The sequence below is a fragment of the Barbus barbus genome (assembly GCF_936440315.1).
Source record: "Barbus barbus genome assembly, chromosome: 20".
NCBI classification, from domain to species: Eukaryota; Metazoa; Chordata; class Actinopteri; order Cypriniformes; family Cyprinidae; genus Barbus; species Barbus barbus.
This window is the reverse complement of record NC_136748.1, coordinates 20402438-20546616: the sequence shown is the minus strand read 5'-3', so window position 1 is coordinate 20546616 and position 144179 is coordinate 20402438. Positions and strand designations below refer to the sequence as shown.

Sequence of the window (144179 nt, the reverse complement as noted above, 5' to 3'; positions counted from 1 at the left end):
GACAGTGGTGCAGGGTGTGCGATATATATCGTCTGTGATAATATCGTAATTGTTGTTTTGACGATGTGCGATTTGACATTATCAGTATTTTGCCAAAAACTAAACAAAAAACTCTCCTTCAGAGAGTGCAGCTCTAGTAGATTAGACTAGTGCGTGCATTTAGAGTGCTTTCTTTCACTGCGTGATTGTCAGTTAAAATGCCTTTAGAATGATAAAAACATTTAAGATACAGGGGCAGAAAATTTATAGTAAATCAATATCACACGAAGAGTGCCGTTTTTTTTCTCCAAAACTCAGCATGATACATATATACAACATTTTTTTACAACAGTTCAAAATCCAAGAAGTTAATTAAGAGACTTGCGTTTTAGACACCATATTGCCTGTTTTTGCTCTATTTCGACAACAAAAATAATTCCAAACATAGTCACCATTGCACAGTTTTGTGTCTCTGAGCAATGTTTTGTTTCTGAATGAATCAACACTTTTAATGATTTGGTTCAATCGCAATTACTCACTTATTAACAGTGACTTGCTGACACCTACTGGCGGTTTTAATTTCATATTTAAAGTATCTTTTTTTTTTTTTTTTTTTCAAACGAGTATTCAACATTTTACGTCTTATTTATCAAAACACTATTTCTGCATTTGTAACTGCAGGTTAAATGCAATCATGTCCTGTGTGTAAATACATCTATGCCACTTCAGATGAAGCTTCTGTGTTTCCTCTGCATTCCAAAGATGCATTTTGTTTATACTGATTTAATTTGCCTGGTAACAGCCCCAAATGTCTTATTATTCTAAATAACTGATTCCTTTAATTAAAAACAACTAGTCTCAGTTCCTGGAGGCCCGCGGCCCTGCAGAGTTTAGTTCCAACCCTGCTCCAACACACATACCATGTAGTTATCAAATAAGCCTAAATGATTAGATTAGCTGGATCAGATGTGTTTAATTAGGGTTATATCTAAACTGTGCAGGGCTGTGACCCTCCAGGAACTGAGTTTGACACCCTTGGCCTATCCCATTTTTGCGTCCCTCCCACTGTTAAAATGTAAGTACATTTTAAATTAGCTACTTTTTACTTTGACTTGAACAGATTTTTAGACTGGTACTTTTACTTGTACTTAAGTAAAATTTCATTAATGTAATTGTTCTTTTACTTGAGTAGAGTATTTTCGTACTCTTTCCACCTCTGGTAGTGAAGTAAAGTTTTCCAAAGAAAAACACTCCGATAAACTACAGACATTACTACTGTCCGCTTCTGATTGTTATAATATTTCACATTATAACTGGTTTTACTGTATTTTGGTCAAATAAATGCAGCATTGGTGAGTATAACATTTACATTAATGCATTTAGCAGACACTTTTATCCAAAGCGACTTACATTGCATTCAAGTTACAGTTTTACATTTTATCAGCTCTTGCTTTCCCTGGGAATCGAACCCATGATCTTGGCGTTGCTAGCGCCATGCTCTACCATTTGAGCTATAGGAAAGCTATGTATAACAGACTTCTTTCAAAAAATTTGAAAAATCTGACTGACCCCAAACCATTCAATTGTAGTGTAGTTTTTGGCACTAGATCACATTTTTACTACAGTATCATTTTGAATGAAACAGTGACAACACCTGACAACAGTGGGGTAAAGCTCAGAGCTGTACAAAATAACTGTGCCAAAAGACGTGGCTGAACAGCCTTTTCCCAGCACAGCAATCACCGTACGAGCCACTGACTTATCTGAATGGCAAGAGAAAGAAAGCATTGTTGCAACAGATCTTGTCATAGACCAAAATGTGGCAATATGTCAAAGAGGAACCTATATACATTGTCATTTCACTCTTCATGTTAAAAGATCTGTAAGTAAGGCTCTCACCTTTGGGTATGAATATATTAATCATCAAGCTGATTCCAACAAACAACAGTGATCCAGACTGAGTTATGCGTCTTCCAAACTTATCCAGCAGATAATAGATGCTCAGTTTAGCAGGAATTTCAATGGCTCCATACACAAACTGAGTGAGGTACATATTTAGTCCAAAGCTTGAAATGTTGAAACTAATTCCATAGGCAACAGTGGCAACAGCAAACCTGGCAGTGAAATATCCAGCAGAAACATGAGATATATCTGAACATCCTTTTACTGATAGAACTGTTGTGTGTGTTTGTGATTTGATAGTTCACTACACACCAGGTGATTCCTGTGAGTAAAGCCAGTCTCCTCATCTTAGGAGTCCTAACCAGATCCAGGTACGAATACGTCCTGTTTCCTCTGTCAGTAACTATGATTTTAGCCAAATTCTATAGAAAGACAAAGAGAAAAACAAATATGTTCAGATATGTCTGCAAGCTATGCTAAAATAAAAGCAAGAAAACTAAAATACTGTCCCTGACCACTTATACTTTCTCATGCATGTTACTTAGATTTTTATTTTAAAACATTTTTATGACTTAAATTTCCTGTGAAACTGGTGACATATGCTTGACTTCTCCAATCATCTTGTCTGTTTGAAAACTGTCCTTTTACAGTTGACTGCAAGCTGGCATTCAGATCTGCCTCCATCCAATCAACAACCGATGGATAGAACCAAGCTACATTTTTTTTTTTTTTTTTTTTTTTATCTGTTTCAACTTTACTAAGGAGGGAGAAAGTTTGCCATTGTTAACAAAAATATATTTCTGGTATTTTAAAATGCCATATATTTCTTCACTGACATTTTAGATACAGTGGCATGTGAAAGTTTGGGAACCCCTTGCAGAATCTGTGAAAATGTGAATAATTTTAACAAAATGCATGTTATCTTTTATTTAGTATGTCCTGAGTAAGATATTTTGCATAAAAGATGTGGGTAACACTTTAGAATAGGGAACACTTATTCGCTATTAACTACGACTTTTCCCTCAATAAATTCCTAATTTGCTGCTTATTCAAAGTTAGTAAGTTAGTTGTAAAGTTTAGGTATTGGGTAGGATTAGGGATATAGAATAAGGTCATGTAGAATAAGGCATTAATATGTGCTTAATTACTACAAAAAATGGCTAATATTCTAGTAATATGCATGCCAAAAAGCAACTAGTTAAGAGAACCTAAAATAAAGTGTTACCAAAATGTTTACATAAAGTCCACAAGACAAATAATATCTGGAATTATTAAAATAACCCCCTTCAAATGTTTGGGAACCCTTGGTTCTTAATACTGTGTCTGCATGGTTACCTGGATGATACCATCTTTTGCATATTTGAACCCTTTCCAGCAGTGACTGTATGATTTAGAGATCCATCTTTTAACACTGAGGACAATTGAGAGACTCAAACACAACTATAAAGAGCCGGGGGGTGAAAACTTTTGAATTTGAAGATCAAGGTAAATTGTACTTAATTTGTCTTCGGGAAAGTATCTTCTGTTGCTTCCGAAGGGCATTGCTAAATGGAAAAAATGTTTCAACAAAATAAGAAAAATTTGGACATCTTCATCCTGCATCGTGTTTCCTTCTAGAGCATCAGTGAATGTTTGATTCTTTTTTAATAGCTGTGTTTGAGTCCCTCAATTGTCCTCCGTGTGAAAAGATGGATCTAAAATCATACAGGCACTGCTGGAAAGGGTTCAAATATGCAAAAGATGCTGGAAAACTGAAGAATCTGCAGGACCTGGAAGATTTTTCTGAATTATTCACATTTTCACAGATTGGGCAAGTGGTTCCCAAACTTTCGCATGCCACTGTATCCTTCTGGAAATTCAACGAGATGCTCTCACCTCAGGTTTTATGCTGACAATAACTTCCTTTTTACGGTTCATGACAGCACATTTATGAAGATAATAATGAGCTTTATCTGCCCTCCCATTAGCTATCAGCCACCGCGCTGACTCTGGAACCCACCTATAACAATATCAAAATTCATGTTTATGAAATGTAAAATATTTTATATTGAGAATGTGCAGCAAGCTACTTTTTGAAAAAGGCACATTACATCTGCAAAATGATTTTCAGAGGTTTTCTATGACCTCTATTTAGGTTTGGTTTATTTATACTCACCACCAAGTGATTATGGCAGTAACGGTGGGCAATGAGATGGCAACAGTCAGCCATCTCCAGTCTCGAATGAGGTATGCAATCAGTGGAAAGCTCATGAAGGCAAATGTCCAAGAGAGGCTGTCAATCACCCCCACCAGCTTTCTGTGTTCAATGCTCACCCACTCCACATCTGATGAAGAACAAATCAACAAAAGTAGAACGTATACACAGACTCATCACTTTGACCGTTACAGTGATCTTCATTTAAGAAACCTTATTGTTTGCTATTTCAGAGCCACAATAATTATAAAGACAAAGCAATTTAAAAAGAGAGTGATTCTCACTGAGTATAGAGGAGATGATGACACTGCCAGTAATGGTGAATCCAGTGAAGAATCTCAGCACCGCAAACATGATAAAGGAGGAGGAAAAAGCACTACACAATCCAAATCCCATTCCTAACACATGTGACACCAGCAGCATTGGCTTACGCCCAAACCTGAGAAGAAACAGACCACTTAAAAAAAACTCAAGTGCAAACACCAAAAAAAAACAAAAAACATTAAGATACCTCTTGTGAAAGCTATCCATGATTGATTAGATTTTTTTGACAAAATTTCCAGTGTGTTTTTAATGCAGCTGAGATTAATTTAAATATATAGTTTACCCCAAAATTAAAATTATGCTGTTCCAAACATGTATGACCTTTCTTTCTTCTGTGGAACATATAAAAAGAGGTTTTGAGAAATAGTATCAACTATCCCTTTAAGTAACTGTGTTAGTTTTTTTTAATCCTGAACTAACATTACCATGATTTATGTAAACCTCAAAAACCTCATTAAACCAATTTAGTTGCACCAACATTGCACTCAGGCTCCCAAAAGCAGCTGCTCCAAACATGACCCCAATGAAGAAGATAGTGGTTGTTAATCTGCTCAGTGCTCTTTTATCACACACTAAATCCCACTGAAAGACACACACAAAAAAGATAGAGGTCACAACTTGAGAAAAGTACAAAGTGTAACATCAGTAATACAAAAATAAACGAGTCTTCTTACCTGTGTGGCAAGAGTGCTGATGAACGTGCTGTTGTCATACTCCCATCCATTCTGGCACTGGACTACAGCACCCTCTGAAGGGCTGGAGGAGTTTGACAGCAGGTGGAACTGAGGATAAGAGAACACGTGACAGGAAGCAGGAGTCCCATCATCTTGCACTGGAATACTGACAGTTAGTCTCTCCTCCTGAGTCAGGTTCTCAAAGATCTCGTCAGCATCCAGAGAGCTGATGCTGCAATGGTGAGAGGGTATAACAGCAATAAAGTTGCCTAACAGGAAGTGACACGCAAGACTAAATCGTCCAAAGAAATTGATCCACAGGACCATCTTCTGGAACATTCCGAATCCATTCATTTCTGAGAGAAGATCTTCAAACTTCATCCTTGCACTCTGTTGTGTTCGACCTAGTTAAGGATCTGTCTCACCTGGCTCTTTTGTTTATACCTCACAGTCATAACACTCTAAAGGAGGAAAATGGTTAACAGAGGGAATGTCTAAAGCTTTGTGGAACATTTGTAAAAATTAAACCCTTTGGTTGAAACTTTACATTGTGGTGATTTTACAATAGATGTTTATTCCTGCTTTGTCATTCTGAGATTATCATAACTTTGCCCTCAAGGCAGCCACAGTCTGTTGACTTGTAACATGAATTTTATCTTTACTGTGACATCTGGTTTAAATGAAAGAAATTAAAGCATTAAAGAAATAAATGCTGTTCTTCCCACAAAAATATAGGGCAGCACAATGTTTTAAACCCTGATAATAAAAATATAGGTTTCTATGTTTCTAGAGCACCAAATCATAATTATCAGAATGATTTCTGAAGGATCATGTGACACTAAAGACTGGAGCAACGGCTGCTGAAAATTCAGCTTTTCCATAACAGGACAGCACATTCATATATATATATATATATAAAGGTAGTTTGTCACAAGAATAAGTTATTGAATAATTAAATAAAGACCAAGACAATTCAGTGATGAATTTGATTTTTATTAGATTAATCTTCTCTACTGTTTAAATTCAATTTGCCTGCTTGTAAGGCTCCATTCCAAGATCATATTCAAGTTGCGGACACACTGATCTTTTCCTGAGTAAAACAAATGAAACAAAAATATGTTATTTTTTTATCAAGTTCATTTAGAACATTGCAAGATATTTTAAGTAATTCATTGAGCAATTAAAAAAAGATTCTAGTAGTAGCAGTAGTAAATGATTATTCACTTAGTTTTCTCAACGTCCTCAATAGTCTCAGGAAGCTGCACATTGTGGGTCTCAGAGAGGAGCAGCGCAAGGAGACCTGCACTGACAGCTACAATGCAAAACAGGACCTGTGGCAGAGGGAGCCAGACCTCATCCAGGAGACTCACAAGAGGTGCAAGAGAAACACCAACACGACCAACAAATGAGCTATAGCCTAATCCATTCTGCCTAAGGTCAGAAGAGAGAGAATGTTAATAACTCCCTTTTTTCAGTTTTATGTACAAACACGAGTACATTGTAAAAAAATTAATGTAAAATTTACAGTAACTTACTGGCAATTTTGGTTGCCAGTAAGACTGTAAATTTACAAAAGTACTGTAAAAATACAGCAAACTCTTCTGTAAAAAAAATTACAGCTATCACTGTAAAATTACAGTAGAAACGTTTACGAATGTGAGTGAAATTACAAGAGCACAAGAAATTACGGTGAAGATTTTTCACTGCTGTGATGGTGTGTAAACATTTGGTTAACTTATTTAATTTGAGTCCACTGAGAAGGAACATTTCTTAGAATAAAACTGCAAACGCTTAATGTGTAGTAGTAAAGTTACTAGAAACATGACTTTAACTCAAATCATTGCAGTTTATCATCAGCTATAGCACACATGTATGTGCTGAAGCACTTAACATAGAGATCATCACTGCATCAAAGCAGTAGAACATCAGCTTTTGTGGCTCATCATTGACTGAAGCACAGGCTCGACTCTCCAGCACAATGGTGACAGATCTGTCTTGTGCAAAAACACATTAATACAGTTCAGTTAAATATGTACTCTCCTTATAGATAATTATGTGATTAATTAAGTGATGAGATGAACAGCTGCTGTTAATAAGCAGAATCACTGAATGAAAGAAAAACAAGAACTACAACTGACTTCAGCCACAGCCTTATGAAATCAAATGAAATGCAAGACATCATTAAATCTCTCAAGATCTGATTAAACAACTCCATAAACAGCATGACCAGCTTCACGCATTTCAATTTGACTTTATCTCTGTCATATATCTACAAAAATTCTTTGAGAATTAACAGAGGTTTAGATGTTTTATTGAAAACGTTTCGTTTGACCTCCCCATTGTGGCGATCAGGGTTTGCTTTATTTGAGCTCTTGACCCTTGACTTTTTAATGTTAATTTATTTTGGTTGTTGTAACTGTGTTTATAAAGCACATTTGTTATAGCAAGAAAAGCCAAGAAAATGTGTGAATATGTGGTTTTGGTTAATTATTGATAATGTAATAATCATTATCTAGTGGCCTGATTCACTGATCTCATTCAGTGGCTAATCTTTAGTGACATGGTGTGGATTTTTTTGTTAGTTTCATGTTATTTACAATAGCTATATGACCCTGCATGATGATATGACAAACTGCTACTGAAGGAGTTTAAAAACATCTTATGCACAAAACCTTTAGTACTACGGCATCTTTCAGACAAACACAGACATCGAGAATCAGCATATGAATCTCAACAATGGTGACAATCAAAAGCTTCATGCTGCAATGCATCCTGGGTACCAGCACAGTACAAAACTCACCCATGACTCCCAGCATGCATTGTGGCATGAATAAATTATGCTGCTGAATTGTCCACTTCTTTCTTTAATTTTTACCAGTGTTGGGGAAAGTTACTTTTAAAAGTAATGCATTACAATATAGCGTTACTCCCTAAAAAAGTAACTAATTATGTTGCTTTTTATGGAAAGTAATGCGTTACGTTACTTTTGCATTACTTTTTAAATATGAGCAGGGCTTGATTGTTTTTAATACAAGAAGTTCTAATCATAGCAAATGTAAAAGCCCTTTCACACCAAAAAGTGTAATGAATAAACCTCAGGCTGAAGGAAAAGTAAATTCACGTTTATAAAGTAAAATGCAGGAGAAAAGGGTTCAACATTCTTCAGCAATAAAAAACAATGAAGTATAATTGTTAGTTTATCTAAAGTCATTTTTGCTTGTTAGTATGGTTGAACTGGATCATCAAAGATCAGCAGCAAAGACACTGGTTAATAAAATAGGATTAGATACATTTGTGTTGTTCAACATATTTAATTATTGCAGGTTTGCGTCATATTCTGAGTTTGCATTTCACTGTTTTAATTCAATTTGATGAATACTAAATGTGTTTTTTGCGAGTGGGATGAATTAATGCACATTCACATTTAGTCTAGAACTACAGTAACAGCATGTTCACACAGTGCACTGCAGTCAATAAATGGGAAAAAAGTAATTGGTGTTACTTTTTTGAAAAAGTAAATAAGATATTTTCTTGTAAATTAAAAAGTAATGCGTTACTTTACTAGCTACTTGAAAAAAGTAATATTATTACGTAACTCGCGTTACTTGTAATGCGTTACCCCCCACACTGATTCTTACTGTTTTTATTTTTGTGTTGAGTTTTAGCATCATGTTTTGTGATGTTCAGAGTTGATCTGTTTATTTAGTTTGTTGATTGTCACCATTGTTGAGCTTCATACGCTGATTCTTGGTGTGTTTCACAGTACATCACAGTTTTTTTTTTATTTTTATTAAATAATCTTTCATAACAGCCTGCTTGTTTTGTTCTAGTATTATAACATTGTTGCATAAGAGAAGAGACACCAGATAAAATCAGTGAACCTGGTGTTTAATGACGATTGTGTCATTAGCAAAACATAATCAACAATACTACAAATTTTGTCACAAAAAATGTCAAGGTTCAAGATCCCAACTAAAGCAAACACTGATCCCCATCTTGGTAGTGTCAAAAAAATAAAAATTTAAATAAAAAGTTTTACTTCTGTTAATTCTCAATAATATCTTCTGTAGACGTCTGACATAAATAGTGTCAATGTGGTTAGTAATTTGTGAAGCTTTTGTGCAATGGTGTTATAATGCAATTTGGTAATGCTGTTTATGGAGTTGTTTAATCAGATCTTGAGATAAAACTGCAACGATTTGAACTAAAATCATGTTTTTAGTAACTTTACTACTACACATTAAGTGTTTGCAGTTTTATACTGAGACATATTCTTTCTCAGTGGACTCAAATGGAGGAAAATGGTTAACAGAGGGAATGTCTAAAGCTTTGTGGAACATTTGTAAAAATTAAACCCTTTGGTTGAAACTTTACATTGTGATGATTTTACAATAGAGGTTTATTCCTGCTTTGTCATTCTGAGATTATCATAACTTTGCCCTCAAGGCAGCCACAGTCTGTTGACTTGTAACATGAATTTTATCTTTACTGTGACATCTGGTTTAAATTAAAGAAATTAAAGCATGAAAGAAATAAATGCTGTTCTTCCCACAAAAATATAGGGCAGCACAATGTTTTAAACCCTGATAATAAAAATATTGGTTTCTATGTTTCTAGAGCACCAAATCATAATTATCAGAATGATTTCTGAAGGATCATGTGACACTAAAGACTGGAGCAACGGCTGCTGAAAATTCAGCTTTTCCATAACAGGACAGCACAACGCATCAGTGTAGATTTGCAAATGATAAACAACTGACCGTAACACAGTTGGGTAGAGCTCAGTGGTATAGAGGAAAACACATGTGAAGGAGGCCTCTGAGAATCCTTTACCCAGTACAGAAATGATCGTACGGGGCAGCCACAAATCTAAAGACAGGACCAGAGACATCACCTGAGCCATAAATTACACGACTGAAATGCATGACTAAAACGTGATTAATATATCCAGATCCACTGGAAATTTTTGTATTTAATTTTTTTTTATTTTAAATATGCAGCTACTTTTGAATGGCATAAATGGGCAAAAATATTTTTTGTGGCCGGATTGTGTACTTAAAACATCTATCTGCAGGGACCATAATAACCTTCAAAACCCTGACTTCTCAGTGCACTTTGTCGTGACCAGTGTTGGGTAAGTTACAAAAAAAAGTAATCCACTACAAATTACTAATTACTGCTTTAAAATTGTAATTTGATTACATTACTGATTACTGCATTTAAAAAGTAATCAAATTACTAATTACATTACTTTAAAGTTACTTTCAACTTTACTTTTCAAGTTATCAAACCTAAAATATACACTACAAAGAGAAACTCATAGTTCTTTCATTAATTTCATATTGACTGGAAAAAAAAACATAAGTAGGCCTGTTATTTGTATACCCTGATTCACTCCCAATATCAATAAAACGTTTTTTTTTTTGTGTGTGTGTGTGTGTGTGTGTGTGGGGGTGGGGGGGGGGGGGGGTTGTAAAATAAAGGAAACAAATAGGGTGCACTTTCTGCATTCTAAGTCTCCGTCAAGATTTGTAGACAAGTAATAGAATTTTATATTCAATTCTATACTGAACAGGTAACAAATGTAGAGATCTCAGAAGGGGTGTCACATGATAAAAAAAATTACATCCCTTCAGGAATCTAGCTGCTGCATTTTGAACGACTTGTAAACGGGAAATTTGAGTCTTTGAAACACCATAATATAGAAAGTTGCAGTAATCCAGCCGAGATGTAATAAAGGCATTGATTAAAGCCTCTAAAGAGGCGTTAGAAAGAAAGGTTTTAATTTTAGAGAGAGAGCGAAGATAAAAGAAACTAGAGCCTACTACAGAGCTGATTTGTCTGTCAAATTTCAAGCCGTTGTCGATTTCCACACCCAGATTTCGCACTTGACATGAAATAGCAAAATTTAAGAACTCAAGATTAGGTATATTTTGTGTTCTAGTTTCAGAGGGGCCAAAAACAGTAACTTCCGATTTATCTGAATTTAGAAAAAGGAAATTTTTTGAGAGTCATGATTTTACGTCATCCAGGCACGCTGATAAACTATTAAGAACATGCTTTTTTTCCGTGGTCAAAGGCAGATAGATAGAAAATGTGGAATGTCTCTTAAAGTGATCCTGTATGTGTTGTCTGCGAAATTTCCTAATTTCGCGTCAAAAACATCCACACAGCAACTGCGAATGTCCAGGAGTGTCTGACGATCGTAAACGAAAGACTCAGCATAGTTAAAGGGTATGAGAGCACATAAAAACAGCCAAATATAGGACATAGTAAGGAGCGATAGACGGCATGTCACTCTCACAGGCGCCATCTTTGTTAATGTGTTCCACATTCATGAGATGGATTGCCTGAGGGAAGAAACTGTTCCTGTGTCTGGTCGTTCTGGTGCTCAGAGCTCTGTAGCGTCGACCAGATGGTAACAGTTCAAAGAGGGAGTGTGCTGGATATGAGGGGTCCAGAGTGATTTTACCAGCCCTTTTGCTCACTCTGGATAAGTACAGCTCTTGGAGAGTGGGGAGGGTTGTACCAATGATTCGCTCAGCAGTCCGGACTACTCTCCGTAGTCTTCTGAGGTCAGATTTGGTAGCTGAGCTGAACCAGACAGTTATTGAAGTGCAGAGGATGGATTCAATGATGGCGGAGTAGAACTGTTTCAGCAGCTCCTGTGGCAGGTTGAACTTCCTCAGCTGGCGAAGAAAGTACAACCTCTGCTGGGCCTTTCTGACAATGGAGTCTATGTGAATATCCCACTTCAGGCCCTGGGAAATGGTGGTGCGCAGGAATCTGAATGACTCCACTGCAGTCACAGTGCTGTGACTGCAGTGGAGTGAGTGGGGGGAGAGCAGGGGGGGGGCTTCTCCTGAAGTCCACAATCATCTCCACAGTTTTGAGCGTGTTAAGCTCCAGGTTTTTAAGACTGCACCAGACAGCCAGCTCCTTAACCTCCTGTCTGTAAGCAGACTCGTCACCGTCCTGGATGAGGCCGATCAGTGTGGTGTCGTCTGCAAACTTCAGGAACTTGACAGAGGGGTCTTTAGAGGTGCAGTCGTTGGTGTAGAGGGAGAAGAGCAGTTGGGAGAGTACGCAGCCCTGAGGAGCCTCAGTGCTGATGGTATGAGTGCTGAATGTGAATTTACCAAGCTTTACTAACTGCTGTCTGTCTGTCAGGAAGCTGTTGATCCACTGACAGATGGAGGTGGGGACGGAGAGCTGGGTTAGTTTATTCTGAAGGGTTTCTGTGATGATGGTGTTAAAAGCGGAGCTGAAATCCACAAACAGGATCCTCACATAAGTCCCTGGTCTGTCCAGATGCTGCAGGATGAAGTGCAGTCCCATGTTGACTGCATCATCCACAGACCTGTTTGCTCTGTAGGCAAACTGCAGGGGGTCCAGTAAGGGACCAGTGATGTCCTTCAGATAAGCCCAAACCAGTCTTTCAAATGATTTCATGGCTACAGACGTTAGGGCCACATGTCTGTAGCCATTAAGTCCAGTACTTTTGGGTTTCTTTGGGACGGGGATGATGGTGGAGCGTTTGAAGCATGAGGGGACTTCACACAGCTCCAGTGATCTGTTGAAGATCTGTGTGAAGATGGGGGCCAGCTGGTCAGCACAGGTTTTTAATCCAGCTGGTGACACACCGTCTGGGCCTGGTACTTTCCTTCTTTTGTTCTTCCTGAAGACCTGGCACACATCTTCTTTGCTGATTTGAATTGTAGGTGTGGGGGAGAGGAGGGTTGCTGGAGGTGTTAATGGTTGTGTGGAGAGGTGTTCAGGGCGGGTGTGGGGCGATTTTTCAAAACGACAATTAAACTCATTCAAGTCGTCTGCCAGGTGTTGATTCTCCAGAGTGCTGGGGGATGGTGACTTGTAACTGGTGATATCCTTCATTCCTTTCCACACTGAAGCAGGATCACTGGAAGATAATTTTTTCCTTAGCTTGTCAGAATAATTCCTCTTTGCCACTCTGATCTCCTTTTTCAGTGTGTATTTGGCCTGTTTGTACAAGACTTTATCGCCCTTTCTGTAAGCATTCATTTGGCCTGACGGAGCTGTCTGAGTTTGTCATTGTTGTAGATTAGATGAGTCCTGTTAGGAATGCACATATCCTCACAGAAACTGATATAAGATGTTACAGTCTCTGTGAACTCGTCCAGATCGATGGCAGCGGCTTCAAAAACAGACCAAACAGTGAAAGAGAAACAGGCTTTTAAGTCCCGCTCTGTTTCATTAGTCCATCTTTTAACAGATCTTAATACAGGCTTTGCATATTTAAGTTTCTGCCTGTAGGTCGGAATAAGATGAACCAAACAGTGATCAGAGAGTCTTAAAGCTGCCCGTGGGACAGAGTGATGCGTAGTTTATCGCTGTGTAACAGTGATCCAATATATTACTGTCTCTGGTGGGACATGTAACATGCTGTCTGTATTTTGGCAGTTCACGGGAGAGCAGCGAGTTTCTGTAAAGCTGTGCTCATGTGCGCTTGCGGTGGAATGTAGACACTCACGAGAATGAACGAGCAGAACTCCTCACATTCACTTGTTGAACTTTTCTCAAACTATACTGCCAGACTAAAATATGTAGAGTGCAACATTTTGAAATATGATAGGCAACCTTTCATTGCATCTAAATGTTGTAGGACTCTCATTTGGCCTTGCATTCTCCTGTGATTTATTAAAGGTCATACTGACGTGCAAAACATGATTTTTACTTCATATTTTTTTAACACTGCATTTGTAAATTAAGTAACGTAATTTTATTGACATAAGTAACTGTAATCAAATTACAGAAATTTAAAATGTTACTCATTACTTTACTCATCACTGCTCCGGGTGTGTGTTCACAGTTTGTGTGCACTTTGGATGGGTTAAATGCAGAGCACAAATTCCGAGTATGGGTCACCATACTTGGCCGTATGTCACGTCACTTTCACTTTTTCACTTTACTGTGTTACCAGGAAAAGTAATTAGATTACAGTAAATCGTTACTGAGTAATGCGTTATACCTAACTCTGGACGGGACATTAAAATAAGAATGCAATGTTTTGATTTTGTTCTACATTGTGAGAGAATCAACTAGTGATCAATGATAAAGAATTATATATTATTCATAATATTTATATATTAGTAATATATTCAATTATAGATAAGTGGAATCATCCCATAAATGGCCCACTTGTAGTTGGCTTTTAACTAGAATAGGATGAAGTATTTTAACACTGAAAAAAAACCCACTAATTTTGACACCAAACATGTGATTTTAACATCAGAAAGCCTTTTAAATTTTACATTTTAGAATGACTGACATGCTGAACACATGACTGTGACATCACAATGAATAACTTCTACTTAATTACATTTAGTCATTCACAACAGTGACATTCTGTGTAATTATTGTTCTTTTATTTCAATGGATTGAAAAGCCAGGGAGATGATTGTGATGTCATAATAAATGACTGACTGTATTACAAAACATTCACATATTAAATTCAATGAATGCCAAACTCATGATGGCAATGTCATAATAAATGGTTGTTCTGTAACGGAATAAACGAAACAAAACAAACATTCACAGTTTTAAAGCAAGTTGAGTGTCAATCACATGATTGTGGCATCATAATAAATTATTGTTATCTGTCTTTTACCTCTGGGAATGAGGACGGTGATGCCAATGCAGACCCCTGTTGTAATCAGCGTGCCCACCTGGCTGTACCTGCGGCCCAGTTTATCAAGACACAAATAGGCCACCACTTTTGATGGCAGTTCTATGGCACCATAAATAAACTGGGTCAGGTACAAGTTCAGCCCAAAACCACTGATGTTCAAACTGATGCCGTAGTAAGTGAATGCCACTCCGAACCTGCAAAAAATTATTTACTTCAATATCTTAGTAAACCAGGTTGCTTTGACCTGAATTTGAAAACAAAACCATAATTATAGCCATTATAAAGACAAAACATTATCACCAGGTGCTTCCAGTAAGCAGAGCCAGTTTCCTCATCTTAGAGGATCTCACAAGATCCAGATACGAGTACTTCCTGCCACCTCTGTCCTCAGCAATTATAACATTGGCAAGGGTCTGAAAGGTCATCCTCTCAAAAGTTTAGGAAAATGCAGAAAATTTGATCGTTTCCTCAATATCACATATTAAAATGTTACCTCTGGTTTGATATCTCTGAGGTTGTGTTGTCTGTTATTGGCTGAGGCACATTTGCTCAGGTAAAAGTGGGCCTCTTCCAGTCGCCCATTGGCTATGAGCCATCTTGCTGACTCTGGGATCCACCTATAAGACATGAATGTAGGTGATTTGGGAAAATTGGAGTCAATCATTTTAATATCTTACCTCCATGTGATCACTGCCAGTACGAGAGGAGCAGTTACTGTGATGACCAGAGGCCTCCAGTCATTGACGAGATAAGCAATGCCGGGCAATATCATAGTGCTGATAGACCAATCAAAACTGATTATAACGCCAGCAATCGTCCTGTGTGCTATATCAGCCCATTCTACACCTGATGAATAATAATATTTTTTATTATTTAAAATAGAATGTCAGTCTGTGCATTAGTGGCATGGATTTTTAAGTGACTTTCTGCAAGTTAAATCTTTATCTTAGTCATTCAATCATTCATTCCATTCAGTCAGTTCAAAACCCTCATTCATGCAGGAATGACATCAGTGAGTGAGTCATTGAATCATTCATATAACCAGTTCATTTAAAAAAACACTACTTCATCTGGTACTAAACAAGTTTTGAACTGTGTCTGCAAATCTGTCTACTAGATATTATATCATGTTTGAAGCATATTAATTATAAAATACATATTAATTAGTCACCCCCAGGCATATAAGAAATCACTCACACAGGACGATGGATATTATGCTGATGCCTGTAAGGCCCATTCCAGTGAAGAACCTCATTATAGCAAACATGATAAAGGACTTGGAGAATGCACTGGCCACCCCAAACGAAATAGCTATCAGGTAAGACACCATCAGCATTCGTTTCCTACCATACCTGGAATAAACAGAATCCATGAGAAATACCACAATATTGGCATGTTGGGTAAAGTAGTGCGACAGTAGTTTAGCTGTTTCCAGAACAAGCTACATTTTAATATATTTAAAGGAACAATGCTGTCACCTAAACGGGTCGTTGTGAGTGACAGTGAATTAGATTGTGCTAAATGATCCTCTCTCTCAAATGCATGTAGGACAATTCCAAGGGGGCCCCCCGAGGAGGGAAACGCAATTTCAAACACAATTTTTTTTTTTTTTACCACGGGAACGCGGAACGCGATTTCAACCGAGTAAATAAACTGTTCAGGGGGCCCACAATCCATAGTGGCGCCCCTGGTTGTATGTAGTACAATTTTACTTATTCAAATTGATACTTTAACCATTTTTTTAGATGGCCGTTCATTCAAAACCCCTCATGGTTTTTCATTATTATTTTTATTACTACTACACCTATTGCTCCTTTAGGTAACATAAAAAGTTTTGTTTGTGGTATAATTAACTAAGAAACTGTAGTTTAACTACTTCAACTTTTGCTTAGTTTATAGCTTAGCATGCTGTTGTAGCATCACTGTTTACTATATCTCTTAAAGACCAGAGCCATGTCTTACATTAAGTCTCACCTGTCACTCAGCCAGCCAAAAATGGCTGCTCCTACCATCACACCAACAAAGAAGATGGTGGCTGTGGCTTTATTCAGACCTTTCCTGTCGCACACCAATTCAAACTGAAAGAGAAGACAAACATTGTCAGAAAGATGTCTTTTTTTATCAGTGATGTGTATTGGACCTTACTAAAAAGTCCCGCCCCCAATTTTTCACCATTGTAACATCACTGATAATGTGTCTAGGGTGCACCTGGAAGGTGTATGTCAAATTAGGTTAGTCTGGTAGCAACCAGTGACTTCTAGTCCCGCCCCCAATTTTTCACCATTGTAACATCACTGATAATGTGTCTAGGGTGCACCTGGAAGGTGTATGTCAAATTAGGTTAGTCTGGTAGCAACCAGTGACTTCTGGGAACAGACCAGATGACTACCATGAAAAGGGTGGCGACAGCTGGAGAGACAGCTGACAGCTGGAGAGACAGCAACCTGGGCAGGGAGGGTTAGCTTCCCAAGCTGCAGCACCTGTGAGGGGGCACCGTGTAGCACGTTAATAACCCCAACGGAACCCAGTGTGGCATTTAACCTCAAGGACCCAACCTTGAGAGAGGTTCAGGAGGTTGTCAAAGCAGCTAGGACGAACTCAGCACCAGGTCCAAGTGGAGTGCCCTACGCGGTCTACAATAGGTGTCCCAAACTCCTTCAGCACCTATGGAAAATCATCAAAGTCATCTGGAGGAGGGGAAAAGTGGCACAGCAGTGGAGACACGCAGAGGGTGTCTGGATTCCGAAGGAGGAAAACTCATGTAACATCAAGCAGTTCAGGGTCATCTCACTCCTCAGCGTGGAGGGGAAGATATTTTTCAGTATCGTTGCCCGACGCATGATGGAGTTTCTCCTGCGGAATGAGTACATTGACACCGCTGTTCAGAAAGGTGGGATCCCAAAAAGTCCCAGGCTGCACGGAGCACACAGGAGTTATCACCCAGTTAATCCAGGATGCTCAAGAAGGTGATGGGGACCTGGCAGTGCTGTGGCTCGACTTTGCCAACGCTTATGGGTCAATCCTGCACAAGCTGGTGGAAACCTCACTGATCCGACATCATGTTCCAGAAAAAATCAGGGACCTCATTTTGAACTATTATAACTGCATTAATTTGAGAGTCATCTCTGGATCAATAACATCTGCATTTCATAGACTGGAGAAAGGAATAGTTACAGGGTGCACGATCTCAGTGATCTTGATCGCCTTAGCTATGAATATGCTAATTAAGTCAGCAGAGGTGGAATGCAGAGGCCCACTTACCCGGTCAGGTGTGCGACAGCCCCCTATCAGAGCATTTATGGACGATCTGACAGTAACCACGACATCCGTACCAGGCTGCAGATGGATCCTCCCAGGCCTCGAATGCCTCATCAGTTGGGCCCGAATGGATTTTAAGCCAGCCAAGTCCCGATCCCTTGTGGTGAGGAAGGGAAACGTAACCGATAAGTTCCGTTTCTTCCTCAGAGGAATGCGAATTCCGTCAATCACCGAGAAGCCAGTTAAGAACCTGGGAAAATTATTCAAGAGTGCACTTAGAGATACAGCCAAACTCCAGGAAACTGGGAAGGAGATGCACACCTGGTTTGTTGCAGTGGACAAATCAGGGCTGCCAGAAAAGTTCAAAGCCTGGATTTACCAGCATGGCATTCTGTCGTGACTCCTCTGGCCACTGTTGGTCTACGAAGTCCCCCTAACCACTGTCGAGGGCTTTGAGAGGAAGATCAGCCATTTTCTACGTAGGTGGTTGGGTCTGCCACGCAGTATCACCAGCATAGCCCTATACGGAAGAAAGAACAAGCTACAACTCCCCTTCAGTGGGCTGTTGGAGGAGTTCATGGTTTCCCCAGCAAGAGAGGTACTGCTGTACAGAGAATCCAATGATACCAAAGTTTCTTCAGCTGGCATCGAGGTGAGGATGGGTAGCAAGTGGACGGCCCAGGATACAGTCGATCAGGCTGAAGCACGGCTGCGGCACAGTGTGCTGGTGGGGACAGTGGTGTCAAGACGTGCAGGGCTTGGCTGTTATCAGAAACCTCAGTATGATAAGGCCCGGGGAAAGGAAAGGCTTCAACTGGTCCAGGAAGAAATCCGAGCAGGGGTGGAGGAAAGATGCATCAGTAGGATGGTGGGGATGCGACAACAAGAGGCGTGGACTCGATGGAAACAAGCAATAGACCGAAAGATCTCGTGGACTGAATTGTGGAAAGCGGAGCCATACCAGATCCAGTTCCTTTTCCAATCAGTCTACGATGTACTCCCCACTCCAACCAACCTCTTCTCATGGGGCCTGAAAGACACCCCTACATGTCTCCTGTGCCAAAAAAGAGGATCCCTGGAGCAGCTGCTGCCCTAAGGCGCTGGGAGAGGGACGTTATCGGTGGTGCCATGACCAGGTGCTAAGGGTAATTGCTGTAACCATCAGCACCGGAATCTCTCTCAGCGAGCACAGCACATAATCACATTTGTTAAGGCGGGAGAGAAACCACAAGGGAGCAGGAACTCAGCGGGGGGGACTTCTAGCAACAGCTCGTGACTGGCAGCTAAAGGTCCACCTGGGAAGGCAACTCAGATTCCCAGAAAGCATTGCCACGACCACACTTAGGCCTGATATGGTCCTATTTTCGGAATCATCAAAGCAGGTGGTTTTACTGGAATTGACTGTGCCCTGGGAAGACTGGATGGAAGAGGCATTTGAACGGAAGAGGGCCAAGTATGAGGAGTTGGCAGGTGAATGTCGTGACAGGGGATGGAAGACCCACTGCCTCCCCATTGAGGTTGGCTGCCTAGGATTTGTCGGCCAGTCATTGTGCAGGGCCCTCAAGCTCTTGGGAATCAGTGGACTGCACAAGAATAAAGCCATCAGGAACATCATGGATGTCACGGAGAAAGCATCACCATGGCTGTGGATAAAAAAGGGCAATCCGTGGACTACATAAGCTACCTAGACACAAGTCGGGGACTGAGCACCCCTGGCTGGGTCGCCTGGTTGAGGGTGTATGATGTTGAAAGACCCGAAACAACCAATGACCCCAGGTAACATCACTGATGATGTGTCTAGGGTGCACCAGGTCTATTACCTGTCTCTTGCCTACAGTCAAGCATGGTGGTGGGAGTGTCATGGTCTGGGGCTGCATGAGTGCTGCCGGCACTGGGGAGCTACAGTTCATTGAGGGAACCATGAATGCCAACATGTACTTTGACATACTGAAGCAGAGCATGATCCCCTCCCTTCGGAGACTGGGCCGCAGGGCAGTGTTCCAACATTACGACCCCAAACACACCTCCAAGACGACCACTGCCTCGCTAAAGAAGCTGAGGGTAAAGGTGATGGACTGGCCAAGCATGTCTCCAGACCTAAACCCTATTGAGCATCTGTGGGGCATCCTCAAACGGAAGGTGGAGGAGCGCAAGGTCTCTAACATCCACCAGCTCCGTGATGTCGTCATGGAGGAGTGGAAGAGGACTCCTGTGGCAACCTGTGAAGCTCTGGTGAACTCCATGCCCAAGAGGGTTAAGGCAGTACTGGAAAATAATGGTGGCCAAGCAAAATATTGACACTTTGGGCCCAATTTGGACATTTTCACTTAGGGGTGTACTCAATTTTGTGTCCAGCGGTTTAGACATTAATGACTTTGTGTTGAGTTATTTTGAGGGGACAGCAAATTTACACTGTCATACAAGCTGTAGACTCACTACTTTACATTTTAGCAAAGTGTCATTTCTTCAGTGTTGTCACATGAAAAGATATAATAAAATATTTACAAAAATGAGAGGGGTGTACTCACTTCTGTGAGATAGTGTAGGTGAAGTACTGCATAGACTATATTTAACAATTCTTGTCTTAAAATTCAATTATATAATTATAAAAATTTATTTAAATGAAAGACAATTAAACTGAATTACCTCAGTAGCCAAAGCTGATTTAATTGTGCTGTTGTCATACTCCCATCCATTCTGACACTCCACTACAGGAAGTTCTGTGCTGCTGGAGGAGTTTGTTAACAGGTGGAACTGAGGATAAGAGAACATGTGACAGGAAGCAGGAGTCCCATCTTCCTGTGCAGGAATACTGACAGTCAGTCTCTCTTCTTGACTCAGATTACCAAGGATCCCGTCAACAACCAGAGAGCTGATATCACAGTGATGAGACGGGATGGCGGCGATGAAGTTGTTCAACAGGAAGTGAAATGGCAGCGTTACTCTCGGAATCACCAAAAGGGCAATGATGCTAATTTGGTATTTTCCAAACCCCCCAACCTCAGCCAACAGGTTCTCAAACTTCATCTTTGCTGATCAAGTCTTCTGATGTGGCTCAAAAGAAGCAATGAGGGCAATATGGACTTGAGTTTGTCCAATCATAAGTCTACTTACACATTCACTGCACTGGTGTAGATCATTAACCTCTCATATGCTGACATAAAAGACATTCATGCATATTCCTTTTTTCTTTCATCTCTTTTTCTCAAACACAAGCACACATGCACACACAAGTACATTAAGTATGTTGACGACACATTTAAGGTAACTTAACACACTGAAAGTAACAAAACCACACTAAAGAAAAAACTGTTTATATAATTCACAAATGGACATGGACAGAAACTCTGCACTGAAAGATTGTACATTAGTGTTTTCTTTTAGTAAATAAACATCTAACACAGAGGGTGTTGAAACCATAGTGGAAGGCCTGAGCTTCCACTAGTCATTTGGTTGGATGTCTTCCTGCTTAATAAATGACAGCAATGTTGGACAGTACATACAGTAGTTAAACTGGGGACAAAGGCAGGTCTCTTAAAAACTATATTAAATATATATGTATATGTTATATTATATATTGTATTATATATTTTGAACTACCATTAAAAAGTTAGAATTATTATTCAAATTCTTTTTTTTTTTTTTCTTTTTTTTTAATGTAATTTATTCCTGTAATGTAAAGACTGAATTTGTCACATGATCCGCCAGAAATCATTCTCAGGAATTATTTCTTATTATTATTTATGTTAAAAATAGTTGTGCTGCTTAACATTTTTATGGAAAATGTTTTTCTTCGATCCTTTGATAAATAGAAAGTTCAAAAGAACTGCATTTATTTTATAACAAGTAGAAGTCTTAAATGCATACATTTAAAAGCATAATTTTAACGATGTAGCACCAGTTAAATCAAAATTTGATCTCTTTGACAGAAATGCAAACTGGAAAGAGTTCAAGCTGTTGAGCCACATCTAAAGAATAATTACTCTTTCTCCAAAATCTGTCACTACTGCCATCTAGAGTTTCTGTAACATGGTGCCATAACTAGATGGACTGAACATGCAGCAACATAAACTTGCATCAATTACGGTATGTTCAAGTCCAGCAAAGCTTTTCAAACCCAGAAATCTATAGGTGTAAAACACACTTTCCTCTCTCACTCACTGCCAGTACAGTGGGATGCATCTTTGGCCAGTTAACTTGTTAAACACCAATGCATTTTCTCTATAATTTCATATTTACGGTAGTCTCATTTGGTATAATGTTTAGATAATAAGCTAAAATGTTTACTTTTTTCCTCCACGAGACGTGTCACATTAATTTTGTATAGAAGTCAGAATAATACAGAGTATGTTTTTAACTAATGTCTCTGATTTATGAGATATACGAGCTGGAGATATGAACTTACGATATGACCTATCAGATCAAATAGAGTTAAGTCTGAGTTACTCGTTTTATATTTTAAAACATATTTAAACATATTTTTTGCCAATAAAATAATTTGAAGATAATATGTGTGATATGTTGGTTTTTGGTGGAAGTTGTAAATTATGGGAGAAGCCTTCCAACGCTCATTAACAGAGGTCAGCCTCAGGTAAATGTGCAGTTGTCCAGGGCGCTGTCAAACAGAGCCCAAATACTAATGCTGGTGCTGTCCAAGAGACTTAAAGAGAGAGATTAACTAAAGGGATTAATTAAATATGATTAAATATGTAGCTAAAGTTAGGTAATGCATGAGCAAAAAGACTGAATCTAGATTTATTTCATTATAAGAAAGAAAGGAAAACAGTACACAAAGACTCCATAACTCAAGAGTTTTATTAGCTATATACTTCTGATGTCAAGTACAGCTTATGAGACTCATCATGATGACAGGATGTCTTTTTGTGCTTGTGAAGTGATTTGCATTTCACTGTGTTGTGTCTGCAGAGATGGGCAACTTTAAAGGGATGTTCTGATCCTCTGTTGTGAAACAGATAGGTTTCTTCCTGTGAAAGATAAGTAATAAAGCAAATTATTGTGAATTTAAAGATGAGTAAAAGAAAAAACAGACAAACATAATAACAATGTCAGGATTGTAGGCTGATGTTTCCAAAGAGAGAGAAAAAAAAAAAACTAAATTAGAAAACATTTGCCAAGGGCATTCAAGATCTTTTCTTGTATTTTGCGACATTTTTTCTTATACCTCATCTCTTCAATATCTTCTACGGTTTCTGGCAATCTTGCGTTGTTGGTTTCAGGGAGAAGCCAAGCAATGAGACCAGAAAAGATGGCCACCATACAGAAAATGACCTCTGGGAGGAGCTTCCACGTGTCTTCTAAGAGCATGATAAGAGGAGAAATTGATGCTCCCAAACGTGCCATAAAACTGGCATAGCCAAGCCCATTCTGCCTATAGATGTGAAGGAGAGAGAACGGAAGCATTTTAAAAACTGAGTGAGCTTAATAATTGAAAAGGAACATGGCAGACACTAACCTCATGACTGTTGGAAAGAGCTCAGTGGTGTATAAGAACACAGTTGTGAACGAAGCCTCTGAAAGTCCTTTACCCAACACTGCGATCACAGCACGAAACGTCCAGTATTCTAAACCCATAGAAACATTCACACAGAAGAGGTCTGATAAAATCATCACGTAACACATACTACACAATTCATAAAAAATGTGCAAAACAGTTTTGGGCAAAGCAGTGGTTGCAACCTGATTCCATGAGAAAACATAACTATTTTACAATGCTGATTTTGTATAAATTGGTATGATGTAAATCATACAAAAACACAATTTTTTGAAAAAGTAAACAAGTAGCTCCACCCATAAACCATTTAACCGTCAGTGTCGTAAACTGTATTAAAACTTGTCCTTGAAAGGATAATATCCTTCAGTTTATGCATTAAAATGTCTTAACATTAATATGAATTACATAGGACCTACAACATTTTGTTAATGGACAGCTTGTGTTGATTTGGCTAGTTTCTATGATTAGCATCAAAATGAATAAAATTTGATTTGCTGTATGGCTTCAACAAAATGTGGAAAGTGTTTTCTCCCCCTTTTAAAAGCTGATGCACATATGCATTTTTCTATCCTAACTATGCAAAAAAAAAATATATGGTACTTTGCATTTTGTAATTTGCTTTTAGAATTGTTTTTTCCTGCTGGCCTTGACCCGTTGAATCGTTATGGTTAATCTGTTTTTTGGTTGAGAACCATTGATTTAAAGTGCACTTGAAACTAAAGGGCTGTATTGATAGAAATTGAAATGACACATTTGATCTACAAACCTATAGGTGTGATGATGTTGATGAGTATGCAGAATCCTGTGAGCACCAGTGTCCCGGTCTGATTGATTCTACGGCCGACCTTATTGAGACTAAAGTAGATGAGGATTTTTGCTGGCATTTCTATAGCCGCATAAATGAAGTGTGTCATGTAACGGTCAAGCCCAAAGCCAGTGATGTTTAAGCTGAGGCCGTAGTATGTAGAAGCAACTCCATACCTACAAATAGGGGAAGTGAATGTAGATTCTTTGCTTCCACATATTCAGAAGCACTTTCTTTGAATATAAAATATTTAAATTCGTAGAAAAACCTACCACACTATGCCGGTGAAAAGTGTGAGTCTCCTCAGCTTTGGGGTTTTGAACAGGTCGAAATAAGTGTAACTGTGACTCTGGTGTTCCACAGTTGCAACAGTGGACAAAGCCTGTGATGGAAACAGGAAGAAAGGTATTTTAAACCCTTGTTGAAATTGAGTTCTTTGCAAATATATAAATAATGGCAAATGAGACCCTGTTTACCTCTGATTTAACTCTAGATGTAAAGTCTTGTCTCTTGTTAAAAGTAGCACATTTTTTCAGATACTTGTATGCTGTTTCTGCCTTTCCATTGGCTATTAGCCACCGTGCTGATTCAGGGATCCACCTATTAAGGTATTAAACAATCATTCTTTCTTTAATATAGAATAAGGTTGAAATTATATTTTAAATCATAAGCCAAACCAACCAGCACTGAAATTACAAACTTTTTATTACAAACTTTGATTTTAGGCAAATGGAGAATGAAGTGGTGTAAATGACAAAAAACCTAGCGTATACAGTTGAGGTCAAAAGTTTACATACCCCTTTTAGAATCTGCAAAATGTTAATTATTTTACCAAAATAAGAGGGATCATACAAAATGCATGTTGTTTATTTAGTACTGACCTGAATAAGATATTTCACCTCAAAGATGTTTACATATAGTCCACAAGAGAAAATAATAGTTGAATTTATAAAAATGACCCCGTTCAAAAGTTAACATCCACTTGATTCTTAATACTGTTTTTTTAAATACATGAATATGTATGAGTATGCAGGTGCATCTAAAAAAAAATGGGTAATACTTTATTTCGATAGTCCACTTTAGATATTCTACTAACAGTAAGTAACTTTGCAGCTACATGTCAATTAGGAGTCATTAGAGTATTAGTAGACTGTCTGCTTAATATCTTCAAACACTTTATTTTGATGGGTCCACAACATACAACATAATGACTATGAGAAACTTTGCAAGTATATGTCAACTTATTCTACTAACACTCAGGGATGGGCAGTATTTCAAATACATGTATTTAAAATATGTATTTGAAATACAAAATACTATTTTGTATTTTAATACCATTGAAAAAAAATCTAATGTATTTTGTATTTAAATACATTTAATCTTAGTATTTTTGTATTTTTAAAATACATAAAATACGTTTTGCCAATTAACCTCTTATTAGACTGCTGATTTCCTGTATCAACTAGTTCAGACATGCCACTTTCATGCATGTGAGCTGCAGCTGTATGACTCCATCTAGAATTGGGTAAGCAAGTTTTCAGAAAGTCTGATTACAAGCTTGTCGCATTCAAGTGCTGTTGGAAAGAACAGGAATCATGGAGGACGCCAGGTTTCCTGGGAGAATCTTATTAAAACCAAAATGTAGCATCCCATTCATTGACAACCATATAAACATTCACAGAGCTATCTATATAGTTAGCTTGTTGATGATTCTGGATTTTCAGTCAAATGCTGTTTTGCTGTGTATAAAACATGCAAAATGCTTGAAATGGTTATTGCATTACGGTGTGCATGATTTTAACATTAAAACAGCAACTGTTTTTCCCTCCACCATGTTTATGGCCTGCACAACTTATGTATACAAATTATCTCAGGGTTTCCCAGTAGAAAATATGACAAAGGCAATCATGTCCAATTTCCAACTAGAAAACTAATATTTACAAAAAAAATATGAAAAAAAAATTGATTGCCTGTGAAGGCAGCATAAGTTAAGATGTCATGGCCGGTTGTACTTGTTGATTAAGGTTAAAATGGAACACCATTCAGATTAGCACTTAGCATGAAGGAAAAAAAGAGCACTAGCAAGAGAAACATACCATTAGCACTAGTCAGTCTTGATAGTTTTTTTTTTGGTCAGATTTTGGCTTTTATCACCTAGCTCAGGGGTCATCAAACTTGATCCTGGAGGGCCGGTGTCCTGCAGAGTTTAGCTCCAACTTGCCTCAACACTCAACCTGCCTGGAAGTTTCAAGTATACCTACTATGACCTCGATTAGCTGCTTCAGGTGTGTTTAATTAGGGTTGGAGCTAAACTCTGCAGGACACCGGCCCTCCAGAGACCGATTTGGACGATAATTGTTTCCCATATGGACGTCTGCAAAAAATGAATTTACATATCAGTGATAAAAGTCATGGATTCGGATGGCGATTTATTCACAGTGGAGGAGAGATTTCTGAGCTGCTCACGTGGCCATGGTCACATGATTGTTTGTTGTAAATAAAATGAATTTTATTTACAAATTTATTTATATTATTGCTTATTATTGTGTAAAATGTATTCTTAAAAAAAATATTTATGTAAAATGTATTCTTATTATTCCAAGCATATTTTAATCCTATTTATTATTTGATTATTTAAATCTCCTGTTTAAAAATAGGAAAATAGATGCACTATAGTTATATTTAATTATATGTGATATAGGCTAGTTTTGTATAAATCTGTTTATATTACACATTTTAAAAATTGTATTGCATACCTGCTGCCATAATAAAGACCCATTTTGAATGTTTACGTGCTTTTCTTCTCTTTCTGCTCCCAGTCTCTGTGTTATGAAGTATTGTTCTTTTAAATACTTTCCAGCATTTCAGAAATAAATGTGTATGCAAATTACACAGAAGAAAAACAGTTACCTTACGGTGTTCGGGAGTGCTGGGATTAAACACTGAATTTCAAATCGATTTCTTCTCATAAACTCAGAGATATGGATTCGGACGGCAATTAAATTACCACACGACCTTGGTATTTGTCAAAAAACAGTAGGTAATTCGGCCGAGGATTTTTACGGGGGTGGTGAGAGAAAAACACCGACAATCTGGATTCGGAGGGCAATTAAATCACCAACTACCCCCGGTATATGGTGAAAATCACTTACATCCCCCTGAGAAACAATTACCGTCCGAATAGGGCTCAGGACTGAATTTGTTGACCCCTGATCTAGCTAGTCAAATGTGTTCATTAAACTTTAAGCATTACTGTTTGCTATGCCAATACGACAATGTAAATCAATTTAACTTTTTCTATATCATTTATATATCGTTGTGTTATGCAAATATATCTGTGGAGCTTTTAGTGGGCAGGAGTTATTGACACGTCAGAGTGATAAAGAAACATGCATAAATGAGTAATAAGCAGCTTTCTGTGTGTGTGTACCCCAAGACAAAGATAATTATATTGCTAATAATAAAGATATAAAGTTCAAAAAATGGTTCTAGGGCATACTCACACAAGGGACAGTTGTCTTGTACTAAAACCCAAGCATGGTTGTCCTTTCACTGACAGATATCAGAGGATTATTACAGAGGCAGCTGAGGATAATGGTGGAATTTGGAAATTTACTCAAATGAAATTCATTGAAAAGTGTGATATCCAAGTAATTATAAAGATTTTTGCTGTCATAATGATAACAATAGCGCATACAAAAATAGTAAATGAACTGTTCCATGCTCCGGTGCGGTTAGCGGTCACACTACATGTGTACCGCACCCGAGCCACCTCTTCAAGTGGGCCAGGGCATGGTTAAACGAACCACACTGGAGACGATACAGAGCAGTCACACTTGTGAAATGAACTGGACTTTGGGGGTCAATCATGCTCAAGCACGGATCAGATCCCCTAGTGTGAGTACATCCTATCTAAGTGAATAGCAGATAGCACACCACAACTATAACATAACAGCACAAAAAATGATGAATAATAAAAACATTGACAGCCAATCTGAATTATTTCTGCTTAAGCTTGAGCATTTAAAGTGACAGATGACACAACTGCATTGTATACTTAGAATACACTAATATAATTATCCTTATAATTATCATTCTTGGTGTAAACAGGCCTTAATAGTGTTACTTCACTGGATAGCCGATTTCACATGTATTTTGTGTATTTTCAAAATACAAAATACTGTATTTGTATTTAAATACATTTTCCCACACAGTATTTTGTATTTGTATTTAAATACATTTTTCCACGCAGTATTTTGTATTTTTATTTTAAATACATTTTGATGTATTTGTGCCCAACTCTGCTAACCCTAAACCTACCCTACTGAGAGTTAGTTGACATGTAGTTGATGTGTAGTTACCAAGTTACTTATAGTTAGTAGAATGTCTAAAGTGGACTATCGAAATAAAGTGTATCCAAAATATCGTGAAAAAGTTTTTTTTTTGTAACTTATTTCAAAAAGTTAAACTTTCATATATTCCAGGTTAATTACATGTAAAGTAAAACATTTCAAAAGTTTTTTTATTTTTTTGTTTTGATGATTGGAGCTTACAGCTCATGAAAGCCAAAAATCCAGTATCTCAAAATATTAGAACATTTACATTTGAGCTTCATTAAATGGCCATCCCTACAGTATAAATTCAGGGTATCCCTTGTTCTTTGAAACCACAATAATGGGGAAGACTGCTGACTTGGCAATGATACAGAAGACAATCACTGACACCCTTCACAAAGAGGGTAAGTCACAGAGGGTCATTACTGAAAGGGGTGGCTGTTTACAGAGTGCTGTATCAAAGCATATTAAATGCAAAGTTGACTGGAAGGAATAAATTGGGTAGGAAAAGGTGCACAAGCAACAGGGATGACCGCAAGCTTGAGAATACTGTCAAGCAAAGCCGATTCAAACACTCGGAAGAGCTTCACAAGGAGTGGACTGAAGCTGGAGTCAGTGCATCAAGAGTCACCAAGCTCAGACGTCTTCAGGAAAAGGGCTACCAAGCCACTTCTGAAACAGAAACAAAGTAGTATCTTACCTGGGCTAAGGAGAAAAAGAACTGGACTGTTGCTCAGTGGTCCAAAGTCCCCTTTTCAGATAAAGGGATTTTATTTTTGCATTTCATTTGGATATCAAGGTCTGGAGTCTGGAGGAAGACTGGAGAGGGAAAGAATCCAAGCTGCTTGAAGTCCAGTGTAAAGTTCTGAAGTCAGTGATGATTTGGGGTGCAGTGACATTTGCTGGTGTTGGTCCATTGTGTTTCATCAAGTCCAAAGTCAATGCAGTCAGCCCCTGGCTCTTAATGCATGTTTTTTTCCCTTCTGGAGCATCAGTGACCGTTTGAACCTTCTAGTTGCATATGAGTCCCTCAGTTGTCCTCAATGTGAAAAGATGGATCTCAAAATCATACAGTCATTGTTGGAAAGGGTTCAAATAAGGGCTCACCCCGGACCCCTCCTCCTCCCCCACTGCCCTCACACTCTCCATGCAGGATGTGACTAAAACTTTTAAAATGCAAAACCCTCGAAAAGCCCCAGGCCCGGACGGTGTCTCTCCTTCCACCCTGAGACACTGTGCTAACGAACTGGCTCCTGTCTTCACAGACATCTTTAACACCTCCCTGGAGTTATGCCACGTCCCAGCCTGTTTCAAGCTGTCTACTATCGTTCCCGTACCCAAGAAGCCCAGGATTACTGGACTAAATGACTACAGGCCTGTGGCGCTCACGTCTGTAGTCATGAAGTCATTTGAGCGCCTGATTTTGCCCCACCTCAAGTCTTTCACCTTCCCCTTCCTGGACCCTCTGCAGTTTGCATACAGAGCTAATCGGTCTGTAGACGACGCCATCAACCTGGCCCTCCACTTCATCCTTCAGCATCTGGACTCTCCAGGAACCTATGCCAGGATCCTGTTTGTGGACTTCAGCTCTGCATTCAATACCATCCTTCCGGTTCTGCTCCAGGACAAGCTCGCTCAGCTCAACGTGCCTGATTCCACCTGTAGGTGGATCACTGACTTCCTAACGGACCGGAGGCAGTGCGTGCGGCTGGGGAAGAATGTCTCAGACATTCAAACTATCAGCACAGGTTCTCCACAGGGCTGTGTACTTTCTCCTCTGCTCTTCTCCTTGTACACCAACTGCTGCACCTCCAGCCATGACTCCGTGAAGTTGGTTAAGTTTGCGGATGACACCACTCTTATCGGGCTCATCTCGGATGGTGATGAGTCTGCCTACAGGAGAGAGGTGGAGCGGCTGGTGTCCTGGTGTAACAGCAACAACCTGGAGCTTAATGCCCAAAAAACAGTGGAGATGATTGTGGACTTCAGGAAAGTCACAGCCCCCCTGCCTCCCCTTGCCCTGACAGACACCCCCATCACCACTGTGGTCTCTTTCTGCTTCCTGGGCACCCACATCACCCACGACCTCAAGTGGGAGCTGACCATCAACTCCCTCGGATTTGTGTCTACCTTTGAGTGCAGGTGAGGACACGTTCGAGCTGCATTCGGTGCAGCTGGAGCTGGAGGCCGTGGAGAAGCAGATCCGCGACCTGGTGGAGAAGCAGGCCCAGCTGAAAGAGAGGAGAGCCGCGCTGGAAACATCCCGGGCTGAAGCTCACAAGTCCGGGGTAAGTATACAGCACGCTGCTAACACTCCCACCACCTCTACTCCGTGCGTTTCTCTATACAGACACTGTGCACCCAGGACGCGGTCTTCACAGATGTCCTTCACTCCGGCGCCGGGACGCCACGGACCCTGGGTGCAACAACAGCAGCGGAAGACGCGAGCCAGGCCCTGGGGGACAACCTCGCCGCCTCCGGTCTTCGAGATCTCCACCCGGAACCGCTTCGCTCCCCTCCGCGAGACGGAACGCGACGCTGTGATCGTCGGAAGCTCCATCGTCCGGCACGTCCGTGCTACGCTAGCTGAAGGTAAAGTGCACACACACTGTTTACCCGGTGCTCGTGTTCTCGATGTTTCTGCGCAGATACCCGCGATCCTGAAGGGCGATGAGAGCATCGGGGCTGTCGTGCTGCACGTGGGGACTAACGACATCAAGCTGCGGCAGACGGAGACACTGAAGAGGGACTACAGGAGCCTGATCGAGACGGTACGCAGCACATCGCCCGCGGCGAAGATCATCGTGTCAGGTCCACTTCCGACGTATCGACGAGGACACGAAAGGTTCAGTAGACTGTTTGCTTTAAACGAATGGTTATTGTCATGGTGTAAAGAACAGAAACTGCTCTTTGTAAATAATTGGAATCTTTTCTGGGAGCGTCCTAGGCTTTTCCGTGCTGATGGCCTGCACCCCAGCAGAGTCGGAGCGGAACTCCTGTCGGACAACATCTCCAGGACGCTACGCTCCATCTGACTAGTAAGCCAATTCTCAAATGACATTTGTTCTACCCACTTAAATGATAGAAGTACCCGCGTTGTCCAATCTATACAGACTGTGTCTGTCCCCCGAATAGCGAGGTCAAAATATAAATTTAATGCAGGATCTAGAAAAAATCTGATCGTGATTAAACCAGAAAAACACAAAATAAATGAACAAAAACAATTTTTGAAGCTTGGGCTCCTAAATATTAGATCACTTGCACCCAAAGCAGTTATTGTAAATGAAATGATCACAGATAATAATTTTGATGTACTCTGCCTGACTGAAACCTGGCTGAAACCAAATGAATATTTTGGTCTAAATGAGTCTACTCCACCAAGCTACTGTTATAAACATGAGCCCCGTCAGACTGGTCGTGGCGGCGGTGTGGCAACAATATATAGTGATATTCTCAATGTTACTCAGAAAACAGGATACAGGAGGTTTAAGTCATTCGAAATACTTCTGCTTAATGTTACACTGTTAGATATGCAAAATAAATCTCTCTTATCTCTTGCTCTGGCTACTGTGTATAGACCGCCAGGGCCATATACAGATTTCCTAAAAGAATTTGCAGATTTCCTCTCAGATCTATTGGTTAATGTTGATAAACTGCTAATTGTCGGAGATTTTAACATTCACGTTGATAATACAAATGATGTGCTAGGACTTGCGTTTACTGACCTAATAAACTCTTTTGGAGTCAAGCAAAACGTCACCGGGCCCACTCATCGTTTTAATCATACGCTAGATTTAATTATATCGCATGGACTTGATCTTACTAATATAGATATCGTACCCCAAAGTGACGATGTTACTGATCATTTCCTTGTATCGTGCATGCTGCCTATTACTGATATTAGTTATATGGCTCCGCGTTATCGTCTGGGCAGAACTATTATTCCAGCCACCAAAGACAGATTCACAAATAACCTGCCTAATTTATCTCAACTGCTCTGTGTACCCATAAATACACATGAACTAGACGAAATAACTAGCAACATGGGCACTATCTTCTCTAATACATTAGAAGCTGTTGCCCCCCTCAAATTGAAAAAGATTAGAGAAAAATGTACTGCACCATGGTACAACAGTTATACCCATTCTCTCAAGAAAGAAACTCGTATTCTTGAGCGCAAATGGAGAAAAACTAACTTGGAAGTTTTTAGAATTGCGTGGAAAAACAGTATGTCCAGCTATAGACAGGCTCTAAAAGCTGCCAGGGTAGAGCATATCCGCAAACTCATAGATAATAACCAAAACAATCCAAGGTTCTTATTTAGCACAGTGGCTAGACTAACAAATAAACAGACACCGCCCGATCTAAATATTCCCTCACAATTTAATAGTAATGATTTTATGAATTTCTTTACTGATAAAATAGATAACATCAGAAATACAATAACAAATGTAGATTCTACTGCGTCTAGTATTTCAGCTTCATTCATCGCACCTAAAGAAAAACTGCAGTGCTTTACAACTATAGGACAGGAAGAGCTAAACAAACTTATCAGTACATCTAAACCAACAACGTGTTTATTAGATCCTGTACCCACTAAACTACTGAAAGAGTTGTTACCCGTAGCAGAAGAACCGCTTCTCAATATTATTAACTCATCGTTAGCCTTAGGTCACGTCCCAAAACCATTCAAGCTGGTGGTTATTAAGCCTCTTATTAAGAAACCACAACTAGATTCTAATGAACTGGCAAATTACAGACCCATTTCAAATCTTCCGTTTATGTCAAAAATTTTAGAAAAAGTTGTGTCTGCTCAATTGTGCTCCTTCTTGCAAAAAAATGATCTCTATGAGGAATTTCAGTCAGGTTTCAGGCCTCACCATAGCACAGAAACTGCACTTGTTAAAATTACAAATGACTTGCTTCTTGCTTCAGATCAAGGCTGCATCTCATTGCTAGTATTACTTGATCTTAGTGCTGCGTTTGACACTATAGACATGATATACTCATAGATCGACTACAAAACCATATTGGTATTCAAGGGCAGGCTTTAAGATGGTTTAAATCATACCTGTCCGATCGCTACCACTTTGTTCATTTAAATGGAGAGTCATCACAATTATCACCAGTAAAGTATGGAGTACCACAAGGATCAGTCCTAGGTCCTCTTCTATTTTCAATATACATGTTGCCTCTTGGTAATATTATTAGAAAATACGGGATTAGTTTTCATTGCTATGCTGATGATACTCAACTATATATCTCAACAAAACCAGGTGAAACTTCTAAACTATCTAAGATAATAGATTGTGTAAAAAATTTAAAAGATTGGATGACCAATAATTTCCTCCTATTAAATTCAGATAAGACAGAGATATTACTTATTGGACCAAAAAACAATACACAGAATCTCTTGGATTACAATTTACAACTTGACGGATGCACTGTCACATCCTCTAAAGTCAAAAATCTGGGTGTTATATTAGACAGCAACTTGTCCTTTAAAAATCATATTTCCCATGTTACAAAAACAGCATTCTTCCATCTTAGAAACATTGCCAAGCTTCGAAACATGCTACCTGTTTCTGATGCAGAAAAGCTAGTTCATGCATTCATGACCTCTAGACTGGACTATTGTAATGCACTGCTAGCTGGTTGTCCTGCATCTTCAATAAACAAGCTACAGATAGTCCAAAATGCAGCGGCTAGAGTTCTTACAAGGTCAAGAAAATATGATCATATTACCCCAATTTTACAGTCTCTGCACTGGCTACCTATTCAGTTCCGTATCATTTACAAAATATTATTACTTGCCTATAAGGCCCTAAATGGTTTAGCTCCTGCGTACCTAACTTGTCTTCTACCACGCTACAATCCAACCCGCTCCTTAAGGTCGCAAAACTCTGGACTTTTGGTAGTACCTAGGATAGCAAAGTCCTCTAAAGGAGGTAGAGCTTTTTCACATTTGGCTCCCAAACTCTGGAATAGCCTTCCTGATAACGTTCGGGTTCAGACACACTCTCTATGTTTAAATCTAGATTAAAGACACATCTCTTTAGCCAAGCATTCACATAATGCATTTTATAATCTTGTACTGTAGTATATCTGATCAAATGTACATTATTATTATTCTTTAGCTTGGGATGGAACAGCAGCTACGCTAATTATGTTTCTATTTGTCTCTGTTTCTGCCACGGGATTAACATCCCGTGGTAATTAGGAATGACAGAAGCTTCAGTCTGGATCCAACCCCTAAATGATCTGAGATGACCGAACACCTGAGAAAAGATAATGCCAACCCCTCAGAGGATGCCAACGCTCAGACAACATACAGAATTACCAAATGACCACTGGAACTAGTTGAGACCTTACAATCTGACTTTGCTGCAGTTAAATTGAACTGCTGGTTTGTTGGCCAGAGGCCAATGTTTGATATTGATATTGTGATATGTTTGATATTGATATTGTGATATGTTTGATATTGTGCAGTTGCTTTGACACAATTTACATTGTTAAAAGCGCTATATAAATAAAGGTGACTTGACTTGACTTGACCTTATCAAGAAGGCCCAGCAGAGGATGTAGAAAGCCAAGCTGCCAGTCCAGATGATGGTGCAGTTCTACACGGCCATCAATGAGTCCATCCTCACCTCTTCCATCACCGTGTGGTATGCTGGGGCCACTGCCAGGGACAAACAGAGACTGCAGCGCATTGTGCGCTCTGCTGAGAAGGTAATCGGCTGCAGCCTTCCATCTCTCAAGGACCTGTACGTCTCCAGGACTCGGGGGCGAGCAGGCCGGATAGCAGCTGACTCTTCTCACCCTGGACATGGACTATTTGAACCACTTCCCTCTGGCAGAAGGTTACAGGCCATTCGGACCAGAACCTCTCGCCATAAGAACAGTTTCTTCCCCTCTGCCGTTGGTCTCATGAACATTTTATAACATTTGCATCAGTTGGTCACTTTTATAACATTAGTCACTTTAAATAAGTCATTTTTTACATTTTTTATATGCTTTTTAAAATAGGAAAATTTCTACTTCGTAAATTATTATTATTATTATTATTCAGTGTTTTTATGTTGCACTTTGTCACCGAAGCAAGTTCCTAGTTTGTGAATTGTGTTTGCAGACAATGGCAATAAAGTTTCTGATTCTGATTCTGAATACACAAAAATGCTGCAACCAAAGAATTTGTGGGACCTCAAGGATTTTCTGAAGAATAACAGGCAGTTTAACTGTTCAGGACAAACAAGGGACTCATAAACAACTAGTAATCAAAAAAACAAAAACAAAAAAAAACACTGCTGTAGATCATTCAGTTAAGAACACAGTATTAAGAATCAAGTGCATGTAAACTTTTGAATGGGGTAATTTTTACATACTCGACTATTATTTTCTCTTTTGGACAATATGTAAACATATTTTATGTGAAATATCTTATTCAGGTCAGTAGGCTACTAAATAACAATAACATGCATTTTGTATGATCCCTCTTATTTGGGTAAAATAATTAAATAATTAATAGTTTATTTGTATAGCACATTTAAAAACCACTGGTGTAGACCAAAGTGCTTTACAGTTCAGAAAAAAAAAACACAAAGCATTTAAGCACTTAAGAAACAATAAAAGTATGAGCCTAAAATAAGTTAAAATTAAATGAAAACAAAATAGAGGAGAAAAGGCTAGAATCAAATATATCAATGCCAATGAGAATCAGGGAATATTGAAAGCCAGGGAAAAAAGGTGAGTTTTCAGAGCTCTGTAAGGTCATTTAGGACAAAGGACATTTGCAGGAGTTCATGGATGTAGCCAGAACTACACATGAGTTTTATTATTTTTGAATTTACTGATTGGTTGTGAGAGGAACAAATGAAAAAAAAAAAAAAGATCTTTCCAGCTGAGAGAAAACATGACCTTACAAACAGGCCCTGACTGTGAGGAAGACTCTCATAAACAAACATTTTTTCTATACACATTTTTTCTATAAAAACAATAATGGTGCTTCCTTACCACCAAGTGGCTGTAGCAAGAAGAAGAGGAGAAGTGACAGTAATAATCAGGATCCTCCAATCAGTGGCCAGATAGGCAAAACCAGCCAGCAGCATGTTGCCTAAACTCCAGGAAATACTGCCGAACACACCGATAAATGTGCGGTGTTTAGTGTCTACCCACTCAATACCTGCAGAACAGACCGCATTCATTAAACATCAGAAACATTAAAAAAGGTTTCACAAAACATTTACAAAAGATTTTAAACATCTACAGACATAAACACATTCTTCATGCTTTGCTTCTTAAGAGAAAGGGGTAACAATGTTCTTCATTAAAACAGAAATTGTAATACTTAATATTTAATTTAAAAATGTTTTGAAGAAACCTGCAACTTTGTAATTCAACTTTTCACATTTATTTATACAACACTTTATACAGTACAGGTCTGCATTTCCCAAAAGCATCGTAAGCCTTAGTTCCCTATCTGTCGGTCACTACGAGTTATGTCGTGACGACATTAGGGGATTTACTTGGAAGCCCCGACTGCCTCTGATAAGAGAAAACGCCAATGAAATTTGGCTAGTGGATTTTGCATACCTGAGCCACTCCCCGTGCATACGGGTATAAAAGGGCGACAGGTGCATCCACTCATCAGATTTTTGCTTCGGAGCCGAGTGGATGAGAAGTTTGCGATCTCCACAAAGCCTTCTGCCTCAAAAAAAAAAGAGTTTGTTCCTGGGTGGCGTCACGGTGCAGACAGCGGTGTCCCTGCAGCAGCGATTCCCCTGGGCACTTCACCTGAAAGAGCAAATTTCTAAAACACTGGGCGGTTCGCGTCTTTTTAAAGATGCCGTTCCGTCCGTGTTCTCTTGGTTGCGGTCGCTTCCTGTCCTCGGATGACGGTCACGAGCGTTGTCTTCAGTGTCTGGGCATCCAGCACGCTGAAGATGCGTTTGTGGATGAGTCATGCGCCTGTTGTGGGCGTATGAACATGGCAACGCTGCGTTCTCGCCTTTCCTTTCTGAAAGGATTGGCACCCTCTGCCGCCACCCGTCCCGGTCTCTCTGGCTCGAGCAGAGGACCGCCGGCTGGCGCTCTGGGAGATCTGAGGGTGACGGTAAGAGCTTCTCCGCCGGGCACGTCCCCACGGACCTCTTACTCCTCCCGCAGCGCTTGTTCCGTCCGGTTCCCGAGTGATTTCGCTGGTTCGCCTCACGGGGCCGCCAGCATTTCATTCGGTGCGCCGCCCGAGGATCAGATGTCGATCGCGGCATCGGGGGATGGGCTTTCGTCCTCTGAGGATGAACGATCGGCGGGGCTGCCCCCCTCGGGTGTTGTCGCCACTGCCGATCCGGACCCAGAGCTGACGGCCATGCTTGCCCGGGCAGCCGTGAGTATCGGGCTGGAGGTCAACAGACCGCCCAGTCCCGAGCCCTCGCGGCTGGATGATTGGTTCATCGGCGCAAAACGCGACCAGCGGCCGCACTTTGCCCCGGTGCCTTTCTTCCCGGAGGTGCATGAGGAGCTGACGAAGTCGTGGACGGCCCCTTTCACGGCCAGAAGCCGCTCGTCTCCCTCCTCCGTCCTCACTACCCTCGATGGCGGGGCGGCCAGGGGGTACGTGGATATTCCCCAGGTGGAGAGAGCGGTTGCGGTGCACCTGTGCCCGCAAAACGCCGCCACCTGGAGGAATCGTCCGCGTCTCCCGTCCAAAGCCTGTAAGCTGACGGCCGCACTCGCCGCCAAGGCTTACAGCGCTGCGGGCCAGGCCGCCTCTGCCCTGCATGCCATGGCCATCCTGCAAGTTCACCAGGCCAAGGCACTAAAACAAATGCACGAGGGTAGTCCCGACCCGGGGTTGATGCAGGAGCTGCGCACGGCGACTGACTTCGCTCTCCGGGCGACGAAAGTCACGGCGCGGTCCCTCGGGAAGGCGATGTCCACGTTAGTGGTCCAAGAGCGCCATCTCTGGCTCAATCTGGCCGAGATGAAGGACGTCGACAAAGTACGCTTTCTCGACGCCTCCATCTCCCAGACGGGGCTATTTGGCGACACTGTCGAGGGTTTTGCCCAGCAATTCTCGGCAGTACAGAAGCAGACGGAGGCAATTCAGCACATCCTCCCTAAACGGCGGGATGCTCCAGCTGCCACCGCTGGCCCAAGGGCCAGGCCCCAGTCTGCTGGTCGCCGTGGGCGCCCTCCTGCGTCCTCCAGAGCTGCTCCGCCCCGTGCTGAGTCGTCACCTAGGCCGGTGCGTCGAGCCTCTCGCAGGAGTGCGGCGCCCCCTGCGCCTCAGCCGGCCGCCAAGTCCTCCAGGAAGACGACAAAGCGGCCCTGACGCGCACAACCCGGAGATGGAGGAATTTGCTCTTTCCCAGGAGACGACGAGGCTAGCGTCGCTCCTTCCCCCGGAGGAGGGCCGGGTGGAGAATCCTGTGTTTTCTTTTCTTTCTGTTCCGCCACTGGCTCAAGGGCCAGTGGTACCCACATTGTCAAAGAAAGAGCAATTTCCCTCTCCTCCGGGTTCCCAGGTCTGCGGGCTGACAGTGTGCGACGCACTGCCTCCTCACTCTCACCCGAGACCCATATTGCCAGTGGCCAAGAGAGTGCGGTCTGGGGACGCGATGCCTCCCCGCGCACCTCTAGCCAGTCCCCCCGGGGACTCAGGGAGTTTTGTGGGGATGAGTCAGAACGCACCGCCTTCTGTTCCATCCAACCTTACTCCCCCTCGCTGCACCACTGCGGGCACGTCGATTGTGCCTTTGGTGCCACTTGCACGGTATCTGGGGGCGTGGCTTACGCTACCCAGCCCGTCTCGCTGGCTCATTCGCACAGTTCGACTCGGCTATGCGATTCAGTTCGCCAGGCGGCCTCCCAGGTTCAGTGGCATCCTCGAGACTTCGGTGGCAGTCCGAGATGCACCTGTCCTGCGCGAGGAGATTGCTGTCCTTCTGGCAAAGGGTGCAATCGAGCCGGTCCCTCCAGCCGAGATGAGGCAGGGGTTTTACAGCCCCTACTTCATCGTGCCCAAGAAAGGCGGTGGCCTCCGGCCAATCCTGGACCTGCGAGTCTTGAATCGGGCCCTACACAAGCTCCCGTTCAAGATGTTGACACAGAAGCGCATCGTCAAATGCGTGCAGTCCGCGGATTGGTTTGCAGCGATCGACCTGAAGGACGCTTACTTTCATGTCTCGATTCTCCCTCGACACAGGCCGTTCCTACGGTTTGCGTTCGAGGGGCGGGCATGGCAGTACAGGGTCCTCCCCTTCGGGCTCTCCCTGTCTCCCCGTGCCTTCACGAAGGTGGCGGAGGGCGCCCTTGCCCCGTTACGGGAAGTGGGCGTCAGGATCCTCAACTATCTCGACGATTGGCTCATTCTGGCCCGGTCGCGAGAACAGTTGTGTGGTCACAGGGACCTGGTGCTCCGGCACCTCAGCCAGTTGGGGCTTCGGGTCAACTGGGAAAAGAGCAAGCTCTCCCCTGTGCAGAGAATCTCTTTTCTCGGTGTGGAGTTAGACTCCGTGAGTATGACGGCACGTCTCACGGACGAGCGTGCCCAATCAGTGCTGAACTGCCTGAGTTCCTTCAGAGGCAGGACAGTGGTTCCGCTGAAACAGTTTCAGCAGCTCCTGGGGCATATGGCATCCGTAGCCGCAGTCACGCCGCTCGGGTTGCTTCATATGAGACCACTTCAGCACTGGTTACACTCACGGGTCCCGAGATGGGCATGGCGCCGCGGGACACGTCGTGTGACCATCACACAGTCGTGTCGCCGCTCTTTCAGCCCCTGGTCAGACCTTGCTTTCCTACGGGCCGGGGTGCCCTTAGGACAAGTGTCCCGGCATGTTGTTGTCACAACAGATGCCTCCAGCAGGGGCTGGGGCGCTACATGCAACGGGCAGGCAGCCTCGGGGCTCTGGACGGGGCCTCGACTGCTTTGGCACATCAACTGCCTAGAGCTGTTGGCAGTGCATCTGGCCTTAAAGCAGTTCCGGCCACTGCTTCTAGGCCAGCACGTGTTGGTCCGCACGGACAACACTGCGGCTGTTTCGTACATCAACCGGCAGGGGGGTCTACGATCACGCCGCATGTCACAGCTCGCCCGCCATCTCCTCCTCTGGAGTCAGTCACAGCTCAAATCGCTGCGCGCCGTCCACATTCCGGGGGAGCTCAATCGTGCAGCCGACGCGCTCTCACGACAGCTCACGTTCCCCGGAGAATGGCGACTCCATCCCGAGACGATCCGGCTGATTTGGAGTCGATTCGGGGAAGCTCAGGTAGACCTGTTTGCTTCCCGCGAGTCCTCCCACTGCCAGCTGTATTTCTCCCTGACCGAGGCCCCCCTCGGCACGGACGCACTGGCACACAGCTGGCCTCGGGCTCTGCGCAAGTATGCGTTTCCCCCAGTGAGCCTGATCGCACAGACGCTGTGCAAGGTCAGGGAGGACGAGGAGCAGGTCTTGTTGGTTGCGCCATATTGGCCCACCCGGACCTGGTTTCCGGAACTCACCCTCCTCGCGACAGCCCCTCCCTGGCGCATCCCTCTGAGGAAGGACCTTCTTTCTCAGGGGCTCGGCACCATATGGCACCCGCGTCCAGATCTGTGGAACCTCCATGTGTGGCTCCTGGATGGGACGCGGCAGACTTGAGTGGCCTGCCACAGGCTGTGGTGGACACCATCACTCAGGCTAGGGCCCCTTCAACTAGGCAAGCCTATGCACTGAAGTGGAGTCTGTTCGCGGACTGGTGTTCTTCTCGTCGAGAGGACCCCCGAAGATGCACGATTGGAGTGGTGCTTTCTTTCCTGCAAGAGAGGTTGGAGCGCAGGCTGTCGCCCTCCACCTTGAAAGTGTACGTGGCTGCTATTGCGGCCCATCACGATGCAGTGGACGGCCGGTCCCTGGGGAAGCACGATCTCATCGTGAGGTTCCTGAGGGGTGCCAGAAGGTTAAATCCTCCTAGGCCACCCCTGATGCCCTCCTGGGATCTCTCTATTGTCCTGGCTGGACTTCAGAGGGGTCCCTTTGAGCCGCTGGACTCAGTCGAGCTGAAATTCCTGTCGGCCAAGACAGCGCTCCTGACCGCGCTCACTTCCATCAAGAGGGTCGGGGACCTCCAAGCATTTTCGGTAAGCGAAGAGTGCCTTGTGTTTGGGCCGGCCTACTCTCACGTTGTCCTGAGACCCCGGCCTGGATACGTGCCCAAGGTTCCCACCACGCCCTTCCGCGATCAGGTGGTGAACCTGCAAGCACTGCCCTCGGAGGAGGCAGACCCAGCCTTGGCGTTGCTGTGTCCCGTAAGAGCGCTGCGCATATACGTGGACCGCACCCGGAGCTTCAGAAGCTCCGAGCAGCTCTTTGTCTGCCACGGAGGTCAGCAGAAAGGGAAGGCTGTCTCCAAGCAGAGGTTGGCCCACTGGATAGTGGATGCCATCGCCTTGGCGTACCAATCCCAAGGCGAGCCGTGCCCCCTCGGGGTGAGGGCTCACTCCACACGGAGTGTTGCCTCCTCCTATGCGCTGGCGCACGGCGCCTCTTTGGCAGACATCTGTAGAGCTGCGGGCTGGGCGACACCGAACACCTTCGCGAGATTTTACAGTCTCCGCGTTGAGCCAGTCTCTTCCCGTGTGTTGGGTAACAGGTAAGTGGCGGGAAGAGTTGGCCGGTGTCACGCTTGCTGCGCCATTCCCCCTTACTCGGGGATACGAGCGCCTATTCTCTCCTCCAGTTAGTTCCCCGAACGGCGAACCCTGGCGGAGTTCCTCCAGCACCCCCGGCAGTCAGGCTGGGCGGAGCAGTCTGACGCCAGGCCCAGTACCGGTGTTAGCTTGCCCGGGTCTCCGGTCAGCCCCTGTACTCGGCTAGGTGCCCGTGCGGCCTGATTCCCTTCGGGTGATCCCACACGTGTATTCATCCACGGTACGGTTTCCCTCATGGTAAACCCGTGTCTTCCCTTTGACAGAGCTCTGTCAGGCCCTGCTGGCAGCCTTCCTCCCTTCTCCTAGGTAGGATCTGCCCCAGGGTCCAGGCGTATGCAGCACTGCCCCAGGCTTGGGCCAGTCCATACCAGTGTCTCCACACGTTACCTCCCTTCGGGCAGGGTGTGGCCTCCGTAGCGCCCTTCTCCGGAAGGCTCGCTTCCCCGTCGTTACTGCCGGGCTGTAACAACAAACAGGAAAGACTTGAAGCAATCTTTCATAGAAGGTCGAAATCCCTTCCGATTTCTGGGGAAAGGAACAGCGGCTTGGCTATCTCCAGCAGCAATGTACTCAGTGGTCCCTGCGGGCACCAAGGTTAGCGAATTTGCGCTGGGGCGACGGGAAGGTTGCGACCTTCGCATCGCATTTGTCTGTCACGCGCTAGCTTGTCAACATCTGCATGCCACAAGGTCGTGACGGGGTTCAGGTTGTGGCGCTTTCCATAGACCCCTAATGTCGTCACGACATAACTCGTAGTGACCGACAGATAGGGAACGTCTCGGTTACGTACGTAACCCTCGTTCCCTGATGGAGGGAACGGAGACGTTATGTCCCCATGCCACAATCTCGAACCATCGCTGGTTGCCAGGGACACGTTCTCGGCTCCTCAGCGGAAAACCTGATGAGTGGATGCACCTGTCGCCCTTTTATACCCGTATGCACGGGGAGTGGCTCAGGTATGCAAAATCCACTAGCCAAATTTCATTGGCGTTTTCTCTTATCAGAGGCAGTCGGGGCTTCCAAGTAAATCCCCTAATGTCGTCACGACATAACGTCTCCGTTCCCTCCATCAGGGAACGAGGGTTACGTACGTAACCGAGACGTTTATCGTAGCTCCGTAGCTGGCATTGGGTCTACGATCAACTTACGCTTACAATGCTTTTGGGAAATGCAGCCATAACAAGGAGGAAAGTAACAAAATCAGTGATGCAAACTTCATCAAATATGAGAATAATTCAAATTCAAACTCTAAAAAGACAATAGTTTCATTATTAACACAGTGTGCAGTGTTGATTCAATTCAATTCAGTAACTGTGTAAAGTTAACAGTGTAGATGTTGCAAAATTCATCATTTATGAAACAAAGATGATTCAGCTTTAAAGCAGCTCTACAGAAGACAATAGTGTCATCAAGTTTTGTTCTCATTAAATAGATTCAGTGCAGTCAAATGACTATAAGTGACTGTAGTTGGCCATGTTAAGAGTGGACTCTATTGAATTTGGACCCTAAATTGTTGAGACTGGACAAAAGGCTCAATGACTCTGAGTCTTAGTTAGGCTTCAGAAAAGACTTACTGAGAACAACTGTTATATTGATGATTCCCGTCAGTGCAAATCCGGTCAGGAAGCGGAAAGCAGCAAACATGATGTAGGTGCTTGAGAAAGCGCTAACAATGCTGAATACTATAGATGACACATAAGACACCAGCAGCATACTCCTACGACCATACCTGAGCAACAACACACAGATGAACAATGAGAACATCAATACTGCATTCATGATACGATTATGCTTCATTGAACTCTGGCTCTGTTATACACTCTCTCACTATGTACAATTTAGGTACTAACGTACTAAAGTACAAATATGTAGCTTTAAAATATAAATCTACTATGTAGTATTTTGGGGACAATACAGTACAAAGATAAACCTTTTAGATTTTGTACATTAGGGTGCCACCTTACTGAGAACTTTGTACCTTTGCTTCAGTCTTAAGAATCTAAAAGTTTCTAAATGGAGGTTATTGGTGTTTTACTTGTCACAGAGCACTCCAAAGAACACAGTTCCAGCCATGACGCCAACAAAAAATATGGTGGCTGATGCTTTGGCCAGTCCCCTCTTCTCACAAACTAAATCAAACTGAGAGAAACAGGAAAAGCGGTGGTGAGAGAGCTGAGAAGGAACTACAGGATACACCATCATTGAAGTTTACCTGTGTGGCGAGAGTGCTGATGAACGTGCTGTTGTCATACTCCCATCCATTCTGGCACTGGACTACAGCACCCTCTGAGGGGCTGGAGGAGTTTGAGAGCAAGTGGAACTGAGGATGAGAGAACATGAGACAGGAAGCAGGAGTCCCGTCATCCTGTACTGGAATACTGACAGTCAGTCTCTCATCCTCACTCAGATTTCCAAAGATTCCCTCAGAGCCCGGAGAGCTGATGTTACAATGGTGAGATGGGATGGCAGCTATGAAGTTGTTCAGCAGGAAGTGACATGGGATTGTGATGCGAGGTATAAACATCAGCAAGACCAGTCCAATCTGGTATCGCCCAAACCCATCTGTCTCCTCCAGAATGCTCTCAAACTTCATTGTCACCTGGAATGTCATAGACAACAAAACATATTATATAACTGAAATAAAGTGATATCAAGTGATTCGATGACATTTACACTAATGTTCAAAAATTTGGGGGTCAGTAAGATTTTTCAAAAATAAATTAATGTTTTTCAGCAAGTAAATTGATCAAAAGTGACAGTGAATACTTTCACAATGTTACAAAAGCGTTTAATTTCATATAAGTGCTGTTCTTTTGAACTTTAAATTGATTAATCAATTAGGAAATGGTTAAAACCATCTGTGATGCAACTCAGACCTGAGCTGTTATTGTGCTGATGGACTCTGAAAACTGTGAACTAGCATGAACTCTTTTCAAATCCATTCCTTCACGCTACATTATCCTCATAGCAGGCAATGGACCACAGGGGGCACAGCACTCTGATTGAACGCCGTGCACAGCTGTGGAGATACTCACCAGCTGGACTAATACAGCCTGTCATTATGTGTGTGTGTATATGTGTGTGTGATATTTGCACAGAAGGGGACAAAAGAGAATTTATATAAAAAAGAATATATAATCATATATATATATATATATATATATATATATATATATAGGCAGCGGCTATTTGCACTAAGTGAAAATAGCATATTGTATTAGTGATAGCTGCTATTTACACTAAGTGCAAATAGCTATAGATTCTATTTACATTATGTTAAAATAGCAGGATTTTCTGCTATTTATACTAATTATTCCAAATAGTGTAAATTATCTGCACCTCAGTATTGTAGTAGCCTACATTATAAAACAGTATAATAACGTATTAAGTGAAAAATATTATTTTAATTCAAATGATTAAATAGATGCCACCTCATTGTGACAATAAAGCCCTCCCTACACCTACCCTAACCCTACCCATACTTAATTTTCAGCTTTTTGATTATTTCCTTCATTTTAATTGAAAATAAAAGACTTTCCGATATGATATGAGATTTGAAAAGGCAAAAGGCGGATTCGAACCTGAGTCGATCACGTCAAAAACTATTAAGCTTTACCATCTACACCACTGTAGCTACTGATTGGAAAACGCCTTTAGTAATGTTGACTATCCCAAGCACACATTGTTGGGTGGAGTTAGTGTAAATAGTCTCTGCCAACAAGGCGGTCTTGCACTGAGTTGCACTTTTCAAATAAGTAACACCTTTCCTGTCCCCGTGTTAAGAGAAATTGGTAGTAGTGGGGGAAGTCGTGGCCTAATGGTTAGAGAGTCGGACTCGTAATCGAAAGGTTGCGGGTTCGAGTCCCCGGCCGGCAGGGATTGTAGGTGGGGGGAGTGAATGTTCAGCGCTCTCTCCACCCTCGATACCACGACTGAGGTGCCCTTGAGCAAGGCACCGAACCCCCAATTGCTCCCCGGGCGCTGCAGCATGGCTGCCCACTGCTCCGGGTGTGTGTTCACGGTGTGTGTGTGTGTGTGTGTGTGTGTGTGTGTGTGTGTGTGCGCATTTGTTCACTACTCACTGCTGTGTGTGTGCACTTGGATGGGTTAAACGCAGAGCACCAATTTCGAGTATGGGTCACCATACTTGACAATACGTCACGACTTTACTTTTTACTTTTTTTTTTTTAGTAAGTGTAGAGGCAGAGGCATTTGAGGCTTATTAATTTCACTCTTTGTGTGAAAGGGCCGTTACAGTTGCCATAAGTATAACTTTTGGGCTTTCTATTATTAAAAATAAATAAGCGAGCGCAGCCCAGGTGACGCAAAAGTAACGTAATGCATTACTTTCCATAAAAAATAACTAAATAACGCAGTTACTTTTTATAGAGAAAAGCATTATTGTAATGCATGACTTTTAAAAGTAACTTTCCCCAACACTGGTGTTGATTCATTTGAGGATGTTTGCACAGAAGAGGAAAAAATAGAAATTATTAAAAAAGAATATATAAATTTATAATTTTCTGTGCAAATATCCTCAAATGAACACTTTATTCAGCTTCCAGTCAAGATATTCATTCAGTACAAAAAAAATAACAATTCACTAAAACAGTCCACTGTGATGCTTTTGATTTTTTTTCTTCATCTAAATGATTATACTGATTAAAATAAAAATAGTATTGTAGTATAATATACCATATAGAAAACTTAGTACAGTAATGGGTAAAGTAATTTGTTTATATTACTATAATTATATTACCACAGCAACTATAGAATTGCCACAACAAATTAATTAAAGTACTTTACTATAGTATGGTTCAAAAACACTATAGTATTTATCATAAATTACTATAGTATTTTTTTCACATGGGTAAGCACAATTCAAAAAAAATTTTTTTAAAATCCAAGAGTGAAATGACACTCACCTCTGCTTTAGCTTGATTTTTGAAGTGTGTGGATGATCTTTGTAGAGTGCCGTGATGGTAAAAAGCTTCAACAAGCAGAGTCAAATATAGACAGCAGGTTACTGGAGGATATGAATCACCAGTACTTCATAAATAAAGGCTAAATGAAGCCCCTCCCCAAACACCCTTCATCTTTCCTTCCCTCTCTGCCTCCTTCAGCCTTAGAGAGATGCTGTTTTGGCTGGGTAACTTTGTTTCTGTCAATTCAGGTTTTTCTGCTTTCGCTATCCATTTTTTTTATCATATACTGTACAGTACAATGTCTCTCTAGTTACTATACTGTCATGATAACAATAATAAGCAGAATAAGAGTTTAGCATCAGAGCGATTGCTGTACAATCCTCAGAGGAAATGGGGAGCGACATTTCACCATGGGGGTTCACTGTAGAAACCCTTCACACTAAAATCTCGATCCGAATAATCAGATGGGTGGTAGGATTATGAGGAGCATTTAATATGCAATCACTGTAATGGCAACTGACAGGTATTATACAATCAAATTATTACTCAAGACCAGTTCAGTAACACAAACTGACCAATTAAAGAATCGGTGATCTCGCTAGCTCAGCATGTTTGACTTTGCATAATAGCTGTTTACATCAATCCTCAATTTTGAATCATGCAGAGAGAACCCAAACCTATAGAGGCAAGATTAGACAATGTTTAGAAAGTTGTTGTTTTTTATGCCCAATCCCATCTTGACTACTGTTTGTACTGGAATAGGTTGTTCTGTTCAGAGATTACACTTTAAAATGACCTTTTCAATGAATTAGTGTTTTAGCTGTTAGTTAAAAAAATGATAAAAGAAATGAAAGCACTGAATGTCAGTAAGGATATTTATGTTATAAAAGTTTTAGTTTTTATCAAATAACTGCTGTTTCAACATTAATAGTAACAATAATTGTTTCTTCAGCACCTGTCACGAATCTGGTTCGTGGCCTTCCGTTCGACTGCCAAAAGAGGGGTCGCCTCTCCATCATATTGACTCTCACACCACACATCACACTGGACTGCATTTCCCATCATCCATTGCACTGACGACACACACAGCTGATTCCACTAATCACGCTCACACCTGAAAATGATCACACACTATTTCACACTCTTTATAAGCCTTGGACTTTCTCTCCCTGACTGCCGAGTATTGTTCTGTGTGTAGCACTCCTCTAGTGTTAGTGGCCTTACCGAGCCGGTCTGTGGTTTTCTGTTTAGTTCCAGTATTGTTCTGCATTTATAACTCTCCTAGTTTTAGCTGCGATATGGAACCCTCTTTGTTGTCTTAGTCTTGCTTTGCCTTGTGTTTTATACCTGGATTATCTCTCTGCCTTGCCCTGTTGGATATTGTTCGCCGATCGTCGACTCTATAGCTAGCCCTAGGATTACTCTGTCTTGCCTGTGCCATAAGTGTTCGCTGTTGTTTGACCCTGCCTGTTTTTTGACTGTTTATTAATAAAAGCTTGCACATGGATTCTCACGTCTCGTTCGCCCCGTTACAGAACCAAATCAGCATATTAGAACAATTACAGAAGGATCAGGAGAGATTGAAAACTGGAGAACTGACTGCTAAAAATTCAGCTTTGCCATCACAGAAATAAATAGCATTTTAAAATATATTAAAATAGAAAATGGTTACTGTTTTTACAGCGTTTCTGATGAAATAGACTTTGTGAGCATAAGACTTCTTTAAGAAATATTTAAAAATCTTATCAACCCCAAACATTTGAACTGTAGTACATTTCTAGAACCAGCTATTGTATTCCCACCATTATTAATGACCTTTAGGGTCATATGGTTAACAGAACCATCCGGCTTTAATAAGTTATCTCTGAACTAGTCTGAAGGACAGTAAGATCTAAGATGACGTACATGGTGTTCTAGCCAGGACATGCAGATTCCCTATGCAGAACATCCACTTAGTTTTTCCGAAAGAAAGACACAAACCATCAATCGAAACAGTGATGGAACTTGCGTTTATTGAATGGCATCATTGATAATTTGCAATAATTTTTAATTGTATAACTCAGAAAGGTTGTTCCTAAGTTGGTCAATCATGATTCATGAAACACATTCATGCAAATTCTCTCAAAATTTTCTCAAAGCAACACACTGAAGAGAGATGACCAACCAGGAGGAGATCTTTCCTCATATCTTGTCGGTATTAAGAGCAGAGAGAGTCTTCTGGGTGCTCTGCAGATGGAACATTCTGGAAAATACCGCAGAGTATTTTCCTGTTATTTCATACAAACAACAGCATGCAATGGTTCTGCAGTGGGCATGGTCCAAATGAAGCACTTCCTTTAAGTTAACTCACAAATAACACTGGCTAGTGTGCACTAGGACATTTTTTTCTCTTCCGTTGATGTGACAATCTTCATGGATGTTTGTCGGGTTTTAATCCAAGCACAGGACGGAAAAAAAAACACCAGTGACTAGAGCAGGCATGAAGAAACACTCTTTGATAGCACCTTAGTCATTTAAACTCCATGTCAGATTACCAGCCTTTGAACACATGCTGTGGACACTCAGGAGTAGCAGTACTGCATAAAAACAACATCCTAGAGCACATTTACAAACCCCACACATACTGCTTCAACACATATTATTGGTTCCTGCTACTTTATCCTCCATGGTGTGTCAGATTTTTGAGAAGCTTTCATGTTCTCTTTGACCTTCGTTCAGCTTCCTCAAACGTTCTTTGAACTGTAAAGTTTGCATACAGATCAGAATGATGCATTTTCAGCCTGAGACTGAGATAAATGCAGTTAGTCCTATTTTCAATAAACAGAAGCGGATGAGCGTTTCCAAATGCATGCTGCTAGTCCAGGATTCGGTTACAAATAAATTTAGCAGACCAGCGTCACGGATGCATTGACCCAATCAGAGACAGTAGGCGGGGCCAAGATGATTGTATGATTGACATCAAACTGTAGCAGCAAGGTTAGTCACTTTAGTTCTGTGTAGAGATTCAATTTAGAATATTTTTTCTGCATCTTCTGCACAGAACCACCACGTTTTGGTGCATATGACTATTATTATTATTATTTGAGATAAATACAAATTTCAGCACACACAAATTGACTGCAGAAGTTATTAAAGTCTGCCCCAAACACCAGCTTGCTGAGTTATAAGTGCATTTGGGACTTTTGAAACATTTTAGGTTTTTGTAAGTTTTCAATAAAGCTATTTTTTCCCAGATTCTGATATTGTGATGTTGGTCAAAAACTTACTTTTTGGAAGTGATTTTCAATTAAAATAAATAGCATGTACTGTAATGTATTTAAAAGCTTTAAAGCTGCAGTAGAACCCGATACTAACGTGTACAATGTGATTGGGAGTGCGTTGACAGGAGGGTAGAGCCTGTGGAAGCTTTGTTGTGATGGCAGCAATTATTATTTTAAGGCATATGAGGTGTGTTCATCTGTCCAACACACTTCATTAATGACAACTCGCCCGTACACACACTGTGTGCGTGTGTGTGTGTGTATAAATGTCAGAGGTTCTCCTCATTAGAGGTATTTCGTAGCTGCTGCAGTCACTTGGCTGAAAAACGAACACATCCATCTATATTGTTCGGTCGAGTTTGTTGTGTTTAATGAGAAGTACAGTCCAACACTGATGACTCAGAGAGTGATTGTGATGATGATGATGCTGAGGATGAAAATCACCTGCAGAAATGAAGTCTTAATTATCTTGTTTTAGTCTTTGTCTCCAGTGGATCTTTCTTTGCCTTTTGCGATGAGGTTGATGGATGGGTTATGCTCTTTCTGGGGGTAGAATCCTGAGGTTTGGAATTGGACTGCGTTGGGCAAGGAGGTTTGGGCTGTCGTTGAGTTTCATTGGCTGCAGGCTGTCGGCGAATGCGCTGAGGCGAAGGGCTGTCGGTGCGGGAGGTGGCGTAGCTCCGAGGGGAAGTGCTGAAGCTTCGGGTGGCATTAACAGCTGAGGTACGAGTAACGGTACGTGTGGCGGTCCGACTTCCCTGTGACTGGGAAGGGCCTGAAGATGGAGGACAGGGCGGAAGTGTTTTAGAGGGACGGAGCTGAGGTTTAGGTGGCTGCTGATGGATATTTGTGTGCAGACTTGCAGACTTTTGAATCCTGGGATTGACAGAACCGTTGGCTCTGCTGGCGAGAGGAAAGAATGAGTCATATCAATCAGAGGTATTATAGGGCAGTCTGCATAATTTTCGTTATATAGTTTGTCAGTAATGGTGGCAAGCAAAATCTGAGGTAGACCATTCAATGTTCACAAATTTGCAGCAAGAACATTTTATGATGAACACTGTCAACTGAACTAAAAACAAAACAAAAGGCTGTGATTTATTTAAATAAGCATAGTGTTTCATGTTTCAGAGTGAAGTGCAGCACTGTGTTAATTTACACGCAAGGGCCTCATGATCCAGTATTTTCAGTATCTCAAAACAAAGCGGTTCACAGAAAATTCTGCACGCTCCATCTTTGCATGTGTTGAGAGTTTAACATGCATTTAGGAATGTGATGTACACTTCATTTTCACTTTTACATAATTTCTAACATTTTAGTGAACAGATGATAACACCATATCACTTCATTTGTACAGGGAATCGTTTGTAAACCTGTTGTCACAGAATAGTAAAGGTCTCCCTTGCAGTTTTCCGCCACAATATATAAGATTATGGGTCACACTTTATTTTAAGGTCCAATTCTTGCCATTAACAAACCATTAACTATGACATTTGCCTCAATAAACTCATAACAGGCTGCTTATTAATAGTTAGTAAGGTAGTTGTTATGTTTAGGTATTAGGTAGGATTAGGGATGTAGAATATGGCCATGCAGAATATGGGCTTTATAAGTATTAAAAAACAGCCAATATATTAATAATAGGCATGCTAATAAGCAACTAGTTAATAGTGAGAATTGGTCCCTATACTAAAGTGTTACCAGTTCATGGGTTTAATTATTGCAAGTGAAGAAATTAAGACATAAATATTATAATTTTACGACTGTACTATTAAGTAATGATAATAAATATTACTTTTATTTTACAGTGCAGTTATATTACAATAGTAATGTATTTCTGTATATAATAAGAACAAGAATATTAATAACATAAAATTATTATTATTATTATTTTCAAACTGTTTGGCTTCCTGAAAATATGCATAACTCTAAAAACATAAATATAGATATATAAATGTAAATATAAATATTAAAAAAAGGAAGAAGAAGGGACAAATTCAGTGTGTCCAAACTTTTGACTAGTAGTGCAGATTCAAATGAATAACAATTAAGTTGTAATTCCGCTCAACCCACCTGTATTGAATGAAAGACACAGATCTCTGTGTTTGTGGAAGGGTCGTGCCCCCCAGTTGGTCGGATGACCCCCTGATAGGTGTGACTGGACGAGGGATCCTGCTCCTAATTTTCCCATCTGCTCCTCTCTCTCCTCTCGCTGAGTCGTCTGATTGGTGGGTTTCATCTTCAGATGCAGTGGTTGAGAGTGTCGGGGAGTGTGAGGAGGCGGAGCGAGAGCGAATCAGGTGGGGGTTTTTGCGCTCCAGGACGAGACGAGCCAGCTGTTGCTGTCGGCTTTTGCGAGTTCGCTGCAACTGCTCTTGACTCATCTGCGATGACTTGTCCGAGCCCATTTCCTCCTCTGACATAAGCACAGGGATACGGCTCCGCCTCTGTGGGAGTGGTTTTCTATCAGGTGGAGACATATCCTTCTCATCTTCCACCTCTGCATCTCTGTTTTGTTCAGGTGTTAGTGATGGACTCTCTTCCTGCTCCTGTTCCTTTTGCTGGTCTACTTCTGGTGAGACACCCTCTTGTCTGACTTCCAGTTTGGCTTCTTTGGAGACTTCTTCTTCCTCAACTGTAGTCTCTGGCTGGTCGTGTGACTCGGCTAAAAACAATGCCTCTGCTTCCTCTCGGTCACTTTTTTTTACTTTTTCTTCTGGTTCACTCTCTTCCCTTTTCCCCTCATCCTCTTCTCTTTCTAATGTAATCCCCTCACTTTCCTTTTGCTCTCGTTCACTGACCCTTTCTTTCACCTCTTTCTTTCCACCCGTCTCCTCACGCTCAGTGGACATCAGCTCCTCCAGTCCAGGCGGACGGTGTCTGGCTGTCATGACATTGAGATGCGTTGTCTCAGCGATGTGGATGAAAGTGCGTTCCACCTTGGTGAACGGCGGCGAGGAAGAACCGCTGCTGATCACAGCTGCAGATGTCATGACAATAGGCCTGGGCTCCGACCTAATGACGGAGAGAGTCCCAGGTTCGGATTCATCCGGCACGGGTCGCTCGCCCTGCGGTGTCAACACGGCGAGAGTTCCCTGCCCGTCTCCAGGCGAAACCTGCCCATTACCAGCAGACACAAGTACCAGTGTGCGTGAGCCCTCTTCCTGGTCATGGTCTCGGTGGGCAGGGGCGAGTAGGGTGGATGCAGCGCCCTCTGGACTTCCCTCACTACTGCGAGGGCTTCTGTCACTGCCTGAGCCTCCAGTCTTCACACCCTCCTCTCTCAGATCATCAAACATCAACACACCAGACATGAAGTCGACTCGCTTCATACGTGTCTGAGAGGAAGGCGGCGAAGGTTCAGCGACTGCAGCCTCCTGTAGCAATGTAAGAAAAAAAAACATGTGAATTAATGGTGAAAGAGTTGGAGATGTTTAACTAAATTTCTTCTGTGAACTTTCATATAAAAACCATAAAATATTATTATTATTTACTTATAATATTTATACTTATATTTAATATTAATATGTAAATTACCATTAATATATAAAGTAAGTGTATATATATAAAAGTGTATATATATATATATATATAAAAATTTACTTTTACTTTTTATATATTGTATTGTATATAAAAAAGTAATAAAGTCTTATAATCACAAGTTAAGTTTCAGTTCGATAGGAATTATTAAAAAAAAAAATGACCCAACTGTGAGAGAAGAGTCCACACTTTAGTAATTTTTCAGATTATTTACTTGTGATTTGGTTGTATACAAGCTTTGCAGGATTGTCTTTTTAGAATGACATACATGGTTAAAAAGGCACAAAAGTCCATTTTACAGTGTAATATTTTCTGTTTTTTTGTTTTTTTTAATGATTTAGCCCATTTGTGATTTCAAGTGTAGACTCAAAGACAGTGCTCAGCCAACAGTATGTACAGCAGTGGACACACACAGAGCGATGAGAAAGAGGAATGTGTTAGTACAGCAGCATGTTCAGCTATCTGTCCAAAGAATTACAATTTTACAAAATACATGCTTGTACATATTACAAGTCTACTATACAGTCCTTATAGTGTTTATTGTACTAGCTATTTTGTGAAAGACTCTTGCTGTTGAAGGTTGACCCTGATTCACACATGTAATGCTTCTATGAGCAGGTCTGGGATCAGCTGATGAGTAACATTTTTCAGCAATAAAAAGTCCAGCGTATGATACAAATTTTGACTCAAAAAATTCATTAAAATTGATTCATAACAATACTGATTTGTGAGAAGCCACCTATGGATTTTAAGGTTTTCCTCAATACATTGTTGAATACATAAAAGAATACATTTAAACTTTTTACTATACAAACAGATGTTGCTAAACGCTGTTGTACACTGCTCAGAGCTCAAGGTTTTTATCTGGGGAGTTTGACCCAGTTAGAGACAGAGAATGTGAGAGGTCATGAATGTTGAATTGCATGAAGCTGAAAAGCCATTCGGCTTGAGTGAAAATTTAATTTAGCATAAAATATGGTACTACATGGAACACCATTTAGAAGTAATGGACAACATTATTTACAGTCTCTCAGTAAAGCAGAGAATACATTTGTGAAACTTCCTATAACCTTGCTCAAACTATTTGAACACGTTACCTCACGCTATACACACTAGCACTGTTTAAATCTTCACCAGCTTGGAAACACCACATTTCCTGGGAAATTATCTTCATAAGAAATTTGCAGAATTTAAATAACATGCCAATAACAAGATATTTGTCTTATGTGATATAATGTGCATATACACTAGTTTTCTAAATTTTGGGGTCAGTAAGATACATATTTTAAAGAAATTAATATTTTTATTCAACAAGGATGTATTAAATTGATCAAAAGTGACAGTAAAGGCATTTATAACGCTACAAAAGGTTTCTATTTAAATGCTGTTTGTTTTGTTTTTTTACTTTCTATTAATCAAAAAATCAAGGATCACGGTTTTCACAAAAATATTATGCATGCAACTCTTTTCAAATCAGAATAATCACGTGATAAATATAATAAGTAATGGCTGCTGAAAATTCAACTTTGCCATTACAGGAATAAATTACATTTTACAGTACATTCAAATAGAATATTATACAATATTACTGTTTTTATTGTGTTTTTGACTAAAACACAAAAAAATATCACAGACCCCAAAATTTTTTACTGTTGTGTATGTGATATGAAGAAATCTATTTGCTTACTATTATCCTGCACAAAAAAAATAAAAAAAAATCTCTGTTACAGCTGAGCTTTTGTCGTTCTATGTATAGTCATTCAGTCTGTGCTCATCTTCTCCATTAGGAAGACATTTGGATCAGCTGTCTCACACAGTTCAGACTACAAACTCTTCTGAACACACACATTACAGTACATTGGTTATTCCAGATAAACAGTGATTGGTGTAAATTGCATTAAAACACCCAGAGCAGCACAGACACCAGGAGCCAACTGCTATGAACACTAAGTTCAAACCCAGTATGAAATACTGTATTTTTTGTATTCATACATGTGTTTTTTCACCACCCAGAGTTTGTTGCAGTTGGCCCAGCGAGGCAAATGATAGTTTAAGAAGAAACTCTGCATCTTCAGCAAGATTCGCATATGCACTGATATCCAGCATTGAGTCACATAGCATTTTTACAGCATGAATGAAGTGAAACATTAATACACCGATAAACAATTAATCTTAATTTCCTCCCACAGATATGCATATATCTCAAATGAACTGAGGCTGGAGGACTTTACAATACAAATAAAGCATAATAACGATTTAATTGTGTAAATGCTACTTTATGTTTCATAGGAAGTATCTAACACTGTGTCTCAACCAGGCACAACCAAAGTGTGTCCATTAAAATGTGTCACAGTCAGCCAGTCAGAGGCAGGGTTGTATTTAAGTAAAACTATTAAAAATACTTTTCATTAATTGAAATGAAGCTCAAATAAAATACAATATAAATATTAGATGAGAAACTTAAATTTAAATAAAAGTTAGAGATGTCACCTTGACAAATAAAAAGGTTTAATTTTAGCTTTATTTTTATTCCAGTTTTAGCCATTTTAGTACTTAAAACTCTTTAGTACTTTAAAAACTAAAAAAAAAGCTATAATAGTACATAAATACTAAAATAACACTGATCAGAGCATAGGATGTGTGGAGCATAATTTAGAAATAAATTAATTATTAATTATAAATCTATTATAATTTAATAGAAATAAAAAATACATAATCGACAAAATGTTGTATTGTGACTACTGTTGGTTAGCACAAAAACATTTGTCAGTTTATTGCGTTATGCCTGGTTATGACACAATGTGTGATCTAATTTCTATGACAATGATGATGCACTTCTACAAAAGCTTATTTATGCATTGCTTTATGTGACTATTATGTCTTTAAACACTGAAGTAGCATGTCAAGTCTATGGCCAGGAACAAAAAACAGCAACATTCATTTGATAAACTATAGTTAAGTTCAAATATCTGCATATGTGCATCGAACCACTAATGTATGTGTGACAAAACCAAAGAAAGAGGCTCAGTCTTCCTTTCACACACCTATTGCCTTAAGCTCTATTGCACTTCATTTATTTAATATATCTCTATTCCGGAACTTTAATCAATTCTCATCTCTCTACTAGTCAAATGTCTTGACATCGAGGATGTTATGTTTATGACTTTCTTGCCCTCAGATAAGCACAGCTTAAGTTCGCATGGAACCTAATGTCATCTGAAAGCAATATGCATATGTTTCTGTAATACTAAAGGATAAAAGTTATGGTGGAGAAAATTATCTTGAAATATCTTTTTATAGCTAATCTGGAAGACAAAAGTGATATCACAATTAATCTCCATGGCCAAAAGTATGTGAACAAACACCAACCCCACATTCATTTGTTAAGCCTTTTTTTAAACCAAGGCCATTCACCTAAAAATGTCTAAGGAGGTTGTATGGCTGTATTGTTGATTTTCTGCACCTGTTAGTTAAGGATGTAGCTGAAACAGCCAAATTCATTTAATAGAAATGTGTTTACATACTTTCAGCTGTGCAGAGAATTTAATACAAGCCTAATACTCGCACCTCTCTTTCTTTGTTTACTCATTTTCTCTTCTATACAGTGAAAATACTCTCCTTGAAATGCCAGAGGATCCAAGCAACTACATTATTTTACAGGTCCAACCCTGTGAGGATACACACACTGTATGCGAGTAATGTCATGCTTTCTCTCAGCTACGAAAGAAGGCTATAAGAATCTATCTAAAGAGATCCGTCAGTTGACATTCTGTCATGTTTGCTTAGGAAAGCTATATATCCCGCCTGAAGGTGTGCATTGTGGCGTTTGACAGGTTCTATATGTGCTGAGATCATATTGATGCGAATAAACGGTGCAAAAAAATAGCTTAGCAAGCACTCACTGTCCTTCTAGTGTCCTCTACTAACACTCAGCAGGCGAACACATAAAACACATAATCTCACTATCCAGCCTGCCCGCATCACAACTCTCCTCTTACACAGAAGATGATGGAATCTAAGACGCCTAAGCAACAACATAACAAAAAAATGATATTCTCGTCACTTTAGTCAAAGTGCCTGTCCCACCAGACACCAGCAGCTCTGCACGAAACATCCTTGATGGAGGTAAAATGTGTTTTTGTCTTGGTGTTTTTCTTTTTTTTACAAAAACTGTAGTGTACAGTGCCTCTATGAGTAAATACAATTGTTTGTTTTGGAGAATACAATATAATTTATCTTTCTCCAATCGTCCCGAATGCTTAAAGGGAAATATGACAATTCAAAAATGACAATTCTGTCATCATGTCATTCCAAACCTGTATGAATTTCTGTGGAACATAAAAGAAGATATTTTGGAGAGCTGTTTTTTTGATGAAGCAAAAAAAACAAAAAAACAAAGACATTTTTCCAAATGTCTTCTTTTGTGTTCCACAAAAGTCATAAGGGATAAAATAACATGCGGGTGAGTGATGACAAAATTAGAATTTTTAGGTTAACTATCCCTTTAATTTCAAATATCCAATAAAAAAAAATCACTTCAGCTGGAGAGCATCTCATATCTCGTTTACACGCACGCACGCAGGCTCACACACACACACAAATCTCACAATCACAGACCAAGTTTATTGCCCGTACTAAACTTTGTTCTTCTATGGGCACAAAAGTGGGCACCCCTTCTGTTAAATGGCATGACACATGTGTCTGTGTACGCTGATGGTGGGGGAATCATGTCTTGTTCATAAGTTTGGCCAGCATTTGCTGAATGTTTAGGCGTGGGAGGTTTAGTACTGAATGCCGGGCTCTGGGGTTGCCTGGCATAAGGGGCATGTGTCTGCGATGGGCGTGGCGGTGGGCGGGGCTGCTTTCAGCCGAGCGGCTGCGCTGAATGGCCGCTCCCCCAAGGGCAGGGTCATGGGGGAAGGGCTCCATGTCCATGGTAGCGGAGGAAAACACGTACGACGCCAGTCTTCTCAAATGGGCGGGCCTCGGGAATGAGTGATGTGGGTGTGGCCTGTCCTCATCCAACTGAAAAAGACCAATAAGAGCGGAGGAAAAGAGGAATCAGGCTGAGAGAAAAATTAAACGCGAAGTATTGAAAAAAAGCGTGTTTTTTTTATCTAAGATTGTGTGTGATGCACACACAAAAACACACCAATAAAAAACAAGAGATAAACGAAACATTATATCAAATGGGTGGTACAAACACATAGATGTGCTGTAACTCATTCAGAGGACAAGACCAGCCCACATCTGTCTGAACGCTAAAGGCAGGCTTGTTTAAGCTTATGTACGGGTGAATGTATGCTCTATATGTTGTGAAGGAGCCAAAGTGTGCACACAGACCCCTTTATGACCAATGAGCAAGCTAAGCTTGGCTGTGAATTGTTGAGCGAGACGCATACACACAAACACACACACAACCACAGAACCCTAAAACATGCAGCTCAACACGAATACACAAGATTAAATAACACACATACCGTACATCAAGGATGTTCACAAAGACTCACATACAAACAACATATGCTAATAATTATCTTGCAGTACAAGTTATCAGAGGCTTTCTTGTACTGGTGAATATTCAGCAGCTAGGAACAAATGCTAGAAGTATATCATGACACTACAGACTTAACACAACCTAAACACACACAGAGATAATGAAAGCACCTAGCAAATAGTGATTTTCAAGATGCCAGAAACTTCTTAACAGAATCTTAATGCATTAGGTATCATAAACAACAATACTCTTCCTGTTTATTAATCTAGGTTATATAACATTGTTCATTGTTAATTTTTGTTCCTTCATAATACATTAATTAATACAACTTGAAATGCCAAAAAATGTACACTACCGTTCAAAAGTTTGAGGTCTTTTTTTTTTTTTGGAAAGAAATTCATTATGTTATTTAGCGTTTTATTATTTCTTCAGCACTAAATCGGCATATTAGAATGATTTCTAAAGGATCATGTGACGCTGAAGACCAGAGTAATAGCTGTTGAAAATTCAGCTTTGCATCACAAGAATAAATTACATTTAAAAACAGTTATTTTAAATTGTAATATTACTGTTTTTACTTTTCTTTCTTTCCAAACCTTTGAACTGTAGTATATGTAAAAATTAACATTAAACTTGATTAATAAATTCTGAATCATGCATTTAGTAATGTCAATCCTTATTGGAAAGTCTATCATTAGAACCAATCATTTGTGCCTGGAAATTCTGTTACACCAGAAAATGTCATCTATGTGTTTGTTCACATAGATGAAAAAAAAAAAAAAAAAAAAAAAACTGTAAACTATTCATCTGTGTTTGTTATTTATAACTTAAGCTTTTTTATTCTAAAAAGGCCTAAATAATAAGTAATACATTTTTATTTGCTCTTCCTTCTTTCTTTTATGTAGTTTGTCACTAAGATATGTCACATTACATAACTAAAATGAATTGCTTACTAAAATTCACACTGATGTTGATAACAAAAATGGACTTGCAGACCACTGGTGTGTGATAATGTGATAAATTATATTTCAAAATAGACTTTCCTTTCAGAAATCTGTTATGATGGAGCTAAAGGTCATCAAACATATTAAGTGATCAGGATAACCCATACACACATGCCCACACATGCACACTCAGGTGTGCCTTACCGGTCCATCAGGTCCAAACGGCTCCGATTCCCTCCTTCTTGGGCAGGTATGAGGCAACGAGTGACAAGGTGAATGGGCAGGGCTCGGTCCTGCTCCCTCCCCCTCTGCTACAATCATCATCCCACGTTGTGTTTTGGGTCGTACCACAGCCTCAGCTCCACCCATACCGTGCATATGTCCTCTCCTTCTCCTCTCCTCGTGGTCCTCAAGGGGGCGTAATTCCTCTGGTTCCTCATCCGTGGTGCCTGAGGTGGTGGGCTCTGCCCCAGGATGGAAGTCTTTCAACTCTGTTTCTTTATCAATCATCACCCACTCCCTGCTGTCGAAGTCCTCCTCCTCTGCCAGTGGGACTGAGCGGATGAAGGCATTGCTGTGGGCTTCCTGGTCGCCATCTGCAGAGACATCATGGTGGCCACCGGCCAGTCGTTCTCCCTGCCCAGCTTCTAAAGAGAGCATTTGAGCAGGCTGGGAAGAGTAGACGTGCCTGGATGGAGAACCCAGCATGTCCAAACGAGAGCTGCCACAAACACACAAAGGCTAAGACACGGAATCAACTGGACAACAACACATTTAACTACAGACTTTAAATTGTAGGAACATTAACCTTCAAAAGTATGGGGTCAGTGCATTCTTTAAATATGTATATTTTTGTTCATCAAGGATGATTAATTCAAAAGCAACAGTAAAAACATTTATAATGTTACAAAAAAATTATATTTCAAATAAATGCCATGCTGAAAAATATTAAGCAGCACAACTGTTTTCAACATTATTGATAACAATGAGAAATTTTTATTATAATCTGCAAATTAGAATTTTTTTATTTAATAACTGGTTTAGAAATGAATAAATATGGTCATTGATAATTATATTAAATATTCAAATTTTAAAAATGCTTATAATTGCTTCATAACTTTATTAATTTATAATTACTAATAATCCCAGTCCGATTAATAGTCCTATTAGATAATTTCATAATTATTAAATTAATGAAAGATTAGGCAATCATACATTTCAACAAGAAGGGTTACCTCAAGATCATGTAACATTACATCCAATAAAAACTGCTAATTCATTTTAATCTGTTCCGAGAAATAAAAAATAAAATTTTTCTTTATCATGCCAAGCTGTTTTGATCTTAAAAATGCCATATGATACCATACTAAGAACAGTATGCACTTTCCTTTCATTAAATTCACAGAAGCCATCCAAAATGCCAGAGCAAAATGCTGTAGTACAAAACAGAAACTTTACATGTTTTCTTATCAGAAAGCCACTTTTGCATGCTTTCCTCACTAACAAGACACATGCGGTCAAATGACCTTTAGAAATGCTAAATGTCAGCCAGAAGAACAGAGCGATAAATTTTCAAGCACACACTCTCCTCACCGTTTATCTGCGGCATCTCCTCTATCCTCTGCAGCAGACAGGCGGTCAGATTCTGGGCTGTTGACTCTCCGGTACCTTGGAGGGCGGGCCTGAGCGTCTGCTTCCCCCCCCCTCACCAGGGAAACAGACCTCCCTCCTCCTGCAGGCTCCTCCCCATCCTCTGCTGCTACTTGCATCTGAGAAGACCAGCAGTATTAAACACTCAAAAATCATGTTTGTATATTAATTAGACATAAAAATATGTGAATAATTTGGCATAATATATTAAAAATGATACCTTACTGATGCTGATCCTGAGTTTGTTACGGTTGAAGTCAGTTTCATCCCATCCTTCACCAGCAGGTGGAGCAGGAGCTGGTTCGCTAGGTCTGCTGGGTATCAAAGCAGGTGGAGCGTTCTCTTGGTCACTCAGGTGTTCGTCTTGCAGAACATCATCAGTGTTTTCCCTCGGCAGTTCACCAGGTACCGGTGTCACATTCACCATCCTGAGAGAGAACGTTCAAAGCCATATCAGCATCACATCAGAGTCTTTTCAAAGTCACTCCAGAGTAGAGCAGAATCCCATCCTACAGTGCAAATGGTCTGATACTGTTGTAAGAGCACTTGTACATATTCTTACCCCACAATGGCAGCAGTTTGCCGTGTGTTTTGTTGTGGTGGCGTGTGAGTGCTGGTGGGGAGGGCTGTATCAGATTTTTCCCAGTCATAAGGCTCGTTTTCTGTTATCATCCTCTCTTTCATGCTGTTCTCAAATACTGACATTAGCAACTAGACCAGAGAAAGGAAGAAAGAAATTTATTTTTTACTCAAAAAAAATATATTTATATATACATTTTATATCTCGAGTACATATTTTTAAACTATATACTTTGTCGTTCAAAAGTTTAAGGTCTTTTATGCACAACAAGGTTTCATTTATTTGATTTTAAAAAACAGTAAAAAAAACTGTAATATTGTGACAATTGCAATTTAAAAAAATTTAATTTTCAAACATTACAAACATAATTTCAAATCAAACAAGAGAGAGAAAAGAAAAAAATAATTGAATTGAAATGGAGAATGACATAATCGTACAAGTAATAATATGCCTTACATATCTATCACATATATATATATATATATATATATATAAGCCTATATATATATAAAAAATGGGTCCCACCTTCTATGAAATATGGCATTTTTGCTATAAGAAGCACAGGTTAAGTAATCTAATGATACATATTCCTACATAATTGCAATTTTAAAATAGCTGTTTTCTGTTTTATTATGTTGTAAAATGTAATTTATTCCTGTGATGGCAAAGCTGAATTTTCACCTGCCATTATTCCGGTCTTCAGAAATGTACATTTCCTATTATTATCAGTGTTGAAAACCGTTATGCCGCTTAATAATTTTGTGGAAACCATGATACATTTTTTAGGATTCTTTGATGAAAAAAGAACATCTTGAAAGAACAGCATTTATTTGAAATAAAACTCTTTTTATATTATACATGTCTTTACTGTCACTTCTGATAAAGTTAATTCATTCTTGTTGAAAAATGAATGGTTTACCTGATAATCAGGTTTGGTGTAGTAATCTAAATCCAGCACATGGTCATAGAAGATATGAAACTCAGCAGGCATGTGTTTCAACAGCATCCTGTGCTCATAGCGCTCTTTAATCTGTCCCACCTGCTCCTGTTCATCAGATGCACATTACGGACACAATTAACAGCAAAAACAACCCTGAAAGCTTTAAATATTTCAAACAAAAGCTCTTAAGACTGAGTACAATGGGGATTAATTCACTCATTTCAGTTCCATTATGTTAATAGTGACTGGCTAATGTGAGTGTGATACAAGTGTCTTACCTTATCTTTTATCTTACGCCATGGTAATTGTCCAACAGTAAACTCCACCAGCATATAAAACAATGACCACAAATCATCATGACGACCCATTTCCTGTTAAAAAGAGTCAAATTATGGTTAATAGAGTTAAAAATGGTTCTTTATGAAGCTGATTCTGGCCAAGAATCACCCACTTAAGATTCATTAATGTCAATAAATCAGATTCAAACTGGCAAATGCAGCCAGCGTTCACCAAATTTTGTGCATAACACGCTTTAGACAGTCAATGAATGAATTGCGTGCAGTCTGTGGGCGTCCTCTTTAGACTACACTTACCTTGTTTTTATGAGCATTAATGGAAGCATAGCGTACTGTCCCTCTGAACCCAGCCACCGTCCTGGGCTAAAGAAGAACATTTAAAAGAGACTCATAATAAGAATTCATATCACTTTCATTTTAGACTTTAACTTTTAGGTTGGAATAAGTAAACACATGATCAAAACAAAGCAAACGTGAGAGGGAAATATAAGGGAGGGTGGAGCGACAGGAATTCTGTATGTTTTAGAAACTTTTTATGACCTTTTTACTTCTTTTGGGATTCCTAGACTGATTGAGCACGATTCATGTACACACACATACAGGGACACTCTTACATAGTAGAGGATGTAGGAATGGGACAGTACGGCATGGGTGAGAATATGTCCAAAGTGGCCGTGCTTCAGGATTTAGCGTTTAAGGCACAACCATTAGAGAAGAGTGGATTATTTCTGAGAGCCTTCAGAGGGTAAGGAAGGAATCTTTTTAAGATTTTGGAAAACTCACAATATGACTGTCGCTATGGTAACAGGGACAAACATCTTTGGCGGGGGAGCATGCGATTCAACATGAGAGCCAAAACAGAACTGCAAAACAAAACTGAGAAAAGTGAAACATAAAAATGAATTCAAACACACAAATAATAAGATTCATCAGTAAAAGGCAAATAAAATTAAAAAATAAATATTAATGCATGATACTTTGGTACCATATTGATTATTGGCTGTTATTAATTGTTGTCATTTCCAATGCTTTTACATGATCTTTGTTGCTAATGTACATAATATTCACTTAAAGTCTTTTGTACATAGTATTCACTTATATATATATACACACACACACACACACACATCTGGTCAGAATTTTAATATCAGTGCATCTCTATAACTTTTGAAACATAAAACATCACAACTAAATATAAAAACTGCACATGCACAAAACAGAAATGTGAAAAATGCTGCTTATTAGGCAATTTCCATTCAAATTAAACAAATAAATGAAACAAACAGAAATTGTAATTGAGTGAATATAAATAAGGAAAAAGACTGTATCAGAAAATAAAGCAAAAGCAATACTTACAGGCCGCACTTCTCCATTCGTGTTAGTATACTGTCGTGCCAAACCAAAGTCCAGCATGTAACATTTCCTACAGGTAGACGGCAATCGGCCCATGGCAAAATTAGACTAAGGATAGAAGAGAAACCAGTATCAGCTGACAGGAGCCAGGTAATGGGATTGGGAAAGAGAAGAGATCATATCATCAACAGTAAGACATACAGGTTTAATGTCACGGTGCAGGAATCCCACAGAGTGAATGGCTTCAATGGACTCCAGAATCTGTTTGCCCAATCGTAGAGTCGTGCTCATACTGAACGTCCCTCTAGGCTGACTCCTCCTGAGATCAGCGAGATTCCTTCCCTACCGAAAGAAAGACTCAGATTTCACACACACACACACAAACATGCATAAAACACAAAACAAAATACTGTACCTGCAGCTGCATGACAACATAATTGAACTTGTCATTTCTTCCACATCCAGTAAATTTGCAAACATGATTCTTTCCTGCACAAGAAATAAAAGCAGTAATGTCACAGATATTACTTATAAGTCCCATTTATTACATCTGACATTTTCTTTTCTGCATGGATATGTGAATATACACTCTCGCACATACAAAACACAAATTTCAGCAAGCAGGTATAGACAGAGGCAGTGGCATTTGGAATTCCAGAATGTCCTTCATGAAGGTTATGAAGACACGAGAAAGCAAGAGAGCAGCAAAAAAGAGACGGAGAGAGAAAAAAAGTGTGGTAATCCCACTTCTCTTCAGTTCTTCATGCTCATTACCCTTACAGACTCCCAGTGGTGTGTCTGAACTACAGCTGAGGCAAACTGCCTTGACAGGCATGAAAGCCACAGTGCATCTGTGTGTGTGTTTCATATGAGCACATCCAACAACAACAAAAAAATGGGCATATTAACAGATAAACTGTCACATATCTTTACACATACACCATCCTGCTTGCTGCTTCATTATGTCAAGACAAAGATTAAATATGTACTGTACACTATCATTCAAAATAGAGTCTGTACATATTTTTGTCTCTTATGCTCAACAATGCTACATTTATTTGATTAGAAATACAGCATAAACAGTAATACTGTGAAATATTAATAAAAAAAATATCTAACTATTTTAATATATATTTTAAACAATGTATTACTGTAATGGCAAAGTTGAATTTTCAGCAGTCATTACTCTGGTCTGATCCTTCAGAAATCATTCTAACATTCTGATTTCTGTGTTTTTTTTTATATTATCAATGTTGAAAACAGTTGTGCTGCTTAATATATTTATGGAAACCATGATTACATGTTTTAAGGATTCTTTGATGAATACAAAGTTGAAAGGAACAGCATTTATTTGAAATAGAAATCTTTTGCAACATTATAAATATTATCACTTTTGATCTTACTGAGCCCACACTTTTGAATGGTAGTGTATCAGCGTATATATAAACATAGGCCAAAATGAACTTGTCAATTGACATATGAGAGTAAAAATGAGCTTTGGCAAGTGCATAGAACAATCTCGAAACTGGCCAGAAACTTTAGAAGCAACAAAATTACCACATAATGTTTAAATCGAATTGTAAGAATGAAGACAAAATATATCTGCATCCTCTCCATCTCCTCACCTTGTAGTTTCTTTAGCACAGCAACCTCCATCTTTAGCACTTGTTTTGGTTGTTGGGCAGATTCCACCTTAAGAGCCACATTCTCTCGTGTCAACAGGTCTAAGGCCTCATAGATCTCCCCGAACCCTCCTCCCCCAATCTTCTTCAGCTGAATACACAAACAATAGCAAGGTCAGTCATGGCAGAGCATTGATTTAACCCGTGTGTCATCTATTCCACATGCTTTCCACTCAGAGCTGGTTTTGCACAATCTATACTGTTAAAATAGTTCCAAAAGGGGGTTTTCGCAGTGATGACATAAAAGAACCATTTTGGGATCTCCAAAGAACCTTTTAATGAACGGTTCTTGAAAGAACCATTTTTTTCTTATATAATCATAATAATAAATATAATAATCCAAAGAACCTTTTTTCAACATAGAGAATCTTCTGTGCAATGGAAAGTCCTTAATTGAAACAGATGCCAATAAAGAATCTTTAAGAGCAACTGTACATCATAAATAAACATCATCTAAAATCTGAGAAAGTCCTATATTGCCAAACAGGACAAGTACGTCAGCTAAATCCACAGAAAAGCTTTTGAGGATTTTCTGGCTAGATTTGTTTGACATGCAATAAATTGTATGGCAAAAATAGATCGGCTGAGTTACTTCAGCTGCTCTAATCACAGAACATATTATACTGAACATGAAAGATTTAATTCAATTCCAAGCAATTCAGTTCTGGTAGCATGAACTAAGCATATTGATTAACCTTGACTTAAACATGCTTTGTCACATGAGTTATGAAAGAATTAAGTTTAAGCCGGTCACTGATGAGTCAGACTCTGTTTTAAGGTCCGCTACTATCACCATCAAAGATATTATTACAGTAAAACAGCCACAAATCATTTATAAGGAGAAAGGCTATGAACTGGCCAACAACCAAATGGTTTGAGTGCATTTTGGAGAGAAGCCAGGCTGAGTTGATTTGAAAGCATCTGTTGTCATTTGTGGACCGTTTCGTCCTGTGCAATGAAGCTGCAAAGGCAACAGATAATTTGGGCATCTTTATTCCACAAACACAATCCCACCTAAATATAGACACACACTTACCACTTTCCAGCGCTCTTTTACCATGCAGTTGGAGAGCAGGATGTCGACCTGCTCCCCCGCCCCGTTCATGTTTTCGTCGACGTGGACTCCGGGCCCTACGCACTGCATCGGCTGGCCAGCACTTTACCAAACCCTGCCATTTACCTGCAACACAGTGGGTACACAACTGCTAACCTTGCATTCTATAATAAAAAATAATAGTGCATAGTGGGGTTAAAATATTTTTTTTAAAAAATTAAGAATTGGTATGGTATGAATTGGTATTTGGTATGTTCCTCTTTTGCATGTATTTGATTAGTTAACATTAATTACCATAAAATCATAAATATTCCTTGCTTATTTTACATAACTTTTCTGTTTCATTTTTTCTTAACCTAAACTTTCTTAGTATCTTTAGGTTTAAATACAGTTTAAAATCACAGATTTTTAATCTGAATAAATATTCCTTTAACAAGGTTTGCTGGAAGCTGCAACAAGATTGAAATATTCGAGGAAATCCAAAAATGGACACCCTCTAAACGAATAAATATTCAGGAAAAAAACTCAAATTAAAATAAATAAGAAGTATAAACCCAACACAAGACAAGACAAGTGACAAACTGACAACAAAAACAGCATTGTTTCCATCAGAATGAAAAATACAATACAGAGACACCAGAAGGAACAGACATATGTTTCTCTGGAGGTCAGTATCCGGGGCCGGGCTGTTTTCCATAATCAATGATCCCATTTTCAGGTCATACAAGGGCATTAACTGTAAAAATGTGGCCAAATTGACATACATTTCATTCATTTCAACAGACACAAACCATTGTTGAACATATCATTCTGAAAATGTTCAAAAATGATTGATGATCTTAAAATTATTCAAAGACCCTGAAAAGCAAGTAAATCATTTATTGCCTCTTTGAGATTTCTGTAATGTCTGCAGAGTATCAGGTATCCACAAGAGCCGGTCAGACACAGAGTCCTTGTCTGTCAGTACTGGACTACACCCTTAAGCATGCTCTCATAACGTTACATACACTTATCAATCTCAGTAAAATGGAAACATAAGAGATTATTTTTCACATGAGTGTGTCTATATTTGCAGACTCCGTGTGTTCTTAAGTTAAATCCTTAAAAGATTTCAAACATTTATTTCTGTTTACTGTTACAAAGCACAAACTCTCACCTTCTAAAATGATTAATCTCTCTAAGGAATGCAATGGGTTATAAATGGATCTAATTAATAAAACTGATGAAACGCATTAAAAGACTCTCGCCTTAACACTTCTGTCACATTCATCTGAGAGAGTTGATGCAGACACACATATAGATATTTCAGGAGATTGCAGGAAATACCTCCTCTCACTCTGCACCCTAAAAACCGGGACAGCCTAAGGAAGGCATCTCAGCATTCATAATTATTATCAGAGTTAATTTTGCCCTATTTTAGAATACAGTGCATAATGTTGAAATGTAATTGCTAAAAATATGTGTACAGTAACAGGAAGATGCTTTAAAATTCATATAAAATATTTATACAAAGAATGTATTTTACAATGCTTCTTGAATCTACTTTGCTCTGTTCTCATGCGTTTTTAAACTGATGAATTAACAAATGTAAAGTTTGCATTGAATTCCATTACTAAAGGGTTTTTTGAGTCTCAATAAGAAATTTTGGTGGGGGCCCTGGATCTCTTTTGAGATCCAGCGCCCCCACCCAGACTCTCAACAAATATAGGGGGTTAAATGTACAGTAAAAACTACTGATGCCATTTTGGTGGCATTTTACTACCCTAAATATATGTCACTAAAGCAAGTTTACAGTAAACACTGAACTACTCAAGTAGCAAACTAAGTAACAAAATTAAAATGAAGCAAAATAGAATTTAAATATTAAAAGAATTAACTAACTTTTTAAATAAATTACAAACGTTTTACAAATTACAAACAAGCAAATGTTTTATAAGTAGATTAATACTTTTCACTAATAAAACGACAATTGTAATATATATTTGTTACTTTAAGAATATAACCCTGTTTTATGTAATATACATTTCCAATCAGGTATAAAGCATAGCTAGTATTTATTTTTACAAAACGTTTTACCGTATATTACCATTAATTACCATGAAATCATGAAAAATCTTAAATATTCCTTACTTATTTTAACATGTTATTTTCGACTGTCTATTAAAATATAAACCTGACTTTATTAGATCAAGAGCAGGGACCAAAGGATAAACCTCTTGCAGCAGGCTCTTCACCTGTTTGCATAGGAAAACTCGTACACTTCCAACAAAATGATAATAAGATTCTGAATGCATAAAGCATTTGCTGAGAGCACTTCATTATTCTGACTTAACTAAATGTCAGAAGCTCAAGACTGCGTGGGCTCAGTCTCCTGACATCTTCAGCTTTCTCCGCAGTGCCAAAAGGATCCGTCTGAACGGACCCCACCCAACCACGCTCTGCTCCAATGAGCATCCCTGAAGGCTAAGCCCCGCCCCCAAACCATATTTGATCACCGTCCATTGGGGCAAAGCCTAACAATCAGCAGAACATTCTCCTGCTCGAGCCCGGAGCGAAAAGCACTTTGGGATATGTCGTTCTTCAACGAGACAATAGACATAAACGGCATTGGACATTGTCACCTTTGAAAGACTACAACTCCCACTGGTAGGCCACGTGAGTTGTTGACGTACACCTGCATTATGTGGCATGTAATGTAAATTATTCATGATTGTCCTTAAGCATAAATAATATATATAAAAATGGGCGAGTTTCTATTTTTGACTCAGGCCCAAGTGCCTTAATACTTTGTCAAGACCGAGTCGGATTTTGTTTTCGCGTGCACGCGCATCCTCTATGGAAGTCTGCGGCTCGCGCCAGCGCAGCATCACTATCGACAAGGTGCCAACATACACGGGACAAGCGGATTGCTACGGCAGCGTTTTGTTTAAAAAAATTACTTGGCGAACAAAAAACAATTTACTAACCTGTCGACGGAGTAAAATCTCAAAGTGAGAGTTTAAGGAGAGCCGCATAATTCCGTTGGCGCGACCGCTGCGCCTTTTTCCCTTGTTGATGCTGCACCATTTCCAGCCTCCTCTGCTCCTCCGCTCCTGCACTGATTCAGCATCGCTCGGATACTCCCACTATGCACCGCGCACATGCGTGACAGCAGACGACTGTTGCGTAGCAACCTGAAAGGCGTGAATCCCCCTCATCTGCAGACTTCAGCCATTGAGGAAATTCCTTCAGAAACGTCCAATTATTAATACTACTCATAAACATATCCTTCTAGAGAATTTTTGAGATGTCGATTTGGCCTTGATGTTAACAACTGTTCCTTTTGTGATGATCAAATTGAAACTACGGAACATCTTTTCTATGATTGTACATTTGCCTGTGCTTTTTGGGAAGATTTGCATTCCTAAATTTTAAGATTTACATGTTTTAACAAAGGAAAATATATTATTTGGTTTATTTTTGAAAGATGAAACACATGATTTAGCAATTAACACAATTATTATCCTTGGGAAACTTTTTTTTGCATAAGAACCGATTCTTGAAAATTCTTCAAAATTTCTATGTATTTCACAAGGAACTGTCATTATTTTTTGTCGCTGAAACGAATTAAGAAAAAGAATGCTGTAAATTTCTGTAATTTAGTAGAAAATCTTCAACTTGCTGCAAACCCCTAGTATTTTTTTTCTTTTTTCTTCTCCTTTATGTTATGATGCTTGTCTGTTGTCTCAATAAGAAATTTAGCATTTTGTACCAGGCCATTTATGGTTGTAAAGTTTACACTGTTCAATAAAGTTCAAATAAAAAAATACTACTCATAAACAAGACGACGAAGAAGAAGAATCAACCGTTGTTAAAGAATAAATAAATCTTTTGAAATTATGTTAGATGATGTACAGCACCTTCTCGAACTTGCTATTGAAAGGTGATGCTTAAATAATGGCCTTTAGATTCCAGAAAATTTACAACAGGGCAAGACAAATAAGTTTGTGAGAGAGACAAATTAGTTTTGTGATTGATTGCATCTTGAATATGAAGAGAAAAATAAATGTGGTCTTTAATAATTGCCATAGGGGTCCTTTGTCATTCTTCCTGATATCAGGTAATGGTAATACTTCAACATCTAACTGATCTCAGCAAACACAAATTAATTAATGAAACATATTATTATGAGTAAATATGGTATAGTTAATGTACACTTTTGATGGCACCTGGCTTTACTAGCTTGACTGTGCTGGTTATATGTGGTCTTTAGCTGGTCCAAGCTGATCTAGCTGGTATACCATCTTGGATCAGCAAGATGTTCCCAAAACCATCTTGTAAAGATTTTTGTTTTGTTATACATAACATTTTCCATTATTACTGTTTAGAAACTTTTGCTAATGGTGTTTCAGTTTACCTGAAACAATGTCTTGTTTAGAAAGGTCTATCATCATTATAACATATAAATTACATTCAATATTGTTTCAATGTATTTTTGAGTTGTGACATCACACATTACAAAGTAAACAAAGGATGAAGCCATTAAACTTTTAGCAGTTCTCCATCACAAAACTGTCCCACTTTTGCAGTTCACCCTACTAGCCATGTCTCTTATCTCTTTTTCTCAAACAAGGTAAAGGCACAGACAGAATGAATGATTAAAAATGGCTCAATATTTCATTGTAGTCCTAAAACCTGAAGAGACTTAGCATTTTGGTTTCCTGTGGAATTTTCAGGATTTTGGTTTATAAAGTCTGTTTTTAAAATTAATTGGCGCACAGTCGTACCTGGAACGTGAGTTTTGCAGCAGCTGTGTTTTCTCAAGTTTTCTCAAGTCTACGGTTGTCAAACAAATAAATTCATGTGCTAAATAAATGTGGTAGATCTAGTCTTTATTCAGTTGGCCTACAAATTGACGTCAGAGTGGCGCAGCCGGTTCCGCCCAAGTCACGTGATGCGTGGTTCATCCTCCAGCAGCGAGCTGTGGCACGAACGGAGGTGAACATGGCCGATGTGTCGGAGAGGACGTTACAGGTCGCTTTAGTTGTTTCGTTTGCGGCTGGTTTTATCGCCGGATGGCAGGCAAACAGGATGCGAAGAAGGTTCTTGGACTGGCGGAAAAAGAGGTTGCAGGACAAGCTCGTAGAAACACAGAAGAAGCTAGACCTGTCATGACACACAAAACATAACGCAGCCGACCTGGTGAGACACGTGTCTTTCATAATATCATTAATGTACTCAGAGTAGCCTAAATGGCTTTGGTTTGACGCTGTAACCAGTCTAACACCTCTTTCACTCTCTAGTGCCTCGGTCATCAAAGCCTGATATATTATTCCTGATTTATAAACCGAATGAGGAGTCTACAACAGCACCTCTCCAGCGCTCAACAGGACCAGGCTTTCAACCTTGGATCAAAGACACAATCTACAGGCTGGAGCAAAGCAATACAACTTTCTCAAGGACTTTAAAAACTGTTGTATTTATAAGATTTTTTCTTCTTCGATGTTTTTTCAAGCCATAAATCATGTTACCATGTCTGTGCTTTTACTTTGTCTCTGTCATTTGAAATAAATGAAATATTTTATTAACCGTTGACTCATTAATATTAAAAGTAATCTGCACATCATTGTTGTGCCATTGAGCTCAAATCTGATCCAACAAAATTAATTAATGACAGAACCTCAAATCCAGGAATGTGGTTTTGATACATCTCAGCATATTTATAATGTATATTTGAAAGTGTCCATGACTTTTCCACAAGCTTGTAAGATTTGTTTTAGATCTGGAATTCACAGATTTGTGTATTTAAATGTGGATCTCAAGAGAAACCTGGAATATGTCATTTATTGTCAAATATGTTGGGGTCCCTGATTTAAACTTTTTTTTTCTGTATGCATTTTTATTTATTTAAACAGAAGCACTTTTCCAAGAAACCTGTTTTACCAGATTACAGTCACAGCCCAAAACAGAAATGAAAGGGCTTTCTGTCATAACAAAACCGCATCACAGGAATTAAGATATATGTCTTATTTATATGACATTAAATAACGACAACCAAAAATACATAAATGACAGCATTTCAAATTCTTACTCTTATATTATCTTTAACTCCATAGCAAATAGTAGCCTACATTTAAACAAATTTAAATACATGTATTTATTGGACTCAATTTAAGTTTAGTTAAAAACATAAAAAATATGTCCGAACTTTTTCTATGCACATGAAATTTACCAAATAAAATCATATGGTTAAAAAAAATCACAGATATTTCACATTTTCATAGGTGAGATTGCACTTCTATGCGCTCTCTAATGGCTCTCGCGCGCAGTGATGATGTAATAATAACAGCGTCGCGTAAAAGTATCTTAGCAACATTATTCGGAGCGTCTGTCATGGCGCCTCCGGTGCTTTCTCTTTTATTAAACCTAAGCACGACTGGGACGTTTCATCAAATCACACATTCAAAATACCTTGCATGATCAAATTTTGTGTTGAAGACGATTAGAAAATGCCTCCAAAAAGGAGAGGACCTCTTCAGACGGTCCAAAGAGAAACGGATGACATCAAGAGAAAGGTTGATTGAATGCAATGTTTGTTCTTTTGCTGGTGCGCACTGGTTTTGATATTAAACCTCTACTCACTGTTATCTGTCCTGTAGGTGGACGCTTTGGTGCAGCATGCTGCTAAACCAGATGCGTTAGACAGGACTGAGATCTTGGAGAGGTAAAGACATCTCCCCTCTGTTTTGTTTTTGAACGTCTCTACATCAACTAGGTCAAATAGCGCATAGTTTCTGTGTTTTGCGGTGATTTTGGTGATTTGTTATGGTGTTGCATTTCAGGTGCAAAGAGTTACAGCGCGCAGTGGAGGAAATTATGAAGACTCTGAAGAAATTATCTAAAGTAATGTTTATGTCTGTGTATTGGTATTGTCGCTTCATCTCACATAAATTGATACATATTTAATAAAAAAAACAACAACAACATATAATAAAAAAATATTTCTGAAATGTGTGTATATTTCTCTCTTTGTCTTTTTTTTTTTTTGGATGAACATTTACTGAACCTATATGTTAGATCCTGCTATTATTATGCTGAATTTCATGTGTGCAGGCAGATGAGCCGGCTCCAGTGGGGAATTATGACCAAAGTAAGAGGGAAGAGGAGACGCGTTTGTTGACTTTACATGAACGCCTACAGTCTCTAGCTCTTCAGCTGCAGCCTCATGATGAGTATGCAACCTCATTCATTCAAGCAAATCTTACTCACCTGACCAGCACAGATCCCAGAGACTTTATCATGCATTCAAACAAACCATCAAACCGATTTTTAAATCAGCTTTTATCCATCTGAAATCATTTATATCAAATTTAAATATTTAATATCATTATTTTTTTCTTGACCATGTAGGATGGCTGGACCTAGTTCATCCCAGACAGATCAGGAGAGCGAGGAGGAAAATAGTGATGAAGAAGATGAGAGCTCTGAGGATGAAGATGCTGAAGAAGAAGTAAAGGATGATTATGACAATGATGATGATGATAATGCTGACAGTGGTGATGAGGATATCGGTCCAACTGCCACAGGACAGGGATCTGTCTCCTACATTGCTCTCAGTGCATTTACAGGAGAGGAAGAAGGGGACCTCAGCATCCAGGTTCCTGTCATAACATTTTATTTTAGGTGTTGAATACTTGAATTAAGGTTATTTTCTTGCACCAAGCAAGTTGTCTTTTTTTGTTGTTTCAGAAAGGAGAGGTTTTGCGAGTTCTCTCTAAGAATAAGGATGGATGGTGGCTGGCTCAAAACTCAAAAGGCCAGAAGGGCCTGGTGCCCAAAACCTTCCTGAAGGTGTGTATAATATCACAGGCACTCAGTGAGTGTGTTTACATGCACAATGTAAATATTTGATAACATGTAAGTCATATACACACATTAAACAGTGTTTTTATTATTGGGGAAAGCCATAAATGGTTTAAACAAAACTGAATCAAAACCCTAGATTTTTGTCTTTTAATTAACTTTTGCTTTTTATATGAGCAAGTTGACCATTTCTTTAGAGTACATTTTGAATTTTGATTCCAAATCTCATTTAAACACTGTTTTCCTGCCGTTTACTGCTTTAGTAATGTTTTACAGTATTATTGTTTTAATTAACATTTTCACATTATGCATTTAATGTATCTTTATGTTATACTTTTACATTGTCTAAATCATATTCCAGAGCAGTTAGGGACTGGTGTAGGCTGTGCTTTTTTATAAATATACAAAATAAACTCCTGAATGAACAAAATAAAAAGCACTAATTTGCAGTCAGTTAGGAATATGTGTGTAGATAATTAACGTGGAGGAAATTGCATCTGTAAATGTACCATAACTGTGCATTTTCAGATGTCTTTTCCGCAGGATAGTGAGAGAGAGAATGAGAATGAGGATGAGGGGGAGAGTGAAGAGGAAGAGGAGGATCCTGACATAAAGTCTCGGTGATATTTCCTCTCTCTCCACTAGATGGCATCATTGTTTTCATATTTTGTTGTTTATAATATAGCTCACAATTTCTGAATCTGAAAGGAATTAAACAGAATATTAAGTTTATATGCAGCATTTACTAACGAAAATGATCAAATACTGTCTCTTGTCCAACTAGCAAAACATCCAATTGGAACACAGTGCGGAAGGCTGTTACTGAGGTATACACCCTTACATGTAGATAGTTCACCCAAAAATGAAAATTTTGTCATCATTTATTCACCCTCATGTTGTTCCAAACCTTTATAAATTTCTTTTTTTGAAGAAGAAGAAGAAGAAGAATTATGTTGGTAAGCAAATAGTTGTCCATATCCCTCGTTATCGTTACCAACATTTTTCAAAAGAAGATTGAACTCATACTGGTTTGAAACAACTTGAGGATGAGTAAATGATGACAGAATTTGTATTTCTGGGGTGAACTATCCCTTTAATAATCAAAACACAAATTATAACACACATTACCATAACTTTCTAACTAGCACCCTCACATACTGAAATATACTTGTGTGTTATCTCTGCAGATAGATGCTACTGATGTGCTTTCAGCGATGGGTGCCATCCCACCAGGCTTCAGACCCTCCACTCTCTCCAGACTCTTAGAGGAAGGTCACTTCCTGTCCTGTTATTTTTCAAAACCTATAGATGAAAAGCCATTTTCAGTCTTTAAAGAGCCTAGTTACCTAAAATGCCATTTATTTTATTGTAGTACATTATAACATCTAGTAAGAATTCAGATTTTATAATGATATATTACAAAGGTATCGTATGCATGTCTTTTGTGTTTGTGTGTTTGTGCCAAGCAGGGAGATCTTATAGAGCAAGTCACTTCATTCAGCCCAAACTTGGCCAGTCGCAACTCTCCTTTAAAGATCTCCATATGGACCCAGACACAGGCAAGGTACTCAACTGCAAAGCACACACTCGTTACATTTACTAAGATTTTAATAACAGTATTCACAAATATAATGTATAGAAATATATTTTAAAACTGTAAAAAAAACAAATGCTGCATTTGTTTGAAAAATACAGTAAAACACTTAATATTGTGAATTGTAATTACAATTAGTAATCACAATTTAAAAAAATTTAATGTTTTACATTTTTCAACAGCCATTACTCCAGTCTTCAGTGTCACATGATCCTTCGAAAAATCATTCTAATACTGTTCCTACGTATAAATAGTAACAGTAAAGACGTGTATAATGTTAAATAAGACTTCTATTTCAAATCATTTCTGTTCTTGTGAACTTTCTATTCATCAAAGAATCCTGAAAAAAATATAGAACACATTTTCCATTAAAATATTATGATATTTTTTTTTTTACATTTATAATAATAAGAACCATAATTAATAATTGAGCACCAAAAGTAATAGAGCAGCAATTCAGCATATTAGAATGATTTCTGAAGGATCACGTGACACTGAAGACTACAGTAATGGCTGCTGAAAATGTAACTTTGCCAACACAGAATATAATTTACATTTTAAAAGTTATTGAAATAGAAAATTATTATTTTAAATTGCAGTAATATTTCAAATAAATCCAGTCTTGGTGAGCATAAGAGGCTGCTTTCAAAAACATAAAATATATATATATATTATTCAAAACATTCGACCTGTAGTATATAGAGAAAGAAAGAATGTGTTTGTGTGTATTTGCCCAGGTTCACGGCCGGCCATCTAGAGTGAGTTTAACCCTGACCCTGTGGAGCTGTCGAATGATCCCACCCCCCGGGGTCGGGTTACAGGTGCTCAGCAGGCACGTTCGGCTCTGTGCTTTTAACGGAACCCAGGTAACACACAAACACACCGCTGCACCTACAACCAGAATGATTGCCCCTTTATGAACTTAAAAGAGAGATATTTGCATACAAATGTTTTGTGGAAAGCTTAAGGAATAATTCCTGATTCGGCTCTGAAATCAAGTGTTGCTCATGTGGAACAGTAATTAGGGTGGAACCATTTCAAACCTTAAACAAATAACAAAGCATCATGGGATTGACTGCTTGGGTGCTTGAATTAATACACTTGCAATCCAAAAGCATGAGTGTAAAATACTACGGCATATTTGAGTCTTGAATGTTAACAGTTTAAACATTACTTGGTATCTCTACGATATTTGTCTTTCACAACTCTGGATTTTTTTCTGCACGCTGTGGACGTTAACTCTATTTGATTACTTATCGTCAGGAATTTCATATTTAGGAGAGAACCAGGGAGTGTTTCAATGCATGTTTATAGATAATAAGTGGAATATTATGGTGTAATGTCCAGCGTTCTTTGTGCACAGTTCATCTTTTCTTTGATGTTTCTGAATAAGTCACTTAAGTCATTGTAAACGGCAAAACAATTCTAACGCACATTCAAAACCCATTTGTCTTCTCAACATTTATTGCAAACAGGTGTCGTGTAACACAAATGCAGTGTACATGGTGCCATTGTTTCTCTCTCACTCACTGTTCCACCTTTTAAATTTACTTTAAAATTGTCCTTGTCAGGTTTTGAGTAACATTCACACAGTCAGAGCCACTTACAACTCCAAGAGCCCAAAGACCTGGAGCTTTTCTCCACGGGTAAGACTAAGCTACACTAAAACACGTGCAAACGCATGTACAAAAGTCTGAGGCCACATTAAAAAGCTGGGATTTGAAATCGAATTTAAAGCTAGAAATAAAGAAAGTTTTAAGATTTTGACATTTTGAAATTTTGTCATTTAAAATGAATATAAAAATATTGATGATTTTGCCCTGTAGACATATCACAAATTGTGATGCTGCTAATATAATTTATAATAAAAATATGAAAATACAGAATTTTCACCATTGTTTCACCTCACTGTATATACGTTTATGTAACCTAACTGTTTATCCTTTTAATCCGTATCTTTCCCTGTGTGTGTATTTAAGATGACTGGGATGCTGCCCTGTCTTCTGGATGGAGACTGTTTCCTGCGTTATGACTCTGAATCTCCTGATCTTGGAATTCTGTTTGAATTGGGTGTAACCTACATAAGAAATGTGAGCAACTATTTCTTGCAATAAAAATTCTTATTGTTTAAACAATTATATGACAGTACCACCCAACTCTGATCACAGAGGACATACGACCTTCATCTAACCTCAGAAAGATAAAAGATCACTTATCTATTACCCTCTCACATATTTCCACATACACACACAATGATCTCTATTAAAGAAATAATTCACTCAAAAGTGAAAGTTCTGTCATTTACTCATTCTTGAGTCATTCCAGACCTGTAAGGATAACATTCCTCTGCGGAACACAATGTTAGTTCCATTGTATTTCTCAGATTTGGGACAACAGTAAATTATTTAGTAAATGATGATTTTCTTTTTTGGGTGAACTATGCCTTTACTAATAGAATAAAGTGGTGTAACTACCTACAAGGTTTCCTTCAGTATCCAGAAAAAAATTGTCTTGCGCAGGAGTACCAGGGTTCTTTGGTAAAAATGTTTGTGCTGTCTTTCAGTCCACAGGGGAGAGAGGAGATCTCAGCTGTGGCTGGGCGTTCCTTAAACTGTTTAATGAAAGTGGAGCCCCCATTACTCTACGGTACACACTAATTCACTTATTAGAATATGATAGATGCATAGCAGTTATGTTGTTCTTTACATACTAAAAACTATATGCATGTGTGTGCAGAACACAAGAGCTCACTGTCCATGGTGGCACACCATTTGAGAAAGACACTATGGATACCACATCTATCAAAAGAGGTAACATTCTCTTACAAAAATACACACATTCACACACACAAACTCATCTCTTCTGTTCTGTCCTCAGGATATCCTACCGGTGTGTTTCAGCAGATGTTGCTGTCCAGGAAGATCCCTAAACTTGTTGTTAAGCTCAAATCAGTAAACACACGCAGCAGAGAGCTTCTGAAGTAAGAATGCCTACACACTAGAGTATACAGTACATTAATGTTTAAAAGTATGGGTCAGTACGATTTTTTTAATGTTTTTGAAAAGTCTCTCATGTTCACCAGGGCTGTCTTTATTTGACCAAAAATATAGTACTATTGTGAAATATTACAATTCAAAATAAATAACTTAATTTAAATTTATTTTTAAATGTAATGTATTCTTGTGATGGCAAAGCTGAATTTTTGGCAGTCATTAATCCAGTCTTCAGTGTTTCGTGATCTTTCAGAAATCATTCTAATGCACTGATTTGCTGCTCAAAAAATATTTTGTATTATTCTCAATGTTGAAAACAGTTATGCTGCTAATTTTTTTTTATACAATTTTCTTTGATGAATAGAAGCTTCAAAGGAAGAGCATTTATTTGAAATAAAAATATTTAGTAACATTATAAATGCCTCTTGTTTTTAATCAGTTTAATGCTTCCTTGATAAATATAAATAATAATTTCTTTAAAAAGCTCCCACGCTTTTGAATAGTTGCTTATATTTCCATTGTTCCACAGTGTTTTTGATAAATATTCATGAAAAAGCAAATATGGTCTTGTTACTAAATATTTGTTTCCTTCATGTTTCTTAAGTCTGCTGCCTGACACTATAGTAGGAAGTCTGTCCACAATACATCTCTTGGCAACATACAGGCAAATACTCGCTGATGCTCTTTTATTGGACAGAGTCACCATGTGTAATGCAGGTAACACACACATTTCATTAGATCATCTTAGATTTGTCTTAGTGCTTGATGTATATCTAATGTGTATCAGAAGTGTCTGTCACACTATATACAATTTCTTTGTATACAGCAAATGTAAATTTAAAACAAATGTAAATGAGAAAGTAAAAGTGAATGTAAATCGCTTGGCTCTGTGTTCTACCTAGATCTGATCTGCAGCTCGGTTCTAGCATCTTTCCCTGATGTTCTAGATCAGCCAGACCTGATGGATGCATTTAGGGTGAGACCAGTCAAATAAACGCACACTTTTACTTGTCGCGTTCTTATTTAGTAAATACTATTTTTGTTTCTATATATAAAATAAGTATACCTGAACCCTACCTTTAAAAGAAAAGTTTTTTTGCATTTTTCGAATTTATTAAAGAGTGGGATATTATACAATTATTATTATTAAATATAAGATTATTTTTGAAATTCTAAAAAATTTAAATGAATTCTTAATTATTTAATTTAACTATAAAATAAATTACTGTTAAAAATACTTAAATTGATTTACCAGTTAAGAACATAGCCAAAGAGGGTTTTAATTTTTGTCTATTTAAATTAACTTTGGGGGACAAAAATATACCATCATATACATGGGGGTATAATGTTATAAATGGGGTAGATGTTATCAAAAGTACTAAACTTAAACTTTTTCTGTTTTTCAGAAATCATGGACCGAATCCGAGAGTAACCTGAGAAGATCTGATAAGGTACACTGTGTGTGTGTGTGTCACACGACTGCCACAGTATTGCTTTAATGTATTTATTCATGCTGTTTACATGCAGTGTATGTTTCTGTGTATTTCAGAGGGATATTAATGTGTTGAAGCAGATGTTTGTGAGCATTTATATGGGCAGTGTGTTTCCATTGTTGTACTCTGCGGAGATGCCTACTCCTTGCTGGGCAGATGAGGAAGTGGAATCGCAACGTGCTCATATAATCTACAGCCCTTACCAAAAAACCTCTGTGAAAACTCTGCTTTCCTCTCAATGTTCACATCAAGCCTTTGACATCATACAGGTCACCTATGACCTCATCAGCAGTGCCCAGCACTGAGTCTAGCGACTGACGTATCACATAATCCTCCAAAAGTGTCCAAAAATGTTTGATTGCATTTTTTAGTCTTTTAAAACTTTACATTTAGATACTAAACATATAAATAAACTGTTTAATCTCTCATACCCTGTGCAGAAAGCTTATTCACAGTTATGCCGATGGGCAAATCGTGCCATACTTTCAGCATTCAGCATTTGTGCGTGTGATTGTGTTTTCTTCTTGCATGTGTTTGTAAAGCATCCCATGACCGCCGTACCTTAAATAATGGTCTATTTTTAACTACCACACCTCCTAAATACAACTCCTCCCTCTTTCTTTCTCTCATTTATTTTCTCACACAAACTCATAACTACATGGTTTAAGTCCACACCTCACTGTCTTTAACACAAGCCTCTTATTTAAACATAGTCCACTCCTTTAAAACAAGTCGAACACTTAGAAACCTATTTCCATTGTTTCCGTGTCTTACATACTGCCTCGCCCAGCCATCCTGAGGTGTGGTGTCAGATCCTTATAAATCTGCATACATGAATCAACATAAATTATTCTGAAGACAAATCTACCATAGTATCGCTGATGTAGAGGTGTGTGATAGCATGCCAACTGAATGTTTAATCTTCTTACACTGTATTATATAAGTTAGCTGCTCACCCATAACATGTTTCTGTGCTGTAATCATTGTATTGTGAATCATAAGTAGTGCTGCAACCACAAAACAGTAGACACTTAGAGGATATGTTCCCCCAATATACAAATAGTGGTTAATCAATATGGTTTACAAACTATTTGCAATCAGTTGCTAAATTACAGTCAAGCCACTAACAAAAGTAGCTAACTACACTGCACATACAATATATTGTGAAGAAGACTATCTCAGAAAGCACTGCAACAAGCTCTGAAAAAAATCATTCAAGATGGCGGATGAGGCAAGACAAATGTGTTTTATTCATTCAGTACTTCCAAGTATTGATAGTTAAGTTTAACAAAAAAAAATAGTATTTTCCTCAATATTTATGTGGGACATGTTTTTGTGTGGTTATCTTAGCAACATGCTAATGTCTATCACCACTATTTGTGCCTTGAAGGAATAGTTCACCTAAAAAAGAAAGAACTGTCGTCATTTACCCACCCTCATGTAATTCTAGCATAATTTTCTTTTTCTGTGGAACAGCTAAAACAAAAATAGTTTAAACATTCTTCAAAATATATTCTCTTTGTGAGTAAATTATGATAGAACTGTCATTTTGGGTGATCTATCGCTTCAAAGAAAGCTTCTGACATTACATACCAGGACAAAACAAGCATTCATCTGTTATATTTTCTGATATATTCCATACATAATCTTAAATTGAAAACGTTATGAATACATTTGATGTCATATTACATTGTATAATTCATTACGCTAAAACAGTCTTTCTGTGTGTGCTGAAAAAAAGGTAAGTATTTTTCCCTGCTGGTCCTGTCTCCACACTCCCAGTGTTTACAGTGAAATAATAGAGAACTGGTCTGACAACATTCCATCTTTTAATATTAACTTGTTAGAATTCCACCCTATCCGTAAGCATAGAGTTTCTTCCCTGGCAGCTCAATGCTCATCCAGTCGTAATGGACAATTACCTGTAAAATAATTTAGTCTTCCATCCTCAATTTTTAAGACAGCATAAACAAAGCTTTTAATGAGTTGTCATATGATGAGTAAACTTCTTCAATACATTTTTTGGGAAAATGTGAGTATTTACATGTGTCTCGGCCTGTCTGAAGAAGTGGGATTCCATCCAGACCGTTCATATTTCACCACCACACAGGAAACCCGAGTAAGTAAGATGGCACGCCCGGGTGACCTGCTGCTGTGGTGACAGAAAAGCATTGGAGCCCAAAGTCAACACACACACACACAGAGAGAGAGAGGACAGGTGTTTGAGATAATTATATGAGTTAACACTTTCTTTTAATTCCAGATGAATTTAAAGAGAAATTGTGTAAAGTCCCACCTCAAGTATAATACAGTCTGTACCTGTATGTGTGTTCCTATGTGTTGATAGTCACTAAAATCAAATTTGCTTCGAATTAAGCAGAAAATGTTGCAAATGTACTTTCAGATGAAATCACAAACCGTCTATTATACCTAAAATCCCTGAAACTTTGTATACACTGTAAAAAATACAGTACAATATACCATAATAATTTGAACGTATTTGGTTTTTACAGGTGCTTTTCCCATCTTTTTAATGACGCTGTGCATTGTGGGAACAAGAAGCTCAGTCGATTTTCGGCGCGAAAACAGTGCTTGAGCAGACGCCATTAATCTCGGACATAGTCTCGGTAAACAAATTAGTTTATAGTCAGATTTCGGGTTTGAGGAACCGTTCTTACACGTTCGTGGTAAATTATATTTAATTAAATGTAACGTTAACCTAGTTGCTGTCTTCCTTGTTTGGCAAATGAATGTGGAGCCGTCGTATTCAACATTTTCAGCACAACATCACATCTTACTCGACGTAGAGGTAAGTTACGTGTTACAGTGTGCTCACTTTCATTTTATTAATAAAAGTTTATTAACTTTTAATTGTTTTTAATGCGGTGTATTTGTTACTGAGCGTGTCGTAAAGCATTAACGTCACTGAGGTGATGTTAAGCAGCTGTGATAAAGTTAAATCTGAAGTGTCTTGAGCGCTGTGTGCTTCAATGGAAGCTGGCAGAGGAATTGTAAAGAAAAGAAGATACGATTAAAGTTACGACTTTTTTTTATTTAAAAGAGATTATACGACTAGATCTGACATCGCGGAATTCTTCAAGCATAACGCACCTTTTCTGCCAAACGAGGTAACGTTATATTAGGTTTAGACATTTTACATGTTGCGCGCGCACACACACGAGAGAAGTTAATTCGGTAACAGTACTGGCAAGCTGTCTGAACGCGTAACGCGCCGAGTTCTCTCTCACACTTAAACGGACAAAAGCACACAAAATTGTCAAAATTACCATTTTTGGCTAGTGACAATGTATTTCTGTATTTAAAGTCGTGGCCTAATGGTTAGAGAGTCGGACTCGTAATCCAAAGGTTGCGGGTTCGAGTCTCGGGCCGGCAGGGATTGTAGGTGGGGGGAGTGAATGTCCAGCGCTCTCTCCACCCTCAATACCACGACTGAGGTGCCCTTGAGCAAGGCACCGAACCCCCAACTGCTCCCCGGGCGCCGCAGCATAAATGGCTGCCCACTGCTCTGGGTGTGTGTTCACTGCTGTGTGTGTGCACTTTGGATGGAATAAATGCAGAGCACGAATTCCGAGTATGGGTCACCATACTTACTTTACTTACTTTACTTTTGTTATTTAGCAGACGCTTTTGTCCAAAGCGACTTACAAATAAGAAAAAGTAACAAAAACTAAAAAGTTACAACTCTATAAATACTATCTACCCACATATTAAGAAAATAAAGAAATTAAATAAAATTGACATGCATATAACAACATTTCAATAATAAACATATAAATGAAAAAATTAAATAAAAAGCGATACTTCTATCCCTTGCCGGTGTCCCTGCCCGGTGGAGTCGCACGGTAGAGTCGATGGTCTTTACACTCTTTACTTTTTACTTTTGTCATTTAGCAGACGCTTTTGTCCAAAGCGACTTACAAATAAGAAAAAGTAACTAAAACTAAAAAGTTACAACTCTATAAATACTATATACCCACATATTAAGAAAATAAAGAAATTAAATAAAATTGACACATTTAGTGCAAAATGAAATATAATTTACATTTGCCATTTCCTACACTATAATATGTAAAATTAAAACATTTTCACGCTTTGTGCAAAATGAAAATGTATTACACAAATTGATTAGATATGTTTAATATGTTCAAGCCATAGACTAAAAAAAGATAATCAAAGGGTTAATTCACTCAAAAATGAAAATTCTTTCATTAATTACTCTCCCTCATGTCATTCCAAACCCACAAGGCGTTCGTTCATCTTTGCAACACAAATTACGATATTTTTGCTGAAATCTGAGAGCTCTCTGACCCTCCATGCAAGGGTCCTCCATAGACACGGTCAAGGCACAGAAACATAGTATAAGGACATCGTTAAAACAGTCCATCTGCCATCAGTGGTTCAATCTGAACTTTGAAGCGAAGAGAATACTTTTTGTACGCGAAGAAAATAAAAATAACTTTTATTCAACAAGTCGTTATTTAACAAAAACAGTGTATCCGTGTGGTGCGGCTGACACAGAACAGCATACGCAGTTTGTGTTCAGCGGATACTCTCCAAAATGGAGCTACTGTGACGCAGATGTGACGAATTGTTGAATAAAGTCGTTATTTTTATTTTCTTTGCGTACAAAAAGTATTCTTATCACTTCATAAAATTCAGATTAAACCACTGATGGCAGAAGTACTTTTTTTTTTACAATGCTTTTCATACTTTTCTGGGCCAAAATATTTTAAATTGTGTTCCGAAGACGAGCAAAGCTTTTACGGGTTTGGAACGCCATGGGGGTAAGTGGTTAATGACCATTTTCATTTTGGGATGGAATAACCCTTTAAGTATATCATAAAACATTAGGTGCGTTCGACTTGAAGCACGGCTACAGACGGCGGTCAACGAGAGTAGCCGCTTGCAGTCAGGGGCGGAGTTGAAAACGGAGTCGTCAAGTCGGACACTTCGGGGCTCTCGTAGTTTGCTGCATCTACCTCAGTCATGGCAGATCACGTGGCGTTTGCTTGCTTTATTGCAGACGAACTGGAAGCTATAGAATTGCCATTATTGTTGTATGAAATTGAGCACAATGAGCAACGAAAGTGAGTAAAGGTTCAATGTAATAAGTATTGTTTTTATATATCCAAAGGGACATGGGACCATACCCAACACCAGTGTGACTCGTTATTTCTAATACTAACCAATCAATGCAATTATACTTAACAATTTTCATTAGAAGTGATTCTTTTTTTATTACTATGTTGGTTTATGTTTTAATAAACCTTTAAGATGTATGTAATATTTTGAAAGGGTGTCATCACGACAGAAACAAGTTTTAAGTAAATAAATAGAACATATTGAAAATTTGACTTGTGCAGTATGATTCATTATGTGTGTTTTTGCTACTGCAACTTAATAAAAATAATCTATGAAGATAATAATTGTATGTACTAAATGTGGTTTTCATTACAGATAAAAGAATTAGGATGTTACATATTTGTTTACTTATTTTACTATTTCTCCAGTTAGGTAAGCACATTTTAGTAAGACAAAACACCATGAACATACGTGAACACCATGAACAGGCCTACGGATAAGCCCAATTTATTTGCCTTTCTATTATGATTTATACCAGCTTATGAAAGTGATCTGAATGTTGTATTAAGTTGACATCCAGCCAGAGTTGTTGGCAGTAATCACATGCAAGTGAAGATGGATGAACCCAGCAACAAGACAATTAGTATCAATCAGAATCCATGATGACCACATTATATTAAAAGTCTGTAAGATTGACACTTGATTTATTCCATAAAAAAATGATCTAAATAGGTTATGCAGCTTAATACTGTAAAGGGTCTGTATGAAAAAGGTCCAAAATAAACCTATGCACAAAACCTATATAAACGAATTAACAAAAAAGTGATTGCAGTAAAAATAATTGTAATCTTTTAATAAACATGATTTACGAGATGAAGATGACATGAAAAGTTAATTTATTTGTATTTTTTTGAAAGTCCGTATTTGAGCATTAGTGGGACTGAAGTTGTCAGAATAAACCCGAAATACACGTCCTTGTTGTCATGTGATGAATTTGGCCAATCGTGAAACAGCTGTGTCGTCATCAGCGCTCCCGCAGTCGCTCTGGAGAAATTGCGCCGGCTGAGTCAGCCGGCTGCTCTCGAAACGCTATCGCGGTACTTTGATGCCACACGTGACAGTGACGTGTGGTCGGCGCCGGTTCAAGTCGGACTAAATTTCTAACCGGCATGCACTGCTTCAAGTCAGCCGCCGATCGGTCTGCTAAGTGCTGCATGAAGTCGAACGCACCTATTGTTGACAAGATCACATGATGGATACAATTGGAGACCGCTGGAAATGCAAGTTTAGCATTTTATAATCAATGCTTGAACTGGAATTGATAATTCAGTCTCAACCTGTTCTGCACGTTACTCTGTACTTCACTTTCATTCATTTAATTTCTTGTCATTTCTAGTCTTCCTGTGAAGAAATCCTGAATGAGGGTCAAAGGTTCAGATGAAGGGAACCTACGCTTCCAAGACTCATGTATGAACAACTTCGAGAATCCATGTACAATTTGAGCTTTTTTCAAATCTCAACATGGAACTTGGACTGAACATGCAGCAAATGAAAAAAAAAGTAGTTTCCCCAAGCTGGCACATGGCAAGAGATACTAAAAGCACACAAACACTTGGAGCGCCGCTCTTAATTTAGATTGTATAGTTCTCTTAGTTTCACATTGAAATGTCAGGCATGAATGCATGAATCTATGAATCTTTGCTGTACAAGAAAGATTTTTTTTTTCTTACAGTACCATGTCAGTTGTAGATGACAGAATTTTGGGGTGAACTGTCCTTTTAAATATCCTATTGACTATCCTATTGACCTGTCCTATTGACTACATTTACATTTATTCATTTAGCTGACGCTTTTATCCAAAGCGACTTACAATTGCGATATTTATCAGAGGTCGCACGCCTCTGGAGCAACTAGGGGGTTAAGTGTCTTGCTCAGGGACACATTGGTGTCTCACAGTGGATTCGAACCCGGGTCTCTCACACCAAAGGCATGTCTTATCCACTGCGCCATCACCACCCATATACCCAGACTATAAAAGTCTATAGCAATTAGAACTAAAACTAAAAAGTTTTCCACAATATAAGCATTTTCAATGGTGCTTTACACATTGTTAAATTAACTGATGTCATAATATTTTTGTCTTCACCTGTTAAAGGCAAATAAAAGCTACTGTACGCACTTTTAAGAATGTTTACATGAGGTAAAAATAAACCATGTTCAATTTGTATATATTGTGCTGGATTTATTTGCTGCTAAAGATAGGCTTATGCTATAATTTTTTTTAAATTTCTGCATAACGGATTGTCCATTTATGGTACAGAAGAAAAAGTAAATCTACAACATTAAAACGGAAAATTCGGAAGGAAATGTCCATATATTTAAACATTTTTTAATTTTTATTTGGCATAATTAATGTGTAAAATGCTTTTTACTTTTTAAAATGGAAGCCAATTTCTGCATCAGAGAAAATAATAATAATAGTTTTTGGACTTTGTTTGCTAATTGTAACCTAATTCTTGTGATAGTGACTTCATATAACACAATTTGATAATATATCTCAAAACTGCAATCTACAAAAGGACTGTAAAGATACAGCCCAATGTACTGTAAATTTGAAGACATTTTCTGCATTGATGTTTCACAGCTGTTTTACCCAAATTTTGAATTATGCATTGCTTTGTGTTTTGTTTTAGGGTTGAAGGAAATGTCTTCATACAACTTTACGGAAAAGGTTCTACTTTATATCATGCAATTATGACTTTACTGCTCACAGTGTGATTGTATTTATTTTACATTTTATTTTGCATATACTTTTTTCCTTTTTTTTATTTTCACAATTACATATTTTTTATGTAAACTGACCATATTAAAAAAGAAAAAAAAAGTGATAGTCATGGAGTAAGATGCTGAAAAAACAGTGAAAAAAGAAGCTCCAGCAGAATAAAAAGTGCAGCCTGTATGAATTCGGCCTGTATCAATTTGTCTGCCAAAGTAATGTATACAGGATATCTTCACAAATATCTTGGTCAGCAAGCATATTGTAATTAATTCGATTCAGTGTTTTAATCGATTGACTGGCCTGTTGTTTACATAGCAGTGATGGTGAACCGTGGCTACTAAGCAAAAGAAAAACATATCGTTTATAAAAAATTAATGTCATTGTTACCTTAGGCAACCAGATCAGAAGAGAAACAAACAGGCATTGTTTGGAGCTGTGCAACACTACGAGTGTTCCCATGAGCAACCAGGTGTGTGTATGTGTGTCTTCATCAGACACCAGATCCACCAGACACTCAGACAAAGGTAAGTTTCTGTTAAGAGTCGATCTGTCTGACACATAGCCTCTCACCCTGGGGAAAGAGAGTGTTAGTGAGTGTGTGACTGAGTGTGTGTGTGCAGACATCTCTCTCCCTATAGTCAACTGATGTGGATTAGATTAGATGGGATTGCGAAAAGTCAATGAAACCTTACATTTTATCATTGAAACACATTATATTTATCAAGCACACACACATAAGCTTGCTGCTGGATGTTTAACAGGCTCAGGTGTCAACTGAGCTCCCTGGATCTGATGGTTAAACATTCACATGAATTGTTTCCACATATTAAATATTTCTATCTGGAACACAAGCACCTGAAGGGAGTTCATTTTTATTTGTTCAGTTTTTCAACTCACTCATGGGCTCCCCAAATGCACTGCTCCTACTGTGTGTTCACGCTGAGCAACAGTTTCATAAAATTCTGCTCATGCATTTTGAGTTAACTTTCGATTTAAAGGGCATTAAGTCTTTTTGAATATCCTTTATAGTGGCATAGTCAACCATTCAGATTAGACCTACACTGAGAAAAAAGATTTTTGCTTGTTTAATTTACTTGATTAAAATGAGCTACAGCAACTCAGCTGCTATACATTTTGTCCAAATTTAATTTAATTGTATTCAATCAGTTCAAATAAATGTAAAATTAAAGTTTACTTAAACCATTTGTGTTGGAACTACATGAATAATTTTTGTTGTATTAACTGAAACTGCATTGTAGTTTCTAGCATGATTTGCTTATAGGGCTTGCTATAGGAGAGTAAATGCTGAAATGAAGTGTTGTTTTATGGGTTTTTAAGTGAAGGGAAATACCAGTTAATGTTTAATGTTCAGATATGCTTGACAATTATAAGAGTTTTTATAGTGAGTTTTATAAAGAGTTTTATAAGTGTTTTTGCGGTTACTATTGTACTGAAGAGTAACTTCTTATTTGAGCTGTTATATTGAGCTGAATATATTTTGTACACCATCTCAATCTGAATTTAGAAACGTCCACATATGGATACATGATTTACAAATACACAAAGATATGCAAATCTGCAAACTTACACTCATACAAACATTTACTGCATGCACTCACATTACAGAAATAAATGATTCTGTTTGACTTTATGCGGAAAATAAGCAACACAAGAGCTGTACTAACACAAATCAAGGAAGGTTTTTTTCTAATATGGCTCCCAACATTTTCCTGCATCGAGTCAAAACCCCGTCTCACTTCCTGCAGTTAATGATGTTATCAATCTGGCTTTGCATTACGTCCTGCAGCAGCTGGACAGCTCTCTCGCTTATATAATGCTTACATACTATGCTTTCAATTTGTAAACATATACAGATTTTATGTATTTGTTTTGAACAAGTTAAGCAAAATGCATAATATAGTCTAATGCAGTTAAAAATATATATTATTATTATATAAAAATCTGTGTGGATTGTGGATGCATAAATGTAAAAACAACAGTGCCATCCATCCATACAGTTTAGAGTTAATCTAAAATATATATTTTAGTTTTATTGCTTGCTGTATGTAGTCTTTTTGACATTATTAGCTGCCCTTACGCCCTTCATAAACTAAAGATATGTCTAGTTTTATTATGTTCATTTTAATAGCTTTTTTCAGTTGTTTTTTTTCACCAGAAAAGGACATTGTATAAATGCATTGTTGAGGGAACACTTCATCTCTAAAAATTCCATTGGTGTAATTTGTTGTTGAAACATTCAGTTTTTAGAGATTTTAAATTTGTAACGCATTGAGGAAATGTTTATTTTCTGATATCTAATCCGACCAGTTCTACAAAACACAGAAAGTGGTCTGGGAAAGGAATATTTGTGACCCTGGACCACAAAACCAATCATAAGTTGTAGTTAAGGAAGAAATTTAAAAGTCTCAGTTCATCTATCATCTCGTGTTTTTGACATCTCCTTTAGTACCACAGACACAATGGCTTTTTCAGTGGCAGTAAGATTTTCACCACCATGCCTGATATTCTCTTCATTCTCTTCAGTTTGTAAGTATGCAGTCAGCAATATCAAATCATACGTTCCATTACTATCTTAATAACCACCTAATTTAATTAATCCTGAGGGTCTCAAAGTTTGGCTGAAAGACAGAATAAAGCTCAGGGTTAAAAGAAGAGTGTAACAAGAGTCTGGATCATTGGAGATTTAACAACCAGATTAAATGGTGTATGGTGAAACTGCTGGGGTTTGTTGTTGTTGTTGTTTTTTGAGATTCCACTTAATTTAATGTCAGTCAGATGAGTCAAGGCAGTTATTTCCTAAATGTTTTGGATTAACTTTGCTGATCAAACTTTGTGTGACACACCTTGTGACAATTATATATTGTTTTTTGTAAATGTAGGCTATTTAAATTAAGAGACTTAAGATATGTTATGTATTTTGTTTTTGACAGTTGCTTTAGCGGATAGCTAAGGATTTGTGTCAAAACTAAACCTTAGTGTCAAGAACCCTAAATCCATTCAGTTGCAATATACAAAACAAGCTGTGAATACTGAGAAAGATTTTATGAGCCAGGGCTTCTCAACTGGTCTGTTGGTGCACGGCAGTGAAAACAATGTTAAATGAAAATAATAGACTGCTGCTAACCTTATATCTGATCATAGTTATAATAGAAAAAAGGGAAGAGGAAACCCTTCCCATATCTTTTTTTGTTGTTGTCATCACTCAACACTATATTGTGGCATTTAAGTGTAAATTATCTTCAATTTGGTAGAAGCTGAATTAGATTAGATACCTATGGACAGGTTACATGACAATCTCTCATGAAACCACGAAACAACACAAGAGAAAGGCAATATGACTCCTTAAATATTCAAGAAGTATTTAGAAACCAGTAAGTCAAGACCAGAATAAATTATTTTAAGAAAAAATTGGGTTTTGGGTAACCACTTTGATTTATTTTTTTTAATGAAAAATCATGATCTGATTGAAAGAAATAATAATAAAATATTACATAAACCAGTGTTTCTACAAAAATTTCACTTTTTAAATTTAGTACAATCTCCATATAGTTACAACACCTATAATGTTTTTAAGTGCCAAAAAATCCTTAATTTAATGCAACAAACAAAACAAATTGTTCAGATTAGAACATCTAAGTCATTGTCAGGGTGAATTGCATATTTATGCATTTTTGAATAACCTGTCACGTTAACTGATATACAGTGGTGTGAAAAAGTGTTGGCCCCCTTCCTGATTTTATTTTTTTGCATGTTTGTCTCACTTTAATGTTTCAGATCATCAGACAAATTTAAATATTAATCAAAGATAACACAAATAAACGCATGCCGTTTTTGAATGAAGCTTTTTATTATGAAGGGAAAACAAAATCCAAACCCACATGGCCCTGTGTGAAAAAGCGCTTGCCCCCTAAACCTAATAACTGGTTGGGCCACCCTTAGCAGCAACAACTGCAATCAAGCATTTGCGATAACTTGCAATGAGTCTGTTACAGCGCTGTGGAGGAATTTTGGCCCACTCATCTTGGCAGAATTGTTGTAATTCAGCCACATTGGAGGGTTTTCGAGCATGAACTGCCTTTTTAAGGTCATGCCACAGCATCTCAATAGGATTCAGGTCAGGACTTTGACTAGGCCACTCCAAAGTCTTCATTTAGTTTTTCTTCAGTCATTCAGAGGTGGAGTTGCTGGTGTGTTTTGGATCATTGTCCTGCTGCAGAACCCAAGTTCGTTTCAGCTTGAGGTCACGAACAGATGGCCGGACATTGTCTTCAGGATTTTTTGGTAGACAGCTGAATTCATGGTTCCATTTATCACAGCAAGTCTTCCAGGTCCTGAAGCAGCAAAACAGCCCCAGACCATCACACTACCACCACCATATTTTACTGTTGGTATGATGTTCTTTTTCTGAAATGCTGTGTTACTTTTACGCCAGAAGTAATGGGACACACATCTTCAAAAAAGTTCAACTTTTGTCTCGTCAGTCCACAGAGTATTTTCCCAAAAGTCTTGGGGATCATCAAGATGTTTTCTGGCAAAACTGAGACAAGCCTTTATGTTCTTTTTGCTCAGCAGCAGTTTTCGTCTTGGAACTCTGCCATGCAGGCCATTTTTGCCCAGTCTCTTTCTTATGGTGGAGTCAAACACTTTTTCACACAGGGCCATGTGGGTTTGGATTTTGTTTTCCCTTGATAAAAAAAAAAACCCCTTCATTTAAAAACTGCATGTTGTGTTTACTTGTGTTATCTTTAATTAATATTTAAATTAGTTTGATGATCTGAAACATTAAAGTGTGACAAACATGCAATAAAATAAAAAATCAGGAAGGGGGCCAACACTTTTTCACACCACTGTACATATGGGTGTAAAGGCAGAACAATTCCTCCAATGAAAAGTGATCCAGTGAAAAGCTCTTGCTGCCAGGTCAGGTGATATCATTTCATAAGAAATTCCTGCCATGCTCATTAAATTAGATAAACAGCAGCAGGCCTCACAGAAATATCCTGGCTGAGCCGGATAATGAGGGCAGAGACACTAGAATTTACATTTAGTCAACACAAATACAGTATGCAAACTGCTGTGTGAATGGGACAGTTTGAGATTCACATTTTTTATAAAATACTGTTGTCAATCCCATGAATGTAACCAGCTGTTTGATAAGAACCTAGTGAGTTTGTAGGTCTATATACAGTACATGAAGATATGTTTTTATACGAGTAACTTTGTGTTCAGGTCTGCTGTGTGTTCGTTTGTTCCAGGTGTTTGGTGGATTGGTGTGGACACTAGTGGCCTCCACCAAAGTGGAACCACCAAATCCTCAGGGCTGGGTCATGTTTGTGTCCCTTTTCTGCTTCCTTATCACCACTCTCTGGTTCTTCATATTTATTACTGGCATAAGCCAGAGCAGCATCTGGCCTAGCTTGGTAAGAAACATAAGTTTGTGGTTTTATCGTGGTTTTTTGAGGTTTTTTTGGTAATAGGAGATTATTACCATGGTTGTCTCCAAATCCTATATGACTAACAACCATGGTAAAGCCACAAACTTACGTTGCTTTTAAAACAAACCAGTACTTTTTTGCATAGGTTCCTATGTTCAAAGTTTGGTTTCTCAGACCAATATTAAACCACATGTAGACCTAGACTGACATTTTAATGTTTTAATAAAAGGGCGTTACATAATGACAAAAGCCCTGTACATTACATACACTTTCACTTCTGCTCTGTCTTCAGGATATAGGATATCATGCATTCAGCGCATTCTTTTATCGGAGTGCTGCAGTGCTTTTGGCTAATGTCACTATCAGAAAACAAGGAATGGATAAAGTGTACCAGCTAGACATTGCTGCTGTGGTAAGACTCATTTATCATGTTTCGCGAAATACTTAAGAACAGTTTACACTGATCCAGACATTTATACAGTTATATACTCACACTCAGGCCATCAAAGATTTAGATGTTTCTTCATCGGAAATTTAGCATTACATCACTTGCTCACCAATGGATCCTCTGCAGTCCAAACAGCTGATAAAAACATCACAATAATACAGTCTATTAAGATGAGCGCAAGAGACTATGAGTTTGTAAGAAACAAATTCCACCATTAACACATTTGTGACCCTGGACCACAAAACCAGTCATAAATAGCATGGTATATTTGTAGCAATAGCCAACAATACATAGATCAAAACTATTGATATTTCTTTTATGACAAAAATCATTAGGATATTAAGTAAAGATCATGTTCCATGAAGATATTTTGTACATTTCCTACCGTAAATATATCAAAACTTAATTTTTGATTAGTAATATGCATTGCTAAGAACTTCATTTGGACAACTTTAAAGGCAATTTTCTCAATATTTACATTTTGTTTGCACTCTCAGATTACAGATATTCAAACAGTTTCTCAGCCAAATATTGCCCTATACAAACAAACCATACATCAATGGGAAGCTTATATATTCAGCTTTCAGATTATAAATCAGATGTATAAATCTCAATTTAATAAAAATGACCCTTATGACTATTTTTTTTCTGGTCCAGGGTCACATTTTTTAACTTCAAACTGTTGCTTCCGGATAAAATACAAGTCCTCTACCCAGAATATTGCTTTCTTTAGTGAAAAAGACATCTCAGGAGAGAAATATGCACAGATCAGGCACCATTTACAGTTTAGATATTCCATTTACATAGTCCAACAGTTCTACACAAATATGTATTATATTATGTGTATATATACAGTGGAGATCAAAATTAGATAACCTACAATTTACTAAATGTCAAGGTCACTGCTTAGTCCTATTTGAACTTTTTCAAATATTTAAACATATTTCATAAATAATTGTATTCTGAAGCAAAAAACTTAAATGAGATATTTGAAAAAGAACAAAATTTGAGAAAATGTGTCATGGCCAAAAATATCGGCACCCTTGGTAAATATGAACAAAGAAGGCTGTGAAAATGAATCTGCATTGTTAATCATTTTGATCTTTTAACCCATAAGAACCCAGACAAATTTCTCCTTATAGAAAAATTATGGGGCATAGAAAACAGATGAAATGGACCACTTATAACATGTTTCTGCGGTTGCTTTTTGAAATGCAACCCCTCCTTGTGAAAGATCTGTAATGTTACTGTTACAACTCTGCCCGGGAGCACGGAGACCAGGAGACGAGGAATTCACAAACACGAGAATCTTTAATCCAACTAGGAGCATGGGAGGCACAGGAAACACATCACGGACAGGGAAGACAATTCAACGACCGACAAAACTAACTGAAAGGACTGGGGCTTATAAACACAGGATAACGAGGGACCTAAGGAGACACACCTGGGATCAAATTAACAATTAACATGAGGGAGAAACTGGGTCACAGAACACATGGGGAGCAAAACACAACAAAAACAGGTCCAAGATCCTGACATATCGCCCCCCTCCCGGAAGGTGCGTCCTCGCACCATAGAAACATCCAAAGGGGAGGGGCGGGTGGGAACTTGGGAGGCGGCTCAGGAGGAGGGCGGATACCCGGGAGGGGGCCGGCAGACAGAGACCAAGGCGGTGACGAAGGAGGGAGGAGCCAGGGAAGAGACAGGAGAGACCCGGAGCAGGAGGCGCTCAGCTGGAGGGCACGTGCGTGGAGCCGGCACTGGAGGGCACGTGCGTGGAGCCGGCACTGGAGGGCACGTGCGTGGAGCCGGCACTGGAGGGCGCTCTGGAAGCGCGGACACTTGGGGGCGCTCGGGAAGAGCTGAGCTGGACGGGACCAGTGGAGACGCAGGAGAGCTGGGCGGGACCAGCGGGGACGCAGGAGAGCTGGGCGGGACCAGCGGGAACTCAGGAGAGCTGGGCGGGACCAGCGGGAACTCAGGAGAGCTGGACGGAACCAGCGGGAACTCAGGAGGGCTGGACGGAACCAGCGGGAACTCAGGAGGGCTGGACGGAACCAGCGGGAACTCAGGAGGGCTGGGCGGAACCAGCGGGACTTCAGGACGGCTGGGCGGAACCAGCGGGACTTCAGGACGGCTGGGCGGAACCAGCGGGACTTCAGGACGGCTGGGCGGAACCAGCGGGAACTCAGGAGGGCTGGAGGGAGCCGGCACGGGAAAGTCGGACGCCCCCTCTCTGTCCAGCGGTCCCAGATTTCTCCTCAGCTCACCCTCAGCCGCGGTGCAGGGGGCGGAGCTCCACTCCGCGCTCACACCGTCCACGGCTTGCTCCCTCGTGATGAACACTGACGCCGGCTCTCGCACCTGGTCTGACGGGTTGGGCTCTACTTCCGGGACGATCATCCGCTCAGTCGCTCGGCTTCGCGCTGGCTCGCAGATCGCGGCGGGAAATGGCTCTCCGTCATCGGTGGGCTCGGGCTGGTGCTCCGCACCGTGGGGAGATGGTGGGCTGGGCTCTGGGTCTGGAGTGGTTCTGGCGAGATCATCCTCTGAGGAGACTGTGAGAGGCGATCCGTTTCTCACCAGAATCCACTCCACATAAGCGGCGAAATCCTCTCGAGGACCATCTTCGGACGACAGCGCTCTGCACGCGGTGTTCAGGCTTCCATGATAGAAAGAGCAGAGCACGTCGTCTGGGTAGCTGGTGGCGTTAGCTAACATGAGGAACAGTCTTGTATGGTCCTCGAGAGATCGGTCCCCCTGCTCCAGCAGGAGGAGGAGGAATTCGGGCCAGACATAGGGATCCATGGGTCACAACGGAAAGAAAAACACTGGGTAAAACGGAAAACAAAACGGAAGGTAAACGTAGAGGTATCTGTATTTGGTCGGTCGTTCTGTTACAACTCTGCCCGGGAGCACGGAGACACGGAGACCAGGAGACGAGGAATTCACAAACACGAGAATCTTTAATCCAACTAGGAGCATGGGAGGCACAGGAAACACATCACGGACAGGGAAGACAATTCAACGACCGACAAAACTAACTGAAAGGACTGGGGCTTATAAACACAGGATAACGAGGGACCTAAGGAGACACACCTGGGATCAAATTAACAATTAACATGAGGGAGAAACTGGGTCACAGAACACATGGGGAGCAAAACACAACAAAAACAGGTCCAAGATCCTGACAGTTACATATATATGACATTGGGCGTTTATGATCAATTTTTCATGTTACATATGTTACATTGGGTGTTTATTTCTTTTTCTTTTTTTTTTGCTAAATAAAATAATTTCTGTTTATTTGCTTTTCCACAACATATATCAAAATGATTACTTTTCTGGGAAGATAAAACAAAAACTTTTTTCATAAGTAATACAGTTTTTGTATTTTATTTGCTTTGCCACAACATGTTTCAAAACCACATAACTGTGACCATTAAATTTTACAACAACTCTTTTGTAACATATATCAAAATTCTACCTTTTCAGGTATATGGTTTAACCAGAAATTAATTTTTCGAATTTTTTTTTTTTCACAACTTGAAAATGTGCGAACTGAATAAAAATAAATAACTACCTCACACCGGAGGTCAAAATGTTAAACATGCACATAGATTTGTTAAAATGTGCTTTGAAATGAGCAGCAGAAAATATATAACACTAAAATAATTGAATCAGCTAAATTAATTGAGCAGATCATTACCGTTTTAAAAGCCGTGAGTCCCATTGACTGCAATTATATGACTGACAGACTGCAACGGTTTGAGTTAAAAACCTTCGTTTGTGTTCTACAGAAGAAACAAAGTCACCTACATCTTGAATGCCCTGGGGGTAAGCAGATAAACATCAAATTTTCATTTTTGGGTTAACTATCGCTTTAATGTGACAAATATGTCAACAGAGGATGTCAATGTCTGTAAACCTGTAATAAAAGACATCAGTCAAACTGATTATCTCAGCAAAAACACCATCCTCAAATCAATAAAGAGAATATCAGTCTGATGCCCATGAATTTTTGCTTTATTTGAGCTGTAAAAACAAATGAAAATATTGTACCGAAATGGTGCATCTCATCTGAAATTAGCCTTTTAAAAAATAAATGTACTGATAGGCCTATATATATATTTATTACTGATAATCTCAGTCCATTATTTGACTGCATCAGCATGTATGTCAGAAACTGAGATGCAGCTATATTTCACTAGAGTTGTATTCCTACATGTAGGCTACTACTGATTAATGCACCTCGCCCATATGTTATACCCTATGTGTTTATTTAAAGTTATGATGTCACATTATTCAAAACTATGCCCTTGAAGAGAGAGGGACACTCCTTCTCCTTATCGACTGTTTCTACACCTACAATGTTGCCACACTGTAAGACCAACTGTTTTTGACCCAAACTTTATTCACTGGGAAAACAACAAACACTTGATCAGTCTAGTGTGTCTGTGTATTAGCAAACACCTGAGCTGACTGACCTGTTCAATATTACTCAGCCTGTCCTGTTGCCACTGCACCCATAAACAAAGCCCGCTTTCCTCAACCTCACATCCCGCTCAGTGAAAGTGGAGCGGCCCGTTGCTCTCCTCACGGAGGGTGTGTCCATACGGAAGTTTTAGAAATGGAAGAGCAGGTTTTTCTGCTCTCCAGTGGACATTGAAAAGACGCGCCCGTGGCTCCGTTACTCCACTCATTCTCTAGAGGATAGCGGGAGCGCGACCATGGCAGCGGCCACGCAGCAGATGTCGAGTCTGCCCAGCGGACTCCGGATTTGTTCCACCGTACCGGACATCCTCTACCTGCCAGAGCTGGTGCGTGAACGGAATATCTGACGCTCAGAAATTACCATGATAATAGTCTTACCCGGTTATTGCAAAATATCAGATTATTTGCGACCACTTATAAGACACTTAGCTTCGTCATTATTTTCAATTTTGGTCTTTTTATTTAGGCCTATTTATTTTGTATTATTATTACTTTTATTATTTTAAATTTGAAGAAAAAAAAAAGGAAAATGGAAATAGGAGGTAAGCAAAACGGGCGAAAATAGCAAAAATAGTTTTTTTTTTCACCTACGGCTTCTTTAAACTAGCCTACACTAAATTTGACGGACATTATAATAGCAAACGTTTGTAAAGACAGGCTGTGTTATTTTATTAGAAAAGTTCGTTTTTGTTGCCTATTTCTATAGTTCGACAAATTCGATACGTTATATGTTTTCAAAACAGTATGTTTGTGTATATTATTGGTGGTTCCGTCTCATTTAGTTTGATCTATTTGTATTAAATAGGAGAGTGGAACGGTTGGAGAGAAAAGCGTGGTTGTTTTAATTATTTTTAATTATTCGAATTTTATTTTATTTTTATATATATATATATATATAGACCTGTACTTTTTTCTGGATGTAACTAACTGTGGGTTTCTAGTGACAAGAGGTCTCAGTCCAGCACCTCCGCATGCATTTGACACCAAGGTTAATGAGGGACACAAAATACAGAACCCATACGCTTGATATAACCTGTGATGGATCAAAGAATGGTGTTTGAAAGAAAAAAAATGTTTTCTGTTCTTGTCTGAGCTCAGTATAGGAGCTTTGAAGGGCACGAATGTGAGCTCAGGTCATGATTCAGTCATTCAAATGAAAGGCGAGACGAGTCTCATGTGTGTTTGGAGGATTAGTGGAACAGAAAACAGTTACTGTGTGAGTCTGCCTGCTCAGTCTTTGTTCTAGTTCGCCATTTAGACATAACATATTTGATAAACAGGTGTGTGATGATAGTAATATGCCTCTATAAACACACCTGGCCTTTTAACTCTTGTCAGAAAAAAGTAGGCTAAGTGTTACGCAACAGCTCCTCAACAATAAATTACATCATCACAGGCTGCTTGAAACGTATAGCTACTATAGGCTATATTTCAAGTGGCCTGTGATTATCTCATCTGTGCTGGTCTGGTGAGCTGTAATTATCAGGGAAGGTTTGTGCTGCCTACAGACACTTTATGTGGAGTGAGTTTATCATTAACAGGTGTGTTAATAAAAATTAATGCATTAAACTACTAATTATCTAAATTCAAATGTCTAGTCTGGTTGTGGTTGGTTGCACTTGCACATATTGCTATAGGCCTACTGAATTTGCATGTGTGTGTGTGTTTGTCCCACAGGTGTTTGGAGGGCTGGTATGGATCCTGGTGGCATCTACACATGTGACAACGCCAAACCCTCAAGGATGGGTGATGTTTGTATCAGTCTTCTGCTTTGTGATGACCTTCATCTGGCTCGGCATCTTTGCCAGTGGAGGGCACAAAAACAGCAGCGCCTGGGCTACAGCGGTGAGCAGAGAGCAGGCTAGCCTATAGTTGCTCAGACTTCCCCACTAACATAATTCAGAAGACTAAAAGATATGACTAAAACTAAAAGCAATTTTATCCAAAAAACTACTACTAAAGCTAAATCAAAATTTTATGTCAAAATGGCCACTGCTACATAATGTATTAGAATATGCCTATAATAGGCTATAATACAACATAACATAATATTATCACGCCTCATCGTAGTAGTAGATTGGTGCGTGTGAGTGTGTGTATCTACATATACAGTCAAACCAAGAATTATTCAGACACCAGATATATTTTTTTACTAGTGGATGCAGGACACTAAAGTTCATTTATGTAAGTGAGGATAGCAAAATAAAGTAAATTGTGGAATATTATACCCAAAAATTCTTCATGCAGTGAACTATTAGTAACACTGATCAAAATTTGGGACCGAAAATTATTCAGACACTTTGACCTGACCATGTTTTGCTTAAGTGTTTTTTCTTTAATTGCTAATGCAACCTTAGGGGAAGTCGTGGCCTAATGGTTAGAGAGTCGGACTCGTAATCCAAAGGTTGTGGGTTCGAGTCTCGGGACGGCAGGGATTGTAGGTGGGGGGAGTGAATGTCCAGCGCTCTCTCCACCCTCGATACCACGACTGAGGTGCCCTTGAGCAAGGCACCGAACCCCCAACTGCTCCCCGGGCGCCGCAGCATAAAATGGCTGCCCACTGCTCCGGGTGTGTGTTCACGGTGTGTGTGTGTGTGTTCACTGCTGTGTGTGTGCACGTTGGATGGGTTAAATGCAGAGCACGAATTCCGAGTATGGGCCACCATACTTGGCTGAATGTCACTTCACACCTTTTACACCACAGACTGAACAAAATTAAGCATTGCTTGGCTGACCTGCATTGGTATTATCTAATTGTGTACTTAAATTTAACAGCTGACAGCTATTCAACCTAATTAATTTGTGAGACAGTCTAACAGAAGGATGGCATTATCATGATGAATTTGTTCTGACACAGCTCTTGTCGTATTTTATTACCATTTTCTAAACTAGCGAATAAACTTTGATAATGTGAGAAATGTTGAAGGTGTCTGAATAAATTTTGGTTTGACTGTGTAAAGGATTGACTTCCTGTGATGTCTTCTGTGTGCAGGACTTTATTTATCACCTGATTGCTGTTGTGTTCTATCTGAGCGCCTCAGTGATGCTGGCCTATGTGACCATCATACTCGCACCTGTGCCTGCACCATATAACCAGTACTATAAAATCGACATTGCAGCTGTGGTAAGCACAAAATAAAGACTTTATTGATATCTGTTGATATTGAATTGTTAATTATTCTTATTTACCTATTTTTATATTTATGCTAGCTTAATTAAAAAATAAATTAAAAAAGACCTTTAATTTGTAATAATCTTTAGCAAACCTAAAAAAATTACTTCCATTTTTTTACATTTTTATTGCTGTTTAAAGTTCAAATGTATGGCTGAATTTTTACTGTCTCTCTCCCTCAGGTATTCTCGTATGTTACCACATTGCTTTACTTCATCCATTGCATTCTTTCTGCTGTGCGGTGGAAATCCTTCTAAACAAAGAATCTGAGCAGTGCCCTCTGCTCAGAAACACAAAAGCAATCATGATGGATTAAACCCATTTATGCTTTCCATACTAGATTATTCCAGCCTAATTACTTTTCTAATGATGATGCATTCTTATATTTGGGGGAAGGGAAACTTTTTGAAATGCTAACTGTACTTGTACAATGATGCTCAGTGTAGATGTGGATGAAATAATTGTGGGTTTTGTATACTCCTTGTACCTTTGTAACAGATAAATCAATTTTTGTATATTTAGCTACTACACACCATGAACAACATAATATTTTAATAAAAGAATATGAACTGGACAGAATTCCCTTTCTTCAAGTATTGCCTGTATAAATGATGCATTTTCATATAGCCAAATGTCAATCACAGTATTTACTGATGTTGAACGTTTTATAATGTGCAGATTACAGTATTCTGGCTTTTAAATGCTTGAATGTGAGAGACAAGCTTGTGACAGATGTATTTTAACATAAAAGACACTCTAGCACTCACATTTAGCTCTTTAAAAAATAACACCAATGGAGATCTCAAATAGATGCATAATAAAAATAAATAAATAAAAAAAATCACCCCAATTTAACCAAACACTAATTTCACTCCAAATACTCCCCTGAACACTGGTGTTTTGAACAATATTTTGCATATGCAAATGAACCGATCAAACGAGCCGTACCAACTAAAATACAACATTCTACACACCTTTTGCATTTAATTAATTTATCAGCTAACTCAAAAATAAAGCTGTGTTTGCAAAACTACATTAACAACAACATAAACAATGATGAACTATATAAGGGGTTGTTCACACAGAATGAGATTTTGCATTCTACTACCTTGCTTTTCTATGTAAACATGAGCTAGATGGACGTGTTTGACCCTTGCACTAGTGTTACACATTACACAGTATTATAAAAAAGTGCTTAAGTTAAAATTAGTTCAACTTAAAAAAAAAAAAAATCTCTAGACTAGCATTTTTTTCATGGCTGCAATCAAGCCATTGCTATTTTGCATGAATAGCTAAATTTGAAAGTGACCTCTGTGTGATACATCGCCACACCATTGATGATAAACAGTGGACCCTTTTGCTGAAATATTTTTAAATTACGCTGAAATGTGGCCATGCCTTTACAAAAAACATGAGCAAGATTGATGAGCTGACACAGAAAGTGGGTTTATTGTAGATTTATTTCCAGTTATAAGTCATGTGTAGGTAAGTGAGAACAAAGTCTCTCTTCAGACATTCACTTCCACACTCCTCTTTCATGGGCTAGCGACATAAACACTCATTTCTGGGGGTATGCAGCACTTCAGGATCTTTCACTGTGTTGTGAAATGGTAGTTTAACAGCATGATTCCAATCCAAGCACATGCCCCCAGCAAACGGTTGTCAGTTCTGCACTAGACAGTCAGCCCTGCAATACGGATTGGCTGGACATTACCGTTCAGATCACCAGATGGTCCTTTTAACCCCTGCCCACACTGATCTCTTAACACCCTGTGAGGCCTTCACATCAGCCCAGTGTAGACGCGTGTTGGGCACATCGTCCTCCACTTCAGGTTCCTTACGGGCACCGAGCTGCGGTCGAGCCACCACGATGGGCAGAGCACCTTGTTCAGCTCTAAACTCTACCACATTCAGCTGCTTTTTATCAGCGAGATTCTGATGAGTCTCCTGTAGAACAGAGGAGAGGAAGTCACAGTGGCGCGGTTCAGAGGGTTCTTAGTTTACGGTGACCATGCATACTAACAGGAATAGTTCACCCAAAAATTAAAATGTACTCTCCCTCAGGCCATCTAATTTGGCCTGATTTGGCTGTTTTACCATTACATTTGGCTGTTTTACCATTACATTTCTCAAATCTGTTCAGATGAAGAAATAAACTCATTCTCATTTTTGGGTGAACTATCCCTTTAAGGTCCTAGTGAACAATGGATTATTCTTTAGTGAGGTCAAACAGTGAGGATTCAGCTAAATGTAATGATATAGATTTAGCCTGAATTCTTTCCATTTGTTCCTTAAAGAAGTTCCTGGATGTTTATATTTACTGGTCTTGGAACAACATTCATGAAAACCATCAATATGATTTTAGTATCAGAGTTAGGGATGGAGTACTGCACGAATTTCATTTATGAATATTCACATATTAGAGTTAAATCTGGATGATACTAGGGCAAACATCTTATTGAACCCACTTGATTTAAACCTGTTAAATATTAACATCAATATTATAAATTACAACAATGGCACGCACTCTCCATGTAATTTCAAACATTAAATATTGCTGCAAGATATTGTTTAAGCAAATAACAATCAAAGAAATGGTTAAGACTTTTCATGTTATTATTGTTGTTTGATTAATACTAACGGCATATTAATTAAGACATGTTTGACAGAAATGTGGTTCCAAGACTAACGGAAGATGTTGATTCTGAAACACACAATACTTGGCAAAATCATGGTCACTATATCAAATAAAAGAAGGGTGAAAGTACGCACATCCGAAAATATCTTAGCCAGGTGCAAGATCAAAGGGTATCATCAAAAAAGTGGAAAAAAAGATCTGCACACTGTTATTCCCTTTATTATTATTATTTTTTTTTTAAATAACATTTCGGTCCAAAGACCTTCACTATATCAAATAAGCCACTAAGATGGGTACAAAGACTGATCTAATTGGCTATTGTACTATTGAAATCTCTCACCTGATTGGCCAGGCCGTGGAAGAGAGCCCTGGTGATGTTGAGGAGGTTAACTGAACCATCTACTTTAGCATACATATCCTCTATCCCAATCAGCTTACAGAGAGTGATTACCGCCCGATGACAACGCAGACCATAACCTGAAAGAAAAACATTATTTCACACTGAAGAGAGAAGGTGAAGGTCTTTTAGATGTTTTTTTTTTTTTTGTATATAGTCTTTTATTGAGTTTTGACAACAATACCACATGGTTTGTACATTTTTCCTTTGTCATATTACTTTCTTCAGTGGAACACAACACAAGATATTTCCCATTCCCTTTGATTTTAACTGTATTTTTTGTCCAAGTCAACGGGACAAAAACTTGGAATAACATGAGGGTGAGTCAATAAAAATGTTAATTTTTGGGTGAGCTATCCCTTTTTAACTAATGATAATATACAAAAATGTGTTATAGATACACTAAAGAAAATTGACCAAACGTGTCAATTATCATCACACTGCACATTTTTCATCTCATTTCAAACTAAAATTTTAAAAAATCCTGAGATTAAGGTAAAAGAACAGATGTCAAAGTTAAGTGTGATCTAATGGCTGTGTTCAAGAACATATTTAAACACACATTACACAACAATGTGATCCTATCGATGGGAAAGGTGGAAGATCATAGTTCCAAGAGTTCCAGGTCCAACCAAGTTTCATTACTCAGGTGTCAGCAGTGAGACATGGACTGAGACGAGAATTTAAGTCACATCAGAGCTGAACTCAGAACTCAATTACCATCAGCCCCATCTCATAATTTCAGCTCTGATGTCAGAAATGAAATAAACCCATCGTGGCTCAATGGATGTGAAGGGAATTCTGATACGGGTACTGTTCTGGGATGCGTTTTCCAAAAACATTTTTAGCTAACCATGTTCGCATGTTCCATAGAACTCTATTGGTAATGACGGAACTTGCAACCATGGTTGCTTTTTGGAAATGCACCCCTGGATATCAGGAAAACATTTGCTTGACTGTTTGAAATGATGAAGAGTTTAATTGGCATATTTGTAGTTTGTCAACTTGTAAATGATCCCACCAAAATGAAACAGAGTACTGGATCTGGGATATGGTATGTGAATGTGCAAATACACCCCTGCACAATCCCATTTTAAGGAAATCATATTGTAAAACATACAGGAGCTCAGTAACATACTGGGCACACAGATCTGTTATCAAGCAAACTGTGACTGTTGACTCGTTTCTGAAGTTAAGCCACTCACCTTTGTTCTGTTTCTTCATTCTGAGTGTGGTCCTTTTAAACTTAGACTCGATGTCATGATATACTGCACATGAGGATAAAAAGATAATAAAGATGAGAAATTAACAACAAATAAAAGGAAGTTGGAAATTCAGTGTCATATAAAACGCTTCTTAAGAAACATTTCTTTTTATTATCATTCATTTTGAAAAGTGTGCTGCTGTGTTGTGGAAGCCACGATGCATTTCTTGCAGTATTCTTTGACAAATAGAAAGTTCAAAAGAACAGCAGGGATTTGAAATAGAAATGTTTTTAACAAAAAAACTATACTCTTAATTTTGATCAATTGAATGCATCCTTGCTGAATACAAGTATTGAATCTTTTTTTACTGATCCTAAACTAATATATATAAATGCAATGTCATTTCATTAAATTACATAGGAAACAGGGTTGGGTGATAAAAAAATATTTTAATATGTCAAAGTCAATATATATCTCTGAAATAAATTACAACTTTTTAGTAATCAGAGGAACCATCATTTCTTTGCATTATTGTAAATTTGATTAAAATGTTTAAAATAAAACAGTAGAAAGTGAATAATAATATTAATGATGTTGCTTAATTTTATATCACCAGCAAAATCAATGTGAATACATTATGAAATTAATATATAATCACCCAGACCTAAAAGAGAGGTTCTCAAAAATACAAATATCAAAACATGGAAACTATATATTATGTAAATGATTAATGCTGTGACACAGTAGAATCCTTCTCTCAAACAGCACAAAAAGCACACATATACACATGAGATTTACGCTGTGTTTGTTATATGATAGTCAGTGACAGACGTGTGTAACACTCGCACACGCACAAAGAGTAGTAAGTGACTCACTGGTATGGTTGTTGTATCTCTCAATGTAGTAGAGATAATGCATGGCTCGATTTTTTGCCTGTAAAACAAAGCAGCGTGTATAATGTCAAGATGATTTCATTGTAACCTGATCTGGTAGCTCTAACACAAACGCTAGAGGTTCAAATCTCATAAGTGTGTAATGGGAACCGAGGAATTATCGAGCTCACAGCCCCGTTCTGTCATTATTGTGCCCTTGAGCAAGTCATTTAACCTCAGATTGCTTCAGGGGGGAATCGAGCCTGCAGTTAGAGTCCAGTATGTGACTTTGTGTGCGTGTGAATGAGTTTGCATGTGACCGTGGCTTACTTTTCTAAGTGCGGTGTTCTTGTCTGCTGCTTTCCCCAGTGCAAACCCTGCAGAGAAGTGAATAAAACAGCTCATTAACACTGATTATGGCCATTGTATTTTTACCAGCCACATATTAAACTACTGCATTGTTCCATATACTGAAATCCAGAGATGGCCTTAGTTGAGGCAACTAGCTGAGATCTAGATTAAGGCATTTAGCCTTCAGAGAAACATCATTAATGGCATATATGCAGCTGTATTTACCTGCGGCTCCATTTCCATTGCCCACAGCAACCAGAGCACTGATGGATCTCTTCCTGCTCTCTTTGGCAGTGACGTTAAACACACTTTTGACCTGTCAATCAAAGAACAAACATGACATATGACTGAAGGAAATCGATTTCTGTATGTGTGCTTCCTTTAAGCAACCACCAGGAGGCAGTACAAAGCCACTGGAAAACACTAATACGCTCCATTGAAACATCTCAAATACTGCAGTCGTTGTCACACACACACACTCTCTTTCTCTCCTCAGGCTGCAGATGTTCGCGTAATTGCATAGAATAAAGTACTTGTACAGAATAAAAGCTTTCTTGCTCCAGCTATTTACTGCAATCTGTTATGTAACGTTTGCTGTAGGAGTATTATTGATATGATGAGATCTTTGAGCTGAAAGAAAAAGCCACCCACTGGCAAGAACTAAACATGTTCAGAGGAAGTTAGAAGGTGGATTTCAGCCTATTCAAAGAGCTCAAGCACAAAAGTTACACAGGTCCTAAACCAGCAGTCAGCAACATTTAGAAGTGCCATATCTTGTTTCATTATAATATTCAAATGCAGAGACATACTCGTCTCATTCAGCAGAAAGCCTCACTTTAAAACAGTGCCTGAGGTAATGTCTCCTCTTTTAAATAAAGTATTATTCTGACAGAAAAAAGCACATCACTTAAAGTGCCACTGCGTACTTTACGTGGTTTATCCACGCTGCACATTTGGATTGTTTGGCATTCATACAGTTCATAACAAAATAAATATGGTTGTGTGAGGATAAGGATTACTACAGGTAGGTTTTATTTAGACATCTCTCTTGCTCATGTGCCAACAGTTACACATGCATGAGATTGCCAAAGATGGTCCTAAATATTCAGAATCATTCAATTTCACCTGTTAAGGTGCACCATTTCTGTTTATCAGCAATTTGTTAAAACTCTTTAGTCGTTTTTTTTTTTTATCATACTTTGAACAATTACACAATACAATTTAAGTACATAACTAAAACATTTAGGGTCAGTAAAATTTCTTCATGTTTTTAAAAGAAGTCTCTTATGCTCACCAAGCCTGTATTTATTGATCAAAAATCCAAAAAATATTGCAAAAAATCAATGCATCAATACATTATAACTGTTTCCTGTTTTAATATATTTTAAGATGTCATTTATTCCCGTGGTGGAGAAGATGAATTATTAGCAGTTATTACTGCAGTGCTTAGTGTCACATGATCCTTCAGAAATCATTCTAATATGCTCATTCAAGAAACATTTCTTACTATTATCAATGTTAAACAGTTGTGCTGCTTAATATTTTTGTGAACATGGATACATTTTCTTCAGGATTATTTGATGAATAGAAAGTTCCAATGAACATCATTAATTTGTAACAATGTAAAAGTCTTTCCTGTAAGTTTTGAGTTTGAGTTTTGAGCAATTTAAAGGGATAGTTCACTTTCACTTGGTCCCCACTGACTTACATAAGTGTTTTTTTTTCATACTGGAAGTCAATGGGAACCAGAAACTGAAGGGGAACTATCCCTTTAAAGCAGTGCTTCTCAAAGTCCGGACTCCGGTCCGGATCCGGACCCGGAGGGAATTCAATCCGGACCCGCTTCTATTTCATATTTCAAGAACACTAATTATATTTCCTACTTCGATAAACGCACGTTAAACTTGTAAATCATTTGTTTATTTATTCTTATTTTTTTATGTCTTTTGGAGAAGGTCCGAAATTGCAGGCGAGATATTGAAACTTTTCCTTCATGACATTTGTTGTCATCATGACATCCAGTGATCGTATGACGTTTGACATAATCGGGCGACATTTCACCGCTAATATTTTTTATTTTTTTGCTATCACTTATATTATGGCAATTTGTCTTATAGCAGTGCCCAGTGTATACATTTATTTGTGGCGGCTTGTCACAATATCAAAACTGACCGCTACAAATAGATTTTCCAAAAGGCTTATACTTCGTTGAATAAACTGAGCACTGCGCGTTTCAAAAATAAAATGCTGCGCGGGTGTTTTTATATGACTGTATCTTTTAAAAGAACCGTCCGTTTTCTTCAGAAAAGCTTTGATGCCAATTTTCATTTGGTCTTTCCTGTAATGGCTGATAAAGTAGCGCTTATTTGATTACAGTCGTTACCGGGGAAACAGCTATATATCACGCTCCAACAGCGCCTCCTGCTGGCAGAGAATCAACTTGCATTTGCTAGTCTGCGGGAAACACTGGTGTCTGTCAGCAAACATAAACAAAAAAGCATGCTTCAGAACTGTTTTGAGAAGGTGCTTAAGTTTTGAGCCATGTATTATTACTATGAATTAGGCTACTACTACTACTACTATTACTATCTTGTGCCCTGCAATAACCATTTACGCAAACTCTCTTTTGATATAAAGGGAAAAAAAGAGAAAATCGGCCCAAAAAATCAGCATCATATATCGGCCATAGGCTGCCCTGATTTCTAAATATCGGCATTGGCCAGAGAAAAAAACATTATAGGTCGACTTCTACTGCTGACACTTAAATGAATTGTTTTGCCACTTTTGCACTTGTTATTAAAGTATTTTGAATGCAAAGGGAACCTTTTTTTTAAAAAAGAGTGTTTATTTGTTATATGTTATGTATGTTTATTAAAAACACGTTTTGTAATAACCAATTGTTCCGGACCTTTGACACTGATGAAAATTCAGATTTGGACCTTTGAATGTAGACTTTGAGAACCCCTGCTTTAAAGGATTCTTGCTGAAAGTAAATTTTAAATTCTTAAAAAAATAAATCATACTGACCCTAAATAATGTGTACATTGTTAAGGATAACAAATTTTTCTACTTAGTCACAAATGTTTACATATTGAGGTATCTACTGTATAAATTGGTTATTTCTAGAATCCAAGATAGTCTTGGGGTGCAGACTTCAACCCATATTTTACATATATAAACATTGCTCAGAGAGAGAGGAGAAAAAAAAAAAGTGTAACCCACAACCCCATCTGTATCTCTAGTGACCTCAAGTTGAGAGCATCTGTCGTATGTGAATCTGATTGATCAATACACTCACAGGAATCACTAGAGACTATAGTGTCTGACACTCTCGCCAAGATCCACCGCAATCTTTCCCTTGGATTCTAAATCCCTGAGGTCTCAGTAATGGGACACTGCATGGTTCAACTGAAAGTACTAAACGAAAATGATGATGGGGACAAAAAGAAGAACAATGTTTACTTAAAAAGAGAGAGGGAGAGATGGGTGGGGAACTCCCACCTGCATTCTGTCAGTGTGATGCTGAAACACATCCATCTGTTCAGACCGCTTACACAAGCACACACACACTTCAGTAAAAGCAAAGCAATTCTCCTCTGATGGAAAACCCGAACACAAATGGTTCCGAACAATGACAGAGGTTTGTATAGACACACATGCACATCTGCTCATTAGCTTTACTTGGTCTTGGTCATGTCATTATGCAATCACTACAACCGTTGTCTCAACCCGCAATTATCATTTAAATGAAATGCAACAACTCCACCTCTGCATGCTGCTCAGGGGAAAAAAAATGCACTTAAGTACTGATTAGCCATTGTAAATTAGCTGTTATAAATGTACCTCAGTCTCACACCAAAGATACAGTGTCAGACATATTAGTTGCAAGGATTATTAAATCTAACTCTTCAAATCCCCATTGTAATTACAGCAATTTTACTATATTGTTGGAAATATGGGTGTCGCAGCACTCTTTTTTTCCCTCTTAATACCTACTGAAGAGAACAACACATAATATGTAAACCACTTTGGTGAAACCGTATGTGCAATGGAAAAACAGAGATCTGATTTTAGGGGGAAAAAATATGTATATGATGCCTGTTGTGGGTCTGAGCATAAAGTGTAAATTATGTCTAGAAAGTAACCTTGACCACAGTGGAAAATATGATCATACAATGCTACAATGATGCATACAATACAATGACCATTCTAAACTACAGTGTAAAATATACCAACAATTTAACCTTGATTAATGCAAAATACAAAAACAATGTAACTTTGACTGCAGTGTAAAATATGCCTATACAACTACAGCGTAAACTATGCTGACAATTTAACCTTGACCACAGTGTGAAATATTTACAAATGTAAACTTAACTACAGTATAAAGTAGGGCTACAAAAAATAAAATTGAAATCATCATATGGCAATTATCGACTGTGCTGCTCTTCAATTTTACATAAAATTGCTGCATGTTTCACAGTGAAGCATGGCACTGTGTTCTTTTACAGCTCATGTTCCAGTGTTTTGTAACTATAACAGAACTGTAAAGTCTGCAAACAATGTAGTCAAATTCACAGTGTAGTCAATTTTATATTGTAAATCATGCCTAATAAATAGTGTGACAACAATATCAAAGTAATAAACTTAACTAGACAATGCAAAATGTGACTATGTAAAATGGTGTGTAAGATACAGAAAAAGAGAATGAGATCATTTAACCATTACAAGACATGATAAACTGCAGATGGGAGCCTAAAACTCTAACCCCCGGTTTCACAGACGAGGCTTAAGCCTAGTCCTAGACTAAACTGTAAGTCTGAGGTGTTTCAACTGAAATAAACTTGCTCTGACTGATCTTAAAATATATCAGTGCCTTTGTTTTGTCTCAAGATGCACTCCAGTAATGTTTTTTTCTAAGCATGTTTATAAAAATGACTTAAATGTCCTAATTGAACTACAGCTTAATCCTGGCTTAGTCTAAACCCTGTCTTTGAAACCGGGCCTAAAAGTCTTCCTCTTGCTTTAATCTATCTCCATAACCATTACATCTTTTTATCACTCTCCTCTAACTATCAGCCATATATCTTGCCCTCTTCTGTCTGTCTCGCTCTCTGTCTTGCTCATATTTCATCCGCTCTAGAGCACTATGGCTCTCTTCCCTCTCTATTGGCAGACGTTGTGTGTCCTTGGGAGAAGTTCTTGAGTTTACAATAAATATTTGGCTTAATTAATGTGGCTTTATAAGTACTTGGGCTCTTTCAGACTTTACTCGTGCCTTCTCTAGGACACCCAGGAGACAGCGGGATGGAGGGAGGGAAAAGTGCGCCACTTTAAATGCAAGCCTGATAATGTCACCAAGCTTTTCAGAAACACTTCAAATTAATCTGCGTCCACAGAGACAGAGGTCCTGGAGAACCGCAAATACTCTTAATTTCTGTGTAAACTCTCTAGTGTGTCTGTACTGGGTTATCTCTTAAGCTGTGGGGCAATGTGAGGACAACACGCCGTCATGTGCCCAATCACATGGTATATATACTGTTGTCCAGACTCAGCGCTAATGTTCTGGACACTGCAAAAGACTGAGGGGGTCTGACTTACAGTCTGTGGTGGTTCATTCTAGTCACTATTGCCAGCGGCCCTAAAACGTCAATCAAAATGACAGAGCGACAGAATTGTTCTGTTCAAAACCCAGCGAGCTGTCTTCATAGGCATCACGGAGACGCTCCTGGTGTGAATTCTGTTCCAAAGGTTAGGTAACTTAATTATGTGGCCTGCTAAGACACATCCTATTGGCAGAACTGCATGCAACTTTTGCAGAGACAGCAATTCTAAAATGTACGATTACAAGCTCAGAGGGAAAAAAATAATAATAATCCAAGCTGAATTTGATTCAGTAATTATTTCATTAATTTATATCTTATTTATTTTATAATTATACAAAAGATTTCTATATTCAAATAAATGCTGTCTTTTGAAATTTATATTCACAAGAATTATATTTACAAAGAATTCTGCGAATAAAAAATGTACCATGGTTTCCACAAAAATAACATTGATAGTTTTCAACATGAGGAATATATCTTGATGTTTCTTTAGCATATCAAAATGATTTTTCAAAGAATCATGTGCCACTGAAGACTGGAGTAATGGCTGCTGTAAATTCAGCTGTGCGTCACAGGAATAAATTACATTTGAAAATATATTCATTAATAATAATACAAATTAAATATGAATGAATATAAAACATTATAGTAATAATATTTCACAATATTACTGTTTTTAAGGTGTTTTTGATAAATGCAGCCTTTGTGAACATAATAGACTTCTTTTAAATACATTTACAAATTTACTGAACAAACAGCAAAATGTGCAATTGGGAGATAATTACATTTGATTATATATATATATATATATAAATAAATAAATAAATAAATAAATAAATAAATAAATAAATAAATAAATAAATAAATAAATAAATAAATAAATAAATAAATAAATAAATAAATAAATAAATAAATAAATAAATAAATAAATAAATAAATAAATAAATAAATAAATAAATAAATATATATATATATATATATATATGCACACAAACACACAAGTCTGCATTGAAACCCCACTCTGGGTCTCCCTTAGAGTCTATGATGCACACAGTTCCTAAGCGTTCCAAGCCATTTATGAGGTTCATTTCAATTAAGAGGCTGGTGTCTCAGACAACTGCGTGTGTAGGCAGTATGCAGCTCACTAGGTTTTGGAACAGAGCTAATGAGAGCAAGAAGAGAGCAGATCACTTCACCTAAATCATAAGCCTTCCATTTGATTTCTTGCAGTGTTCAGATATGGAAGAAAAAACTTTGGCTGTAAACCTGCCCACTTCTTTGCCAACAAAGCTTTATGGAAATTAAAGAATCAGAGGACAAAAGAAAGACAATATGGAAAACACAGTAAAGTGAATGAGAGACGAGGACCCGAGGTGAATTGCTGTACTGATTTCCATTCTAAACTCAGCAACATTTCTGCCAAATGAGTCTTGTGGTGCCAGCCAGGGGCTCTATACAGAGATTTGTTTATCAAACGTTCATTGTTGTGTATAAGTAGATAATTCTCCAGACACTCCACACTACATGGTAATTTTGTGCTGAGCAGATTTTGTGCCCTGACTGCCTCCCATTTAGGAGTTCAAGAGAGTGGTTCAGAAGCTCGGAGATACACACATCCAATCACATTCACAAGGGAGATACACACAAACACAATTCTCTCTTGAATTCAAAAAAGATGAGATGCTGTATCTCCAAAGAAGATCTCTTTGACATCATCACAAACACACTTGCTCTTGTGTGTCCAAACTTGGTTTGCCACTTACCTAGGCAGCAATTTAAGGTCTTTTCCCAACATAAAGACTCTTTCCAAATAGTAGGCAGCACAATTACCTCATTTTGGCAATTCTAAGGCAACACAGCATGCAGCCTTTGTGGATTAAGCAATCCCAAAATGCACTGTGACGACCTCAGTAAAACAACCCAAGGGTAACAAATTTAATATAGTTTAAATTGTATTTCAGGGCTCTAGACTCGTTCTTCCCACTGGTCGCTCTTTTGCGACTACTTTCTCAGTTGGTCGCACGAGCACATCATTTGGTTGCAATTTATTTTATTTTATTTTATTTTTTGCTACAACATTTGATTAATCAATGCATGCTGATGAACTTTTATCACAGCTTATAGTTATATGGTAACGAAAGTGTTCCACATGCAACCCTTTTTCATCAGTATTATTTGTGATTTAAATTTTATGAACAGGAATTCCACTTTTCGAGTCACGTGACGTGCTCATGAACCTAGTCGCACTTGAGAAGAGCTCCATACGTTTGGCCTCTTTTTACTGATTTTTTTTCAAGTTTTTTTTAAGTTTTATTAATTGGTTGAGCTTTACCTGATGGTATGCAGTCGTAAACATCAGGAGTTGTCTCCATCAGCTTCTCCGATTAAGAAGAAATCCAAGCCACCGAACTTAAGCGATATGATGGACAAGATGGTGAACACTGTTACACACTTTGAGGACATTCTAAGAACCGAGTTGACGGCGATGCGGAACGAATTCGCTTCTCACATGTCAGTTGTTCAGTCGCTATATTCTAAACTGGATCTTCTTTACAGGGGAGATGACAGAACAAAAGAAAGTTGTCGCAGATCCCGACAGGCGCATTGCCGTGCTCCAGCAACAGGTTGTGGATTTACAGGATCACAAAAGGCGCAGCAATCTGCGTCTGGTTGGATTGCCTGATGGTTCCGAAAAGAACGACCCTATGGGCTTTTTGAAAAGATTGACGTGGCTCCCGTCTCTGGCGGGCAAAGAGATTGAAGTGGAGCGAGTGCATTGCGTGTACACAAGGCTCTCCTTAGATCGCGCTAAACCACAGGTTTTCATATTTAAACTGCTGCGGTACACGGACAGGGAGCTCATTCTGTGGGCCGCCAGACTTCATGCCCCGGTGAAAACTTCAGACGGAGCAACACTGTCTTTCTTTCCAGATTTTTCTCCGGTCACTGTAAAAAGAAGTAGTGCATTTGTGCCAATTAGGAAGGAGATGAGAGACGCTGGCATCCAGAATTTTCTCCTTTATCTTGCAACGCTGAAGGTCATTCTCAATCAAGGTGAACCTAAAGTGCTATATTAACCAGAAAAAGCAAGAGCTTTTCTCAGATCCCGTTCATCCACCAACTCTCAGTGAGCTTCAGCTGGAAATTTGCTGTCTAATCGGAGAAGAGATGCTCTAAATGGTTGGGTGACTGTGTCTTTCACTGTTCACTTTAATGTTCACTTCTTAATTCATAGTTCATTGTGCATACAGTATCGCTTACTGATTATGATATTTTATTTGTTTTAGTTGTACTCTTTATCTCTTCTCTTTTTTTTTTTAATAGAAATACTACCTAGTCAATATGTGACTATGGGGCCAAATGTTGGTGCTACGGTAATGTGCAGGGTTTTGTTGATGCCACGGACCATTTTAAGGGGTGCTGGCAGATTTGGTTTGTTCTTGGTTTGATCTGTCATAGTTCATGGGAATCTGTTTATATTTTTTTGAATGGTAACGGAGAGGGTGGGGGGTGGTTTAATGGTAGACTCGACTGGTTTTATTTTCAAACTTGTATTTTGTCTTATTATGCAGTAATTCTGTTTGATACCTATGACTGACCTTAATATTCGGAGTTGGCCTAAATGGCCCTCACAAATGTACAGGTTTTCTGGATTTTTTGTGAAGAAGAAAGATTTATATAGTGTTAGTTCGGAAGACTTTAAATATGACTATTTCAGAGAAAGGTTGTGATACAAATGGTAGAATAACACATATAAAAACAATAGTGGAGAATAGGAATATGTATTTCTCTCAGTTTATGCCCCTCCTTTTTTCTCTGTTTTGTCAACCAATCTCTTGAAGTTTTCAGATTTTGAAATTGTATTGGGTACAGATATGAATTCTGTAATGTCGCATTTCCTAGATAGATCTGGACCAAAGGAATCACAGTCTCAAGCTTTGTGTTCTGACAAATTTCGGCAATGTGTAACCTCATCCTCGTTGGTGGATAGTTGGTGTTTATTAAACCCTTCTGCTAAGTCTTTCACTTTCTTTTCTGCTACTCATAAATACCTATTCGCTACTTCTTTATCTTCAGTTGTTCGTGATGCCGATATCTGTTCCTTATCTCTGTCAGATCATGATGGAAATTTGTGCAGATTATCTTTGATCCCTCGGTCATCTCGTGCCACTAGATGGCGATTTAACCCTAAATTGTTACAGGATGAAAACCTTTGCAGTCAATTCAGAAATAAATTTGCTGAGTTTATTGAAATTAACCAAGGTTCAGTGGATGATCCTCGAACACTTTGGAATGCAGTTAAAGGGTTTATAAGGAATAACTCATATGCCTCTTTCCTTCAGAAAAACAGACACAAAAAGTTGAACTGGAATCACAGCTCCAGAATCTGACTAGAGATAATCAGTGTCGTTTCTCAGCCAATACACTCAGTAAAATCATGGCGGTTAGGTCCGAACTCAATTCATTACTGAGATCCAGGGCAGAATTCCTGATCCAAAGATCCAGGCAGAATTATTATTTTCAAGGGAGTAGACCAAGCCACCTTTTAGCCCTAAGATTACGCAACAATGAAAAGTTTGCTAATATTTCAGCAGTGAAATCCCAATCTGGGCTCATTATGACAGACCCAAAAGACATTAATATTGCCTTTCACTCTTTTTACTCTAACCTCTATACTTCTGCTGATGGTGACCCTGACTCTTTTGCATCTTTACTGTCCAACCTTGATTTACCTAGTCTGTCAGATTCAGATTCAGAATACCTGGCTGAACCGATCACTCTACAGGGGCTGGAGTCAGCAATTCGATCTATGAACAAGGGGAAATCCCCAGGCATAGATGGCATTCCAGTCGAATTGTATACTACTTTTTGGTCGGATTTAGGCCCCCTCATTTAATTTCATGTTAGTAAGATGCATGGTTCTGTTCGTACTCACCTCTATCACGCGTGAATCAAAATCTTCATATGTTTCTGAAGGGAAAAAAGGGACAAAGAAAAAGCACAACTTTTTATAAACAACAAAAAACACCAAAGGTCATCAGCGCAGGTTGAGATAGCTAAAAATGTCTCACACAGCTTATTTGTTTTTGATCAGGGACAGCAAATGCGTTAAATGAGATTAGGTGAGTGGTCTGTTATGACCTCTAACCCCAGGGTTCTGAGGTTGCCGCAGTAATTCATTACAGGTGTTTCATTTTGCCTGCGAGAGACAAGCATATTTCCTCCATCTTAAGGAGGGGGTGTTGCTGTGGTGACTCAGGGGTGAGAAGTTGTTGGAGCAGATCTAGACATGATTTAGACCCCAGGCCTCACCGTCGCTGGGCAATCCATCACCACAACCACCAGAGATTGCACTCACATCCCTTTGGCCAATCAGACGACAAGAAATCTATTTGCACGGTAAAATGGTGAGCGGCAGAACAGAGATGAACAGCGGTGTAAATTACAAGGAGATTGCACTTTCTGCATCTTGTTTCGCTGTGTCTGAGTGTGTGTGTGAGTGTTGAAGCAACCAAAGCGTGTAGATGCAGGTTTTGCACCATACATTCTACTATGTTTTCATCAACCTGTTTGACTATCCATTATAAATCAACTATACAGCCATGCATCTCCTTAACCAAGTGTTTTCAGTAAAATGGGAAAAATCAAAGAGCTGTCCCACACACACAAACACACCTCCGTTGGGCCCAGGATCTGGCGGACCCAGACTGATCCCACCCCAGGAGTAGCCGGTCCAGCCCCTCTCTCTCTTTATCTTAGTCTTCCTGCGTTTGTCCCATTCATCCCTCTGGCGTTCCAGGGCTGCGGTCACCTCCTTCTGCTCTGCCTCTCCTCGTTGTGATGGTTTCTGGACGGATCCATCCCTATACACCGGAGAATTCAGACCAGGCCACAGGTAGCCAGCACGACCTAAAGAGCACACATGAAATCACAAAAACACACATTACACACTATTATCGGTTTCTACCTAGTTTCAAGAAAAGTCTCTATGAGCGAGTGTGAGAGAGGGAGAAAAATAAATCGATAGATTCCATGAGGTATTTTTAAGTGAAAGTAAATAATGCCACTCAATAACTGTGGCGCTCTGTGAGCGATGTCTGCTTAGGAGAAGGTTAGATTCCAACGGCAGATATAAACCTCTAACTTGAAGCTGAGCTGTGACTGATGTTCATTAACTGGCATAGTGAGTGCAAAAACCTCAAGAAACACTACAGACTAAAATGGACATCTAATGGTTACTGCTGTTAATAACCGTTGTAACGTAATGTTGGCCCTAAATCTGTCCAGAGAAAAGAAAACCAGAACTGGTGAGCAATAAAAGTATTTATTTTTAAGGCATTGTATGATTAAAACAAACAAATGGCATTTTCCTTAATGTTTGATTTACTATCCAAACATTTGCTACATAAGCTCACTCAGTCCACTCATTCAAGGTTATTTGTATCACTATTTACATGCCCACACTTGAAGTCTTAAAGTAGCAAACAAAAGTAAAAATAGCCAGTTTAATTCTTTGGGTCAAAGAATGATGAGATGTGGGGTCAGTAAGAATTGTTTTAATCACATGACTACTTTTATTGAGCAAATACTAAATTGATCAAAAGAGGCAGTAAATACATTTATAACATTACAAAAGTTTTCTATTTCAAATAAATGCTTTTTTTGCACTTTCTATTCATAAAAAAAACGTGCATGAACGTTCATGAAAATAATGCATCATGGTTTCCACAAAAACATTAAGAAGCTGTTTTGCCTCTTACGTTAATAATAAGGAAAGTTTCTTGAGCACAAAATTAGCATATTAGAATGATTTCTAAAGAGGTCTGTGACACTAAAGACAGGAATTCACAGGAATAAATTACATTTTAAAATATGTTAAAACAGTTTCATAATATTACTGTTTCATAATATTACAAATATTTCATAATATTCATATAATTTCATAATATTACTGTTTCTACTGTATTATGTGATCAAATAAAACAGCCTTGGGGAAAATACGACACTTATGTCAAAAACATTTTTTTTTTAATCGAATGGCCCCAAATCCCCTCAGCCCCAGCAGTCACATTATAATCAAATGTAAATTATGATTTTTTTTTCTTTAAAAATTATCTTTATTCAAATTATTACGTTTTAGGTACAAGAAATAAAAGTGTAAAACAAAGCCCCTTAAAATGTTTTTAGTGTGTTCTGTTAATGCTGTGAAGCAGGCAAAGATGAGAGGATATTATGGGTAGGATGTACCTTCTCCAATGTTCTGGCCTCGGTTGAGATCTTTTTTAATTTTACGTTTGGTTCTCTTTCCTCTTCCCTTTCTGGCACCGGCACCGGACTCAGCTAAGACTCCTCGCCAAAGCTCATCAGCTGTCACTAAGGGAATAAATTGATGTCAATAAATCACACACACCTACAATCACATCACTAATACAGTCTATTAGACTCATACACACTCTAATAAGGTGTTGGGAAGTACACTGTAAAAAGTTATGTTGACTTAACTTAAAAAAAATTTAGGAAACCCGTTAATAAATAATAATAAAAAAGTATAGGGAACTTGACAATTCACTTAACTTATACTTTTTTATTATTAATTACTTAATAATTTTAAGGCAACGGGTTTCCTCATTTTTTTTAAGTTAAGTCAACTTATCACTTATTTATGAAATATTGTGTGTCATCAAGCAACATGCAGACTCAACCAGAGTAAAACAAGCAAAGTTTCACAAAAGTAAAATATTTAACTGTGTTTGGGGCAAATATCTGCACTCCTTGAATGCCGAATTTGGGGGCTGTAGCTAACTGCTGTAATCACTTTAAAAAAAAAAAAAAATTGTAATTTCAACAAAAAAAAATTGTTACCCCCGCTGACTTAAAATTTCTAGTTTAGTCAACTAAAATATTCCAGTTGTCCTTTAAATTAACATTGAGTAACTTAAAATTTCAAGGTTGACTAAACTAAAAAGTCAGCGGGGGTAACAAATTATTTTAAGTTGAAACAACTTTTTGAAACAATTTCTTTTTTTTTACAGTGTTAAAGATCACTGCACACCGAGTCCGAACACGCTGCTAAAATACATTTATATCCAAACACCATGTAAAATAGAATTTTGCATTCAATGTCTCCATTAAAATTAAAATATTATAATCTTAATTCAAGTGATGAAGGATTTTGAAAGTCTGACAGTAATCAATGATGAGTACTGTTCTATTGTAAGGTTAACCCTGCCTGTTTGAAAATGATTATCAGTTGAAAACATTAGAAATTTAGAAATGTAATCAAAAAGTAAATGTAATCAGTTACATTAATAAAGTAATCTAAATAGTTACACTACTTATTACATTTTAAGTAGGGTAACTTGTAATCTGTAACCTATCACACTGCGAATGAATAATAAAGTGTTAACCTGTGTATTTACATAACGACTGCACAGAAGAAAAAATTCCAGCTGTTGGTTTTACCCTGAAATTATGAACTTTCATCTATATTCTGTGTGTGTGTTTAGAGGGGTTGGGTAATCTGGGACATTGGGAGTTGTTTGATGTTGTTCTGATTTAATTAGGACTTAATTAGATGAGACCAAGAGGCCTGCCAGGCTTAATGAAGCATCCGATTCCAACAAATGCAGTTCAAGAAATATCATAATTAATCTGACAACCAAACATCCCCAATACACACTGATGCACACAAAACCAAAGCATTCAAACACACACTCATGTCCGTACATGCAACCACACCATCTGCAAGAAAGACGTTGAAGGCACATCCCTAGGCAGTTTTTAAAGTTAAAAAACAAATGATTTTCAAATGGATGATTTTCTCTATAACTGTATTATTTTCTAAGCTTGCACTATTCAATGAAGAGGTGTTTATGTCACAACGAGCAGATCCTTATGAAAGCAGACAAACAAAAGAGTTGGGGGAACAACAAAGGTTGCATATATTAGAGTAAAAGGGCTTAAAAAGCAGATGTCTTTGTTTAATTAGTTCAAATTAAAAGTCATATTTATAGTCTGATTTCACGGTCCAGCAAAGACAGTTGGTGACTCACTTCTAAAATATTCTCCATATTAGCAAGATTCACGAGGAAGCAAAGCATGCATAAACCCATTCCCTACAGTATTTACATACACCAATCATATATAAAATAAATATTTTGAAAAACACCTAAAATAAGGATTAACTTATTATTTATATGCTATTATAATTTTTATCATTATGTTGAATTAGCTTTTATTTTTAGATTTTTAGTTTTCATTTTACTGTAATTTTAATTGTCTTTTAGCTATGTAGCAGTTTTAGTTTTTAATATTTCAGTTACATTTCAAAATTTTCTTTTAGCTGAAGTTTTTAAACTAACATTTTTATTTTGTTTCAGCTTTTTCAATTAACAAATTTGGTTATAGCATTAGTTTATCCCTGAACTGCATGCCAATGCTATTCTCCTGTTCAATAACATAGAAATAAAATAATATTGACTGTTTCTGTATTGTTTATTGAATGATTTACTCACCTTCCACAGTAATTTAACATCTGTTGATTATCTTAATTTATTTTCTAAACTTCAACTTAATTAGGGATCCTTCATTTAATGTAATTAAACAACATATGCTAATCATTTTACAGACCATCTTAAAAAGTTTGGTAAAATGTTCTAAAGTTGAGCTGAATTTTTTTTTTTTTTTTGTGACATGAGGATTGTTAATTTGTCAATTGTCATACTGCAGATGCTTAAAACAATTATGGTGCAATATCTGCAGTCATAGTCCTCTCTGGAGCGGCCCGAGGTTAAGAACTATGATCAAGAATACGATGGTGAAAGGAGATCTCATAAACTCTGTGCTCATGATATTGAGAGTCAAACCTGTGACCTATGGGCTGCCAACCCTGATCCCTTAGCAATAAAGCACAATCACTCCACGATCTTGACTGACACTCACTAAAAATCAAACAAAGCATATCATAGCTCCTTACATTTGTTGAAGAAGCTTGAATGTCTGTTCTGCTGCAGGGCGGCAGTGACTGGAGCATACTGGGGGGGACTGAATCTTGCCAAATGTGAGAGGTGAGCAGCGCCCCCTAGAGCTCTCAGAGCTCCGACACCTGTTGACAAGAGTGACAGAGGACAGGACATATCATAAAAGACCAATTTTAAGTTTTGATCTATACCATAATACAGCACAAAACCAGATACACAGATTTACTATCTATTCTACTGACTATACACCTCTATGTATAAAATTGTTCAACACCTAAAAGTCCAGTTTTTAAGTTTATTCTTTATAATATCTAATAAACATTGCCTCTAAGTGCTTATGCCACCTCTCTACTGTTCACACCTCATGAACAATACCTTCCTACACATGCATATATATATTATACTGTACATTAAACTACAACAAAAACAAAGAGTGCATCTATTGTGCCTAAACATTTGATGAAGGCTTTATCTGCTTCTCTGTTAAGGTCAAAAGAGCAATATTGAATACATTGGTCATTTATAGTCCACTAAACACGAGCAAAAACTGCCATACTAAGCAGCTATTTGCAGTTCTTCACACAACATCATGTAAGGCCAGAATTATCATACTTCAGATCTGGAATAACGAAGGTATTTAAAACAATGAAAACAAGCCATTGCGTATGAAAGATAACAAAAATCCACATGCTTCATATTTAAGAGGTCAGTGTGACAAGTTACTGACAGCTATTGCAGAGATTTCTATGGTGGTTAGGGCAGATATTTTGTGCTACCTATATGAGGGATGAAATCATTTCTGAGTTTTCTATTAATTTTTATGAGGCACACCATCACATTTCTCCTGCTCTGACAGGAACTGTTAGCATGTTCACACTAGCTTTATCTTTAAACCTCTTATAATCTACACATTATTTACATGGAGCTCTCACCAAACTCAAAGACAACCGCCAATAGAGGTAAAAACAAACGTTAATTAAAAAAAAAAGAGTTATTAAAAATGCACCTTCAAATGACAACCGGAGGACACAGCACAGCCTTCTAGCCGCCGCCATGTTCGGATGCTGAGGGGTCCTTAGCGCCGGGCGTGCTGTCCAATCCTGTGCCTGAACAAAATTACAGGAGGATAGGTTTATTAACACCGAGTCAATAGGCTACTAACATATGATATTTTATAGAATAATCAATAGCGTATTAATAGCCTATTGCTTTTATACATGTAGGCCTACAAAAGAAAAAAGGTTTTTGGAATACGAAAGTGTGTGTTTTGGGGTGAAGTTAGTATTTCTTTAAATCTATTTTATGACTATTTTATCATTCCTATATTATAAATTGGCCTAGACCTGCTTGGGCATAATTTAGGATGATTAGCCCACGCATGCAATTGCCATACCAAATGTAACATTTGCATTAAAGAGCTGAGGGCTATGATCGGGAGCTCTCTCCAGGGCGCACATTGATGTCTGTGCTGTCTTCTGGGACATTACACCCATCTGCGCTCTGCCTGTGATACAGCTCTAGACTGGAGGAACACCTGCGTGCTCAGTAGAGCCTAGCCTCATATCCTTTAATCAGCAGCTCCATTATCAGCTGTAGTCCTTTTCAGGCTGCATCAGAATCACAGGGGAACCTGCTGGTAAGAGGTGACTAGAGGATATGAATCAGTGCAAAAGTGATCATAAAGAGGAAAAGAGAGAGGATATTAAGGGAAATGAGAGGGGTAAGAGGCTATGTCACATTCCACTCCCTGGTTCCCGATAGCATAAAGCAGTATATTGTAAACAATTATTTGATCACTAGCAAAGGCCTTTTAAAATTTGTGACATTTGTGATTCAGTTACCTGTCACATGATTATGAGGTCGCACATTAAAATGGCATTCAGACATTACACAAATACAGATATACTATTAAATATAAATATTAGTGGTACAAAATTGCTGAACATGATTTAACAATTAAATAGAAATAAAAATGGGGTCTTTTTATTCTTTTTCTATCATCTCTTATTCAGGGATATTATTCTTAAATAAAACCATAAAAACCCTTTTCGTACTTGAAATGCAACACATTAACTGAAATAAAATTAGGTAAAATAAAAAAAAAAAACATATTATTTTAAGTAGTTGAAAAGGCGACATTTCGCATTTTCATTTAGTTTAACTTGAAGTATTAAAATGACTGAAAATAGATAAAAAATAATATTTAATGAAACTAAAATGATGGAAACACAACAAAATTACTAAAATTGTAACTAAAATGAAAGAGAAAACAGAAACTATAAAAATCTAATTCCAAATATTAACAAATTATAATAATATATCAATGATGTACTAAACATTCTTGGTACTCTAATTCTTGGTACTTTTAGGATTGTTCATAGAAATACAGAACTAAATATAATTTCAAACAAAATCAGGAGAATAAGGCCTCTATGTGTATGTGTATGTGTGTGTGCATGCACATAAAAAATGAACGGAATATCATTAAACTTGTGCTTTTTACTTAGGGAATTTAAGAGACACCACTATATTTTAACATTATTTTTGGGACAGCTATGGAAATGGCTGACTCCCTAGTTAGTGGACTTCCTACTGAACTACAGTATGGAGAAGACAGACAGGGAGAGAGAGAGAGAGAGAGAGAAGAGCAAGGGGACAAGAAGAAGTACAGAGGGTGAAGAACCACTCAGTCATTTCATCAGGAGAGAAGGGTGGCACAAGATAACAGCCAGGAAAGGCATGAATGACAAGATAGAGGGGAAGGAGGAGAGAACCCATACATAACATAAAGAGTTGCTTCAATGAAAGTGACAGTGTGAACCAGGCTGTCAGAGAAAGGCAGCTGATGGGAAAAAGCAGTTGAAAGGTAGAGGACGAGAGCTTGCAGAACTGTCGGGCTGATAAATGCTGTCTAAAATCTTAGCACATTGTTCCTGCATGCATCCAAACACAAGCTTTTCCAATTTCCTGTGTGACAGCCCAAGCTGTCATCAGTGCGACAGGAAACAGATTAAGGAGCCTCTGGAAGGGCTCTGTCAGCATGCTGTGGATGTTTATTAATCATTACATCTGCAGAAGCGGAATAATCTTGATAGATTATACGGGAGGAAGGAGAGGTGATTGGTTTGGTTGGAGGCGAGTAGCCAATAATAAGCCCACCTGTGGGTTTGATTGCTTTCATCTCTCTAATCCAACAGACTGCAAATCAGCACCCAAAACTTTTGTGTTTTATATAAGTTAAAACCCATTCAGAGCTTTGCTGCTTCAATGCTTCAATTGTATGTCGAATCAGAGAAATAGAATGTCTTATTTAGGGCCAAGCACACCCATTTATGTCCTTGGATGAGTTTTGGTCCTGGCTCTCACAATCTTCTAACTGTAATACAAGCTTTTAGAAGCTTCAGCACATCTAAGGTTGGAGGTCAAGTGAACACAAGCACAGATTTTTCATTCAGGAATACAAGAAAAAACAAAGAAATATACAATGTAGAAAAATGATGTAAGTCTAGTTCAAATGTAAAGTTTTGTTAAAATGTGAGATGAGGTAAATTTGATAAATATATTTAAACAAGTCCTTCAAAACATTTTTAATGACAGGCTTTTTAGAGTCTGTATCAATTCTGTACAATGTTTAGACTTAGGTACAATTCTAATCCAACCAAAAATGTCTCAAGAGTCACAAGCCTTAAGTATAAGAAAATACTAAATTTAATTCACTAAAACAGGCAGAACTATAGTTCAGAACCAGAATTAGCCTTATTGCCAGGTATGTTTGCACATACGAGGAATTTGTTTTGGTGACAGAAGCTCAGTGCAACAGAATGACAGCGACAGGACAGGACACAGATAATAAAAAGATAATGTACAAATATACAAAATATACAGGACTTATGTATATGATAGTGTTGTGTGTTTCATGTTTATTGTTAAGAGTTCAAATGTTCATGAGATGGATTGCCTGAGGGAAGAAACTGTTCCTGTGTCTGGTCGTTCTGGTGCTCAGAGCTCTGTAGCATCGACCAGACGGTAACAGTTCAAAGAGGGAGTGTGCTGGATGTGAGGGGTCCAGAGTGATTTTGCCAGCCCTTTTGCTCTCTCTGGATGAGTACTGCACTTGGAGAGTGGGGAGGGTTGTACCAATGATTCACTCAGCAGTCTGGACTACCTTCTGTAGTCTTCTGAGGTCAGATTTGGTAGCTGAGCTGAACCAGACAGTTATTGAAGGGCAGAGGACGGATTCAATGATGGCGGAGTAGAACTGTTTCAGTAAGTCCTGTTGCAGGTTGAACTTCCTCAGCTGGCGAAGAAAGTACAACCTCTGCTGGGCCTTTTTCACAATAGAATCAATGTGAATGTCCCACTTCAGGTCCTGAGAGATGGTGCTGTTCATGATGGTGAGTGGGGGGAGAGCAGGGGGGTTGCTCCTGAAGTCCACGATCATCTCCACAGTTTTGAGCGTGTTCAGCTCCAGGTTGTTAAGACTGCACCAGACAGCCAGCTCTTTAACCTCCTGTCTTTAGGCAGACTCATCACCGTCCTGGATGAGGCCGATCAGTGTGGTGTCGTCTGCAAACTAATCGGCCTCATCCAGGACGGTGACGAGTTCAGAATTCAGTACTGCAATGCTTTTAATTCAGTTAAAAGAACTGACTATTAAGAGTCATAAGAGTTTGGGAATCAGACTACACTGTTTGTATGGAATGATTTTGATTAAAATTCATAATTCGGTAATTCGTCTTGGACTGCTCGTGCTGAACTTTTTTAAACTGACTCATAAGAGTCATTTGTTCGATAATCAGTCTAGACAGGTTGCACTGTATATTTTTGATTTACTAAAAACATCCGATTCCTAAGACTCATTTGCTTAGGAGTCAGATTACAATGGCTAATCTGTTTTTGACTGGCAAAATCTAGAGGCCCTTAAATGTCTTTTGTTCCAGATTTCTAGATTCATTGTTCTGTCTGAAATAAATGATAAAATCATAAGAAATAAATGCCAGATTCTTGACTTCTTTTAGGTAACACTGATTGTTTTTGTTGGTGTTTTAATTTACATCATAACCCAATGTGTTATTTACCTGTGAGCAGCAATCAGAGTTGGGGAGACAAGCTACAGACCGCAGATAGCGAGGATTAAGAGTGTGATATGAAGATCTAGAGAGATTTAATTGAGTTCGAGGCACATGGCAACACACATTTCTCAATCTCAAACTCTATAACATCCATAAATTCCCTTTTTTATCAGTCTAATCAAACTTCCTCATTTAGATGGTGGGGTTTAATTAAAATTTGTTTTGTTGAACTGATTTGGAAATTACAGGAATGGGTATTTTACTGCTTAATGCATTGCACCGTCTGCATTTATGATAATTTGAGGCTTTTTTCCTGTCAATTGTAAAAGAAATATAACTGTGAATTTCCAGGTTGGCCTTCAGAGCAGAGGAGATATTTCTAGGCTAAAGTACTGTGGTGTGTTCTAGAGCGATATTGATGGGCCTTTTGCAGAGCTGCTCTCATCAGCATAAATTCTACAAGGCTGCCATGGAAAAGAACATCTTTGAAAGAGCCAGGGCATCTTGACATAAATAAAAACCGACGTTTTCATTCTCAGTGAGTTTTTTGGCTTTTGCAGCTTTTCAGTCTCCCACACATGTACACATATAGATGCTTGAGTGTGAGTTCACCCATGAATTCATTATTTTATTCTGTGCAATACAAATGTGGTTTTCCACAAAGTGTATCTCAGACAGAGATTTGTTTTGAAAATATCAATATATGGAGCAGCTGTAATTGTGTGAATGTATGAGAAAGTGAGAGATGGAAAAAGACAGAGATGTTTGTCCTGCACTCGGTAGATAATAGACTGGCTTATTTCCATAACCGCAGAGCAAAACAACTATAACAAACTCAAGAGTCAATAAACATTTATAATGCTCAGTTGTTTATATCATTAACGAAACAGAGGTGTTGTGTACAAAGCAAAAACCATTTGTTTTCCTCCACAAAAACACCTTTATATGTAAGCTACTGGTTTTTATAGTTTTATTCTGTAGGCCAACAACACAAATATTTTTAAGTCACTGGATATTAAAGGAATAGTTCACCAGAAAAAGTGTAGTTGAGTTTGTTCTTCATTGGAACAGATTAAGCATTACATCACTTGCTCACCAGTGGATCCTCTGCAGTGAATGGGTGCCGTCAGAATTAGCGTTCAAACTGATTATAAAAGCATCACAATAATCCACACGACTCCAATCCATCAGTTAACGTCTTGTGAAGTGAAAAGCTGCATGTTTGTAAAAAATCCATCTAGAGGTTTTTTTTAACTTCAAACCATTTCTTCCAGCTAAAATACAAGTCCTCTACATAATATTGCTTTCTCCAGTGAAAAAAAAGAAATCATCTCATCTGAATAAGGAGAGAAATATACACAGATCAAGTGACATAAAATTTGCAAATGAAAACGGTTTAAAACAGTTCTAAAGAAATATGTCGGTGGATTTTGATGTGAAAGGACAACAGGTGATGGATTTTTTCACTGCAGAGTCATTATAGATTATTAACTGGTTTTTGGCCAGATGGTTTTAAAACATTTTTTTACACTCAGCTTTTCACTTCATGAGATGTTAATTGATTGACTGGAGTCATGCTGTGGATTATTCTAATGTTTTTATCAGACTCCCATTCTGACGGCACCCATTCACTGCAAAGGATCCATTAGTGAGCAAGTGATGCGATGCTAAATTTCTGGATGTCTTAACACCCTTGCAGTACTTTGTGTCACAAACGGGTCAGGCACAAACAGGTAAGTGAAACACAGGCAGGTTTATTGACTGAATGGAAGCAGATCGTGAGAAGCAAATGGCAGGTGAGAGACTTGGTGATAGAAATTGTACAGAGAGTCTTAGCTGTATACTGATATGAGATTGTCGTTGCAGGATCGGTGGGGAGAGGGAACCAGGAACAATGGAGTAACTTCGTTGGAGTATCGCTAGAAGATCGTCAGGAGTCTGAAAAGGTAAGTGCACACTGGGTCTGTGAACTGTTCGGGGTAGTGAACAGTAGACGAGACGACAAGGGAGTGTAAAGAGGGAGCAGATATAGTGGAGCTAATGAGTGCTGCACATCAAGTATGTCATCTGGGACAGGATCTAAAAGAGTTTGGTGCAAGGGCCAAAAAACCAAGGCCAAAAAGGTGGTTGCAGAGGCAGAGCAAGTTATTAAATTTTGATGAAAAATTAAAAAATCTTTTTTGTAATTACATGCACTGGCAAAATAGGTAATGCATATTATAAAGTAAATAGTATCTGTTTTACTTCATGCTGACTTGAATGCCCCGTCAAACAAAAGTGAAATTAACAATTGTAACAATGCACTAAAATAGTACATAGTTGTAAATAATTAAAAAAGAATTTGAGAAAATTGCAGAAGCACATGAATAATGAACAAGATTCAGTGTCAGATGAAATATTCATGAGGTCAGATGATGTAACTTTAATTGGTGGGAGTTTTAAATGGAAATCTTGACCTCCAAAAGAGGTCATCTGAGAGAATAGTGGAAAAAAAGACTAAATGAGAAAGTTTGAGCATAGAATTGATTGCCAACTGCTTTAATTTAACATACTTGAAGTAAACTAGATTTAGCTTACAGAGCTCTCTCTCTCTCTCTCTCTCTCTCTCTCTCTCTCTTCTGTTTCTACTCTATCAAACCATTTTAAAGTTCCATAGATATTAATTAGGCCAATTAACATTAGACAGACAACCTCGATTACAGAGAGAAAGAGAGAGCAATATGTGGAAAGAGAGAAAAGGTGAGGGAAGCAACAGTGAAAAGAGAGAGAAATGGAAGCTGACTAGCAGTGACAGGGCAGACAGGTAGGAGAGAGGTGACCCTTGTGGAGAGCAAATGAGGGAGAAAAGAAAAGAATGGAGAAGAGCAGACCATTACACTAACAGCAGATTTGAAATGACAGCGAGCAGAGCACAGATAAATGAAACAGGAGAGGAGGTGACCCTGTAGTGTGCACACATCCGCATGTTTGTTTTCCTGTCACTGTGGGGACTTTCCATCGACTTTCTTTGTTTTCTGCAATCTTAATAGTATTTTAAGGTTTAACTCACACCAAAAAATAAAATAAAAAAAATCCATAAAAATTAATTGTTTTTAAAAAGGTTTTTTTTCTCAAAATAATTTATTGAATGTATCTTTTGTTTTTTAAATGTATTACTTTACTTCATTAGTTTTTATTTTTAATCTGTGTTTTTAATTGTTCTTTTTTTCTAAATGTATATTTATTATTATATTATATTATGAAATTCAAAGCACTTCGAGCTGCATCTTATGCATAAAAGGTGCTAACCAAATAAATAATATAGCTCTGAATCTTGAAAAAGTCTATTTATATTTAATTCTACCTTGAAATCAGGATTAAGGCCATTAATGTTACACAATGTAGTGTATTCAGTAAGGTGATTTCAGGTTTTACAACCCTTGTTATGTCACTTCAGGCACTACAACATTATTTTTGCTCCTCCCTGGTTCCTCTTCAAAACATATGTAAAGATATTGAGGAGAGGAGAAACGCATAAAGGAGGACTAGGGAGGAGAAAACATCAAGTCTAGAGGAATGGCGGGATGGAGGAGTAAATGTCAGAGAGATGGATTTGTGTGATACATCAGCATATAAATCAGTGTAATTCAGCATGTGGCATAAAGCCTAGAGCAGATGAGCAGTGTGTCCCTCATCTCTCAGTCTCTCCACACTGCGTATGTCATCCCACTTTCTCCCCTCCTCCATCAACTCCTCCCATCCAAACCTTCAATCCAATCACTTTCTTCCATTGTAAAACAACTCAAATAACGATATTGTGAATAAACTTAACAACTAATAAAAATCCAGTATTGACCGATGTAATATATCATGCACCTCTTCCTCCTTTTCATCCATACTTGTCTATTTTTAAACTGGGTGCTTCCCCCTCCATCATTCAAGCTTGCATTCAGAGGTTATTACGTTTTATGAATTATGAATGAACCTTAATAATTTAGCATCACATAAAAACGGTTCAGCATTAACATTGAGCACAATTAGCTAAACGAGTGCAGCATCAGGAGGAGCAAAGATACCACAACAATTCCTCTGAGATTACATTTGTGTGTATGTATGCTTATTAAATATTGTGCAAATATTTTGTGGAAATGCATCTTTGTGTTTAAATGCATTAGGGGGAAGGTGATTTCCTTATTTCTCTTTCCAAATTCTATAGACTTTCTCCTTAATCCCTGTGTGAAATATTTACTTGGTTATTCAGCACATCTGTCAACCAGCTGAATAAAATTCATGTATTATTCATCACTGTGATTACAGTCTTAAAGAGAATTTGAATACATTAAGCCAGATAACATTATCCTGATGTAAATATCTACATATCAATTCTTCAACTTCTTTTCAGTCTATGTTGTTGATGGACAAACAGTGCTAGCCCATTACATGCATAAGATTATAATCTAATGTGAAGGGGTATGAATATATACAGAGGAAAATAATTTTACTGCAGGTTGCTGGGCAGCTAGAGCAAAGGTTATTGCATGATGACCAGGAATGTCAGCCCTTTGCGTCCAGAAATATGAATTTGCTAACGCTATTGACCCATTTAATATGTAGCTGATGGTCTAATGTGAATATTATGAACTTTGTCATTTGTATAATAATACACTAATCTATGAAACATAATCGCATAATGGACCATTTTTGTTAGTAAATGTGATACTAATTTGAAAGCATCTTAAATATATTGTTATAGGAAGCAATTAGCTTGCTTACTTGGCCGACCATCAAAGCAAAAATTAGTTTTCAACTAATTAGTGCTAATGCAGTAGGGAATTGATTTTTAATTAAGTTTTGTTTTGTTTACTGTATTGGCATATAGTTTTTAGTATTGTTTTAATTATTTACTAAATTGTGATATCTTTATGCTTAAAACTAATTTTAAATGCTTTAAACTAAAACAATAAATATTTATAAAATATGTGTAGTGGTATGAGCAGATACACAGAGGAAAATTAAATTACTGCAGTTTTGCTTTTCAAGTAAATTATTTAATTGCTTTGAAAACAAGAGAAAATACTGATAATATGAAATATTGTTAAAGTCTACAGTTAGTCTGCTAAGAAACATCTAACTACATGTTAATCTCTATTACTTAGTCACCATGGCAATGAATTAGCAGACAAACCTACTCCATTATTTACAACACACCTACACACAGACACACAAGCACACTTTTCATTAGCGTTCACCTTTCACCAGACAGAGGGAAGGAGGGATGTTTGTGTGGGAGAAATAAACAGAAATGTAAGGTGTATTGGAAGGAGAAGTGAAAGAGGGGTGATATTAGGGGAGAAATTAGAGATTGCTGTGGTTCTCGTCCTCAGATAGATGTGTGCATTTGCTCTAGTCACTTTCATTCATCTATCAGAGCCACAAACAAAGTGCCAAACGCCATCAAGCACGTCACCACAGAGACAGAATTCACTCCACATGACTAGATGAGGATCCTCGTCTCACTTTACAAACACACAAACAAACACACACTACCACACAGAGGAATGGCCCAAGGCCCTGTTTTCAGAATCAGAATAAACTTTACTTGTCAAGTGCAAACACACAAGGAATTTGTCATGCTTTCCAGAAACTCTGGGTACTTGCATACACATATAAGAAAAGAGAATATAACAAAAAATACCAAATAAAATAAAATAATAATTAACAAATAAACTGCATTTACATCTAGACTGTATTAAGTACAATGTCGCAACATGGTTACGGCAGTAGGTGGTGACAAGGGACCATTTTAATGAGTCCTAAAATGATTCATTAAATTCTTTCCTTCAAAACTAACAAGTGATGAGTATATGAACAAGTCATTAAATCATTCACTCAACCGATTCTTTCTGACTCATTCAACAACACCACTACTTCTACTCAGAATCGTTGGACGGTTTCAGCTTTGGCTTGTTTGGGATTTCATTGTTGACGAAGCAAATACTGACAGTAACTGGAAATATCTAAGTCTAAAATGTAAGTTACGCATATCAAGTCTAAAATGTAAGTAACACAATGTTAACATTTTGTATAAATATTAACTATTTAAAATAATCGATCATGTTGATCTATATCAGGATGTAAACAACAAGAATCTTGCACTGTAACTTCTATGGGGTTTGACAGCTTGTAAAGGCAGCATATAGCCTCAAAAAGAGTGAAATAGCCTCAGATAACTACTGCAGCCATTGTTCTCAGCAACTTTGTGACAACTTTTGTAATTTTGTTACAGTCTAATCTTGCTGGCTAGTTTGAAAATCTTGTTTTGCTCCAGTTATTATACAACATGCCAGCAAGAACTACAGTATGCTGCTGGCTTTGTGAAACTGACAGTACTTTTGGTGTGTTGTAGTTGTAATTTTTATTTCTGTAATTCTGTTGTAATGACAGTTTTGTGAAATGATAGCCCTGAAAGTACAGTAAATGCCACAGAGAGTAAATTGGTCATCTTGGAGCGTAATTAGTATAAAGCTACTTTCTTACTGCTTTCTCACGTCTATGCTTTCTCAGTTCACATACTAACCCCTTATAATTATACATGGCATTTTGTTTTATAGAAAACTGAAGGCTTTCAGTAGCCTAATAAAACCTTTTTTTTCTTATATATGAAGTGGGTCTCCTCATGGTTCTTTGTTGTTGGACATTTTCTCTCAAAGAATACATTTTTCACACATTAAAATTATTGTGTGTACCTTTAAATTTGACATGATATGAAAATTCACCCCATCTGTTTTCTAAATGCATGCTGTATTGATATTATTTTGAATGATTTATATACACCATCCACATTTTTTTTTTTACCTCTTAATTTACCTTAATTTTTTATAAAAGTGTCTTACAGTAACTTGATCTTTCAGTGAAATGGCATACTTCTCTCTAGTGATGTTTGCTGGAGTTCTCCGTTTACTTAGTCCACTTAAATCTGCCCGTTTCTTACAATCAATCTCAAGCTTGCATTCAGATCTCCCTCCTTCCAATCAACAACTGATGGAAAGAACCAAATCTCCACCCCTTATTATTTTTTTTCAATAATCTGTTTAATTTGGATTAAAGTTACAAAATGGAAGAAAAGATCTGTCGCTACTTCCTTTACATTTCAACTTCAAAGGCCTATTTACATTACGTATGTCATTGAACTCAATGATTCAAATCAAGCTACAGTGTTACCAGCAGCCTTAAGAAAGAGACATGTGTATCTATACACTGAGTTTTATGACACAAAATGAGACAATGTGTATTGATTTTCATGTGGAAGTTAAAGGCACTGAGAGATTTGTTTAAGCTGTGATATGGTCATGTTCTTTAATGAATATTAAATGTAGATTTTTGATGAAAAAGCATGTAAAACTGGTCTTCCTTCCTCTATTTCCTTTCTTTCTTCTTTCCTGTTTTGAAGTTCACTCTAAAGACTCTAGGCCAGGCAGATCTGTACTGCTTGGCTCTAGATTGAGCTCCGCTTAAGGCGGTAACTTTCTGCTGTGCTGTTTTCCCATCTAGAAGCTGTTCAGATCCTATAGGGACCACAACAAAGCAGCTTGAGCATTTCAACAATACACTTTGCACTGCCTTATATTTGCTATAAGTGCTTGCTGAAGTCTGCTATGAAGATTTTGATATATACTTTAGCCCTAGATGATGTGATGTAGGCTACACATATTTTGGTTGATATAGGCTAACAGCTACGACAGCCACAGGATTTATGTCATACTCACTGAAAGCTATAGCTGTAACATCAAGCAAAAATGACATACTGTGGAAAAGACAAAGAGATTAATTCAAACAGCTTGATGAATGTTGTGTCACGTGTGTTCAGAGGTGGGTAGTAACGAGTTACATTTACTTCGTTACATTTACTTGAGTAAATTTTTTGGGTATCTAATACTTTAAATGGGTACTTTTACTCTTACTCAAGTACATTTTTAGTGAAAAAACGGTACTTTTACTTAGTTACTGTGGGTGACGCTCCTCTCGTTACTTTAACTTATTGCAATACGTAATAATAAAGTTAAAAATGCTTCAGTTTATTCCAAACGCGCCGTCTACTTTTCTCTGGGCAATGAACGATGCACATTCGCGAATGATTCATTCTTTTGAGTCAATTCTGTTCGAAGGCTCGAACAAACCTGTTGGCAAACCAGTGAATCGGTTCGTGAATCAGTTTGAATGATTCGTTCAGTGTCGTCTGAAGCGGTTCTCTCTCAGATAACAGAAAGTTTAAGAACATCAAGAGCGATGAAGACGTGGCTTTGGATCTACAGTCAGGTGAAAGCAAATCTGAAAAGGCTATGGTTTGCTAGCTATGAAGATCTTTATTAGATGAACAGTGCTGTCGGTTCCACAGGTATAGATTCGATTGCACTGACTACACGATACCACTATGACATTGCCAGTTAGTTATAAATGCACCTTATACATTAAATACAATCCAGAATTTATTAATTAAATAAGCTGTCACAGAGTATGAAACGAACACCCGCCAAACCCGCGTTAGTTCCAGGAGGAATGCCTTTGCTTAGAGACAATTAATATTGATATTTTCACAATATTTACGCTTGCAGAAATAAAGGCCACATTTGTTTACATTTTGCAGAACAGACGGAAGAAGATCCATCATATGCATTTATTTTGTTATGTTCAGATGTTCTGTAGCGGTCTTGTGAGGAGATTTCTCTCTTCTCCGTGTCAGAGGTTATATGCATATATAAATAATACATAATTAATAATTAATTAATAACAATTAATATACTTTAAAATATAATTTAATTCAGTGATGCAAATCTGAATCTTTATCAGCTGTTACTCCAGTTTTCAGAGTCATATAATCCTTCAGCAATCATTCTAATATATTGATTTATTATCAGTGTTGTTGAGAAAAACAGCATATGCTAGTTAGGTATGTTTTGAAGCTGGGATGCTGGTTTATGCTGGTCATGTGCTGGTCTTAAGCTGGTCGGACCATTAAACCAGCTCAAACCAGCATCCCATGCTTCAAAACATACCTATACCAGCATATTTTTTCAACAGGGATTTGCAGTTTTTTTTGGAACATGTGACATTTTGTTAAGGATTTTTTTTTTTTATGAATAGAAGGTTAAAAGAACAGCATTGATAATAAATCAACATATTGGAATGATTTCTGAAGGATTATGTGACACTGAAGACTGGCGTAAAGGCTAATAAAAATTAAGAATTGCATCACTGAAATAAATTACATTAAAAAAAATATTTTGAACGGCAGTGTGTATGTATATGTATATGTATATATATATATATATATATATGTGTGTGTGTGTGTGTGTGTATGTGTGTGTGTGTGTGTGTGTGTAAATTGTATCTAAATATGTATATATCTAAATAAAAATAGACTATATTCAGTATATGATCCAAAGTAACTAGTAACTAGCTACTTGAGTAGTTTTTTTATCTGATACTTTTTTACTCTTACTCAAGTAACTATTCAGACTATTACTTTTACTTTTACTTGAGTACAGTTTTTGGCTACTCTACCCACCTCTGCGTGTGTTTGCTTGCAGGACATATTATTGCTTACAGGAAAAGTTTAAGGTCACTGAGCGAGTGTTTAAATGAAAAGTCAAATTGAACATCGACATTTATGTGCTGAGAAACAAAATCAATAGAGTTTAGCTGCAGTTTAACAACGGCACAACATCACTGAACCGAGAGCAGAGAGAGAACAAAGATTTTCTGTCAAAAATGTATTGTTATCTAGTCGTGGAAATAATGTACTGAAGCTGAATTCTCCAGGATCCATCGGTCACAGATATATAAATGGCTATTTTAAGGTGCCTTTGTTCGACCAATCCTTCCTTAGCTAATGTTGCTGTCTACCATATTGCTATTTTTAATATGAATCTATAAAAGTCCTGTCTGTTTTTATGATTTTAGATGGTGTTTTACTGAAATCTTAGAAAAAAAGGGGAAATTTTATTTGTTCTGTCAATGGAGGCGACAACCAGTGTTCACATTATCATAGTGAGTATGTTGCAGAAATGTTAGGAGCAGTTCTGTTCACTTATCCAATGTTGTCAGTTGTAAAAACTTTCAAATTAGGCCTCTATCTTTTCAGTTAGCTGTGATAAGCATTTGCCTCGATTCTTTGCAGTGTTTAATCACATTACTGTGTAATTTAACAAAATGGCAGATAAAAGATGCTTTGTAGTTTAACACTCAATTCCAGCCCACAAAAGAATAATATCAATTCAGTTTTACCACTTCATGAGCACATTTTACTACAAAAAACACATGCACAGAAATCTCCAGTTCATTCCTGTGGGAAGTTCTGTTCAGATTTTCTGAGCAAGCAACTCTAAGCAAGAGGGGCGGAGCTCAGAAAAGGGTCAGCTTGTTTACTGCATGTAGAAATAAGCTATCCCACGCTCTGTGAGAACGGTACAGTGCGTTCAGCTCAGTCAAATCATTTCTGACATCTGTATTCCTCTGAATCTCAATGTTTCTATCTTTGACAGAAGTTTGCAAGTGTATTAGATTGAAATCCAGCAGTCTGTGCCTTTTGTGTGGCATAAAACTCAGATTCATTATGTTATTTTCAAATAATACAGTTATCTAATAGCGGCAGACAGAGGGCTATAAGTATCCCACAGGTTTTAAGCTGAAATGTGGCCTAAACAACTTGATGCATTTACACTTACTGTCAAGTCACCTTTTGAATATGTTTTGTCCAGTATTATTATCCATTCCAAATGTGTCTTGGAGGACTTTTGCACAGTTTTTTATGATTGTATAGCTAGCTATTCATAAAACAAATAGTGAAACCAAGTGTAAGCTCTACGATGACTCCCTAGGCACTAGGTTTTGAAACAGAACAATTGTTGAACCTTTAAACTCCTAAGTGACAGAAGTATAGCAATGTAAGAGTAGCTATAATTCGCCATCGTTTTCACTCTCTTCAGCTCTCATTTTTCCTTGTTGCTGTGGAAAACTCTTGACCGCCCTTCTTAAAAGAGTCAGTCTTCACTGAGACATCATGCTGAGAGAAAAGATGAGTGTCTGGAGTGAATGTGCCTGAACAAGAGAGAGAGAATAGCAAAGACTCAAAGAAAGAGTGGCTTTGTGTTTGTGTGTACTTAGGTTTAAGAGGAAATGCTTACCATTTTCTAGCTGCCTCTTTCTTAAAGCTGTGACTGAGAGCTCATGCTTTTAAAATCAAAGTCAGCCTGTATTTAGACCTAACCTTTGCTCCTCTGTGGCAGTTTTATCGTGTTAGCACCTACTCATGCATTCTGAGGCGCTGATTAGCAGTGCGCTAACCATAAGGGGATTTGACACGCTTTAAAGTATTCTCCAGGTGCAAAGAGCTTTGGCTCATAATCTATACATAATTTTTCAGCTTCTGACACACTCACTACCATGAGAGTTTAGTGTCGGTACATTTTTTTTTATGCTTTTGAAAGAAGTTTTTTATGCTCACCAATGCTGCATTTATTTGATAAAAACACAGTATAAACAGTAATATTGTGAAATATTATTACAATTTAAATAACTTATATATATATATATACACACAGTATATATATATATATATATATATAAACAATTTAACAGTTATAATCTTTGTAATAATTATAATAATTATTTTTCATAATTTTTTAATTTTATATATATATATATATATATATACACACACACGCACAAACGCACACACACACACATACTTTTTGTAATTATATATTTTTTTTTAATTTTTTTTTTAAAGTAATTTATTCCTGTGATGTCAAAGCTGAATTTTCGGCAGCCATTACTCCAGTGAACATTCAGAAATTATTCTAATATGGTGTCACGAATCCAGTCCATAGACTTCATCCGCTTGCCACCAGAGGTCACTCTTTCGTTACATTGACTCTCACACTACACAGACTGTTACATGTCACTCCGGACTACAGTTCCCATCATCCATTGCACTGATTACACACTCACATCTGCTACCAATCAGACACGCTTTAAAAGCCCTGGACTTCCTTGCTCAGATCGCTGGGTATTGTTCTGCATTTATCATTCTCCTAGTAGTAGCTGCTTTACGAGCCATTCTGTGTTTCTGTTTAGTCTCGAGTATTGTTCTGCATTTGTCACTCACCTAGTGAAAGCTGCTTTACCAAGCCTTTCTGTGTTTCCCATGTTTAAGTTTAATCTTGTTCATTCCTTTAGTTTATAGCCTGCCTTGGATTTTTCTCGTCATGTCTTTTGGACTCTGTTTTCCCCTGCCTGGACTATTACCGTGTATTTGGATTGTATCTCTTTGTTTTGCCACCCTTGATTATGTTTGCCACCGATCGACCCCGTCTATTCACTGGACTGCTCTTGTGTTTTGCCTGTGCCATACCTGTTTGCTGGTGTTTGGACCCTGCCTGTGTTTTTGACCAGTTGTTCTGCCAATATTTTTACAGAAACCATGATGCATTTTTGGGATTTTTTGATGAACAAAGTCAAAAAAATACATTTACTGCTTTTAAAGTAGACATATTTTGTAACATTGTAAAGGTATTTACTGTCACTTTTGATTGATTTAATGCATGCTTTCTTGAATAAAAGCATTAATTTCTTAAAAACAAAAATACTTTTGAACAGTATGTAGGCCTATATGTATACAAATTGAAGAAAAAAAAAGATCTTCTAATGCTGCGGAAAAGGTGTCATTGTGGTTGTTCTAATATACAACTTTAAGTTTTGTGCAACACACAGAATGAAGAGAGATAAATTATGATTTATTAATTATCTTGTGATGTCACATTTTGAAGCACTCAGCTATTTACTTTAGACGTTCACACTATGACCTAGTGAAAATGCCATCCACAGTCTATGTTGTTATAAATTCTATTCTCTGTGCTAACCCTAACAGTCTGCACTGGAGTCGAGTTACTTTGTTTTTTTGTTTTTCTGTTTTATTGCTGTATACTACATTATTTGATGTTGGTTATTGGATTTGGGATTTGGTCAATAAACTCTGCACACAGGCTATTTCCATTGCAATTCTGATATCACATGCAGAGATTGCCAAATACTTTTAGAGATTGCCAAATACCGTCATTCTTTTAGCATGAGCACAGTCTCTGAAGGGAACCTGTGTAGATGCATTATGTAGATTTCAGATGCAAATAATCAGATTGTGATTTAAAGCTAAAAGGATGTAATTCTGTAATTTGTAAAATTATGTTTAATATGGAAGCAGTGTTATTTATCGATAAGGGTAGTCATTAATCTGCCATAAATTCTGTGTGAGTGAGTGGAGCGTTCAGCGCATGATTGATGATTTTGTTTTGTGATAGAGTTCAGATATTTGCTAGACACTCTCTATCTCTCCCTCTCTTGCTCATCCTGGCTCTCCCTCGCACCGCTGTTCACAGCAATTGGTAAACAGACCCATTCATCACTCACACTTTGAAGAGAGAGGCTAAGACTGAGTTTCATAGAAACCCACTGAACAGAGACTTCAGCTCTGCTTTCAGTTTTCTTTTCAGTGCAGTGATAGCAATTTCAGATAAAGTGGAGGAAAGTAGCATCAAGCAATACCTAATTTTCTGTAATGAGAAAAACATGATAACGGTAGATGGATGAAATTGTGATTTAATAAGAGAGACACACAAAGAATAGGAATGCACAATGTGATTGTATTGTAATAACATTGGTTACTTTCTATTTATTTTTAATTTTATTTTTCACTTTTTTATAATTAGAAGTATTGGGCAATATTATTGCATCAAACAATACCTCATTTTCTGTAATGAGAAAAACATGATAACGGTAGATGGATGAAATTCTAATTTAATAAGAGAGACACACAAAGAATTGGAATGCACAATGTGATTGTATTGTAATAACATATTGGTTGCTTTCTATTTATTTTTTATTAAATTTTTTTGGGGGCAATATTGTATTTTTAATGACCAATGTTGGATATTTCAACATTGCATGATTATTTTCCCTTGTTTTTACATTTAAATTAGCTTTGCTGTCATCTAATGACCACATGTTACTCTTAAAAAGCTATTAATTTAATAACCCTGTTGGTAATACTTTATTTTAAGGTGTCATAATACAGAGTAATTACCTAATTAAGTACTTAGTAGTAGCCGTTGTACTTATATGAAATAAAATGTACTTACCATGTAACTAAGTTATGGAACAGCCTGTAATTACAATGTGTAATTATGTAGATGTAATAGGCACTACTGTTACACATATGTAACAGGCCGAGTTTTTCATACTTTATATTATAAATATTATTTTATGTTTTATATATTTTAATTAAACGACTAAAATTATTGACTTAAAAAAATATTAAATTTTTAGTGTTTTAATTTATTCATTTTAATTGAAAATCAAATTGAATTTTGTTATTGGCTTTTTATCAGTTATCAGCCAAAAAACGAGAATGATTATTAGCTTGCCTGTATCAGCCAGAATTTGATAATTTTTAAAACCTTGTCTAATTTTATTTAAATATTAATTATCAGAATTATGTCACAGCTATTAGTCACCATGCATTTCTACTGTAGTTTTAAAATTTATATATTTATATATAAATATAGCCATGACCCACTATTTGACAGCCT

The 144179-nt window shown here is 38.3% G+C and overlaps 7 protein-coding genes across 10 annotated transcripts in view; 3 read left to right on the top strand and 4 right to left on the bottom strand.

Moving 5' to 3' along the window:
• The window catches only part of LOC306886742 (uncharacterized protein), a gene marked incomplete at its 5' end in the record, with an annotated part of 22718 nt that extends 1693 nt beyond the window's left edge, over positions 1-21025 (bottom strand). Inside the window, 18 exons of the mRNA XM_079444060.1 lie at positions 1634-1742; positions 1879-2093; positions 2194-2303; positions 3757-3880; positions 4037-4205; positions 4360-4514; positions 4878-4981; positions 5074-5463; positions 6106-6163; positions 6298-6504; positions 9834-9942; positions 14720-14934; positions 15041-15153; positions 15234-15357; positions 15418-15586; positions 15938-16092; positions 16715-16818; positions 20645-21025. Of these exons, the coding sequence (XP_079300186.1) occupies positions 1634-1742; positions 1879-2093; positions 2194-2303; positions 3757-3880; positions 4037-4205; positions 4360-4514; positions 4878-4981; positions 5074-5463; positions 6106-6163; positions 6298-6504; positions 9834-9942; positions 14720-14934; positions 15041-15153; positions 15234-15357; positions 15418-15586; positions 15938-16092; positions 16715-16818; positions 20645-21025 (3011 nt within the window). The remainder of the gene's footprint in view (positions 1-1633; positions 1743-1878; positions 2094-2193; positions 2304-3756; positions 3881-4036; positions 4206-4359; positions 4515-4877; positions 4982-5073; positions 5464-6105; positions 6164-6297; positions 6505-9833; positions 9943-14719; positions 14935-15040; positions 15154-15233; positions 15358-15417; positions 15587-15937; positions 16093-16714; positions 16819-20644) is intronic.
• Positions 21026-22904: 1879 nt separating this feature from the next.
• slc22a7b.4 (solute carrier family 22 member 7b, tandem duplicate 4) lies at positions 22905-44938 on the bottom strand (the record flags this gene model as incomplete). The annotated part of the gene is made up of 10 exons (XM_079443853.1): positions 44555-44938; positions 44378-44481; positions 43917-44071; positions 36663-36831; positions 24792-24915; positions 24588-24697; positions 24277-24491; positions 23468-23580; positions 23181-23383; positions 22905-22983 (listed from the first exon to the last, which is right to left on the bottom strand). The coding sequence occupies exons 1-10, from the start codon at positions 44933-44935 to the stop codon at positions 22905-22907; spliced, it is 1653 nt and encodes a 550-aa protein (XP_079299979.1). The 5' UTR covers positions 44936-44938.
• Positions 44939-49258: 4320 nt separating this feature from the next.
• On the bottom strand, positions 49259-71162 carry LOC306886420 (tau-tubulin kinase 1-like). The gene is made up of 15 exons (XM_079443511.1): positions 71030-71162; positions 68046-68189; positions 66953-67100; positions 65743-65816; positions 65529-65669; positions 65331-65435; positions 64272-64337; positions 63957-64049; positions 63658-63783; positions 62721-62869; positions 62379-62586; positions 62102-62277; positions 60713-61229; positions 52601-53904; positions 49259-51427 (listed from the first exon to the last, which is right to left on the bottom strand). The coding sequence occupies exons 2-15, from the start codon at positions 68151-68153 to the stop codon at positions 50992-50994; spliced, it is 3651 nt and encodes a 1216-aa protein (XP_079299637.1). The 5' UTR covers positions 68154-68189; positions 71030-71162; the 3' UTR covers positions 49259-50991.
• A 1869-nt stretch (positions 71163-73031) lies between these two features.
• On the top strand, positions 73032-73628 carry LOC306886440 (mitoregulin-like). The gene is made up of 2 exons (XM_079443543.1): positions 73032-73244; positions 73346-73628. The coding sequence occupies exon 1, from the start codon at positions 73047-73049 to the stop codon at positions 73215-73217; it is 171 nt and encodes a 56-aa protein (XP_079299669.1). The 5' UTR covers positions 73032-73046; the 3' UTR covers positions 73218-73244; positions 73346-73628.
• Positions 73629-74381: 753 nt separating this feature from the next.
• LOC306886025 (nephrocystin-1-like) lies at positions 74382-82414 on the top strand. 2 transcript variants are annotated; one of them, XM_079442877.1, is made up of 20 exons: positions 74384-74617; positions 74702-74766; positions 74885-74945; positions 75156-75274; positions 75453-75699; positions 75792-75893; positions 76434-76525; positions 76690-76732; positions 77093-77177; positions 77375-77469; positions 78237-78365; positions 79071-79145; positions 79479-79589; positions 80063-80145; positions 80236-80309; positions 80377-80479; positions 81097-81209; positions 81395-81468; positions 81899-81943; positions 82042-82414. In XM_079442877.1, the coding sequence occupies exons 1-20, from the start codon at positions 74552-74554 to the stop codon at positions 82288-82290; spliced, it is 2031 nt and encodes a 676-aa protein (XP_079299003.1). In that variant the 5' UTR covers positions 74384-74551; the 3' UTR covers positions 82291-82414. The 2 variants fall into 2 exon arrangements, with proteins under 2 accessions (XP_079299004.1, XP_079299003.1); XM_079442878.1 differs by lacking the exon at positions 79071-79145 and having other exon boundaries at positions 74382-74617; positions 82042-82412.
• A 2136-nt stretch (positions 82415-84550) lies between these two features.
• LOC306886289 (myelin and lymphocyte protein-like) lies at positions 84551-104253 on the top strand. 3 transcript variants are annotated; one of them, XM_079443272.1, is made up of 8 exons: positions 84551-84794; positions 89782-89819; positions 90260-90391; positions 92335-92414; positions 95144-95735; positions 101943-102110; positions 103258-103389; positions 103620-104014. In XM_079443272.1, exons 5-8 carry the CDS (start codon positions 95700-95702, stop codon positions 103692-103694), a joined length of 411 nt encoding a protein of 136 aa, XP_079299398.1. In that variant the 5' UTR covers positions 84551-84794; positions 89782-89819; positions 90260-90391; positions 92335-92414; positions 95144-95699; the 3' UTR covers positions 103695-104014. The 3 variants fall into 3 exon arrangements, with proteins under 3 accessions (XP_079299398.1, XP_079299397.1, XP_079299396.1); XM_079443271.1 differs by lacking the exons at positions 92335-92414; positions 95144-95735 and adding an exon at positions 88485-88555 and having other exon boundaries at positions 103620-104010; XM_079443270.1 differs by lacking the exons at positions 84551-84794; positions 89782-89819; positions 90260-90391; positions 92335-92414; positions 95144-95735 and adding an exon at positions 100385-100591 and having other exon boundaries at positions 103620-104253.
• Positions 104254-104860: 607 nt separating this feature from the next.
• LOC306886599 (small ribosomal subunit protein uS5m-like) lies at positions 104861-125588 on the bottom strand. Its single transcript, XM_079443854.1, has 11 exons — positions 125493-125588; positions 124483-124611; positions 121755-121880; positions 120183-120416; positions 119443-119477; positions 109126-109216; positions 108880-108926; positions 108553-108610; positions 107678-107740; positions 106416-106552; positions 104861-105384 (listed from the first exon to the last, which is right to left on the bottom strand). The coding sequence occupies exons 1-11, from the start codon at positions 125539-125541 to the stop codon at positions 105160-105162; spliced, it is 1194 nt and encodes a 397-aa protein (XP_079299980.1). The 5' UTR covers positions 125542-125588; the 3' UTR covers positions 104861-105159.
• Positions 125589-144179: the final 18591 nt, after the last annotated feature.

What these genes read in the sequence shown, in the direction of transcription:
- LOC306886420 (XM_079443511.1), bottom strand. Translation starts at nt 68,153, where the DNA reads ATGCAGTGCGTAGGGCCCGGAGTCCACGTCGACGAAAACATGAACGGG. An exon ending in ACACCAAACCTGATTATCAG is followed by an intron (nt 62,870 to 63,657) that starts GTAAACCATTCA and finishes TCTCTGGTCTAG; the next exon opens with TTGCTAATGTCAGTATTTGA. An exon ending in GGAGATGCCGCAGATAAACG is followed by an intron (nt 61,230 to 62,101) that starts GTGAGGAGAGTG and finishes TGTTTGTGGCAG; the next exon opens with CTCTCGTTTGGACATGCTGG.
- LOC306886440 (XM_079443543.1), top strand. Translation starts at nt 73,047, where the DNA reads ATGGCCGATGTGTCGGAGAGGACGTTACAGGTCGCTTTAGTTGTTTCG.
- LOC306886025 (XM_079442877.1), top strand. Translation starts at nt 74,552, where the DNA reads ATGCCTCCAAAAAGGAGAGGACCTCTTCAGACGGTCCAAAGAGAAACG. An exon ending in CCTGGAGCTTTTCTCCACGG is followed by an intron (nt 79,146 to 79,478) that starts GTAAGACTAAGC and finishes TGTGTATTTAAG; the next exon opens with ATGACTGGGATGCTGCCCTG. An exon ending in ACCTGATGGATGCATTTAGG is followed by an intron (nt 81,469 to 81,898) that starts GTGAGACCAGTC and finishes TCTGTTTTTCAG; the next exon opens with AAATCATGGACCGAATCCGA.
- LOC306886289 (XM_079443270.1), top strand. Translation starts at nt 100,502, where the DNA reads ATGGCAGCGGCCACGCAGCAGATGTCGAGTCTGCCCAGCGGACTCCGG. An exon ending in TCCTCTACCTGCCAGAGCTG is followed by an intron (nt 100,592 to 101,942) that starts GTGCGTGAACGG and finishes TTTGTCCCACAG; the next exon opens with GTGTTTGGAGGGCTGGTATG. An exon ending in GCAGCGCCTGGGCTACAGCG is followed by an intron (nt 102,111 to 103,257) that starts GTGAGCAGAGAG and finishes TTCTGTGTGCAG; the next exon opens with GACTTTATTTATCACCTGAT.
- LOC306886599 (XM_079443854.1), bottom strand. Translation starts at nt 125,541, where the DNA reads ATGGCGGCGGCTAGAAGGCTGTGCTGTGTCCTCCGGTTGTCATTTGAA. An exon ending in TTGATTCACGCGTGATAGAG is followed by an intron (nt 109,217 to 119,442) that starts GTGAGTACGAAC and finishes TTTGATTGACAG; the next exon opens with GTCAAAAGTGTGTTTAACGT. An exon ending in AATGAAGAAACAGAACAAAG is followed by an intron (nt 106,553 to 107,677) that starts GTGAGTGGCTTA and finishes TTTTTCTTTCAG; the next exon opens with GTTATGGTCTGCGTTGTCAT.